We start from the raw sequence: 144,179 nt of genomic DNA, 5'->3' as shown, positions 1-144,179 counted from the left end.
CATATAATTTTCGTCATTCTCCCGCGATGCATGGCAAGTGTTAGTAATGTAACTCCTGTTCATGACGCAAACCGGGCAATGAAATGGTACAATTGGCTGTCACAGATTTCTTGCTTTGTTCATGAACAGGACTCTCATGCTCTGCAACAAAAGACACAATAGTGTTTCAGAGTAAATAGCACAAAAAATAACCCTTTAATTTTGAATAATGGCAAATGAACTTGCTAGGTGAATTTTCTTTACTGACCTGGTAAATTATCATCCTCTCTATCTGCAGAAAATATACTACTTACTATCTCTTCTAACGCGACTGATGCCTGGCTGTTCCCTGTTTCAGTGTACAACATCTCAAATCACTCTCTTCCATATTTCCATTGTCTTATTGTAACTGAATAACGGTGGATATCTCGGCTTGCTCTGTAGTCTCTCGCACAGATTCATTGTCGTGTTCTTTGGAGGTGTCCTCAAGGTCCATCAATATTGTCTCTGAACATTAAACCGAAAGATGAAATATGTTTCTATCCAGATACTTTTATAGTCTAAACTTTCAATAAAACCATACGAATGAAGTGGAATAAAGCAAAACTGTGAGTTTCTTGTACATACCTATTTCATCTGCACCTAACACGTACTTCGACATCTTCCTCACTACACATGGGAGTGTTACACACTACTAAGCAATATTATTCCTCTGACTTGATTGTTGAGCAATAAATGTTGGCAGAGTGTATTTGTTGACAACAATATCTAGGAAGGGAAGAGGGAAATATTTGATTTAATTCAATGGATTTAGTGGACTTAGGGATTTCTTTCGTTGCCTTGAGTGGACTTGGGGATTTATTTTGCTGCATTGAGTGGACTTAGTGATCTCTTTGGACTTACGGATTTCTTAAATTTAATTAATAGAAAGTACGAATTATACTTATGCAAGTTACATAGACTTAGGGTTATTTATCGTTGAAACTGATTGGAGATTTGAAAAGAGCGGGAAATTTTGGTCCGGATACATGCATTATCCCCATTTGTCAAAAAATGGACTTAGTGATTTTATTTATTGGACCTCCCAATTCAAAAAGCGTGATATTCATCTAGGCACGTACTGCAGTGGTTCGCATTGACTACATCCTTGTTAGACGAAGGAATCTCAACACTTGTTCCTTACGAAACCGTTGCGAAGCAACATCGACCAGTCATCTGTATGCTGCGGATAAAATCATCAAGAGCCCAATATTCCGCACAAAATGGATCAAAAGGGATCAAATGGTGGCGCTTGAAGGAGGAGGCCGATGCTGTTGCAGGAATTAGAGTGCCACAAATCACCGTAGTTGAAGTGAGCCGGACTAAATTGAACGACGCCTCACTCTGTATTCTGGGAACGGCTAATTCAGGGCGTCGACGTAGCTTCGAAATGACAATGTTAAGGATGCAGTAAGGTTGAAGAAACAGCTGTACCACGAGATTCTTGCTCGCTAGAATGCCAAACTAAGCAGCGAGTAGTAAAGTTGACGAGCGCAAAGACGAGCGGGATATTTAACAGCTAATCAAATCGCGGCATCGCAAAACGGAAAAAACCCAACGTTCTTACAGCATCAATGAGGAAACAGACGATTTGCTACTCGACTGACGAGAAGCGCGAGAATGCTGGCGGAACTATTTTTACAAAAATTCAATCCTGGAATTTCCGTATCTACCAATCCAAATCACATCCGCTGCTGAAGGTCCAATGAAGGAAATTGACGTAACCGAGGTCCAGACTATGCTGATTGAAATGAAACCAGGGAAAACCATCGGTCCCCATGATCTTCCGGCAGAGTTTTGTTTCTCCGAACTGTGGGATGCCACAGTGTAGCTAAAAAAGCTTTTCAACCAGATCATCAAAGAAAGTCAAAAACCAATAGATTGGCGACGAAGTATCCATCAAAAAATAAGGCAAGCCCTGCCCATTTTCCTAATCACCACCCGATCAGGCTTGTGAGCCACGCAATGACAGTTCTGGAACTAATACTCGACAAAAGGATTAGCAATTTAGCCAAACCTACAACGAGCCGAGCTGGATTTGTGTAAAAGTGTGTCACAACAGGAGCAATCCACGCTGCACAGCTGTTAGTTCGGAGTAAGAGGCTTCATCTCGACTTTCTGGACCTTAGGAAGGCCGTACCTCATGACCTTATCTGGTTAGGGCATTCCAGAGCACCTTGTTGAGAGGGTACTATTGCTCTGCGTAGAACCAAGGAGTTATTTTCAAGCCGCCATACGAGCGTCTGATGACTTCCGCATAGCTGTCGAAGTCCACCAAGGCCCTGCCTTATCACCACTGCTGTACATTCTTGTGATGGACAACATTACATCAGACCTGCACAAGCAAATACCATGGACACTTCTCTATGCTAATGATGTCATTTTGGCTGCAGAGGATAGGCTTGATCTCCAGCTTCAAACAAATATTGGAACAATCGACTGGCGCAATATGTCCCGCGCTTCAACAAATAGAAGACAGAATACATGACATTACATCGTCGAGAAGTTGAACTCATGCATGGTGACCCTGAGATATAGCGCGAGTGGAGAAATTTAAGTGTCTTGGCTCCACAATCTCTGATTATGGCCGACTTAGTGATGAAGGCAACTTAAGGATATACAAAGCCTGGGAGAATTGGAGAATGACAACGGGCGCCCTTGCGACCGTCGGATGAAGGACCATCTGAAATCTAAGATCTACTGAACTGTTATCGGTCCTGTCGTTTTCTACGGCAGCGAATGGTGGTCAGCTACAAACAAGGTAGAACGCCAACTAAGGGCCATGGATACGAAGATGTTTAGGTTGAAGGCTGGCATAACACATGTTATTAGGAAACGTTTTGGCGTTGCACCGACCCAGAACTGAGGAAAATTGCACACAAACACTAATATGACCCGTTCTTTTAAATTTCCTTCTTGCCCTCTCCTTTTCATTTAATTTACCTATTACCTCAGAGTCGTGCCAGCATGGGTACTTCCGCGTGCTAACTATCGGGGACGGTACAGTGTCTTTTATTACAGCAAAAGGAAGTCGTAGAAGAGGGTTAACGCCTCTTCGACGGAGGGGGAGTCCTCGATTAAATTCCAGGGACACAACGAAAGGAGATCTCTCATGTGAGGAAAGTCGGCCTTAGTCCATGCGAACATTAACTTCTTCTGCGGTACGGGGCGCATAACTCGCGGTAAAGATAGAGTGAATTCTACAGCTCGATGGTCGGATGTAGTTACCTTTTCCGTCTCAAAGCAGTCCAAGTGCTCACAGTAATGATCCGATATTAGAACAAGGTCCAGGAAGTTCTCGTTTCTTGTTGGGAAGTGACACATTTGCTTGAGTCCGAATTCACTGAAGATTTCAAGAAGTAAGAAGACTTCTGCACATCTTTGTTGTATAATGTGACCAGGATTCCAAGCCAAATGCCTGCTGTTAAAGTCTCCGCAAACTACAAGGATATCCTGCGGGTTTAAAACAGCTGTGACGTTGGTCAGTGTTGCTCGAAGATTACTCATCCTAGCAGTCACTTCGTCCGGTGAAGGTAGCAGCACACTACAAATACAGACCTCCCTGATGTTGGGGTGCCCTTGACCACGAGACACTCCCAGTCTCCCGCCAGCTCTGGCCGGGAAACTGGCCTTAGAGCAGATTGCACAGCAACCGTAATCCCTCCCCCTTTCACTTTGCTACTATGGACCTGATGTCTGTCTTGACGAAATACACAGTAATCAGTAGACAACAGTTCATTATCACAACAGAATCATTTAACCAACATTCTACTATACAAATACAATCTCTGCTGGCGTCACCGAAAGCGAGGTTAAAATCCGTCATATTCAAGGATATTCAAGGACAATGTTCATACCAGGAAGATAATTCAGCATCAGAGCTATCAGCTGAAGAACATACCGTATCAACTTCAGTTACAAAACTCCCGTCTAATTTTAGTGACAAGGTGCAGGTTGAAAAAGAACAATGTTTTACCTCTGGATATAGACTGATCTGAAATTGTTGTCAGATGCTATTAGTGTTTTCTGTCAGTGCATGAATTGTAAGAATTCAATATGTCTCAGCGTTGTAGAAGAGAAGAGAGTAGATTTAGCTTGTGAAATGACAATTTTTTCTCAATTGTGCAATAGCAGATCATCATTTCTGACATCCTCTGGTATCTATGACTGTAATTACAGATTTATCTTATGGTATGAGATGTAGCGGGATACAGGTGTGCGATGGGAAGACTCAGGTCCCAAAAGGTCTCTGTGTTTCAGTCAATGGTTCATGCATGAAGCGAGGGCACACTTCCCTCCATGGAGTGTCTTCCATAATCAGCATTGATTAAGGGAATGTTATAGATGTTGAGACAATGTCTAAATTTTGTCATGAGTGTACTGTTAGGAAGAAGCTAGAAAATACTGAATTAGGGAATGAATGGCAAGGAAACATTCTAATGTTTCTTCAAAAATTACAATGGATGAAGTGGTGGTATGGAGCCTGCTTCTGTAGTGAAAAATGTTTTGTCGCTCACAAAATATTTATGGTGTTAGATACACTTACTACCTAGGGGATGGTGATTCTAAATCTTTTAAATCTGTAGTTGACAGTAAACGATATGACTGTCAGGTGACCCAGTTAGAATGTGGTGGTCATGTCCAGAAATGTGTTGGAACTAGGCTGCGTCATTTACTGAAGGAAAGTAAAGGACAGTAATTAGAAGGTGGGAAATCCCTATGTGGGAGAGGGAAGCATGCCCAGAAGGAAATTTACTCTTTTGGAGGTTCATTATGGAAAGGCAAACGATGCTATGCAAACTGCTGTTTGGTCTACATTTTTTCACACTGACGTTTTCAGATACTGCTGTCATACACTTTATGATCCTGCTATATTTGAACCCTATCCCAACCTATCACGTCCTTGAATATTCTTATAAGTATTCTTTTAACACTTCAGCTGGAAAGAGCACGAAAACTCAAGGCTTGAGCTAAATTTAAAGATGACAGGACATTGAACTGCACCGTAGTGGATATTGCTGATATTAAATAACACTAGTATGTTTTCATTGTTCATCCACCTATTCAATGCAATACAATCATAAAAATTATGTCTTTGTCCTTATCAAAGTTATTGACATAAAATTAATACATTGGATGGTACATGTTTCGTCTATCAATAGAAGGCATCATCAGCCATATTTTTTACCTTAACAATAAGTCAGGTACCTGATGGGAAATGACCTATGAAAGCTGTTAAAACTATGTCTTGTAAAATAGATCAGAAATCGTTAAACACCTATAACAATATAAATTGTAGTATACTATTACTTAACAATAAGTCAGGTACCTGATTGGTAATGACCTATGAAAGCTGCTAAAACTATGTCTTGTAACATAGATCAGAAATCGTTAAACAACTATAACAATATAAAATGTAGTATACTATTACTTAACAATATTTTGTGTTAGTATTTTAGTTTAAAATGGTTCATGGTTGTGGGTTACTGTAGTCACGCCCTAGTTCGTGAACCATGGGCAACGGCTGGGTGGCCCAGTAAGTGGTCCTGATAGTTGGGGTACCAGTTGCTATTCAATGGGAGTGGGCATCTCGGACATATTCTGAGTCATGGCCCTCCTTGTGCTCAGGCGGCTAGGACTATAAAATTCACCGGTGGTCAATAACCCGTTAAAGGAGAGATCCTCACGTGGACTATGTGCAAGTAGGGTAGCGTCCTGCTTCATGAATTTACCGAGCTCAGAACATTTTAAGCAAACCTCGGACCTATGGGAGAAACGGAGTCCCACTCCCATTTGACAGGCGAGGGACTCCTTGGAAACAACTTAGCGAACGAAATGGAATTCGATGGGGAGCTATCAATATTAATGGGGCTTATGGGAGAATGAAAATAGAACTGGCTGAGTCAGCAAAGAGGATGCATCTGGATATGCTAGGAGTAAGTGGTATTCGGGAAAGGGGAGATAACGAGGAAGAGATATGCGATTATAAAGTGTACTTGACGGGTGTTAGAAAGGGAAGGGCGGAGTCTGGGGTAGGGCTCTTTATCAGGAATACCATTGCACGCAACATGGTTTTTGTTAGGCACGTAAATGAGCGAATGATGTGGGTACATTTGTCAGTTGGAGGAATTAGGACTAGAATTGTGTCCGTGTATTCACCATGTGTGGGTGCAGATGAGGATGAAGTTGACAAGTTTTATGAAGCATTCAGTGACATTGTGGTCAGGGTCAACAGCAAGGATAGAATAGTGCTAATGGGCGATTTCAATGCGAGAGCTGGGAATAGAACTGAAGGATACCAAAGGGTGATTGGTAAATGTGGGGAAGATATGGAAGCTAATGGGAATGGGAAGCGTTTGCTGGACTTCTGTGCTAATATGGGTTTAGCAGTTATGAATACATTCTTCAAGCATAAGGCTATTCACATGGGGGGCTAGAGGTACCAGATCCATAATAGACTATATCGTAACCGACTTCGAATTCAGGAATTCTGTTAGGAATGTACGAGTTGTCTGGGGATTTTTCGATGATACAGACCACTATCTGATCTGTAGTGAACTAAGTATCTCTAGGCCTAGGGTAGTGAAAGTGAAAACTGTCTGCAGAAGAATAAGGGTAGAAAATCTCCAGGACGAGGAAATAACAGAAGTACATGGATATGATTAGTGAGAAGTTTCGAACAGTAGACAGTAAGCAGGTTCAGGATATAGAAAGTGAATGGGTGGCATACAGGGATGCTGTAGTAGAAACAGCAAGGGAATGCCTAAGAACAACTGTGTGTAAAAATGGGAAAAGGCGAACATCTTGTTGGAATTATGAAGTGAGAGCAGCTTGTAAACGTAAAAAGGAGGCTTATCAGAAATGGCTCCAAACAAGGGCAGAAGCAGACAGAGATCTGCACATAGATGAAAGAAACAGAGCGAAACAAATAGTTGTTGAATCCAAAAAGAAGTCGTGGGAAGATGTTGGTAACAACCTGGAAAGGCTAGGTCAAGCAGCAGGGAAACATTTCTGGACCGTAATAAAGAATCTTAGGAAGGGAGGGGAAAAAGGAAATGAACAGTGTTTTGAGTAATTCAGTTGAACTCATAATAGATCCCAGCGAATCACTGGAGAGGTGTAGGGAATATTTTGAACATCTTCTCAGTGTAAAAGAAAATCATCATGGTGGTGTTGCGAACAGCCAAGCTCATGGGGAGGAGGAAAATGATGTTGGTGACATTATGCTTGAGGAAGTGGAAAGGATAGTAAATAAACTCCATTGTCATAAGGCAGCAGGAATAGATGAAATTAGACCTGAAATGGTGAAGTATAGTCGGAAGGCAGGGATGAACTGGCTCCATAGAGCAGTAAAATTAGCATGGAGTGTTGGTAAGGTACCTTCAGATTGGACAAAAGCAGTAATTGAGCCTATCTATAAGCAAGGGAACAGGAAGGATTGCAAAAACTATCGAGGTATCTCATTGATTAGTATACCAGGCAAAGTATTCATTGGCATCTTGGAACGGAGGGTGCGATCAGTCGTTGAGAGTAAGTTGATTGAAAACCAGTGTGGCTTCAGACCACAGAGAGGCTGTCAGGATCAGATTTTTGGTATGCGCCAGGTAACTGAAAAATGCTACGAGAGGAATAGGCAGTTGTGTTTATGTTCCGTAGATCTAGGGAAAGCATATGAGAGGGTACCGAGGGAAAAGATGTTCGCCATACTGGGGGACTATGGAATTATAGGTAGATTATTAAAAGCAATCAAAGGCATTTATGCTGACAATTGGGCTTCAGTGAGATTTGATGGTAGAATGAGTTCTTGGTTCAGGGTACTTACAGGGGTTAAACAAGGCTGTAATCTTTCACCTTTGTTGTTCGTAGTTTACATGGATCATCTGCTGAAATGTATAAAATGGCAGGGAGGGATTCAGTTAGGTGGAAATATAGTAAGCAGTCTGGCCTATGCTGACGACTTGGTCTTAATGGCAGATTGTGCCGAAAGCCTGCAGTCTAATATCTTGGAACTTGAAAATAGGTGCAATGAGTATGGTATGCAAATTAGCCTCTCGGAGACTAAATTGATGTCAGTAGGTAACAAATTCAACAGAATTGAATATCAGATTGGTGATACAAAGCTAGAACAGGTCTATAATTTCAAGTATTTAGGTTGTGTGTTCTCCCAGGATGGTAATATACAGTAGTAAGTGAGATTGAATCAAGGTGTAGTAAAGCTAATGCAGTGAGCTCGCAGTTGCGATCAGCAGTATTCTGTAAGGAGGAAGTGAGCTCCCAAACGAAACTATCTTTACATCGGTCTGTTTTCAGACCAACTTTTCTTTACTGGAACGAAGGCTGGGTGGACTCAGGATATCTTATTCATAAGTTAGAAGTAACAGACAGGAAAGTAGCAAGAATGATTGCTGGTACAAACAGATTGGAACAATGGCAGGAGGGTACTCAGAATGAGTAGATACAGGCTAATTTATGTATTAACTCGATGGATGAAGCTGTACGCATAAGCCAGCTTTACTGGTGGGGTCATGTGTGGTTAATGGAGGAGAATAGGTTACGTAGGAGATTAATGGGCTCTGATATGGAGGACAAGAGAAGTAGAGGTAGAGCAAGACGACGATTGTTAGACTCGGTTTCTAACGATTTAAAGATAAGAGGTATAGAACTAAATGAGGCCACAACACCAGTTGCAAGTCGAGGATTGTGGCGACGTTTAATAAATTCACAGAGGCTTGCACACTGAACGCTGAAATGCATATCAATCTATAAGGATATTGTATGCATGTATGGATGTTTCAGTTTAAAAACATGACAATTGTTTGAGGATTATGACATAGGTGGTTGGTTCTTGATATTAAAAGGTAATACAATAAAGATAAAAATCAGAAAGCACATTCCATTTGATTGTCAAATGCCGTGTTGTTATTATTATTATTATTATTATTATTATTATTATTATTATTATTATTATTATTATTATTATTATTATTATTATTATTATTATTATTATTTTAGGAAAGTTGAGCACTGGTAATGGTCGTTGGTTCTTGAAGTTATTGAGTATTGGTTTTCATTTATTTGCCTACGAATTTTGAAGAATTTTCTTATGTCCTGGTTCTTTTTGAGATATTATTACTTGGAATTGCTGGTGCCGTAGGTTATATTGAAGTTTGTATATACGTCATTAGGCCATCTTCTCTGATGTAGTACTTGTGGGAAGAGTTTGTGATAGGTGTGGCTCTTTGTTGTTGGACGTGTTGAGGTGAGCGTACTAGTCGAAAGGGAACGTTGCATTCCTTCCATTTCAAAATTTTCAAGGACCAAGTGATTATTTTTAGCGGAATGATTATATCGTTGGATCCATCCAAGTCTGCGCCTGTCTCTCCATCGCAGGGTGGTTATAGATATTATAAGTAAGAAGAACGAGAAATACAAATTCCTTGGTTAAGGGTGAGATCCGCTTGCAACAGTTAGGCAGGCCAAAGTGCATCGGAACATGAAGGGGTACTTCCCAAATCACCCTGCATGCCCTGAATTCACATGGCCCGTGGAATGCATGACCTCCTCACAAGTAAAGTAGTCTGAGGCACGACCACGTGTTATTACTGCGGTTATTTATTCCAGATACGACAGGCTAGACCACTTGATCATCATACAACATATCGATATTACCACCACAAGACAACAGGGGGCAGAAAATACGACACTGGTTTGTATGTCATACTTGTGTGGTATATTACGCCAGGCAAAAGGTGCAATAGTCTGTGGCTATTCGTCTTTACGTGGGTAAATGATTTTTGTGACAAGTGATTTATCAGGTTCTCAGTTAGTTTTCAGAAAAATGGTACTTCATTTTGTATTGATGAATATTCTCCACGAAACATTTCCACTGCCGTAACATGTGGCGCGTCCTAGCTGACGGAAACAGATTCCCCACCAGCCTGCAGGCAGGACTGAGTGAAATATAATAGCTCTCGCGGACTAAATACACACAAAGACTTAAAGTGAAACTTTGGCGGAGATGGAGACGTTCGGCACGGAGCAGTTGGTAGAAGAGGTACCCTACCTTTATGGAAGTTAATGCAGAAAGGAGTGTAGCGTCCTTCTCCAGGGGAGCGGCTGCACAAGGATTCTGTTCTCCATGTCCGGAGCGGCGTAACTACCTGCTGTCATGAGCTCTAAAACGCTTCGTGAACGACCCGGCCGTAGAATAACACTGTCACATCATTATGGAAATATGTCTGATGGAATCCGAACAAAGGTTAGGGCGTCCCCTAGAAAGAACGCACGTTGGCAGGGCCCAGTAGGTGAGAAAGGGTTGCAAGGGTTGCCGTCGAAGGGTCTGTGGTGGCTTAGCAACCGAGTACCACGATTCTGCATCGCATCACTGAACTATGTCCGGACGATGTAGCGAATTTGCCAGAGCACTTGAGAGAAGTCATATAGGCATCTGTGAGTTGCAGGAAAAGAATGGAGTGGAGAAAAGTCATGGGGTGCAACATAACCCGAAGAACAACTAAGGTCTCTAAGTATGACAATCGCTTCATGTAACTCGTCTACGTTGGAGATAGAAGGAAATTCCTATTTTTCAGTGCAACGATCCACAAATCGGCCTGGGCACGGAAACCAAAGATGCCTTCTGGGGACTACTTGGCAAGAAGACCGCTGACTATTTAGAGTTGCCGATGATCTGAATGGACGGAGGAAAGAAGACCACACAGCACATGGCGGACATGGGTATGGACAAAAGAACGATGATTGCCAATGAATTCCCAAATATGCTGAAAAAGATCATCGCGAACACACAATTGGAGGGTCCAATAAATAAAACCCCTAATTCCGTTTTTTAACTCTTCAGGAAATGAAATACAAAATTTCAAACTTACACAAAATCTATATTTTTCACTTCTGTAATCCAATATTCTGTTATATATAAATACACATATCAACTATTATTTTAAATAACTAAAAGCTCGTATTAGTAGTGAAATATAGTTTATAAAGTGCAAAATACACTCATGGACTTAGTGATTTTTTGGTTGGTATAATGTTTTCCTGTTAATTTTTGGGCTTCAAATGTCACTCGCACTCATCCACATCACCCATTTCATCAGAACTATCAAGACTGGAGTCAGTAGTTTGAAACACAACCTGTCACTTACTGGCACATACTGGAAAATGTGTTTTAAGTCCTTCACCTTTCCCTCCTTCAATGGCAAGTACGTTCTGTACTTCTGCTTGGGTCTCGAATTCAGCAGGCTATTCTTAGATACACCATATCTACACAGTGACACCTCCTTAAAGCCTGTTCCGTTGGTCTCTTCAGATAATTGCATCTTTCCCCCTGCTTGGAAAACGACCCGACGACATTTCGATATACCTGGCAAACTGGGCTTTAATGTCACCCTGTATATTTCCTGATAGTGTAGGACAGGAATGAGTCTTTCCTCTTTCTTAGGATCTTCAGAACTACCTGTGATGGATTTTTGCACAAACACAACATCAAACATCTTCTTACACTCCTTTGCCATTTTCACATACTTTTCAGGACCGTAAACTGTTTCAGACTCCTTCTTATATCGCTCGATTGCTCCATAATCTGAATCAATAGGCATCATACTGTGTCCTGGTACAGGGTACACTATTGTTATCTTATCAAAAATCCTCTCACATAGCTGATCTAAATAACACAGGAGATACCTATTCTTGTTTTGTGAGAATGCATTATCACAAAAATGAACAAGATTCCTTTCTGTTGACTTGTAAACATTAATGTAATCCTCAAGAATTGTTATTACTTCATCAGGGCCCATTGCAGCAAAATGTTCTGCATACATGTACATAACGTCTTTGTTTGTCTTTATATTTTGACTTCCAAATATGTGAATCCACAACTGACGGCGATAATATTCATCTTGCACATTAGTGACAGGTAAGGGCAAATTCTTCTGGAAATCGAAGCAAATGGCAAGAGTCTCTAGAGAGTCATCGTTTTTCGCAGCACTGAGTTGCTGAAAAAAAGTTTCTGCATTTCTCTGGTGCTGCTCCAAGCACTTCACCAGATTTTCTTCAGTTCCATCAGTTCCATAATTTTTGGATGATTTGGCTGCATCAATGTCTATTTTGTGTCTTGTGCAGATATTACACATATCTTTTTCTAGGCAGACCAAGCGATACATTAACCTTAGTCGTAAAAACCCGCCGGAAGATTTCGAATGAGATGACATTGTCTTCATGTTCTTGATTGTAAGCTTTATGAAGCTTTGAAGTGTTCATTTCTGGATCCCACAACTTCCTCAGCCTATTTTCTGGTCATGTGCAGCTCATATCTATTACACTGTTATCTGGTTTCGGCACTTTTGCTACCGAACGATCCCGCTTAATACCAAAAAGAGCAGTAAATGCAGGGAGGCACGATGAAATTGTTTGATTGTTGTCTACAGTTGCAGAATATCTGAAAACTCGCCTAGGACAGGAAGGAATATCAGATACCCTTGGACGATGTCTTTTCTGTTGAATTAACTGCAGACAGCCTTGTAAATGTATGTTCCACTCCGTGTGTGATTGCAGACTGTTAAATCTGCGGTACAACTTTTTCCTGTCAAGCACTGATTACTTACTGGCACACTTGCACACTTCCCTATCACCCTCTTTTCACCCTTTGTATTACCGGCTATTTTCCTATTTTGTTTCCAGTTTTTCACATCAAGCTTTCTTTTCTTGCCCACTTTCACGTTCTGAACACTTTGAAAATTAACACTGTCGTTATATTCTCCTTCTGTAACGGCGCTCCCCTTCATACCATCTGCAGTACCTGATGATCTACAATCAACATTGTGCACCCTACGGGGTACATCATTCGTATTGTGCCTTTTCCCCGAACTATTTCATATACTCCGGCCATTAGTCTAACATATTGTTCCGGCCTAGCTATGGCTAGACCACCTAGTTACTCGCTACCTCTTTAGGAGAGATAGCAGCACCCTTCAGTGTGTATTTATTTGAAGGCCCTCAGCCGGAAGTGGTGTGGACGGAAGGGGATGAGAGATTGTTATGCTTGGGTGCCTCGAGCGAGAGGACACGATAACATGTGACTGACTATTACAGAGGGCATCAGCCCATTAGTACTCAGTATTATGTATTAATAATGTGTTATACGTGTCGTAAGTGTAATAAATGTTGTTATTTAATCAAGTGAGTGATTTACGTTCAAAACATGGTCCAATTACCGGGCCGGATTATCTACACCACGAGGACCTCGTGAAAGCAGCGTGGCGTGTAGTTAGTTTCAACAGTCATATGGAAATACTTGGAAGTTCACTTTAATGACATCATCTGGCAGTACAGGGTTCGATGCTCCAGCACCAGAGGTAAACTAAACTGAGAAGGCAGGTCAGTACTATTCATTTAAGGCTCCCCTTTTCTCCTTGTTATTGTCTTACCCCCTCCATCATGGAATCCTCAACAAGGCAAAAGCTTCTTAAGCAGAGGTCGCGATTTAAAGCGCAACTTACCCGCTCGGGAACTTTCGTTGAGAATTTCATCGCTCAACAACATTCGAATTCGCATGAAATTAAACTACGATACGAAGATATGAGTGCATTAATGTCGAAGTTTGATGACGTGCAGTCAGAATTAGAATTAGCAGACGATGAAAACGAGCAAGCTCATGATCAGGCGCGTGCCGAATTCGAAACAAAATACTACAAGGTAAAGGGCGAAATGAGTAAAATAATAGCGAACCTTGAAGAGGTATCACGCGACACGGTAGATTGAGGAAGAACTCAGGTCAGCAGTGTCGCGAGTTTAAAGTTACCGGCTATTTACATTCCACATTTCGATGGAAAATACGAAAACTGGCTCTCATTCGCGGACAGTTTTCAAGTTATGATCCATAACAATAACAATCTGCCAGGTGTCCAGAAATTTCACTACTTAGCATCTGTACTCAAGGGCCCAGCCAGCCAATTAATTCAAAATTTACCCATCACAGAGGCAAATTATGAGGTAGCGTGGAAAATGTTGAAGGACAGATTTGAGAACAAGAAACTAATAGCAGCTACTCATGTTAAGGCACTCTTAACTTTAAAATCAGTCTCCAGTGAAACAGCCACAGAACTGTTAAGGTACTCTAACACTTTTAATAGTCATTTAAATGCACTCAAGGTCCTAGAACTTAACATTCCATTGCATGAAGTTATTTTGACTCAACTGTATGCTCAAGGACTCGATGCTTGTACTAGACGAGACTGGGAATTATCACAGGCAGACACTCGGGTTCCATCACTTGATGACTTGCTGTCATTTGTTGAGCACAAACGGCAAGCTCTGGAGAACTTCCCTAGCTCACAGCACACTGCACCATCGCACAGACAACAAGCTGACAGAAATAAGCCTAAACCTCAAGGGGACACTCAACCACGTTACACTTACACCACTACCAGTCTCATAAAGTGTCCCTGCTGTCATGGTAATCACCCGATATGTAAATGTGAAGGGTTTGCAGCTCTGAGTATGGAAGATAGACAAAGAAGGGTTAAGGGAATGGACTTATGTTTTAACTGTTTGCGTACAGAGCATTCTGCCAAACAGTGCAAATCACGTTGTTGTAAATTACGTAGTAGGAAACATCACACCTCCTCACATAATCCATCAAGTAGAGAGGGAGGTACAGCTCATCAAACTGCATCCAACTCCTCTCACACATACTGCAATACAAGAGACCCTGTAGGGGTTCTGCTGTCCACTTCCATGGTCAAGGTACTAGATTCTAGGGGGCAAATGCAGGTCTGTCGGGCACTTCTTGACAGTGGCAGCCAGGTTAATCTTTGCACTGAAAGTCTAGCACAGCGATTAGGCCTTAAGAAAATGAAGAATCCCATACCAATCAGCGGCATAAATGATTCCATTTCTCAATCAAGGTACAGTGTTCAGTTAGAAATGCAATCCACTGTAAGTAACTTCACTGTGAGTATGACTTGATCTGTCTTTCCACGTATCACAGGTAACATGCCCAGTAGTTACATTCAGCATGAGCATTGGAACTTGCCCACTGATTTCAAGCTCGCTGACCCCAAGTTCTTCCAGCCAGGTGACATTGAATTGTTAATAGGCGCAGAACATTTCTTTTCATTACTGAAACCTGGGCGCAGAACTCGATCACCAGATTATCCTATCCTTCAAGACACTGAACTAGGATGAATTATTGCTGGACACTACCATCGTAGGGAAGAGAAAAATCCTACTCTAACTACATGTTTCTTGAAGTCAGAGGACGGGTTAGATATCCCAACTACAACGGTTCTGGAAAATAGAAGAGCTTACGTCACGAGTCATGACAAGAGAAGAGAGAGCCACAGAAAAACATTTTACAGAGAATACTACTAGGGATGCTACAGGTAGATTCATAGTTCGCTTACCTCTCAAGCAGAAACCTGAGGTTCTGGGAAACTCCTTAAATCATGCCATGTCAAGACTAACTCAATTAAAACGGCGATTCAGCAGGCAGCCCTCACTTAAGCACGAGTACTCTAACTTTCTTCACGAGTATGAGGCGATGGGGCATATGGTTAAGGTAGATACATCTACTCAGTCAGGGAATGAAGGGGCAGTTTTTAAGCTTAGTAGCTCGACTACCAAAACTAGGGTTGTATTTGATGCATCTTCTAAAACTTCTAACAATATTTCATTGAATGATATATTAATGGTTGGAATGACAATACAACAGGATCTTTACTCTATCATTCTAAGATTCAGAATGCATACCTTTGCCTTCACCGCAGATATTGCTAAAATGTATCGGCAAGTCATGGTTCATGCAGATGATAGAAAACTTCAGCGGATTATCTGGAGGGAATCACCTAGGGACCCACCCTCTCACTATGAACTGACAACTGTAACATATGGTACAGCATCAGCACCCTTCCTAGCTACCAGATACCTGCAGCAACTTGCTGAAAATGAAGAATCGAGGTTCCCCAGAGCAGCACAAGTTGTTCGCAGAGATTTTTATGTTGACGATTTATTAAGCGGCTGTGACGAAATCCAGGATGCTCTTCAGTTGCAGTCTGAAATTATTAATTTACTAGAGAGTGGAGGATTTCACCTCAGGAAATGGTGTTCAAACCACCCAGCATTACTAGAAGCAGTTTCAGAAGAGGACAGGGAAACCCAGTTGCCTTTAAGTCTTGATGAAGGCACTAGCGTGAAATCTTTAGGCCTATTATGGCATCCAGATACTGATAATTTTCTCATTTGTGGCAATCTGTATTCAGACAGTCCCTATCATGCTGACTCTCATGTAACTAAACGAAAGGTCTTATCTGTTATTGCATCAATATTTGATCCACTTGGGTTGGTCAGTCCTTTGGTAATTTCTTACAAGGTTTTTATGCAGAAACTTTGGCTAGTCAATCTGAACTGGGATGACAGACTACCATCTCAACTAGTAAGATAATGGGAAGAACTTCACTTTAAGCCACAGGCAGTAAGAGAATTTTATATTGAGCGGTTAGTCACATGTAAGGGACCCCCTGTTGATATACAAATTCATGGTTTTTCTGATGTTTCAGAACAAGCTTATGGAGCTTGTCTTTATGTACGGTCTGTCGACAAGGGGGGACAGACCTGTGTCAGATTATTATGTTCTAAATCCAGAGTAGCACCGGTGAAGAAACTGACACTACCAAGACTTGAACTGCGTGGAGCGCTACTACTTGCCCGACTACTCCACAAGACCCTTCCAGCTTTGTCTCTGCCAGTCAGCAAGCTGTACCTGTGGACGGACTCCACCATTGTCTTAGCCTGGATCGCATCTCCTGCTACTCGCTGGAAAACATTTGTGGCCAACCGAGTCTCTTCAATCCAAGAATACTCTCACAAGGCAGAATGGAGACATGTTCCTACCAGTTGCAATCCAGCAGATTTAATATCCAGAGGTGTTGCTCCAGGACAACTACGAGGTATGAACCTGTGGTGACACGGACCTTCCTGGTTAACTGAGCCCACTGAATCATGGTCAGACACAATGTCGTCCCATGCAGAAGAGGAACTACCTGAGTCACGAAGCACACTTCGTGTAGTCATGTTGATAGGTACAAACTGGGATGAACTTATGCTGAAGTACTCGTCACTGTCCCGACTGACTCGAGTTACTGCATATTGTTGGCGATTTATTCACAGTATTGCAAATCCTCAAGACAAGAGGTTAGGGATATTAAGTGCACAAGAGCTGCAGATAGCCTTGCACTCCTGTATCAAAATTGCACAACAAGTGTGTTATTCTCAAGAGATAGCCTGTCTCAACTCTAAATGCTGCATTTCAAGGAAGAGTAAAATTGCAGATTTACATCCTTTCTTGGATGATAAGGGAATGCTAAGGGTAGGAGGAAGACTAGTAAATTCAAAACTACCTTATGATACTAAGCACCGGCTTATCCTTCCTCCCCAGCATGCTCTCACAAACCTTGTTGTGATGGCAGAACACATTAGGCTTTTACATGCAGGTGCTCAATTAGTAATTGCATCATTAAGAGAAAGATTCTGGATTCCCACGGCTAGGGCAGTTGTTTGAAGAGTCATCCACAAGTGCCTGACCTGTTTTAGATTCAAGGCGTCAACAGCTGATGGGACAGCTCCCTGTTACCAGAGTGCAACAGAGTCGCCCATTTCTTAATGTAGGAACTGATTATGCTGGTCCTTTCTTCGTCAAGAGGGGAAATGTGAGAAGCAAACAGACAACGAAGAGCTACATTGCATTGTTCATCTGTCTGGCTACCAAGGCTCTTCACCTGGAGGTGGTGAGTGATCTCTCTACTGATGCCTTTATGGCAGCCCTGAGGAGATTCATAGCTCGACGTGGGAAATGCTCCATCATCTATAGTGATAATGGGACTAACTTCATTGGTGCCAATAGAAGAATGCAGGATCTCCGAAAACTATTCCTTTCAACCAGCTTTTGTGAAGAGATAAGGAATTCATTAGCGATGGAAGGCATCAAGTGGCATTTTATACCTCCCAGCTCTCCACACTTTGGCGGACTGTGGGAAGCAGCTGTCAAGTCCATGAAGTACCACTTGAGAAGAGTTGCGGGTAATGCGCTACTGACATTTGAAGAGCTATGTACACTTACTGCACAGATAGAAGCCTGTCTTAATTCTCGCCCCCTATCTGCCTTATCTAATGACCCCAGTGACCTTAACTATTTATCACCTGCTCACTTCCTAATTGGTGCCCCCCTTACAACCATTCCTGAGCCTGATATTACTGACCTGCCCATGAACAGATTGTCTCGATAACAGCGTATCCAGTCAATGCAGCAGCAGTTGTGGAAGAGGTGGTCTGCCGATTACCTGAACTCACTGCAGCAGAGGAAGAAATGGACCTGTCCCAAGGAGAACCTAGTTACTGGAACAGTTGTTCTTCTGAAGGAGGACAATCTTCCTCCTCTCTGTTGGAAGTTGGCTGTGGTGGAGACTGTTCACCCTGGGAAGGATGGATCTGCATGAGTGGCTACCATCAGAACAACCAGTGGTTTTTTTAACGACATGTTAAGAAGTTAATTCCATTTCCTATTGAGAAATAAACAGGATCGTGTGGCTAAACATAATGTGTTTCATGTAAATATTTGTTTCTTTGTTTATTTCAGAGTGTAATTATGGTGTTGTGTGTGATTTGAACTGAGAACTTATAGTGTGCTTAATTCATACTGCATAATAATGGATGAGGACACAGTCAACCTACTTAGTACCTTTCATTAACAGTGTATAAATATTTTGTTGCTTGTGTTTCTGTTTTGCCTATGTTTATATGTATATTTTGTTGAATGATCAACTCATTTTGGTTACTGTACATGAACTCTGTATGTCAGTGCCTCTGTGATATTTGAACTGAACTCTCATGAGGGCATATCAGGCAATTTAATTCGGTTGAATCATGGTGATTCAACGGTAGGGAGCATGTTCCGGTCTAGCTATGGCTAGACCACCTAGTTACTCGCTACTACTTTAGGACAGATAGCAGCACCCTTCAGTGTGTATTTATTTGAAGGCCCTCAGCCGGAAGTGGTGTGGACGGAAGGGGATGAGAGACTGTTATGCTTGGCTGCCTCGAGCGAGAGGACACGAGAACATGTGACTGACTATTACCGAGGGCATCAGCCCATTAGTACTCAGTATTATGTATTAATAATGTGTTATAAGTGTCGTAAGTGTAATAAATGTTGTTATTTAATCAAGTGAGTGATTTACGTTCAAAACACGTATTATGTTGGATGTTCAAATAAATATATTCATTTCCTGCAATCTCCGAGATATCATGCAGATGGGAATGAAAATAATTACATCAACCTGAATCTGTAACCGAATATTAATATCAATATCCATGTTTGCCAAATCATCTGTATATTACATCCCATCCGTCATAAGTACTCCTTTGCCACCACCGATATTTGCTTATTCTGGCAAATACCAAATATGTACCATATTTTGATGTCAAGATTGTATTAATTCGCTGCACAATACCTTTCAGGGGTAAAGAAAAATTTCAATCATTTTTTACGTGGACTCAACTGAAGAAATGCACAGACTCTTTCCAAAGTTCATCCGAAAAACCATCTCCAGATAACTGTAGCCAATAAATAATTAAAATGTAGAATTTACCCATTGATTAACTTATAAGTATTCCATCTAATATCTCTTCCGATAATGAAATGAATAAATGGCAAGAATTCCAATCAAAATCCTGATCTCCTATTTTATTTTAAAGTTCATTGTACTTGGAATGAAGTATGATATCATTTACAAGTTCAGTCATATTCACTGAATTCTGATCCCAAACTCAAGTATAACTGATATTTCTTTGAAATATTGTATAAACATCATGGAAAATATTGTTAAAATATCATTTAAATATCTTTGAAATATCATTAAAGCCATTGAAGTACCTTGAAATATTATTGAAATGTCATTGAAATATTTCTTAAATATCGTTGAAATATCAAGAATATCATTTAAATATCATTGAAACATCATTTAAATCTTATTGAGATATCATTTAAATATCAGTGAATGTCCCTTTGAAATTCGCACTTATTATTTTTGCCTTTCTTGCTTTCTCAAGTTTCTGTCATAACGTAAGCAATATATGTAAGTTCCTCATAATATGGCTTAAAATTTGCCATTCAATCACATACCGACGTAAATAAAATCGGAAATAAAATATTATTTCTACTAGGTAAACTTATTAAATCATTACATCTCCTGAAAATATGTAGGAGTAACCTACCGTAACACACATGTGTCAATAAGCAAGTCAATCATCTGGGAATGCCATACTTCCACTCAAAAAACAATCACCTATCCGCGAAATTTGGAAAGAAAATGGTGTAAAAAATTTTTACGGACAGTAGTGATTTAAATCAAGAGGATGTTTCCTCCATCCAAACATGTCTTTGACAGGAAATCAACTTGGGCATAGCCTAACATGTAAAATTCTTCTAGAAACATGGTGGGTTTCAATCGTAAATTCCTTGTTTTAGAATATGTTTTCGATGACCGTACACCATTAATAGCCTGTAAGTTGAATAACCTCATAAAATCGTATGCGTGTATCATTTAACCTGACCTCGTACGCTACCTTATAATTCACATGGCGATGACAACAACAACAATAACCTAACATTAGCGTTATGTTGCATAAATATCACCAACTACTTAAATACAAACTTATTTCACCGTATACGCACCATTTCTGATATAATTCCTTATAACTCAAATACTTCCATATGTCCATTATTCTAGCCTATAACCTCATTAATTCGTTGATCATAACAACAATTCCATACAATAAAATCATTCGTTGCTTTACAAGTAGCGCAATATACGTATACTCCACTAACATAATATAATGGCACGTCATGGGTTTACTGTATGACATACACAAGCAACTACACATCCCCTGTAAGAGAAAGCATGTGTTAATATTTCGGGCTCTATTTACTTACGTTTGGTGTCGATTTAACGTTATATTAAGTTTTATTGTTCTAGAAGATGGTCTTATTTCATTCCACATTGCATTTGGATTGATTTATACAATGAATGATATATATCTCCAACATCACGTTGATAATGTTGACTTTCAAAGCTTTTCTCAAAATAAACAAACATTCTTGCAGATTGAGTATAGATTTGGGATGTCAAAGACTACCTACTATTCATGGAACACTTATCTCGAAGAGCTAAATATTGACCTTGCTACAATCATATATTAAATTAATCACGTACTACCACTCATCCAAATATAAATAATGTAACTACGTAATATCAATGCATGGAACTTGACTTATCTTGCTTTCGTTATTCGACTGGGTTGGATTTCATCCTGGATCTCCTTTGGCTCCCGACTCGAGTTCAAGCACACGTCATCGTTGTTGACTGTTGTCTGGCCTCGGGTGTGGAAAACGGCTGGTAAGGGCTCCTCCAGACTGCGATCCCATCTTCCTGGTTTACTCAGTCATAATATCTCCGTTGATTACATGCGATGGAAACATATTGAAGGATGACATTAGATGCATTTTCCAATCAGTAAATAAATAATTTTGAGTATATTTTCTGTCTCTCTAGTAAATTACTGTATTTCACAAGAGATAATATTTATAACAGTACTTTAAGTACTTCCTGCTTGTCGCTAGCTCGAAAAATAAACTGATGATCTCTAAATTTTCATACGAGGTTCTGGTTAACGGCTTTGGGTTTGTATTGGCGACTACTATCAGGCGATCTCTTCTTCTTTCAAGTCCGATATTTTCAATTCGTATTTTAAGGTTTGGCGAGAATTTCTTCACATTTTATATATTGTCGTAATTATATTATCAGCATTTCTTTTCTCCGACTTCAATTTCTTCTTTCCTTGTGTACTGAATCTTGCCTGTAATTTCGTTCCGTTGTTAATTTTTTTAAGTGATTATTTTTTTTCAACATGGGACAACAATCCGATCTTTTTACTCACGGTCGCGTGGATTCAGTAGGTCTGATCGTCGTAATTTTAATTCATGGCCTACTTGACTTGTTATACTTGCATATTTTCTTCGTAATATACTCCTTCATCATATAATTTTCGTCATTCTCCCGCGATGCATGGCAAGTGTTAGTAATGTAACTCCTGTTCATGACGCAAACCGGGCAATGAAATGGTACAATTGGCTGTCACAGATTTCTTGCTTTGTTGATGAACAGGACTCTAATGCTCTGCAACAAAAGACACAATAGTGTTTCAGCGTAAATACCACAAAAAATAACCCTTTAATTTTGAATTATGGCAAATGAACTTGGGGAGGTAAATGCTATATTGCTAGGCGAATTTTCTTTACTGACCTGGTAAATTATCATCCTCTCTATCTGCAGAAAATATACTACTTACTATCTCTTCTAACGCGACTGATGCCTGGCTGTTCCCTGTTTCAGTGTACAACATCTCAAATCACTCTCTTCCATATTTCCATTGTCTTATTGTAACTGAATAACGGTGGATATCTCGGCTTGCTCTGTAGTCTCTCGCACAGATTCATTGTCGTGTTCTTTGGAGGTGTCCTCAAGGTTCATCAATATTCTCTCTGAACATTAAACCGAAATATGAAATATGTTTCTATCCAGATACTTTTATAGTCTAAACTTTCAGTAAAACCATATGAATGAAGTGGAATAAAGCTAAACGATGAGTTTCTTGTACATACCTATTTCATCTGCACCTAACATGTACTTCGACATCTTCCTCACTACACATGGGAGTGTTACAAACACACTACTAAGCAATATTATTCCTCTGACTTGATTGTTGAGCAATAAATGAAGTTGGTAGAGTGTATTTGTTGACAACAATATCTAGGATGGGAAGAGGGAAATGTTGGATTTATTTCAATGGATTTAGTGGACTTAGGGATTTCCTTCGTTGCCTTGAGTGGACATGAGGGTTTATTTTGCTGCATTGAGTGGACTTAGTGATCTCTTTGGACTTACGGATTTCTTAAATTTAATGAATAGAAAGTACGACTTATACTTAAGCAAGTTACATAGACTTAGGGTTATTTATCGTTGAAACTGATTGGAGATTTGAAATAAGCGGAAAATTTTGGTCCGGATACATGCATTATCTCCATTTTTCAAAAAAATGGACTTAGTGATTTTATTTATTGGATCCTCCAATTCAAAAAGCGTGATATTCATCTAGGCACGTACTGCAGTGTTTCCCATTGACTACATCCTTGTTAGACGAAAGAATCTCAACACTTGTTCCTTACGAAACCGTTGCAAAGCAACATCGACCAGTCATCTGTATGCTGCGGATAAAATCATCAAGAGCCCAATATTCCGCACAAAATGGATCAAAAGGGATCAAATGGAGGCGCTTGAAGGAGGAGGCCGACGCTGTTGCAAGAATTAGAGTGCCACAAATCACCGTAGTTGAAGTGAGCCGGACTAAACTGAACGACGCCGCACGCTGTATTCTGGGAACGGCTAATTCAGGGCGTCGACGTAGCTTCGAAATGACGATGTTAAGGATGCAGTAAGGTTGAAGAAACAGCTGTACCACGAGATTCTTGCTCGTTAGAATGCCAAACTAAGCAGCGAGTAGTAAAGTTGACGAGCGCAAAGACGAGCGGGATATTTAACTGCTAATCAAATCGCGGCATCGCAAAACGGAAAAAACCCAACGTTCTTACAGCATCAATGAGGAAACAGACGATTTGCTACTCGACTGACGAGAAGCGCGAGAACGCTGGCGGAACTATTTTTACAAAAATTCAATCCTGGAATTTCCGTATCTACCAATCCAAATCACATCCGCTGCTGAAGGTCCAATGAAGGAAATTGACGTAACCGAGGTCCAGACTATGCTGATTGAAATGAAACCAGGGAAAACCATCGGTCCCCATGATCTTCCGGCAGAGTTTTGTTTCTCCGAACTGTGGGATGCCACAGTGTAGCTAAAAAGCTTTTCAACCAGATCATCAAAGAAAGTCAAAAACCAATAGATTGGCGACGAAGTATCCATCAAAAAATAAGGCAAGCCCTGCCCATTTTCCTAATCACCACCCGATCAGGCTTGTGAGCCACGCAATGACAGTTCTGGAACTAATACTCGACAAAAGGATTAGCGATTTAGCCAAACCTACAACGAGCCGAGCTGGATTTGTGTAAAAGTGTGTCACAACAGGAGCAATCCACGCTGCACAGCTGTTAGTTCGGAGTAAGAGGCTTCATCTCGACTTTCTGGACCTTAGGAAGGCCGTACTTCATGACCTTATCTGGTTAGGGCATTCCAGAGCACCTTGTTGAGAGGGTACTATTGCTCTGCGTAGAACCAAGGAGTTATTTTCAAGCCGCCATACGAGCGTCTGATGACTTCCGCATAGCTGTCGAAGTCCACCAAGGCCCTGCCTTATCACCACTGCTGTACATTCTTGTGATGGACAACATTACATCAGACCTGCACAAGCAAATACCATGGACACTTCTCTATGCTAATGATGTCATTTTGGCTGCAGAGAACAGGCTTGATCTCCAACTTCAAACAAAAGATTGGAACAATCGACTGGCGCAATATGTCCCGCGCTTCAACACATATAAGACAGAATACATGACATTACATCGTCGAGAAGTTGAACTCATGCATGGTGACCCTGAGATATAGCGCGAGTGGAGAAATTTAAGTGTCTTGGCTCCACAATCTCTGATTATGGCCGACTTAGTGATGAAGTCAACTTAAGGATATACAAAGCCTGGGAGAATTGGAGAATGACAACGGGCGCCCTTGCGACCGTCGGATGAAAGACCATCTGAAATCTAAGATCTACTGAACTGTTATCGGTCCTGTCGTTTTCTACGGCAGCGAATGGTGGTCAGCTACAAACAAGGTAGAACGCCAACTAAGGGCCATGGATACGAAGATGTTTAGGTTGAAGGCTGGCATAACACATGTTATTAGGAAACGTTTTGGCGTTGCACCGACCCAGAACTGAGGAAAGCCGTGTGTGTCGCGGGCAGAGGACGATAGTCAGCGTATACACAGGAAGTCGGTGGGAGGACGCGCAAAGGACGAACAAGACAGCGAAGGACAGATACACTGCACAACGGCCCGAAAGCTGAGACTACATACACACATGGCTCGAGACCGAACAAACTGGAGACAAAGAATCACAACACCAGACCTTTCCACCAGGCAGGTCTAACACTAAAGAAGCAGAATAGCAAGAAGCAGATTGATGAACATTCTATTCTAAAAACTGGACACAATGGATATTTTACACATCCTAGCATTCCACATAATATGTTCAAATTCTCTCCCTAAAATCTATGTCAATATCTATTAAAGACTTATTTTCACAAAATAGTGTTTGAATGATAGAACGCTTCTGGATTTCGTGTTTAAGTGACTCCATTAAATGCATTATAAGGAAAAATATATAACTCAACAAAAGAAAATTTTCTGGATTCAAGATGGCGAGTAGTGTGCTGAGTGCGTTTTATCGCTCCGTAAACATCCTACAGAAAGCGAAAGCGTTTGATCTGTGCATAGTTGTGGAACATAAATTGATAAGCTTCAGCTTTACACTGTCGTCATGGCTCTGAAAGAAACAACTAGGAAAATAAGTGAATTTTAAGGGGTGATGAAGGACTTTCATGCTGGCCTGGACTCCGCCTTAAGTGCTGCCAACCCTCCGATTCTGCTTCAAACGTTGGAGGCGATTTCCTGGCATTTACAACAAAAATTGGCGACCTGACGAAACACCTAAGCGCGATTGAGGACAAAATTTAAGACATGATGAGGCAGAGCAATTACCTACTGCTACACGGCTTCCCGTCTGAAGATGCATATAACAAGTCTCTGGACATAATCAAAAGTAAATTTTCGATTGGGCTCTGAATGAATGACGTTGACCGCTGTCACCGGCTGGGGCGCCGAAACCCGACATCTGCACAAGTGGTTGCGCAAGGAAATCGCCCGATTATAATCAAATTCCTGCGCTATAACAATCGACATTGTGTGTGGCGCGCCAAACGTGCGCTGAAGAGGAGCAGACTTCTCTCACAGAGTCCCTCACAAGTGTGAGGAAAACTATATTAAATCGCGCCAGGGTCTTTTGGGGAACAAGAAACGGTTGGACTCAGGAAGGGAGACTATGTGTTTAAAAGGATAACACAAAGACTCAAATATGCACGATTGCGCAATTGAATGCCATAGCTGTGTGCGATGAACGCACCAGTTGTACCAGTAAAAGAGCCCGACTTTAAGATTTATTTTCAAAGTAAGCATGGAATAGTTCTCAGGGCTAAACTGGATGAATATTAGCTAGGGCTTGGTACAGGAGGCAGGGTCCTATCTACAAGGAAAGTTTGAATGTGTTTTTATAATAGTTTATTCATGTAATGCATATTAAATTGCACATCACCTCATGGTAGATAGGGGTTGTCTTCCACATTGTCCTTTAAATGGCCCGGGTCTCCAGCTCACCAGGCCGCAGCGGAAGATGCCCAAGTACTCCGTCAAGATGCGGACGGACCATCCAGGTTGGTTGCATGGAATACGCCTCCAATGCCCGATGCTCGGGATGACCTCCGCTGGTTCCTGACGATGTTGAGGGTAATCACATTACCCAAGTACAATGAGGTTGATGCCCACAAAACTCCGAAAATGTGTTCTTCGTCACTCGCTGTATTGATAAGTCAAAGTTCATGAAAACCTTGAATAATTAGTTTTTCTCACCACTAGTAAAATCACTAGACAATGTTCAAAAAGACTTTCAAGAATTCACTCCTTAACACTCATGGAAATAACAAGTCTGTGTTCATGAAGACTTTCAATAATGTTATAGTTCATCAATGGAAAAAAATTACAAGTCTTTAAGTAATCACTGGCAAAAATCACAAGTCTATGTTTATGGAAACTTCGAATAAATTTAGAGTTCATCACTCGTGAATATTACAAGTCTTTGAATAATCACTGGCGATAAGTTAGAGTCCAACACTGGTAAATATTACAAGTCTTTGAATAACTACTGGCGAAAATTTAAAGTCCAAAGTCCATCACTGATAAATATTACAAGTCTTTGAATAATCACTGGTGAAAATCACAACTCTATGCTCATGAAAATTTTGAATAATGTTAGAGTTCATCACTCGTAAATATCACCAGTCTTTGAAATATCACTGGTGAAATTTTAGAGTCCATCACTGGTAAATATCACAAGTCTTGGAAAAAATCACTGGAGAAAATTTAGAGTCTATCACTGGTAAATATTACAAGTCTTTGTAAAAATCACTGGAGAAAATTTAGAGTCCATCACTCGTAAATATTACAAGTACCATTTATAAAGACTTAGATGAATTCAGAGTTCCTCAACACTCGTAAATATTACAAGTCCCATTTATAAAGTCTTAGAAGAATTCGTTCCTCAACACTCGTAAATATTACAAGTCCCATTTATAAAGACTTAGAAGAATTCAGAGTTCCTCAGTGAGACTATAACCACACGACGATAGCCTCCGACGATTATGGCAACGAGTAGAGCCACGCTGACTACTCGACTGTCACTGACTGAGATATCAGGCTATATTGAGCCCTCCTTATATTTGGTTTGGGGACATCTACGTCACATATGCCGTGAAGCTGGTTATCTCCTGAATCTCTCGACGGATTTTCTTGAAATTCAAGCATTGCGACTTTTATGTGATTCCCTTTAAAATGACATGTTGATCAAGTCACTACCACAATTATTATAGGAGTTTTAAATTTTTTCTCCATCGAATGTTCGAGAAGGTGACGCTTGAATCTAGAACATACGAGTTCAGGCCAGCGGCACGTGGCATGACTGGCGGGTGATCTAACTAGCCCCTGCAGCTACGTCACACATACAGCTGTTCTCAGCTTGCTCGCTCGTCCCGCTAAATGTAATCAAACCAGGCTTGCACGGAGTAATACGCGTTATGATTACATACAATCATCTCTCAAAAAATATGCATGTACAGGTCGTAACCGGTACAATGTGTTTTCAATAGTTTGTGTTTGTATGTGTGTGTGTGTGTGTGTGTGTGTAATAGACAGTGGATGTTTTCAGTGCTGTTCTCAGGTAAGCTCATCATATTTCATATACCTACTACTAGTTTTCCTGTTATGCTGGTAGACGAATCTATCCCTTGTGTCAACGACCCACATTCCTCGCCTCCCCTCTTAACTCAACACTCACCCCTTTCACACCCTGAGGGAACGGATCCATCCTGAGGCGACAGCTGACGAATCACCCGAGAGCTCTCTCGTGTTGTCACCTAAATTCACTATCCATTGCAGCTCACCTAGAAGAACTACAGGAAATTTTCGAAATTAATAAGGTGCATTGTATTGGCATATCAGAAAGCTGGTTACGTGGAGATTTGCCGTCTTGTGCTGTAAATCTGGACAGATACTCGCTCTTACGACATGACCGTACTCACAGACGAGGTTGTGGAGTAGCCTTTTACTACAGGAATGATTTAAAATGCAAGATTATCTTCTCCTGCGACCTGAGTATAAGTTTGTTGAACTCCACTGTAATTAGAAAATATTAATAGGAATTGTATACAAGCCACCTAATATTAGACAAATGGAGGACTTCGAAGCAGCTTTAACAGATCTTATTTCGGTCTATGAACATGTCGTAGTCATGGGTAACTTTAATACTGACATCGGATAAATTGTGCCCAAATTCAATGTTCTGAGCATGGAAATCCTACCACTTAACACTACGAACCATGTCAACTACCCTGACCACTCGACTCGCACATTAATTGACCTAAAATTGCAAATGAACCCCAGAAAGTCATTAAGCACGGACAGATCCCAGCTCCCGGGATTTCAACTCACGACATACTCTATTTAATTACTCTATCCGAGGACCGACGTATAAATCAAGCTACGTTATTTTAGGACTCATTAAACATACTGAATTACAGACCTACGCAATGACGCACATAACTTACCGTGGGATGACACACGTAATCTTCATGACATTGACTCAAATGTTAACAGATTCAACTCAATAGTGCTGAACTTGTATAACGAACATGCTCCGGAGAGGTAGGTAAGATTAATACGCCCCCCTTCCCCCTGGGTGACGACCGAGATAAGATCTGCTATGGCCAGCCGTGACCGTTGGTACAGACAGTTTAGATGGACACGTGACAAAGGTGACTTTGAGCAATACAGGAAACAGAGAAACAAAGTTAAACAGGTAATTAGAAACAGTAAATGCCAGTACTTACAACAGTTAGCGGGAAATAATAATTTACACCAATCCCGGAAGAAGCTACGACCTTTGGGCACAGGCAAAGCCATAGAATACCACATTTCCATCATATCTCTAGATACGTCAAATGATTACTTTTCTCAGCCAAATGTCGGACCAGTTCCGTTACCGCTTAATCCCACAAACTCCGAGGGCGACCAGTTCTCTTACCGCACCGTTAGTGCAAACCGTGTGCTGTACTCTATCACTTCTGATGCGACAGGTAATGACGGTATCTCTATAAAATTAATTAAAATCACCATCGGGGCTGTACTGCCAATACTTACAAATTCAACTACTGCCTGACTAATGGAGTATTCCCTAACGTTCGGAAAGACGCACTAATAATCCAATCCCGAAAAATACTACCTTGGATTCTCCATCAGATTACCGCCCTGTGTCCATCCTACTACCCCTCGCAAAAGCACTCGAACGTCTGATTCATGCGCATATCACTGTATACCTCACCCAGAATTCCCCACTTGACCCATTTCAATCCGGCTTTAAAAAGGACAGAGTACCGCGACAGCATTACTGCGAGTTACGGACGATATCAGACATGCAATAGACCAACAATCTGTGACTGTAGCAACACTGCTAGACCTAAGCAGCGCATTTGACACAGTTAGCCCTGGGTTACTTCAGCTGAAACTCCGTAGTCTCAACTTTAATGGGACATCTCTTAATTTTTTAGCTCCTACCTCACTGACCGTCGGCAACGAGTGTCAGTGGGAGCAATGGACTCAGGATGACATAACAAGTCAATAGGAGTCCCGCAGGGGTCAGTTTCGGGCCCACTTTTATTTGGTGTTAGTGTGAATGGTATGTCAGACATGGCTCCAGGTGGAAGGCTCAAATTTTATATTTAGCAGTACCTAAACCTCAGGCACGGTTAATGTTTTGCTTCACTTCTATGCAGGTCACAATAACCTAAATTATTGTTTCCTTTTTGCATTCATTTATATGAGGTGGTTTAGTCAGCCGCCCATTCCTTGCTTTCATTAATTTTACTTTTGTGTTCATTGTATCTTGATTACAGTAAAAACAACACAATATATTCGGTTTTGTGCCTGCTCCTTTTATTTGCCATGGTTTACTTGATAGGCACTGTTGGTTCAACCGTGCGTGATCCAGAGGTAAGGTATTATGAACTCTAACTGCGTTCGTATACATGTCGCACAAAGGTGTGTATTTACACGGAAGTTAAGTGATGGGATTCTACCGTCTTATGCGGAGCTATATTTCTTGTGATAAGGTTGCGCACCAAATCCGATATTTTCTGGTCTCCTACTTGTGCCTTGCTTTGTATCTAATTTTAATTCTTTGATTTTGTATGCCATTACATGACTTTCCCTCTCCATTTGGGGGAGGATAATTGTTTATTGAGACGTCAAGCGCACCAGGTAGACGTAAACCTTTTCCATTTCTGTGTTGATTGCCCTTTTCTTTTACTCCTTCTGGCGCTATGTCTGCCCCGCTCCTAAATAGGCTTTACATCAGGTACACTGTCTTGGAAACGGAGAATAATAGCAACTGATTTTGTGATGAACAGCACAGAAATAAAGGCAAGCAGAAGAAGCTTAAATGAGTTTAATATTGTTCAATGACGTCAATCACAAGAGTGATTTCGAGGAGGAGAATTCCAGGTAATAGGATATTCTTCATATAATATTAAAACTCCAATAAATGAAGGAATCAAAGCCCGTAAGTTCTAGCCAACCTCCAATCTTGTATCCTTCACCTTGTGTATGCCGATGTTATTAATGAGTTTTCAAGGGGCCTGCACCGCAAACATTTATTATGTTTTTCTATATATTATAACACTTCAATGAATGTTGGATTAGAGTCGCCGGAGACACTGGTAGTTTATGGTAAAATAAAGGTTAAGGAAATCGTACGTCCACTTATCCCACGTCTAAGTATGTCAGGAATTAAAAAAACACGCTCATCCACATAAATAACATGCAACGGATTGAAGAAACCGGCAAAAATAACCCCGTGGTATCTCATTAAATTACGACTGATAATGGTATGTCGTAGCACGAAACACATGATTAAATAAACATCACAGTTTCCTCAAGCAGAATATTAATAATGGTAAATAAATGGCGAGAAACATCAATGACAGAAATGTATCAGAGGCCATGGAATGAGTTGGATGAAATGGGCCAAGTTCAATCTACATATAAGAGCCACACATTGCCTACCTAGTTCGATATAATTTGAGAATCGAGACATGTGATGAAATAGTCGATTGGTAAACCAAAATATCATGTGACAGATTGTTAAATGAATTCTTTTGCCGGTGTTAATGATTGTGTAGGAGTGCTCTGTATCAGGAAGTCAGGTTTTTAACGTCAAAAACACATGGGAAGCTACTGAACATGGAGATATCTTTAAAGAGAAAACCGATTTTTATTATTGTACTCTAGTATTAGATTTTGTTTCAAAAAAAGAGAAGATTACAGTTTTTCGAAAGATTCAGGGTCGCACACAATTCGGAAGGGAGTTAGACGAGAAGTTGAATTGTATTACGAGATTATCATTTGTAATAAAGTAACACTTTGTAAAGAGGCAAGATACGTATCTGGTTCCCTCGAAAATGTTAAGGCAAGTGTTGTGTAGTAATATTGTGTGTAACGTTATACTAATAGCATGTTACAAGTTTCAGACATCATGATGTCAAGTACTGATGAAGATGTTCATAAATCCCAGCATGGATAATTAAGTATGAGACGGTCTTGAAAGAAATAAGGAGTACTGGGATGGATACCAACGGATAAAATATTAAAACCAGAAGATGAGACGTGTCTTCTTCCTGAAGTCAACGACCGATAAGTACTCAAAGTCAATGTCTTATTATCTCGCTATGTAGATGCTTAAAGTAGAGTAGTATATTATTTTCGATGTCGAAAGTCTGACATGCCCAGTTATACAACTTGAAGACAACCGTGTAGTCGTCAATCATTACCTTACGATGGATAGGAATGTTGTAAGTTTTGACGTGAATAATCCTGAAAATTATGATATATTGTACGCTGTGTTATGAGAATCTAAGCGGTCGCTAGTATTTGTTATGCAGGTAAAATTTAGGCATGGATAACGTATGTGTAAGATAGTGTCATTATGAAGAAACTTCAGTTTAATTTATGGTTCAGATATATGCTTGAAGGAATCGTTAAGTAATATAATATGTGCGTGGTTTAGAGTCATCCACGATCATATTTTACGTTAGGCGTAGTATTCGCGAGTGTAATAGTGATGTTGTCGCGATGATTTTGTGTTGATAATTGTATTACAGTCTTCGTGATATGTGACTGAGTATGTTTTAAATGAAATGAGAATTCGTTGAGCATGACATGTGTACAAAATGACGATAAGATTATTCTGATAGGGTCGTGATTGAGTACTGTTATATGGGTTGTCGAAGAATGTTTCATTGGGATTAAGCATTTAATGGAATAACGCGATGTAGAAGTCCTCGTGATATTTGTTGTAGTGAAGATTGATTTTTTCGTGCGTATGAATTTGATTTACAGTAATGAATGGTGATTACTTAGGCATAAGGCGATATTTGCGATGATGTTCCGAGGCGTATTGAAGACACTTGTAGGATGATCGTCAAAGATACCTTAATTCAATATAGTATAGATAATTACGCACAATATTGGAGAATAATTGATCTTCATTAGTTAATGATACTATGTACTTGAGAGCCATGTCACAAATGGAATGTGTAACCTTCACTGATATGTAGTGTGTAGATTAATTTTCTTGCTAGCTGAAATTCCAATTATTAATCATAGAATTGACGCTCAGAATGATGTAGCTTTTCCAGGTTTCTTTCACGGAGGACACCAAGGCTGCAGAGTCATCGCAGATCCTTAATCATTGTAGTTGGTAATGATTGTATTTTCAGATATTATTGTTTAAGTGCAGATGCCGATGGAGCTCAGAAGAGATCATTTTCAATGTTATTGCCCAACGGTAATGTTTTGAATGATTATAATGTTGTCCCATGTTTCTTTGGTCATTTCTGACCTGAACGATAGTAATAAGCACAGGTTATTGGTACGTTCGTTGTTTTAGCTAGATTTTCGATGAATTAAGCGATGATTCAGAAATAATAACGGGATATTAAGACAGATACTTTGAATTCAGTGAACAGTGAATAGAACTGCCAGACAGACGAGATTTTACATTTTTAACCAACAGGTAGAAGATAGATGTGACGAATGATAGACTTATTTATGATTTTAAGCCATCAGCAATACGAGGTTTGTTTTTCTTTTGACATTTATGGCGACATTTAAAGATTATTATTGATGTTATTGATGTTGCGACCAACCTGTTATAATAAGAGTATGATGATGTGAAATGGAATATTAACAAGTCACGGATTAAGATTATTTCCTTTTGAATAATTTAATGTTCAGTCACTACTAATGTCCATTTGCGTTGCTTTTCTTTATTTAATATTGTGGTTGTTATGTTAGTTATTAAACGGAACATCCTTCCACGAAAAGAAATATTTTAGGATTTCTCATTTAATAGATCAAGGTATATCATGATGGTCTAGTTTAAGGTATTAATTAAGAAACGTCCTCGCACATCAGTCAGATCAAAATAAAGCCAACGATGCGATTCTGTGACCCAACTCGATGAACTTTCACGTCCCTAGAGTGGAATCTTTTGTATCTCCGCATGACACCAGCCGAGGCATATCTTCTCAACAAGAACCCAGAATTGAGAGATGCATGAAAGGTCACAGAATAGTTAAATATATATTTTTGGCGCCCATCGGTGGAGCTCGAGTTGAAGAGAAGACCAAAGTGGTGACCAAAGTGAAGGCTTGAGTCCAAAAGATAAACACACGTGATGGTCAAAGCCTGGAAGACAGATATTACTCATGCGACGACCGTGTAAAGAACAACTTGAGATGATATTAACCGTGGGAGTAGGCACTGAAATTTATGATATCTGACGTCGAGACATTGACATATCTATTCGTGACGGAAGGTCGGAGTATTTACTTAATTTTGAGTTTAATCATAAGTTGGAAGGATAGGTCCGTTAAGTAATATTAGGATTTCACTTAGTCTGTATGGAACGTTGGAAGGATATTCCGTAAACTCGGACTCTTGTTAATTAGAATAGGTAAATTCATTAATTCGGAGGTAAAAAATGTGTTTATTGGCACTTATCGTTGGTTATCCGTCTCAGCACATTTCAGATCCGGAGAGACCCATACGTATAAGCTATCGACTTACATTATTTGGTAGATAAATTACGTTAGACAGTAGCAGGGAGTATCGTTTGCGAACACAAGTAGAGTATAGGTGAAAGACTATTCAGATACTGAAAGTGAATTGTAGCGAAAATAAATAACGATTAAGGAAAGTAATATGGCTTCACTCGCGCAGGACAAGTTGTTGCTAGAGGAAATAGCGGGAAAGATGACTGAAATGCAGGAGTCACAAGAAAAAAGAATGCAGGAAGTCCGCGAGTCACAGGAAAATACGGAAAAAAGAATGCAGGAAGTACGTGAATCACAAGAAAACACGGAAAAGAAACAGGAGAGAATGCAAGAGATTCAGGAAGCTACGAGGAACGAAATTCGTGAATCACAGGAAAATACTAAGGCAGAAATTCGTGAGTCACAAGAAAGAATGCAAGGAAACTTTAGCAAAATCACAGAGATGGTACAACAGAATATTAAGGAAATGCAAGAAGAAGTACAAGGGGATGTAAAAAATGTAAAGGAAGAAGTAAATGCAGCGATGAACGAGAACAAAAGGCGTTTTCAAGAAAAAATTGAGGAATTAAAGGCCGACTTTAAAATAAACATTCAGGAATTACAAGTTCAAGTCGATCCGCACCTTAAAGAGCTCGAACAAGAAGTTGACGTAATGCAAGGAAAGATGAGAGAATCGAACGCTAGTTGGGAGGAAAAATTCAAGAAATAAACGATGAAGTGTATAGTGCCAACGAAAACATACAGGAAGAGATAACACAAGCTAGAGAACAGATTAATGATGGATTTAATCATGTAACTGGAGAGTCGGATGGAAATAAAGTCCAGGAAATAAAAGGGCTGAAGGGTGACTTAAATGCTATTCGAAGGGATATGCAAAACCTGAGAATTGAGAATGAAACAAGCAAAAATTTGATATCTTTTTTGGTCGATCGCCAAACGTTAACTGAGGATGGAAGGAAAACCTAAATAAATAGCCAGTTTGAGATGCCACAGTTTAGTACCGATGTTAATGATAATGGAACAGCTCACACGGGAAGTGGATCACAGATCATCAATATAATACGAACACACGAGGACAGACCTAAGAAGTTTAATGGAAATATAGGATCTAGCATGATTCCTTGCGGATTTCTTAGGGAGATAGAGGAATATCTCTGAGAAGCGAAGATATCTCCAGAACGTCAATTGAAGACAGTTGAAAGACATTTAGAGGGAGCACGGCTAATTTGGTACAAAGCTTTCCGATACATTTTTGAGGACTACGCTGGATTCAAACAAGCGTTCGTAGATGAATTTTGGGGAGTTGCAGTTCAGCAGGGAATTAGGCTTGAGTTGTATTCTAACAAATATACCTTGGCAGGACCGAGCAGATTCGCTGATTATTTTACAATGCAATTCCATCGGTTAAAAAAGCTTGATTCACGACCCACAGAAATGGAAATGGTTCGGGCGATAGTCAAACAATTTCCCCCCAGACACACAACGATTGCTCACTGCAGCTAACGATCAATATGCAGTGCAGGCAGAATTAATACTTAGGCAAATCGATGGTACGACAACACATGTCAGCAGTCGAATGGTGAGAAACATCGATCCAACGGTAAACGTTGTGACACCGGCAGGAAATGAAGGAGGAGAAAAATATGACAGATATAATGAATATGTTGAAGGAGAGAGACAGACTACAAATAAAGACTATGGAGGAGGAAGAGACCAAAATGGAAAGGATGACAGAACAAAAAGAAATGGGTACGGTATAGAGGTTTACCTGTTGGTAAGCACGGAAACCGTTTCGTACTGGTTGTCCTTGACGTGATGTCAAAATTTGTGTCACTTCAGCCCATTAGGAAGGCCAATTCCAAGGCAATAATTACGAGTTAGGAGAGAGAAATTATACCAAAAATGGGTAAGCCGAAGTGTATACTAACAGACAATGGGACACAATTTACGTCAGCTGAGTTTTCAAAAGCCTTAGGGAAGATGAATATCCAGCACCGATTTAGCTCTATAAGACATCCAGAGTCAAATGCGGCCGAGAGGGTCATGAAAGGAATAGCAAAATATTGCCGGATTTTGTCATGAACGTCACTGGACGTAGACCTCATGTTTGCCAACGATTGCTGATTGTATGAATTTTACGTGGCAGGAATCCATTGGTAATATTTCTAGTGTTATTCACATGAATGAATATCCGAAGCGTCCACGGAATGACATCATCGGTAGGCCAAGTGAAGAGAAACCCGATGTTGAAGAAAACATAAAGCAAGCCAAAGCGTGGATGAAAAAGCAAGCTGAAAGACGACTTAAACAGTTAAGGCACAAGAGATTCCGGAAACCTTTGGAGGATGGAACTTAAGTTCTCTTAAGGATACCGGCTATAGCGTGTCCAACAGCGAGATTTTATTTCAACTTCGTTCACCTTTACATCGGACCATTAAAGATCATTGAAGTACTAGATAGTAACGCATACAAGATACAGAGCTTAGATTCCAGTAATGTTTCTATAATTCAACGCCTCCAACCTGAAGCAATATAATGTTCCTATTGTCAATGAGGAGGAGATCAACCTCATAATGAACGTCGAAGATTATGATGTATGGGATGAATACATGTCTTGTGGCTTGTTGTTCAAAGGGGCCTAACATCGAGGTCATCGGCCCTGAATACATGTCAACGGACGAATTAGACAGGGAGTTATTTAACAATTCAAGGAAGATGGAAAGGAGAGAATAGCATATTGTACCTCAAAAAAGTGAGCAAGTAATTGTAACACATGTGCAGATGATTGATCACGAGATATTTTCAATCCTACAAGACATGGTAGAAGTCGATTTCATTAAAAGAAAACAAAAAGTTATGACTAAGTTATGCATAAGTATGAAATTTCTCCTGTCATAAGAAATTTCATTTTTTGAGTAAGGGGCAATATAACCTTCTTATGAATGCTGGATTAAAGTAGCTGAAGACATTGGAAGTTTATGGTAAAATAAAGGTTAAGGAAATCGTACGTCCAGTTAAGCGACGTCTATGTATGTCAGGAATTCAAATAACTCGTTCAACTACATAAATAACAGGCAACGGATTGAAGATACCGGCAAAAATTACCCCGTGGTATCTCATTAAATTACGACTGATAATGGTATGTCGTAGCACGAAACACATGATTAAATAAACATCACAGTTTCCTCAAGCAGAAGATTAATAACGGTAAATAAATGGCGAGAAACATCAATGACAGAAATGTACCAGGGGCCATGGAATGAGTTGGATGAAATGGGCCAAGTTCAATCTACATATAAGAGCCACACATTGCCTACCTAGTTCGATATAATTTGAGAATCGAGACATGTGATGAAATAGTCGATTGGTAAACCAAAATATCATGTGACAGATTGTTAAATGAATTCTTTTGCCGGTGTTAATGATTGTGTAGGAGTGCTCTGTATCAGGAAGTCAGGTTTTTAACGTCAAAAACACATGGGAAGCTACTGAACATGGAGATATCTTTAAAGAGGAAACCGACTTTTATTATTGTACTCTAGTATTAGATTTTGTTTCAAAAAAGAGAAGATTACAGTTTTTCGAAAGATTCAGGGTCGCACACAATTTGGAAGGGAGTTAGACGAGAAGTTGAATTTTATTACGATATTATCATCTGTAATAAAGTAACACTTTGTAAAGAGGCAAGATACGTATCTGGTTCCCTCGAAAATATTAAGGCAAGTGTTGTGTAGTAATATTGTGTGTAACGTTATACTAATAGCATGTTACAAGTTTCAGACATCATGATGTCAAGTACTGATGAAGATGTTCATAAATCCCAGCATGGATAATTAAGTACGAGACGGTCTTGAAAGAAATAAGGAGTACTGGGATGGATACCAACGGATAAAATATTAAAACCCGAAGATGAGACGTGTCTTCTTCCTGAAGTCAACGACCGATAAGTACTCAAAGTCAATGTCTTATTATCCCGCTATGTAGATGCTTAAAGTAGAGTAGTATATTATTTTCGATGTCGAAAATGTGACATGCCCAGTTATACAACTTGAAGACAACCGTGTAGTCGTCAATCATTACCTTACGATGGATAGGAATGTTGTAAGTTGTGACGTGAATAATCTTGAAAATTATGATATATTGTACGCTGTGTTATGAGAATCTAAGCGGTCGCAAGTATTTGTTATGCAGGTAAAATTTAGGCATGGATAACGTATGTGTAAGATAGTGTCATTATGAAGAAACTTCAGTTTAATTTATGGTTCAGATATATGCTTGAAGGAATCGTTAAGTAATATAATATGTGCGTGGTTTAGAGTCATCCACGATCATATTTTACGTTAGGCGTAGTATTCGCGAGTGTAATAGTGATGTTGTCGCGATGATGTTGTGTTGATAATTGTATTACAGTCTTCGTGATATGTGACTGAGTATGTTTTAAATGAAATGAGAATTCGTTGAGCATGACATGTGTACAAAATGACGATAAGATTATTCTGATAGGGTCGTGATTGAGTACTGTTATATGGATTGTCGAAGAATGTTTCATTGGGATTAAGCATTTAACGGAATAACGCGATGTAGAAGTCCTCGTGATATTTGTTGTAGTGAAGATTTTTTCGTGCGTATGAATTTGATTTACAGTAATGAATGGTGATTACTTAGGCATAAGGCGATATTTGCGATGATGTTCCGAGGCGTATTGAAGACACTTGTAGGATGATCGTCAAAGATACCTTAATTCAATATAGTGTGGATAATTACACACAATATTGGAGAATAATATATCTTCATCAGTTAATGATACTATGTAGTTGAGAGTCATGTCACAAATGGAATGTGTAACCTTCACTGATATGTAGTGTGTAGATTAATTTTCTTGCTAGCTGAATTTCCTCTTATTAATCATAGAATTGACGCTTAGAATGATGTAGCTTTTCCAGGTTTCTTTCACGGAGGACACCAAGGCTGCAGAGTCATCGTAGATCCTGAATCATTGTAGTTGGTAATGATTGTATTTTCAGATAATATTGTTTAGGTGCAGATGCTGATGGAGATCAGAAGATACCTACCTGTCATGATAAGACAATGATGATGTGAAATGGAATATTAACAAGAGTCAGGGATTAACATTGTGTCCTTTGAAGAATTTAATGTTCAGTCACTACTAATGTCCATTTGTGATGCTTTTCTTTATTTAATATTGTGGTTGTTATGTTAGTTAACAAACGGAACATCCTTCCACGAAAAGAAATATTTTAGGATTTCTCATTTAATAGATCATGGTATATCATGATGGTCTTGATTAACGTATTAATTAAGAAACGTCCTCGCACATCAGTCAGATCAAAATAAAGCCAACGATGCGATTCTGTGACCCAACTCGATGAACCTTGACGTCCCTAGAGTGGAATCTTTCGCATCTCCGCATGACACCAGCCGAGGCATAACTTCTCAACAAGAACCCAGAATTGAGAGATGCATGAAAGGTCACAATATTTGTTATGAAAATACTTGGCTTCTTTTATCAGTTTCCTTAATATGTGCCTTAATATATATGTGTGACTTCATCCTACCAAGTCTATAGAGTAGACTAGTTTATTGATGTTTGGCGTAGGTCCTGTAAGCCTGGATCCGGATGATTTTGGTCCTTTCTGAAACATGATCACGGCCGTTTTATCTAATGAATTAGGTAGCTAGGTACAAGTGGTAGCAGATTGGCGTGTTTCAGAAGATTCTCATGAGTGTGAATTTCATGGTGGTATATCCAGGTTCAATGGAAATTCAGATTTTGTGGGTATTTCATTTTGATTAGGGCATCATTAAGTCTGTCCGGCACACTTGTTTTGTTTCCTCCCATTTTTACTTAAGTTTAATGTGGTGTATACAGACTAGGCCTATCTTGTACTGATATTGAAGCCATGGCCACACAGATTAGTGCCGACAGTGATAGTGAAAATGAAATATTTTTAACGACCACAAACTGTACTCTTGCGAGAATAAGGGCCTCCAATTCTTTAGCAAACAGCCCAGTTGATGCCAAGCGAAATATTACAAATTGTGACAATTAACCTCACTCGGGGACTACTGTAGCTCGAGTGAACCCTGTTCTTAATGTAATTAGAAACTGGAATCTGAATTTTACAGGGGAAGGTAGATCAGGTACGGTGATAGAATTTATTGAAAGGACAGCCGTGATTGCGGACGGTTGTCAGATATCCAAGGACAATTTTGTTCCATGCATTCCTGCTATGTTAGAGGGATCAGCACTGTGTTGGTTTCACCCTATTAAAGGAAATATTGGTACATGGCCTCAGGGGTTGCCTTAAAATAAAGGTACTGCCCCATGGATCTAGATGTAACGAAATAGCCAGCCATACACAAGGTGTAAATGAGAACATAGGCGATTATACCAGAACATATACAGCAAATTAAGCGTTCTTTCGCCCGATGCAGTCATCCTTGACATGTTTTAAAGAAATTTTGCCCCTGAATTCAAACTTTTCATTAGGAGAAATACCTTGAGGGGATGCTACACTGCATGTCTAGGACGGGATTACAAGTCCACTATAGCGCAAAACAAGGCGTATCACCCTCGTCCCAAACCTGGAGTCTCCCTTTTCCCTGATGCCTCGCTCACCTCCCTATATTAATGCAGAAATTCGCAGGACAGGACAGGTAATTATGTAATTTGTATCACGCCACTGCTAGTGTGTGTCCGCGATGCAACCCGGAACAAGGAAACTAAATGAGCATCGGCGAGATCGCCCAACGTCCGTGCCTATGGTTCACCACCATAAAAAGATTGGCGGCCTAGCTGAAGTGGTAGTTTAGAGGAAGTATACAGTTTAATTCTCGTATAACTGTCTTAGAAGCCATGCCTAACTAAATGTTTAAAACAGCAATTTTCTGATAATTTTTGCCCGAACATGAGTGTTCTACTCGACGTACAGGCTATCACAACATAGACATGAATTTAAACTTTTACTGAATTGTAAAAAAATAGTTGCATGAAAAGTAATAAAGCTGCAATTCACATCTCAATAATCCACGCTTATTACTCACTGCCGTGGCGAAGCTGAGAGAAGTCTGGTGGCCTTGTTGTGAAGGAGAGGAAGTGTCCGCTCTGGGGAGCCTCCTTGGTATCTTCTATATCATGATTGCTAGAATGGTCACCTGAATGTTGCGGTTTACTAACAACAAAAGAAGGAATGCGAGAGAAACACTTGTGGGAGAGACATCCAGGGATGAAACAAAATCTTCGGAAAGGATACTCATTTGATTAATTCAAGAAGTTTCTGGGATAGAAGGGATTTCCAGCTGGAAGACATTTGGCTGCTTCAAAGGCTGTGACGAAATTTTTTTAGTAAATGCAATGACCATTGAAAGAAAAGACAGTGAGGCTTTCAGGTGCCTATGGTACTACCGAATAAACATCGTCTGGTCCAACTTCTAATTCGTGAGAAAAATTTAGAATGTTACACATTGGCACTCGCATGAGAAAGGCCAGGCTGTCAATATAAACGGCACGAAGTTAAGAAGGCGGATGCTAATACCGGAACTCTGTCGGAAATCAGAATAAAATAGGCTGCAGTATTTGAGGTGACAGGTGCAGACCTTGCTGATCCCTTGGTACTGAAATGAGGAAGAGAGGGGTGAATTGTCCTCTTTACATTTGCCATGTATAGGACAGTGCACTTCGAATTGGTCAGCAGTTTCATAACTAATTGATTTTTACTGAGTCTTCGACGATTCGTCGCTCGTTCAGAAGGATTAAAAGTTGTCTACAATGACAATGGAGCAAATTTCACTGTCACAGATAATTTGTTTCAAACTGTTGACTAAAACTAAAAAGATAGAGTCCACAATGCAGCGAATACAGTAGAGGATTACCCCTCTAACCGCAGACTGGTGGAATGGGCGGCGGCAAAGTCTGATTCGGGTAGTAAAGTTAATTTTCAGCTGTATCCTCGGGGGAGATTCCCTGTGTTACGAAGAGATGATGACCCTACTGTGTTCGAGTGAAACTGTGGTTAATACCCATCATCCTACTTACTTGCCTGAGAAGCCTGAAGATCTCAACCATCTTCCTCCTTCAATTTTTTTCCAAGCCGGTGTCTCCATGGGAATACTAGATTTAGATCAATCGGATTCTGTGAACTTATGAAGGAGACTATGATTTCTACTACACTTGCGGCAAGATTTTCAGAAGAGTACCTAAGTCAGTTGCCCCAAAGGCACAATAAGATGTCTGCAAACACTGGAGAAGGACAAGTGGTGCTGGTTAATTAGTAATGTTTTATTTTACCTGGCAAGATTAAGGCCTTGATGCCTTCCCTTCCGTTTGATCAGGCACTAAAATATATATATTTTACATTGTATCACTTTACAATAATATATCTAATACTAATTAAATTAATAGTAATACAAGAACAATGAGTGATAAGTTTAAATTGAGATGAAATAAATTAGATATAATAAAAGGATAAATTCTTAAAACTAATATCCTACACGTAAGAGGTAGCACATAAAATTCAATACAATTTGACAAACAAATCAGGTAGGAATTTTAGACTAATCTTCTACCAGAACAATAGAATGTTCGTGAGTTACAGCATCGAGTTTACAGGTGATCCTTACTGGTCCATAAAATGGGAAGGAGATTCCACCCACAGCACGCAATTACCATCAAGGATTTATTGTAGATGGCAGATCTATGGGTAGATAAGCAAGTATAGAATTAATGCTTGCTTGTTGTTTTAAGGGGCCTAATACTGAAGGTAATTGGCCCTATAGGATTAATAGTAGAGCTGGTGATAAGGCTGTGATATGAAGATAGGTTAGAGCTAATGTGAAGAACTGGATTGACTGGCCATTATCATGAGTGCCGAAGGTTTATCGTTGAAAAGAGTTGGAAGAATTGCGAGGTTGAAAACATTGTCAGGTGAGGTGACTAGTCCACATCAGTGACTTGTGGAACTGTGAAGGGGGATGCTGACGACTCCCCCAGTAGCTTTCACTCTCATGAACTGTTTGACTCATCAGACTCCCAAAGGGAGTAGTCATAACCAGGGGTCGTCCACAAGTGAAACTGCCTAGTAAATTATGTTTGTGAGTTCCTTCAATGTTTAACTTCTTATTTTTGCAGATTATTTTAGGTGAGTGACTGAAATTAAATGATAGACAGATAGACCCATAGTGCCTAATGTATATTTATGCCACTCTTTCTAAATTGGGGAGGATGTGAAGAACAATATGTTTTAAATATTCGATTTCGTATCTCTTCGAAATTACTGTCAATGAGCTTACGAACAATGAGTGTGTATTCCTTGATATTATGACAACATGTCCACTGTTTCATGTGAATATAAAACTGACCAAATCTAAGTGATTTACAGTAAATAGGAAGTTCCTTTCATGTAGAATGAATGTTTCTCACAGGCTATGTGCTCTAGGGGTGAAGACTGTAAAATATTCTGTTAATGATATCTCCCTTATTAATCCTCCTATCAAAATAGTGTACATGAAAATAATGTTTTTAAAAATAGATTTCCAGTAAGTGAAATATTTCAAATGTTTGACCATGTATATCTTGTGAGAGAGTGAAATCGCTGTTTCAGTCTTCCTACAAACACCCCTTCAATTCATGGATGTCAAAATGATATTGAATCTAAAAGCTATCCATGGGTAAGAGGCTTTTAAATGTGGGTTGAAGTATATATTCTATAGTGTTTCAGCTACAAGAACTCAAAAACAGAATCCACAGTAAAAACTACAAAGCTAAGGGTATGCATGTATTATTATTATTACACTTAAAATGGATAATTATAAGAAAATGTTGCCAAAATAAGCAATGCATAGATACACAGTTGTTACAATTTCATTTAAATAGCTCTCAGACATTACTATAATGTACATGGCTTATCAGTCCATGGACAAGAATGATGCAGCTTTCCATGTTACTTCATCCTGCCCTACCAGATTCTTCTCTAACTAGTGAAGAGTGTGTTCCTCAGAAATTTGCTCAGTTGGGTATCAAGAATGAGTGGCCAGGCGTTGAATACTGCATACCAAGATGGATATGAAGGAATTTCAATTTTATCATATTAACAGACAGGTAACATTAACTGCAAAGTTGAACTATTTTAGTGATATGAAGAAGACAACAGAGTATATTGAACTGCCAGTGTTCTCCTGCTGGTTCATAATCATTCAATGCTGGGGATTACCATTCCATTGCTGTGGTGTGCCATGATGAACGTTTGTGACGTCATGTGGAACCGCTAAACATTTAAACTCCGATATAATTGATGTAATTATGCTGAAAAGCATGACTGATCTTGTAAGTAACAGATTTACAGTATGCAATTAGCACATATCTAGGTTACATTAGACGGGCAGTCTAAAGACATCAGGGCAGTACGCCCAGTCAAAGGTCTTAGGGAGAGCACTGTAGCTGAACTTACAATTACTAAATTCCTTTTACCATTCGAACCTCATGGCCTGCCCTCCCGGTCTAAAACCCTAGACTTGCTCACAAACTATATTGCTGAAATCCTGCACGACTGTTTCTTAACAGGTAACAATAATGTTGTTACAATATTCCTTCAGTTTCAGATTTCATAGAAAATTTATACAGCTGTTCCAGTACCTACAGCCACACAATCAGGTCAGGTGATACCAGTGTTGTAATATCATGGTGCAAAAAACAGTCAACAATTGTGCCATTAACTGGTTTTTAAATGCAATACAAGGTGACTTTTTCATTTCTGCGAAATACTTAACCATCTTACTATCTACATAAGCCCTGTAAATTCCATGCCCTAACAGGAAATAAGAATAGTACTACCCTATGTTTATCTATGCGTGCTATCTCAAAAGCAATGGTGTAAGGAAGCCTTAAGCCTATTGTGACAGTTATGCCATACCTTGAAACACTGTAATTTTAGTTTGCATAATTCTAGCAATTTCAATATTATAACTAGGTGCGAGTCAAACTTACTGATGAATAAATGTTGTATTGCTACCTGGATGAGTAACTCTCAGGTCACAGGATTGGACTCAGTACGGAGGTGGTGTTTACATATCCTTCTAGGTTGAATCAATTTTTTGTGGTAGGGACATATTTAAGGCATTCTTTAATTACGACTACTGAGTACTTGAAATTGCCCCAATTCTCCATCCTGCAATGCCATCAGCATTGCCAACAAGCTGTGACAGTCCTGAGCAAGCCATAAATTGTTCAGAGGAGTATGAATAATCATCATCCCCCTCCCATAGCTCTCCTAAATTAGTTTTTTAATGACCTCCACAACAGTTGGATGTTCTGCTCATTTTTCATTAATAAACTCACAAGAACTCAACAGAAAATTTGATACTAGCCCAGACCTTAGACATTATTGTACAAACTTCACTATCAGGAAGTAAACAAATTCATTAATGATTAATAAATCAATAAAAAAAGGAAACAAATAACTTAAGTGGAAGGAGAAGGAACACAGCACAAGTAATAGTAGAGAAACAACTAAAGAGTTGAAAAATCCCGTAAAAATTCCCTCCACGACAACTCACACTTCATATAATTAAATGAAAAATGCAATTATCTGGATAATGTGTCAGCAGGTATTTTCGTAGTATATACTTCCGAGAAAACTTTTTACTGCGTAGATCACAAGATTTGTGAACGCCCTTCAGTATGTGTAAGCAGGTGTTGCTGAAGAGTACATTAATGAGAAAACTTCCTACCGCACTGTATGGGTACGCTCATGCTTCCGAAGGGTCGACTTCAGAGAAAACTTTCTACCGCATTCATTACAGGAATGTGGACGCTCTCTGGTATGCGTAAGCATATGTTGCTGAAGCGTCGATCGTTGTGTAAACCTATTCTTGCACTTACAACAGGAATATGGACGTTCACCGGTATGTGTACGCATATGTTGCTGAAGGGCGGACTTCCCACGGAACTTATGATCACATTGATCACAACAAAGCGGACGCTCACCAGTATGTATAAGCAAGTGTGCCTGAAGTGTGGCCTTCTGGGTAAACTTCTTAAAACATTGACCACAAGAATGTGAACGGACCCCAGTATGTATAAGCATATGTTTCTGAAGGGTCGACTTCTGGCAGTACTTCTTCGCGCATTGACCACATGAATGTGGACGCTCGTCAGTATGTGTAAGCATGTGATTCCCAAGGGTAGACTTCAGAGAAAACTTCTTATCGCATTGACTACAGGAAAATGGACGCTCACCAGTATGGGTAAGCATATGTTGTCGAATATGCGACTTTTTCGAAGACATATAACCACATACCTCACAGCAGTGTCGACGCTTGGCATTATGAGCATGCAGGTGCTTACGAAGAGCAGATACGTTGGTAAACATACTGCTACATTCATTACAACAGAGTGCCCATTTTGTAGTGGGATGGACCGGCCCTTCATTGGAGTGAGCTCCGGTCAATAATGCGACATTCTGAAGTCTAGAAAACAAAAAAGTTATTATATTTTCCATGTAAAGTAACTAAATCTAATACAGTAAGAAGAAGCAAACACTATATATGTACCAAAGTAAAGCATAGCACCCTAAATCTCAATGATTTCACATAAAGGCTCTAAGAAATAATCCGAAATAATTTTCACTTGCTAAAATGGCTGTATCAGTTTGTAATTAACCACAGCACATCCATATAATTCAAGAGAGGTCAACATGGTAGCAATGATAGTGAGAATGCTTCTCTTAATGATTTCCTTATATGCTTCCTTCAAGTTTACTTGTAACTGAAACTCATCACATTTAGGATTCATCCTTAGAGATCTTACAAGTTGAAAAGATTTCTCTATTATCTACAGGTACACTGCCAAGGGCTTCTGGACAAATTGACATCCACTTTCTGAGACACACGTGTGTACTCTAAAGCAGGAACAAAGTTCAGATTGAAGTTCCTTAGCATCTTCAAATGTGCTACTATCTGTCAACAACAGGTCATCAACAAAAAAGGAGGAGGCAGTAATGGGGTGAATTTCTCCGCATTTGTCAGAAATTTGAACTAGAAACCTCGTAGCAAGAAAGGCGGCAGAACTTGTAACAGAAGTAAGGTGGTAGTCTTTAATCTCTGCATCATAGAGTGCATGCCACAGAATGTAATAAAGATTCCAGTGGTGGTGATGTAACACACTTCTGTACATCTTAGCAATATCAGCTTAAAGAGCAACAAGATAAGTTGTGAACCTTAACACAATAGACAGGAAGTCAGGCTGAATTTTATGGTCAGCCATTAACAGATAATTCAATGCTATAAATTTCAAAATTCACATCCTCTGTCAAACTCAACTCCATGCTTGGTTGTCATGCTAGAGTCATTGAGCTCACAATGGTGGGGTATATAAAAGCTTAATGAGTTAGAAATCTTATGGGATGCAATTTCCATGTGTCCAAATTCACTGTATTCACACATGAAAATTACAGACTGCTGTTTCAAGTCCAAAAATCTACCAAACATATTTTCAATGTGTTTGAGCATTTTAACACCTTAATGCTTAGACTCAGCTACAGGTGACACTTCAAGATGAATAGGAAATTTGCCAACAAATCTGCCAGAATCATCCATGTGATCATTATTCAAAAAATGTCCTAAACAAATCATTTCTTCAGGGGTAAAAAATAGTTGATGGGATTCCTCAAGCTTCCAAAACCTTTGCAATCTTGTTTCAAGGGAATCAAATTTTACAAGGCTGGCACCCTGAACTTTGGCATTAATCTTAACTCAAAACTCAAGGATGGTTCTTTGTATCTAATTTTAATTCTTTGATTTTGTATGCCTTTACATAATCTTCCCTCTCCTTTTGTGTGAGGACAATTGTGACGTCAAGTGCCCCTGGTAGACGTAAACCTTTTTCCATTTCTTTGTTCATTGCCCTTTTAATTTACTCCTTGTAGCGGTATGTCTGCTTCGCTCCAAACTAGGCATTACACCAGGAAGTTTGTCTTGGTAACAGAGAATAATAGCAACAGATTTTGTGATGAAAAAGAAAGGCAAGCAGGAGCTTAAAAGAGATTAATATTGTTCAACAACATCAATCACAAGAGTGATTTTGAGAAGGAGAATTCCAGGTAATAGGAATGTTCCCTTATAATCTTCAAACTCCAATAAATAAGAGAATCAAAGCACGTAAGTTCTAGCCAACCACAAATCTTTTACCCTTTATCCCATGTGTGCCTATGTTATTAATGCATGTTCAAGGGCCCTGGGTCACAATTTTTTAATTATGTGTTTGTATATATTAGTAATAGAAATACTGGGCTTCTTTTACCAGTTTCCTTAGTTACTGCCTTAATAAATATGTGTGACTTCATCTTATCATTTCTATCAAGTAGACTAGTGTATTGATGTTTAGTGTAGATCCTGAGCTGACGATTATTGATCTATTCTGAATCATGATCACGGCTGATTTATCTAACAAATTAGGTAGCTGGGTACAAAACTTACAACGTAATGTACATTTGGACCAATCTTGTAGATAAGCTTCTTGGGGATTAAAAGCCATACAAAGCCATACAAATCATGAACATGTACAAAGCCTTTGTTCAACCCTTAATCACATACACGTCATTATCCTGGATCTCTGCCTCCTTAATCCAATACTTAAGATATATTAAAGCTTGAGCACCATGCAATCTGATTAGCTTAACAACAAAGACCAGAAACTAGAATCAGAGTAATCAACAAGCTTTATACATTCCCTAAAATCCTTTCCCATCTACACTCAATTTGCCTTCTATATTTAAAAAAGTGTGCTCTCCCACAACTCACATAAAGTTTTAGAAGCACTTAGCCTTTCCCATCTTGCCACTGCCAATCTTACACACAAACCAGCAACATAGAGTACGCTCTCTGCATATCGGCCCGATAGCCCTTAATTTTTTAAGTCGTACCTTACAAATCGTCGCCAGTGCGTAGTGGTAAACAATCAAAGACCCCAGTGGGCTGTAAAATCATCCGGTGTCCCTCAAGGGTCTGTTCTAGGGCCCTTCCTGTTCGTCTTGCATATTAATGACATATCTTCCACACTTCAGTATTGCAACTACCACTTATATACTGATGATGTGCAGATATACAAACACACCACTACAAACAATTTACATGAAACTGTTCAGCATATTAATTCGGATATTCAAAGGCTTACTGCCTATGCTAAAAAAATCACCTACTCCTAAATAGTCGTAAAACACAAAGTATTATCATAGGAAACTCTAAATTATTACATGTAATAAGCAATATCAATCCTCCTCCAATCATAATCAATGACATTGCTGTATCGTACCTTAAAAATGTAAGTAATCTTGGAATCTCCATCAATGAGAATCTGACCTGGAATTAACACATAACAAATGTATGTAGAAAGGTTCATGCAGCTCTATATCCCCCGAAACGTCACAAGAATAATTTTTCTCAAAACCTTAAATTAAAAATAATCGAAGCACTACTATTCCAATTTTAGACTACTGTGATACGGTACTAGTCAATCTAAATGCTGAACAAGCTTTGAGACTTCAGCGAGCACAAAAATCATGCATACGATTTGCCTTCCAACTGCGACATGACGCTCATGTTACACCATATTTCAAAACATTGGAATGGCTACACATAAATGAACGAAGGAATTTTCACCTAATGACACTTGTTTACCAAGTGCTCTCGACGAACACTCCTACTTACCTCTCTTCTAATTTTCGTTTTCTTTCCTCATTCCATGAAATTAGTACCCGTTCTGGTTCCCTACTTGAAATTCCACTAAGTCGAACAAATTCCTTCAATCATTCCTTTTTAGTTACCGCATCGAGACTCTGGAATACACTCCGAATGGACATTCGGCACCTTACTTCCTCTCATAAATTCAAATCTGCCTGCCGAAAGTTTCTGCTGGGAACATAAAACTGCGTTGTGTGAGTCATTGTGTGTATGTTGTGTGAATGAGTTCTCTTCATTTATTATTATTATTATTATTATTATTATTATTATTATTATTATTATTATTATTATTATTATTATTATTATTGGTTCAAGTTTGTGGGTTACTGTAGTCACGTCCTAGTTCGTGAACCATGGGCAACGGCTGAGTGGCCTAGTAAGTGGTCCTGAGTGTCGGGATACCAGTTGCTATGGAATGGGAGTGGGCATCTCGGACATATTCTGAGTCATGGCCCTCCTTGTGCTCAGATGGCTAGGACTATACAATCCACCGGTGGTCCATAACCCGTTAGAGGAGAGATCCTCACTTGGGCTATGTGCAAGTAGGGTAGCATCCTGCTTCATGAATTTACCGAGATCAGAACATTTTAAGCAAGCCTCGGACCTATGGGAGTAACGGAGTCCCACTCCCATTTGACAGGCGAGGGACTCCTTGGAAACAACTTGGCGAACGAAATGGAATTCGATGGGGAGCTATCAATATTAATGGGGCTTATGGAAGAAGGAAAGTAGAACTGGCTGAGTCAGCAAAGAGGATGCAACTGGATGTGCTAGGAGTAAGTGATATTCGGGTAAGGGGAGATAACGAGGAAGAGATAGGAGATTCTAAAGTGTACTTGACGGGTCTTAGAAAGGGAAGGCCAGAGTCTGGGGTAGGGCTCTTTACCAGGAATACCATTGCACGCAACACAGTTTCTGTTAAGCACGTAAATTAGCGAATGATGTTCACCATTTCAGTTCTAAATTCATCTGTTCCTGCTGCCTTATGAGAATGGAGTTTATTTACCATCCTTCCCACTTCTTCAAGCATAATTTCACCAAAATCATTTTCCTCCTCCCCATGAGCTTGTCTGTTCACAACACCACCAGGATGATTTCCTTTTACATTGAGAAGATGTTCAAAATATTCCCTCCACCTCTCCAGTGATTCCCTGGGATCTATTATGAGTGTCAGTTGGAGGAATTAGGACTAGAATTGTCTCCGTGTATTCACCATGTGAGGGTGCAGATGAGGATGAAGTTGACAAGTTTTATGGAGCATTGGGTGACATCGTGGTCAGGGTCAACAGCAAGGATAGAATAGGCCTAATGGGCGATTTCAATGCGAGAGTTGGGAATAGAACTGAAGGATACGAAAGGGTGATTGGTAAATGTGGGGAAGATATGGAAACTAATGGAAATGGAAAGCATTTGCTGGACTTTTGTGCTAGTATGGGTTTAGCTGTTACGAACACATTGTTCAAGCATAAGGCTATTCACCGCTACACATGGGAGGCTAGGGGTACCAGATCCATAATAGACTATATCTTAACAGACTTCGAATTCAGGAAATCTGTTAGGAATGTACGAGTTTTCCGGGGATTTTTCGATGATACAGACCACTATCTGATCTGTAGTGAACTAAGCATCTCTAGGCCTAAGGCAGGAGGGTACTCGGAATGAGGAGATAAAGGCTAATTTAGGAATGAACTCGATGGATGAAGCTGTACGCATAAACCGGCTTTGGTGGTGGGGTCATGTGAGGCGAATGGAGGAGGATAGGTTACCTAGGAGAATAATGGACTCTGCTAGGGAGGGTAAGAGAAATAGAGGCAGACCAAGACGACAATGGTTAGACTCGGTTTCTAACGATTTAAAGATAAGAGGTATAGAACTAAATGAGGCCACAACACTAGTTGCAAATCGAGGATTGTGGCGACGGTTAGTAAATTCACAGAGGCTTGCAGACTGAACGCTGAAAGGTATAACAGTCTATAATGATGATGTATGTATGTTATTATTGTTATTATTATTATTATTATTATTATTAGTAGTAGTAGTAGTAGTAGTAGTAGTAGTAGTAGTAGTAGTATTGTCACATTAATTGCTGTACTGATATGTAGGCCTAACTTAGTCTTAGAATTATCTGTCCGTAGTATTATTTCTTTTTAGAATTTCTATGTCTTACTTTTGTGCTTACATTTTTAAATTTTATTGTTTATAGTGCTTAAGTGTAAGAGAGGGCCGTGAGCCCTAACTTCGCCACAAATGTAAGTCAGGAATAAATAAATAAATAAATAAATAAATAAATAAATAAATAAATAAATAAATAAATAAATAAAATGTTAACAACAAGCCTCTGTTACCATATATAGATGTATGATACTACAGAGATCCCAACCTAATCCCAGAACGCTTGTAACTGCTAGGAGTTGGATCAAGATTGTCATTACACAAAGTATGAAGCAGAAATTCTAGAAATTGGGCAAGAATTACATTGTGTGGGTAAAGCAAAGACCTTACCTGTACATATATTCATACTCCTAAACTTATGCTTTTTGTTCTGTAGCATATAGTACACTATAATGTTGCAGATTCTTCAATAACCTTCATCCCTTAGAGTGTTAACTCCACCTCAACTGTAGAGCAGGAGGCTAGATGAAATGGTAGTTTAGGGGTAAGTATACAATTTAATTTCTGTATAATAGCGATAGTAGCCATTCTATTGAAAAATGCTACATAACTAAACGTCTAAAACATAACTGTCCTGAAATTTTTTTCCGAACATGAGTTTTTGCCCAGGCTATAATAACACAAATAGTCATGGATTTTAAATTTCACTGAATTGTAAAAAAATAGCTGCATGAAATGTAAAGAAACCTGCAATGCACATCTCAATAATCCATGCTTATTAATCACTGCTCATTAGCTCGCACTCTTTAGTAACTGCTCATAAGCCCTTGCTCAATTGCACCCTGATCATATGCAATTGCTTATTACCCCCTGCGCATTAAGTCTTGATTAATGACCACTTGCTCATTAGCTACTGTTCACTGCTGATGACCACGCAGTTTTCAACAGGCTTACCCCGAATCTAGGAAGTTTTTCATACTTGGAAGAAGGATGGATTTTTGTACCATATTTAGAATCAGATCACACCATATCAGCCTAAGTTAGTCTATATAAACTTGGTATGCTACTAAGTATTTAATTTCACTTCTGACTGTCATTCTTAGATCATACTTTCAGGCTGATGGCCATGCAGTTTTGCAAAACTCAAAAAGCTAGTGCTCTCTCACCTGAGCTACTCAGCGTAAGTTAGTCTGCAAAGATGTGAAATGCTGCTATGTTTCAACATCACCTCTGTCAACCAATCCTTAGATCAGTCAATTAGGCTGATTACAGTGCAGTTTTCAAGACTTGAAAGGCTACTCAGTACTTTGAGCCACTCGTAAACATTATGGAATGCAATTAGAAATCTCTAAAGTTCAAATATATATGCCGAAAAAGTTAAAATCAACAAGTGAGTGACTCCGTGGGCGCTCAGCTCTGAGACTCTGAGATCGACCACCAATATTTCCAGTACCTTATCCCATTGACAATTTCCCTGTATTAGTTCGCTTACTACCACCTTGAGTGCTGCCAAGTCCTCCATGCTAAATTTTCCGCTGGTATTTGGGCCTGGGTTTAATTCCACCACGCCCCTCCCCCCAATAACCAGCAGCACCGCTTCACCTATTTTTACTCCTTCATTTCTTAACACCCGTCCTTTCTTGTTCTCCTTCCTCTGCTTCACCTGCCCGGTAGTGCTCAAGGCACGCACTTCACTCCTCGGTTGCTCAAGCTAGACCGAGTTATTTTATATATTTTTACTTTCGTGTGCCATGTATTATTTGTTTTAATTATTATATAATAAACACTTTCGTTTTTTTATCGGTGTTATATTATAGGAGGGGTAGCATCTTAAATTTTACCCTTTTAATATAATAGGATCGAGTTCAGTTCATGACTTCGTCTCTTGTCAGTTTATGACCATGACCACGTGGACATCATAGGTACGTGTTTCTATTTCGTCCCGTTAACTCAGGTTGATTCGAGCTTCCGCTGATTTTTTATTGTTTTCATTTTTGTTTATCTTTCCGCCTGTGTATGCTTTGTTTTCTCCGGCTATTTATTCCTCGGTGCTCATCGTGTCCAGATCTGCCGCGGGCATGCGAGAAGAATAACATGGGGCTGGTCTAACAAAGTAACATATAGTATTCGTCGTGGAAATTACAGGTTCTCATACTGTTACGGGTGCAATGCTTACCATACAGAAAGTGGGTTAGCTACTCACATATTTGATTGCATGACTCATCCTGTTTTAAAGCTTATTCTTCCTGTCGACAATGAAGCAGAAATGCACATTTGAGAATTATTGGTAAGATCCCGTTCCGTTTAATGTTTCTGCAGATTTTTAATATTTTACGATGTCAACGAGATTTGTCACAACCGTATACTGACTATATTCAGAAGCATACGACATTTCTCTGTCATACAGAGTTGTATGTGTTTTCGATGATTTGTCATTTTTAACATGTTCCACGGACCAAACTGTACTTTTAAGCGAATGAGAGGGGATAGCTCATCGTCTTAATTTACTTATATAATCTCCAGATCCTATTGTAATGCCACTAGACGATATGGTTCTGCATGATGAAGCAGGTGAATGAACCATCTGCAAACAAGCTATCTCATTTACACCTGGAAACATGGTTTATTTCATTTTTTTGATTCTCGATTGAAAGAATACACATTTCTTTACCTAAATCTGTAGTTTTATAGCAAAATTTCCAATTTTGACCAAGATCGTAGAGGTCTATCCTGGGTAATTTAGTGTTGTCTTTAAGGAAAAAAATCGTTAATGACAATCACATAGTTTTCAAGAAATATTTTTCTGTAACATTCAAGAAATATTTTTTTAATATTTCAATCTGAAAATTTTATTACACTTGTATATATTGAATTTTAAAACTTCATACATCGAATGAACGCCTAGCATTTGTACTATAAGTGTGCAAAGTTTAATTCAAATTCCCGTTATGGTTCCATAGATATAGAGTAATTTACAACATGCATGCATTCCAGGTGTATCAGTAGTAGGGCAAAGGGGTTCCCAACCCCAAGCCAATCAGAGGCCGCGGAGCGGGTCACGCGACTGCTGACTCACCAGCGCGGGAAATTTGAATTCTACGGGAGGTCATTGACCATTAGTAGTGTACCTAGGCTGATTCCAACTCCCCGGTCATTAACCCGAGGTCAATGACCCCTATTATAGTAGGGCAATGATGAGTTGCGGATTTTGCATAAGAGAGCGAGCCTAACATTACAGTCGCCATATTGAGAGGCCTAACCTTACTTTAACGACTAGTTCCTCTTCCCGACGCATAACAGAGCGGGCCTAACCTAACATCCACCATCTTGAAGGGAGTATCCTTACTTTTACGGCGAAATGCCCTTCCCGTCGCCTAAGAGAGCGAGCCTAACCTCATATCCGCCATTTGAAGAGACTATCCTTACTTTTATGGCAAGATGCCCTTCCCGACGCCAATTGCACAAGATGGCGGCTATACACAGCTCCTTATGAGACGGCCTAGGGCGATTGCTCAAGATGGCTGCTACACATAGGCTCTTATGAGACGGCCCAGGGACGCTTGCGCAAGATGGCGGCTTTTCTTATGATACGGCCTAGGGGCGCTTACGCATGATGGCGGCTATACACGGCTTTTTATAGAGAATGATGCCGGCCATGGGCGATCGTACAAGATGGCGGCTATACACAGATAGTTATGGGACAGCTATGGGCGATTGCGCAAGATGGCGGCTATACACAGGCTCTTGTAGGACGGCCATGGGCGATTGCACAAAATGGCGACTATACACAGGCTCTTATGGGACGGCCATGGGCAATTGCACAAGATGGCGGCTATACACAGGCTGATATGGAGAAAGATGAAGACTTTTTGCAACACACCAGAAAACCCGAAAAAAAGATCTCCCGAAATTTCTTCTAATGCAAAGTTCAGGAAAATGATTTATAATGGTACACAATATATATGTGTGCGGAAAAACTCTTTCCTCGTCTCACTGTATGACCTTTTATCTTTAACATCACTCGTTAGGTACTTCCCCGGGTTCATTTTAGACTGAAAATACGTAATCTTTCCCCCACATTGGACTCAAAACTCACGCTTGACTACATAATTCGAAGAGAAATCCCCGCTCCGCATATAGAATATAAAATCTGCATCCCGCTACAACTTCAAATCCGTACACAGTTTCTACACGTGACGAATATCTACATCTATAAGAAAAGTGGGGAAAAGGAGAGGAGGAATAAGAAGAAGAAGAAACATAGAATGTCCAGAGGTTATCGGTGAGTGAAATTGTATATTTTTATCATAATAACTTCACATGAATACTGCATTCTTAATTTAGTTTATAAGGTTTCAGTGCTCGAGACACCACCCAAATTTCCACTAAAACTCCCGATATTTTTAGTACAATCTACCGATATACTATTTGTAGACCTGGCAGCACTGCTGTAGTATCCATTAGAATTCCCAATTCTTTTACTAATTCATATCTTCCTAAACCAGTGTAATCCGTTTTGTATTCAAATAGCACTGTCGATTTATTCCTTGATATTTTGTTGTTCCTACTCCTATCAGTCTGTAATTTTAAGCATCCTAACGAGTGGTGACAGTTCCATACAACTTAACATCATCGGCATACATTGGACATTTGGAGTACCTGATGACATTTGTTAAGTCATTAATAAATATTGCGAAAAACAGAGGCCCTAAATTGGAACCGCGAGGTACACCGGACGTAAATCTGAATACAAATTTTTATTTGGAGATACGTCAAAGTGGTAACATGATATTAATTTCAAAACCTCACGGGACAGGACACAATTCTTGCAATAGTATATCGTGATCTGGTTTATCAAAGGATTTTGAAAAATCAGTGCAAATAACACCTGTTTGATTCATATTTTCCATTCATTTACAAATATCGTGAGTAAAATTCGCAAGATTAATAACTGTGGACCTTCCCGTGGGAATGAACTAGGTTGAGAGGGCAAATATTCGGCAATAAATTATTTTTTTCGCCGAGGTACATGAAGTTGATGCAGGTCTATAATTTTCCAGCTTTGCACTGTCATCACAGTTGAAGATAGAGCATACTCTGCTAATCTTCCATAAATCCGAAAAATATTTGAATACTTATAATTAAATTATATATTTTACGCAAAAGCTTCATGAGTACTTCAGAGCATCCTTTTAATACATACACAGGTAGACCATCTCGTCCACTTGACTCACTCGATTTAAGATTTTTAATTGCCTCCCGATACTCACACTTGCTGATGCTACACATCTGCAAGTGTGAGATACATTCAATGTATCTGTCTCAGTAATAACGTATGAATATGCTTGGTGTGAATAAACACTTTAAAAACTCAGTATTGTTGTCTGCAATCTCCTTGCTATTATTTAGTGATATTCCAATAAATGTCACTGAATTTGAAAGCATATTTTTCTTCTGCTGCATTTCATGAAATTTCAAAAACTTTAGGGCTAGATCCGAAGTTTTTTCAGATTCGGCAACATATTCTTTATATGCATATTGGATTAGAGATTTATATTCTCTTCTGATGTCCTTGTATTTCTTAAAACGATGTTCCAGATATGTAGATCGCTTTCTGTGATATTCTTTCAGCATTAATAAAGTATACCATTGATATACTAATATAAAAGGTTTGACTGTGTAATAATACTACTAGAGATCGGTCGATGATACTTACGTGTGGTACAATGTGTTCCAGTTTTCATTTTCACGCGATATGTTGGAAAAATACAGAGGGACATCATGGCTTATTTTCTGTAACGTTGTAGATTATTAGTAAGTACTGTGCAGCAATTATGATTGCTATAAGAATGAATATCAGAGTACTTAGACTAAATTACACTACGGACACTCAAGTACGTAGAATGCGATGCTAAATATGATTTAAACTAGGTGTAGTTCTGCATCATTTGCAAGAGGATTATACGTACTAATATTTCACAGCGGGGATGATAGGCCGAATAAGTGACCAAGGGATAATTTTCAGTCACAGCCGCAAATTAAGTTAAGGCTTATAAGATTTTCGTCTTCTTCGTGTCCAACTAATAATAATAACAAAAACGTTCGTTTTAGTGACGTAAATTGTGTAAATAACGAGTCGTACGATATAAACTTCATCATGATCCGTATTGACAAACGTTCACATTATCAAGGAATTGAAATGAACATCCACCTATTCAATACCATTTAGTATGAATTTAAATTACTTATACACTGGTACCGCTTTCGACGCCATTATTGGACATCTACAGCCACAGACTAAAATTGACAACATGTAGTGCGATGTCCAACCAAATGCAATCAAATTAACACTTTATTATGAACATATTAGAAATTATATTACACATGAGACAAAAATATCTGCAGGGTAATAAAATATAAAATCCACTAGTCAAATTTCGTCCAGTGTGATATTGCCATTTATAATAATTTAAAATGATCAGTCCAAATAAGTAACCCCTGCAGGCTTACATATAACATTAAAATACTGATGACATTGGAGCTGACAAGTTACACTGGTGTTTGAAGTCAAAATATTCGTCTTGTGGGCTTAGCCGCGCCTACTCTCCTCTCTAACTAACCCTCCTTTCGTCCCTACCTTGATCAGTTCTTTGTTGCCGGTTATATGTTCATAGTTTGATATCGTTAAGGGGTTAGTCTCATATTTTAATTAGTTACTAGTTCCTTTCTATCACACAATTTTCTTCTCCTTTCAGGCCTATTTGCTCGGCACAAACCTTATGGACAAACATGTGGTCAATTAAAACTTTGACCCAAGTTCGTTTGGTTTCTCAAGCTTATCTTGTCAATAATTGATTACCCGAACTATTTACCGTGGTGTTTGAATCCGAAGCAAAGGCTGTTCAAAAACGTTGTCTACTTAAAAGGTCTAACTCACCTTGAAAATTACTTAAAGCAAGATAACATCAACCACTACGAACTGATTTCCAAACAGAATAGGCTGCCAGAAATTTGGAAGGAATTCAGCATTGTTAGGGAGTATCTAGAATGTGAATTAGACTCAAAATCTAGCGAAACTCACTTTGGGGAGCATGATGAATTTGAAAACAGATATCATGCAATAGTTGCTAGGATTCAGGAATTGCTTTGCTCATTTGAGAGACCCACAAGTCCAAGCAATGCATCCATTATTTCTGATAACTCTACTCGGTCCAACTGTAGCTTGAAGCTCCCTCCCATTGAATTGCCTGTTTTTAAGGGAGATCTGACAAAATACTTGAGTTTCAGGAACACCTTTCAAAGCTTAGTTATTAACAATACCCGCATTGACAATGTGCAAAGACTACACTACCTATTGTCGTCTCTTCAAGGCGAACCAAGGGATTTGTTAGATAACCTATCCATATGTGCTGATAATTTCAATGTTGCTTGGAATTTAATTGATGAAAGATACAATAACAAACGATTGATTGTTTCACAGCACGTAAAACATTTGCTCAATCTCCATAATTGTACTAGTGGATCATCCGTTGAATATCGCAAATTGATAAACCAAGTAAATCTAATCTTAGTGCTGTTGACAATTTAGAGGGTCAGGTTCCACTACATGAAATTTTGCTACAGGAATTGATTCTAAGTAAGATCAAGTCCAACCATAGAAGTGAATGGGAAAAAAAAATTTGCCTCCACTGATATTCCCACACTAAATAATTTGATTGATTTCTTGGAAAGAAAATGTCATACATTAGAGCTAACAGAATGCAAGAAACCTGTCATAGAGCAAAAACGAGACTTAAAATCCAACCTAAGAGCCCTTCATATTACCAACAATAGCACTTCCTTGAATTGTAGGTTTTGCGAACTTGATAATCACAGCATTTCTGATTGTAGAAAGTTCAAACAAGCAAACATTGATCATCGTCGCAAGTTTGTGAGGGAAAATAAACTTTGTTATCTTTATTTTTCCGCTTATCAAGTTTCTAAACAGTGTAAACAAAACAAATGCTCCCAGTGTAATGGGCCCCACAACTTATTGGTTCACAAAAAACAAGGAAGTCCCAATAATAACAATAATAATATGAATTCTACAAGTTCTGCAATTGTTTCACCCACTGCCATGAAGGTTGTTACAGGACTAGGTTCTAATGTTTTGCTGAGCACAGCGTGTGTAGGAGTAAAAAATAGCTCAGGAGAGATTGTACTAGTTAAAGCTTTGTTAGACTCTGTGAGTCAATTATCCTTTGTGACTTCTGATCTTGTCAAGAAGCTTGGTATCTGTACAAGGTCTTGTCGTCTACCTATTATTAGTATAGGCAATGCGAATGTGTCTCCTGTAAGTTCCACATGTAACCTTGTTTTATTCTGAAATGTATCAGATTATACATTGAAGTTGAACTGTGCAGTCGTGAACACAATCACAAGTCCACTCCCTGTGCAGGAAATTGATTGTTCCAATTGGGTTATTCCTCATGATATTATTTTGAGTGACAGGACATTTAATCAGACCTCTACTATTGATATTTTGCTAGGTGCTGATGTCTACTATGAAATTGTGTCTTCTAATATTTTGCATAAGAAGGGTTATCCCGCCTTATTAGATTCCGAATTTGGTTGGGTGCTATAAGGCACTTTCCCTGAGTCGTGCATTAAAAATAATGCCAAGGCTCGTCGTGCCCATCTTGTAAAACTTGACTCTATTGACACTAAACTCCTAAGGTTCTGGGAGCTTGAAGAACTTCATCAACCAGTTCTTACTCCTGAAGAAAGGGCTTGTGAAGAACATTTTGTGAATAGAGTTCAAAGAGATGGTTCTGGTAGGTTTGTTGTCAAACTTCCTATTCGTGCGGAAGTGCCACCTGTGGCTGAGTCTAAGCATAATGCTTTTAGAAGGCTTAAACAGATGGAAAATAAATTTGCTGAGCTTCCAGACTTGAAAAGGAAGTACGTAGATTTCATGCGTGAATACAGTGAAATGGGTCACATGGAAATTGCACCTCCAGGGACCTCTAACTCTTTAAGCTCTTACATGCCCCATCATTGTGTGCTCAAGGATTCTAGCACTACAACCAGGTTGAGAGTTGTTTTTGATGGACGTTGTGAATCATCAAATGGGATAGCATTGAATTCTATGTTAATGGTTGGTCCTACTATTCAGCCTGATTTGCTGTCCATTGTTTTAAGGTTCAGAACCTATTTTGTTGCTCTTACGGCTGACATTGCTAAGATGTATAGATGTGTGCTAATTCACCCTGACAACAGAAATCTTCAGAAAATTGTCTGGCGTGAATCTACTGATGAAGAAATCAAGGACTACCGTCTTACTACTGTCACATACGGTACAAGGTCCGCCCCTTTTCTTGCTACGAGATGTCTAGTTCAGCTTGCTGATGAACACAAGGAATCTCACCCTACTGACTCAGAGATCATTCGCTCTTGCCTTTATGTTGACGACCTGCTGACAGGTACTAGTTCAGTTGAAGAAGCTAACGAGCTTCAATCAGAAATCTCTTCTGTGCTTGATAGTGCACATTTTCATCTTAGAAAGTGGACGTCAAATTGTCCAGAAGCTCTTGCCAATGTCCCTGTAGAGGATAGCGAAATGTTGTCAGCTTGTAACCTCACTAAGGATGAAGCTATTAAAACATTAGGTATCGTGTGGCATCCTAAATGTGATCAGTTTCAGTTTCAAATAAATTTGAAGAAAGCACCTAAGGAAGTCACTAAGAGAAGCATTCTCACCATCATTGCTTCCATATTTGATCCCTTGGATTGTTAGGATGTGCCGTGGTTAAGTGCAAACTTATCCTGCAGTCTCTTTGGCAGTTGAAAATTGATTGGGATAATGTGTTAGAACCTTCATCTGAAATTATTGAAATCTGGAATGCTATCTACAGTGAGCTCCCCTTGCTTAACGAACTCAGAGTGCAAAGGAATGTAATGCCTTTTGCTAAGAACAATGTTATTGAAATCCATGGCTTTTCTAACGCTTCAGAAGCTGCCTATGGTGCTTGTGTGTATGTTAGGACAGTATCTGATGATGATAAGGTATCAGTGATCCTGTTGACTTCTAAATCGAGAGTTGCTCCATTAAAACAGCAATCTATAGCCCGTTTAGAGCTTTGTGCTGCTCTATTGCTTTCTCGTCTAATGAGTAAGGTCACTGAATCGCTGAAATTGCACATTCCTTTCTCCACATACTGCTGGACTGACAGCACGATAGTTCTGTGTTGGTTACAGAAACCCGCCAATTATTGGAAAACCTTTGTCGCTAATAGAGTTGCTGAAATTCAATTCCTCACTTCAGTCTCAGATAGGAGACACGTACCTACCCACAGCAATCCAGCTGACCACTTGTCTCGAGGTGTTTAACCCTCACAAATGTTTTCTCTTGATGTATGGTGGCATGGTCCCTCCTGGTTGCACGAATTGTCCCCAGTGTACCCTGATTTTGTTGTTAGTAATACACCATCTGCTGAGAATGCAGAATCGAAACCCTCTTTGAGAGTCTTGCTAGTTAACATGCACCCACCTGAGTTAGAGAAGTTTTCGTCCTTTCTCAAACTTAAGCGAGTTTATAGCTATGTTCTGAGATTTATTACCAATGTTCGCTCCACTAAGGATGCTCGTGTCATTGGTCCACTCACCCCTGAAGAATTGAGGATTTGTGAAATGAAAATAATAAGTCTGATGCAAGCTAGTGAGTATGGAAAGGAACTTCATGACTTGAGGTCTAATAATGTAGTTGCCTCTTCGAGCTCATTGAAAACTTTGAATCCATTCCTCGATGATTACGGGTTGTTGAGAATTGGTGGTCGACTCATGAATTCTCAGTTGGAATACAATTAAAAACACCCCATCATTCTTCCTCCGAAACACATTGTTACTAAATTGATTGCTAACATGAACATGAGATGCTATTGCATTCCGGCCCTCAGGCTGTATTGTTTTCCTTGCGTAACAGATTTTGGATTCCACAAGGGAAGACAGTTGTTCGTGGTGTAATCCATTCATGTTACAAGTGCTTCAAGAGCAAACCTCCACTCACCACTCACATAATGGGTCAGTTACCCTCGTATAGAGTTGAACCATCGTTACCCTTTGTTAAGGTTGGTCTTGATTATGGTGGCCCAGGCATCATAAAAGGTGATAACCCGAGGAGTAAGATAAAGTTTAAAGCGTACATTGCTCTCTTTGTTTGTCTTGTCACTAAAGCAATACATCTTGAAACTGTGAAGAGTCTAACGACTCAGGACTTCCTCGCCGCATTTAAAAGATTCACGGCGCGTAGAGGATTTCCAAATCTCATCTTGAGTGATAATGGCACACATTTTGTTGGAGCCAACAATGAGTTATTAAGATTTATTAAGGATAGCTCTACTGAAATAGAAGAATATTCATCTAATTTGAATGTGAATTGGAAGTTTATTCCACCCTCCAGTCCTCATTTCGGCGGGCTTTGGGAAGCTGGGTAAAGTCCACAAAATCACTTTTAAAGCGGACCCTAGGAAAATGCATTCTTAATTTTGAAGAGCTGAGTACTCTTTTGTATCAAATTGAGTCTGTGTTGAACTCGAGACCTCTCTGTTCAATGACTGCCGACCCCAATGATCAATGCTATTTGACACCTGGACATTTTCTAGTAGGGAGACGATTGACCTCTATTCCCTCTCCAGACATATCCAACAGCTCCCGCTCCTGTCTAGCTAAATGGAAATTGGTGCAACAGCTGTATCACGATTTTTGGCAGAAGTGGTCAAAGAAATACATACAATCACTTCAACAAAGACGTAAATGGTCTTCTGTAGGAAAGTGGACTCCAACTGTGGGAGATTTAGTGCTTCTATGGGAGGATAACCTTCCTCCTCTGGATTGGAAAACTGGTATAATCTGGGACCTCCATCCTGGTTGTGACAATATTACTCGTGTGGTCAGTGTAAAGACTAAAACTGGTCTTTTGCGCCGTGCCGTAGTGAAATTGTGTCCATTGCCCAAGGATGTTGTATAGTTGTATATTTGTATATGTTGTATCTGAGTTTTCTTTTTTTCATTTGTCTGTGATGAACATGAACACCTGACTTTGATTTTGAGTGTTGAGATCCCTCAAAAGGGGGAGTATGTTGCGGCGTTTTGTATTGGTATTCACCTGCCGCATTTCATTTTGTCACAGTTGGCAATGTGCTGCTGAGTACAGACAGACACTGAACATGGCGACCGGCAGCAGTACACGTGTTTTGGTGTACCTCTGAATTTGTTGTACATACGTGTAAATATGCAGTGTTTAATTCATGTGTAATAAATGTTTGAATCACCTACTGAGTGATGAGTTTGTCTCTGCTCGTTTGAAGCAGTCTGGTCCTCCATCTGACTTGTTTTAAAATTGTATTTGTGTGCCTATGGAACTGAACCCTGTTGTCTGCGGCCGATATGTTGTTTCGTCGTTCCTAACACAAAATTTTGAAACAAGTCAAATGGAGGACCAGACTGCCCCAACAAACACATCACTCAGAAGGTGATTCACATTTATTATTACACATGAATAAAACACTGCATATTTACACGTATGTACAACAAATTCAGAGGTAACCTAAACACGTGTACTGCTGCCGGTCGCCATGTTCAGTACATCATAATTTTGTATATTCTTAGTGTGTACTGTAGTGACAGTGCTCTCCAGAACATTATTGTATGTCGGGTTTTACTGACTGAGTTGGTGTCATTTTGTAGCGATTTGTATTTCACTTGACTGTGATTTCTGTAGTTGCATCGTAGTGGGCCTTCTTTCCAAAGTTGGACAAAAAATAATTCCCTTGAAATTGTCAGATAGTTATTAATTCGCTGTTCGAATATAAGATAACAGAAACGTAATGATTACTTTTATATTGAAGAATAGTTTAACATTTCATTAAAGGAAGACCTAACTAGAATTTTATTAATTTATGACTTGAATGCATAACGCAGCAAGCAATTGGCAATGGTGGAACACAAAATTGAAGATAGTTTGTAAGAAGTATTATGGATTGATAAAGTGTTTACGGCCAGGCTGTAAGGCCCAACTTGGCAGTTTCAATGCGGGCTCAGTCCGGTGGTATTTGAAGGTGCTCAAATACGTCAGCCTCGTTTCAGTAGATTTACTGGCATTTAAATAACTCCTGTGGGATTAAATTGCGGCACCTCGGCGTCTCCGAAAACCGTAAAAGTAGTTAGTTGGACGTGAAGCCAATAACATGATGTTGATTATATTTAAAGCTTATCTTACTGGGAAAAAGTAATGCTAATTTCAGAATTTTACAAGACATCAGTGTGTCCGGATTATGTCCAGTTTGTTTTAAATCAACTCTACGGATTTAAATAAATTTAATTGCATTTGTCGATCTTTATTTCCATGCCAGTATCAGGATTTCGCTTAGGTACTCAAAGCTCACCTTTTTGAATAAAATGCTGTTACTGAACATGCTAATCTTAACAAACAACAAGTTTCCATGCAGAAGACAGAGCCTTTATACCAGAGCAGTCTTACCTATAAGAAACGTTGACACAAATAATTTATGCAGTTCAGTGTAATGTTCACCAAAATAAATAGCTAGTTTAGCAAATTCTGCCCCATTTAGTTATGCTGGTCTGAGCAGATAAGAGCACATTAGCTGTGGAATCTCGGAACATATGTTTCCTGCTTGTAGCCTTGAAGAATATCTCTTTCATAGTCCACATTACCAGAACCCTTGCGAATTTTATCAGCAGTACAACACAGCCTATGCCTAGATTATTCAAGTAACTTGAGACATCAGAGATCAAGAGAAATACAGGATGTTTCCATATACATTCTGGTCATAATTCCCATATACATTCTGGTAATAACGGAGATTTCCTACTTTGGATATATTCTGTGATGTTTATGCGACTCACCTGTGAAGGAACTTGGGAATTTAACAATTTAACAAAAAAAACTCACAAAGGCTAATTTGGTAAAATTATTCGTGCAACAATGTAGTAACATAACTAGCAACAGCATTTTCAGTTCCATCTGTACAAATCTAAATCTTATCTCCATCTAGACATTGCCTCATCGTTCATAGAAAATTTTCATAGAATGTTCTTGATGCAATTTGACATTGAAGATCTCTTGTCAGGTATGTTTGTATATATTGCTTGAAATGCGGATTCATTTATTGAGGCACAAACAGTAATTGTACCTAAATATTTAAAGAAATTTTCAACAGAGTTAGCAATCCCAAACTTGCTTAATTTTCTAACCTGTCACCTCCTTTATGCTTGCTAGTACTGCAGTGTTTTCATATACACTACAAAAGTAGCATTCAGATATAAATGTAATTCAAATTTCTTTTGTAAAGTGCATGGAGGGGATTTCAATTTAATAGCACTTTTTCTTCCTACTGCATAACACCTGTCTGCATTACTGTCTCATCCTAAAACCATTGTATGACCTTGAGACAGTTGTCTATGTATAACAAATTGCCTACAGCACGGTGTCACTCGAACTTGTTTATCTCACTATGGTCGTATGTGCTCAAGCTCTCATTACTGTTTCCATATGATACAAGGGCAACTAAATGAATTTCACAATTACAGATTTAACACAAACTATTGAATAAAAGAAAAATATATATGGTCTGGCAAAGACAGTGATGAAGGCTCATACGTTGTCAGAAAAATTAGCACCTAATCAAAGTGCAGATCAGCATTTCTCATGTAAGTGTTTCAAGTGCAGATAACATATGCATTTATAATTCACTTGTCTGCTGAAAAACAAAATATCTTTATAGCAACTTCCCTCATAATTCAGGATGCTGATAGATTTCACATTAAGCATTGTTCTATAATGTACAATATGAAATGCTGAAGTGTTTTTTGAGTTCTCTAAGTAATGTATCAGAAATATCACACTGAATGAGTGTTGCAAATTATTGAGAATAGACCTCAGGACCATTTATACATTTGGTTAGGCATGGTTGCGGAAATTGAGCATCCTAATTTGTCGTGGACTGCTTTAAATTCCTAGTTTGAACAGTTACAGGATTTATCAACAGGAAGAAAATGGACTGGATGAAGATGTAAATATATAATGATGTATGGTAAGTATCATGTATTTTGTCAATCATTATAAAGGCATCATACACGTTACTTTTTGAAACTGGAAGTTTATAAGGCAACGGCAGAATTCAGAACAAAATTCGGTACAAGATCAAATGACATTTCTTCAGTAGCCTTGAATTATTTCAACCAATGGAATGAGCAAAGATGTGCACAAGTAGCAAGTCAAGAGAATCTGAAAAACCTTAAGTATTGAAGTAATTACTATGAACTTACTAATCTCGCAAAAATTTTGTATCACGGAAGTACTATTTTATGCTCTAAGCCCATGTGAATTATGGTGAAATTGTTGAAGTTTTGAGTAATCTCGAAGACATATGCTTTAATAGTCATTCTTTAGGTCAAGTTTGGTTAAAAGTATAAAACACTGTAATTTTACACAACTTTGTAATTTACTATCAAAAATGTCTACCACTAGTTTACTTAGCACATATTCCATTGTCCAACATGCACGCAGGCAAGTGCAATACCGAGTGATATTCCAGCAGTTAGCAGAACATGTAGCCAAGGATTTTTTGATACCTACTTAAATGTTACGAAAATAAATATTTTCAGAGGAATGCACATACTTTCTCTAACTTTCAAAAATTGAACATATCAAGAATTACAGGAAATACATTAATCTTAACAAAATTAAGGTAGCCACCTGTTTTGCAATGCGTCGTATATCTACTTGCAGCAGTACTATCTTCACAAGTTTTGGGGCACATCTTATATTCTATCCTAAGATGCTGTGAGAACAACAGTCAAACTGCACTTCACGACTGAAGTACTCCAGCATGTATTAGACACAAAGTGTCGGTGTTTCACACGCACTAATACACATGATAAAAACTACTGTACGTTTCTTCTCAAGTATTTTTCCATACAATACACAGGAAGAACAATTGATGTGCTAGAGCAAAAAAGGGTCCGGCACTAACTGTGGACACGTTTTACAACTGTATACGATTAAACACTGCGGCCTTTATTACGAGTGGGTTAACATGTGCGTTCGAAAGACACATGGCTGAGTAAACTTAATATTGCATTCCTTACATTGATACAACCTTTCTCGAGAGTGAGCTCTCAGGATATGAGTTCGGAGATGACCTCGCTGAGTAAACGTACTACTGCATTCTGAACAACGGATAGGTCTTTTCTTAGAGTGAATTACCATGTGGGTTCGGAGGTTACTCCGCCACATAAATGAACTGTTACATATTTTGCAGGAGTAGGAATTCTGGCCAGAATGTATATTCATATGGTTCCGAAGATAACTCAGTTGGGCAAACGAATGAGAGCAGATTTTACAAGAATATGGCTTTTCCCCTGTGTGAGTTAATATGTGAGTTTGAAGTGTACTTCGCCTACTGAACTTTTTATTGCATTCATTACAAAAGAAGAATTTTTCTCCGGATTGATTTACCCCGTTGTTGCGGTGATTACTGCGCTGTGTTAACGAGCTACTGCACTTTTTACAATGGTTAGGCCTTTCTTCAGAGTCAAGTAACATGTGCTGTTGCAATTCAGACCTCATTCGAAATGGGCTATTGCATATAATACAATGGAACAACCCGTCTCCAATAGTTTGCATGGTCAATACTGCAACATTCTCCACACTGAAATACAAATAAAAGTAATTACAATTTCAGGGGAACAAAACATAATCACAATTATATAAGGATCTATATAGGCAAAGCACATTTATCATATATCTCAATGCAACTTTTCTTGTTAGTGCATTTGCTCCCAGCTTGCAGCTGAACGTCGCATGTAATACCAGCTTAGAAAAAAGGAACTCTTTTTTCTTGTTTATTACCTCTAGTGAAGAAAACACGTTACACAATGAAGGAAAAATCAGTATAAGATGACGTTTATCTCTCAGCATTCATGAGCATGATATTCCAATAGGGTAAACTGTGGTAAAAGACTATGTAGCAAATTCCAAATTCCACAACTTTGTATTAAAATGAATTGGTTTTGAATTAACTAAGTTTTTTGAAAATCAGACCATCATGTTCCCTTTGGGATGAAAATATTAAGTTTGTCAAAAATAATACATAGGTATGTACATACATAAATACATCATTATGGACCATAATTCCTTTGAGCGTTCAGTCTGCAAGCCTCTGTGAATTTACTAAATGTTACCACAATCCCCTATTTGCAACTAGTCCTGTGGCCTCGTTTAGTTTTATACCTCTTGTCTTTAAATCGTTCGAAACTGAGTCTAACCGTCGACGTCTTGGTCTCCCTCTACTTCTCTTACCCTCCATAACATAGTCCATTATTCTCCTAGGCAACCTATCCCCCTCCATTTACCACACATGACCCCACTACCGAAGTCGGCTTATGCATACAACTTCATCCACCCTGTTCATTCCTCACTTAGCCTTTATCTCCAAATTCCGAGTACCCTCCTGCCATGTTCCAACCTGTTTGTACCAACAATAATTCTCGGAAATTTCATGCCTGTTACTTCTAAGTTATGAAGTAGATATCCTGAGTTCTCCCAGCTTTCGCTACCATAAAGCCAATTTGGTCTGAAAACAGACCGATGTAAAGATAGTTTCGTCCGGGAGCTGAATTCTATCATACAGTATACTGTTGATCGCAACTGCGAGCTCCCTGAATTCGCTTTACTGCAATTTCATTCAATCTCGCTTATTATATTACCAACCTGGGAGAACACACATCCTAAATAGTTGAAATTATCTACCAGTTCCAGGTTTGTAACACCAATCTGACATTCAATTCTCTTGAATTTCTAACTTACATCAATTTACTTTTGGTACGGCTAATTTTCATACCATACTCATTGCATCTATTTTCAAGTTCCAAGATATTAGACTGCAGGCTTTTAGGACAATTCGCCATTAAGACCAAGTTGCCAACACAGGCCAGATTACTTACTACATTTCCACCTTACTGAATCCCTCCTTGCCATTTCATACCTTTCAGCAGATGATCCATGTAAACTACAAACAGCAAAAGTGAAAGATTACAGCCTTGTGTAACCCCTGCAAGTACCCTCAACCAAGAACTCATTCTACCATCACTACTCACTGCAGCCCATTTGTCAAAATAAATGCCTTAGATTGATTTTAATAATCTACTCTCTAACCCACAGTTCTTCCAGTAAGGTGAACATCTTTTCCCTCAGTAACATCAAATGCATTGTCTAAATGTACGAAATAAAAACACAAAATAATAAACTGTCCATTTAAAGGTTAAGAATCTTCCAGTAGCATTTGCAGGTCACCATGATGACAGAAAGTACACAAAGAGGTTACTTACCAGCATCATGCATTATGTTTCAACATGTTATTAGGATGATCTTTTTAACAAACTGGCTGAATAGTTTACAAGTGTTTTATATAGGCTAATAAAATAATTGGAATAATTTGTGGAAAGTAAATGTAATTTGAGTGTAATGAATTCAAGACGTAATTAACGCAGGCCATAATTACTTGATCCGCCAGCTGTCGCCCCTCAATAACTGGTGCCCAGTCTTCCCATTTGTGGTGCCTCGATGCAAATACATTAAATGGTAATTTTATCAACTGCAGAACAGGCAGTACGTAGTTGGCAGATTTCCTATCTGTTATTTTCCTAGCGTTTTCTTAAATGATAGCAAAGGAATTGAAAAATTATTGAACATTTCATTCGGTAAGATATTCCGATCCCTAACTCCCCTTCCTATAAATGAATATTTGCCCCAATCTGTCGTCTTGAATTCCAACTTTACCTTCATATTGTGATCTTTCCTAATTTTAAAGACACCACTCAAACTTCTTCGTCTACTGATGTCCTCCCATGCCATCCCTCCACTGACAGCTCGGAACATACCACTTAATCGAGCAGCTCGTCTCCTTTCTCCCAAGTCTTCCCAGCCCAAAATTTGCAATACTTCTGTAACGCTACTCTTTTGTCGGAAATCACCCAGAACAAATCCAGCTGCCTTTCTTTGGATTTTTTCCAGTTCTTGAATCATGTAATCCTGGTGAGGGTCCCATACACTGGAACCATACTCTAGTTGGGGTCTCATTAGAGACTTATACGCCCTCTCTTTTACATCCTTACTACAACCCCTAAATACCCTCATAACCATGTGCAAAGATGTGTACCCTTTATTAACAATCATATTTATGTGATTACCCCAATGAAGGTCTTTTCTTATATTAACACGTAGGTATTTACAATGATCCCCAAAAGGAACTTTCACCCGATCAAGGCAGTAATTAAAACTGAGAGGACTTTTCCTATTTGTGAAACTTACAACCTGACTTTTAGCCCCGTTTATCATCATACCATTGCCCACCGACCATCTCACAACACTATCGAGGTCAACCTGCAGCCGCTCACAATGAATTAAATATGTCCAGGCCCATAAACATGTTCCTAAATATGCAAATTGAACATTTCAGCACAGTTATAGTAGAAGTCTTGTTCAAAATTGTTATACGACAAATTGATTTATTTAGTAGTTAAGAATTCAGGGATGATCCATCCAGTGACTATCATTCACCCAATTGCGGCCATGGATTGAAGACTACTTTAGTGGAAAAATTGACAGTAGCTCATTGATGATACCTTTGGCCTAATCAACTCCCTCAGGATGTCTTTCAAAATGTCTAGAACTTCATAGTGGGATCCACGATATATCCACAAGGAGAGGTAGGCTTATCTTCGACATCAGCCCTACCATTGCTGTCAGAATACGAGAGTCTGTCCATGACTCTGTTAATAATGAATCGCTTCTCCTTACAGATATTGGCAATAACTGAGTTTACTATAGATTGTTTTCAGACCTAACTTGATGTAAGGAGTGGGAGTTGGGTGGACTCAGAATACGTTATTCATGCTAGAAGTAACACGTATGTTAAAAAGGCAGAATAAAAGGTGTGAAAAAGACAGGCACAATGGTACGAAGGTATTTAAATGCTAAGTTAGGTACACTCCATGGATGAAAAGTTATGTATTAAATTTATGTGGGAAAATAACAGATGTGGTCATGGAGTATAACAGAAATAAAAGGCATCTGGGTACGATTGTTATTTGAGTTAAATGATGATTTCAATTGCAATATATGAAACAAAAGTAATTATCTGTTTAACAATATATTATGTTTGTCCTTTCAAGTGCCATTGATTTTAGGAGCCTGACCATCTGAATTCAGTCCCACAGAGTTTTTGCACATGTTTGCAAGGAAAATTCGACAGCAGTTCTATGTCAAATAGACGATGATTCTCAATTCTCCAAATAACGCACAACTAAAACTTTAATCCAATACAGATTTGCAATTTCAGATTTTTCACGTACCGTCGAATAAATATTGGAGCATGGTAGCATACAGTTGCAAGAGGCAAGCTTATCCTGTTTTCTTGATTCCTTGAAAAGTACGAGGGATAATGAACGAGAATGTCACTGTAATGGCAGTGACAACTATGATATATATTTGTTGGAGGTTTTACAAAGAGGGTGAGAAACAGAATTGAAGAAAATTGATGATATGGAAGGAAAAGGAGCGAGGCATGCTGTTGCACCGCGACATAATGGAAGGGATTTGCAATAGGAAGAAGGTACGGCTACTCATAAACACACCTCGACATCTTAAGAGAGTGTTGTCGTCATGATTGTGTCAAGTGAACAATCCACGAAGAGAGAGAATCCCATGTTCTGCAATCTCTCGTAACCTAAGGGTCACATTGATGCCTAACATAGTAGAGATTGTGCAAATATATGCAAGTACCCCATGACCCATTCACAAAATATATTACTGAAATAACATTTTACTTAATTATTTATATATTAATTTATTCGCGTTAATGAGAAGGAATTGAAAAGATCTTCCATTCTTCTGTTGAAATTTGTTGAGGTGAGCTAGAGAAGAAGAGATGGAATGCACCTTAATGTAACTTAATTTATAATTTTTTTATGTGAAACACAGATATTAATTTCCTTCTTGTAGTAAAATAACTAGCTGCTTATTATGGGAGTATGAAACAACTTTAATCAAAACGGCGACCCCTCTGTCTGCAAGGTTTGAAAACGCCTTGAGTGATGTTCACAGAAATGGAAGTGTAAGTATGGCATCAATCAGTGCAGAAGATAGGACAGATTTTAATGTCGCAAACGACTGGGAACTGGGAGTAAAAAGCGGGTAACAATAATTCAAAATACTGTATGTATTGTTATATACCAGCTAATGTACCTACGCTATATTGTATACGGACGTCTAAGTAAATTACTGTACATGTTGCGACTAAGATTTCATTAACTTTTAGAATGCCAAATACGATCTGATCGTATTTCAGAAAAATGGCCCAAATTGCCAGATAAGATCTAATCGCATCTTCGGATTTCTTAGCATTCTTTTGCACTTAGAAGGCAGATGATATTGTATCTGTGTCATGACCAACTAGATAGTTAAACTAACTTTTCTTTAACCATACTTGTTGTTCCAAAGGCCACAGATATAGACAAATTAATACTCTCTGACTTCCTGCGCACACTGAATATAAACAAGCAATGGCATCCACAAGCACTGAACGTGACAAAGAAATTCTTAGTTATTTGCTGGAATCTGATGAAGAAAATGATAGTGAGTCCGATGTGTATCCAAGTGAAAATAGTGATACTGACGGCAATAGTGATAGTGAAAATCATTCAGCGAATTCTGGCAGTGCTGCACAAAGTAATGACTCTAACGAAATACCCAGCTGTAAATTTGATCAAATAAAACACGGTGATGCAGGTAACAGGATTGTTTTAAAGGTGTTCCGTTTCTCAAATGTCCAAAGGCACATACTTTTTGTAGAACAAACCTTCTACTTGAAAACAAAAAAAAAAATGAACGGGCAGATAACACATCCCAAGTTAATTATAAAAAGACCATGCATTTTCAGGCAAACAGTTTGGCAATTTATGTATGGGAACCAACAAGAGCCTGGCACTCTAAGGGATAAACTGCATTACACTTACCGTTACCTGAGAAACACCATAGGGGTATCCTCATATGATGTTTCTCATGTAAAGTCCAGCTTCTAATGAGTTTTATCATAATGGCTGGCCAAGTTTCCGACTGGCAGTAAGAGTGGGAGCTATTATTAAAATGCCAGGCCCTTCTGCTTATTGTTGTTCAGAATGGATTTGGGGAGTTTTTCTTTATAATGGCACGCCCACTTGCCTACTGCCATTCACAATTGAGTTAGGGAGTTTTCTTTATATTGGCAGGCACCCTTTCCTACTGCCAATCACGATCGATTCGGAGAGATTTAATCACAATGACAGGCCTCCTTTCCTACTTCCAGTCACATTCCAGGTGGATGCTTTCATTATAATGGCAGGCCCCTTCCCTACTGGCAGTTAGAATCAAGCTGTTGTGGTTGCTTTATGATAGCAGGTCTCCTTTCCTAATGTCACTCAAAATCAAGTACAGGAGTTTTGATTATTATGGCAGGCCTCCTTGCCTACTGTTCCTATTGAGATGGGAAGTTCTGATTATTATAGCATACCCACTTGTCTACTGTGAGTCACAATGGAGTTGAGGAGTTTTCTTTATAATGGCAGGCCCCCTTGCCTACTGCCAATCATGATAAATTTGGGGAGATCTAATCACAATGACAGGCCCCCTTTCATAACTCCAGTCACATTCGAGTTGGGTTTTTCGTTAGAGTGGCAGGCCCCTTCCCTACTGCCATTCAAAATCGTGCTGTTGTGGTTGCCTTATGATAGCTGGCCTCTTATCCTAATTTAAGTTAAAATCAAGCTAGGGTGTTTTGATTATAATGGCAGGCCTGCTTGCCTACTGCAAGTCACAATTGAGATGAGGAGTTTTCTTTATGATAGCAAGCAACCTTGCCTACTGCCAATCATGATGAATTTGGGGAGATTTAATCATGGCAGCCCCTTCCCTACTTCTGGTTGGGTGTTTTCTTTATAATGGAAGGCCCCTTCCCAACTTTCAGTCAAAATCGAGCTGTTGTGGCTGCTTTATAACAGCAGGCCCCCTTTCCTAATGACAGTCAAAATCAAGTTAAGGAGTTTTGATTATAACAGCACGCCTCCTTGCCTACTGCCCTACTGAGATGGGAAGTTTTGATTACAATGACAGGTCTGCTTTCCTACTGCAAGTCACAATCCAGGTGGGTGCTTTAATTATGACAGCAGACCCACTTACCTACTGCCAGTCACAACTGAGTTACTTTTATGGTGACAGGCCTGTTTCCTACTGAAAGTCAAAAGTGAGATGAGGATTTTTCATTACAATTGAAGGGCCTCTTTCCCACTGCCAGTTAGAGTTGAGTTGGGGAGTTTTCACTATAATGGCAGCCTCCTTTCCTACTGCCAGTTACAGTCATGTTGGGTACTTTTCATTACTAGGCAGGCCACTTTTCCTACCACCAATCAAATTTCATTTGACAAGTTGTTATAATGCCAGAGGCAGTTAAGTGGGAGATTTTTCTTTATAATGGCAGTAACCCGTTTCCAATTGCCACTTACGGTTGAGCTGCAGAGTATTCATTATAATTGTAAGCCCCATTGCCTACTGCCAATCAAAGTTTAAAGATATTAATAAACAGAACTTAATGTGAAACGCTACCATACTGAACACTAGATGCCAGGGAGCAAGGAAGTATGGCATGTTATGAGAAGAAATTATGCTGCAGAGTTCTGAGTCAGGAGCCCATCAGGGAGATGGATGGGAGAGCCAGTACACAATGAACAAAGGCTCACTTGAAGGACACGGCGTGAAAGAGAGTGTGGAAGCTTCCAAGACAGAGACAGGATATCTTGTGTAAATTTTCAAATGATGCTCTTGTTTGCTGGACAAGCCAGGAGCGGTGGCGAAGGTACCAAGGTGAATGTGGTCATGCAGGTCTACCATCTAGGAGAGCTGAAACTTGAGAGATCTTGGAATCTGGATATAGAAATTAGAAGTCACAAATTACTGGAAGCTACTGAATATATAACATACGTTATGTCCCCAGTGTAAGTAGGTCACTCCAACGGTTTGCAAAGAGAAAGTTCACAGCCAGTTATAAATATCAACAGACCTGAGTGCACGGGAGTAGCTGACAATGGAAGGGATGATGCCAGTGTTACCATTCTAATTAATTACATATCTGGACATTGTACGATCGATTGTACGACAACCCTGTCCTGTAAAACTAAATGAGGGCTGCCATTTGAGACACTCACCAAGTTTCTGCATTGGTAAACACCAGAGGGATTTACCCTGAGTATAGGTTGCAGTTGTTTTCTCTCCTTAGCAAACACATAAGAGGGAGGCCAAGGTCCAATTTCATTCACAAAAGTGAATCAATGAGGAGAGAATGCTATTCTGTCATGGTCGTATCTCAGATTGTGATGGAGCAGACAGTAATTTACATCTCAGTATCTAGTTGAGTTGGTGACGGGATATAATATCTGGCGGACATACACAGAGAGCGATTTGCATGCGAGATTCAGATAGAATTAGTGTCAAGTAAGAGACAGAAAGTAGACATACCAATATACGGATCCTGTGCGGGAGTTCACATGTCCACGATTGTTATTAGCGAGTGACAATTATACAAGTTCCAGCTCATCGTCATCAACCGAGATGCCAAGGAAAAGATTTGGAAAAATGAAAGAAGCCATCAACCAGCACCTAAAAGCTAGTCAGCCTTTCTGAGTGCTGTTATGCGTGGCTAGAGGGCACTATGTAGGTTAAGAGCCGGCCCGAGCTATCATCATGATAAGTAGGCACATTTATTCTCAGCATGCCAAAGTAATCAGATTAAATCGCAGGTAGAGATACTGTGTACAGTATATAATGTATACAGTTCAGTGCCATATGGCAGCTAGAGCAAGTGGGACTGAAATTTTATTTTACTATTGTGTTAGTCGGTTTAATTTCTTTGTATTTTGATAAATTAGTTTGAATGATTTAATGAGGTAAATGTTGTGTTTTATATTCATGTAAAGAGTATCCTGAGAGGTTACTACGGGAGCGACATTTAAGTTTAATTTGTATGACGTTAGATAGATAGACAGATATTTGTCTTTATTGGCGTAGTTAAGGTCGTTAGGCCTTCTCTTACACTAAACCAATTATTGTACATAGAATCAGTGTGAACACTACAGTAATTATTACTAAGTATAGCACAGTTAAACACAATCAAGATACTTTATAAGAAAAATAAAATTTCACCCCAGTGAGATATACATACTTACAATAATAATAATAATAATAATAATAATAATAATAATAATAATAATGATAATAGTGGTAAAAATATACTAGCACGATCAGTAAAAGGCTAGAAATGCACAGTTCATTCGTATCCTGCTGTACCTCTTTACGCTCCTTTACATGACCCTGTGGTTCGTATTCTTATGACGTCATCCTCTAAAACGATTCCATTCTCGGCAAACACAGAAAATGAGTTTATTATATGTGGCAGTCTGATGGTGAGGAATGATGAGCAGCTTTGATGTTTGAGCCCTTATATCTCTGTTATGCACATTTGAGAAAAACCAAAAACGCGAAGAAAGATAACATGGGAAAGATGTAGTAAGTACTCGGTGGAGAAGAGACAGAGTATTATGATCACGACAAACATGGAGTCGCGACCACTCTAGTGCTAGGAAAGATGATAACATGTAGTCATATTTTCTTAGATTGCATATATACCTCGCACGTGCACTTTAAGCGCGTTGTAGCGTTAGGGACAAACAGTAGCCTCATATAATTGAAAACAACATCACAATAGTCAAAATGTGGCATTACAATAGCTTCAATTAATTTCTGTTAAAGGTTTATTGGAAACATACATTTATATTTACATAAAGAACGAAGAGCAAAGAAATCATTTTGGCAGATGTGTAAGATATGTCCAGACCAAGTCATGCGTTCGTCCATGATACGCCGAGGTTATTCACTTGTGGTACAAAAGGAACTGGAACATTCTGAAGGATTCCTCTGGGCAATGGACGCTTACTAATACTTGTCCTTTGATTTTGATGGCCAAGAGGATTACTTGTAACTTTGTAGGGTTCAATTGCGGGCCGTGGGCATTAGACCATTCACTAACAGCCTGTAAGTCAATGTTTAGTAAGTCTATATTTTACTGAAAGTCTCGTGTTGTAGAGTCTGTGTAGAGTTGAAGGTCGTCAGCGTACATGTGGTATTCGCAATGTCTTAAATTCGATGATATGTCATTCACAAGGAGTGCGAAAAGAAGAGGTCCAAGTACAGAGCCTTAAGGGACTCCTCAATTCACTTGGCGTCACGACAAAACGACTCCATTATTACCTTTCACACATTGTTGGCGTCCGTGACGATAGGAATGTATCCAAGCAATCGTGCTCTGACAGCCTTCAGTTTTCCAAGTAACATGTCAGCATACACATTGTGTCTCAGGACAATGTAGATGCAGGCATTCGAATCCAGCAAAATGCGTGCATGGGAAGATGTCTGATAATCTGTAGAATTAATACTTCTTATGCAGGTTAATTATCTGATTATGAAATCTGTTATGTGGAGACCTCGTTGTGTATCTCAAGGATCAAATGGGAGTACGTAGGACATCACCATCTTCCCAACGTTATTATCCTATGCGTAGATGTTATGGTTGAATGAATATGCAAATTTGGTTGCCAGATGATAGAGGTTAGTTGGACGGTATAATATCTGAGATGCTTGTGAGTGTTTATTTACGAGAAGGGTTTGGGCTAAAATGCAGAATTCCTGAGGGGGTAGTGAACAGAATGTGGTCGTTGCCCAAATAATATTATGTGTTGCAGGACCGGTGATAAAAAGGGATGATTAAAGACTGAAAAGGATTGATCCATTTTTAATGTACTATTTTCTTTCGCTAGTTGCTTTACGTCGCACCGAAACAGACAGGTCTTATTGCGACGATGGGACAGAGAAGGGCTGGGAGTGGGAAGGAAGCGGCCGTGGCCTTAATTAATGTACAGTCCCAGCATTTTCCTGGTGTGAAAATGGGAAACCACGGAAAGCCATCTTCAGGGCTGCCGACATTGGGGTTTGAGCCTACTATCTCTCAAATACTGGATACTGGCCGCACTTAAGCGACTACAACTATCGAGTTCGGTAATGTACTATTTAAGGGCTTTTTATGAGTTTATAGGAAGCCATATGTGCTTGGTATTTGTTTCTTGCAGACAGCTGATGGAGCTGCCAGACAAGTCTAGTGAGGGGGCAATGTTCTGTAGTATTTACGACAGAACCTCTTAAGAAAGGGGAAACCCGGGAAGGGACGTTTTAAGGCATTCTTTGAAGCAAAATGAATGAAATGCCATTGCCCATCTTGTAGTAGTAACCAACCCCACCGACTATTAGAAGTCTTCGCAATGTTCTGAGTGGCTCTGTCCGGTGGTATTTGAAGGTGCTCAAATTCGTCAGCCTCGTGTCGGTAGATTTACTGACACGTTAAAGAACTCCTGCGGGACTAAATTCCGGCACCCCGGCATTTCCGAAGACCGTAAAAGTAGTTAGTGCGACTTAAAGCAAATAAAATTAATTATGAATGTTCTGCCCCATTTGAAGGTCAAGGACCAGAATTATAAACATATTGATAATTCTAGCGGCATTATTGAATAAGGACGTTGAGAGATACATAGATTACGGTATGTATTTGCTGGCGGACATACGTTCAAAGTCCGCCGACTGTCTTCAAGGAAATATACTGAGTGTGCTTTTTACATTCCTTTTTTTTCATGGCTTGTGTCACGTCCTCATGTATTATGCTGAGTTCTATGTTGATTGTCAGGGGTCCAGACCTAATTTCTTGTTTGTAGATGATCTCCATATTCATCTTACAAATCAGTGCTTTGGGAGATTTGTGTGTTAAAGTTGCTCAAGTCTCGCTCGTGTGAAACCACAATAAGTGGAAGTGTAGATTCAAATGTTGGAAATGTATTTGATTACCAATGTATCAGTTATCATGGATTACTCATGTAAATCCCATAATTAGTTGTAATTTACAAGTAAATGCAAGTCAAATATAGAACGAATCCTCAAAGAGTATTAATAAAGGAATGTAAAGAATTTCAAAGTAAATGTCCATCACTCAGGACTATTAATATTTATATGTGATTTTACTGAAGTGTACAATCAGTCAACTACTGATAGCAGTGTGACCCAAATATCCAACAACACATCTGCGATTCACACATGCACTAACCAAAGTCACTGCTAATCAATCTGCCTCTGAACGACTTAAATTGTAAATAGGCAGCACGCAAAATGACACTGCATTGCCTACCACGAGCATAATGTTTACCTGGGCGCTGGCTTCGTGAGGAATTAGGGAGAGATTTTTTCCAATTTGCTTTACGTTGCACCAAGAGATAGGTCTTATGACGACGATGGATAATAAAGGGCTATGAGTGGGAAGTGACATGGCCTAAATTAAGGTACAGCCCCAGCATTTGCCTGGTATGAAAACGGAAAGTCATCTTCACGGCTGCCAAAGGGGGGTTTGAACACACTATCTCCCGAATGCAAGCTGAGAGCAACGTGACCCAAACAACGCAGCCACTCCCTTGCTAGTGGGGCCAGAGCAATGAAACCCATGAAGCTCAACATTCATTTCTGCAGTACTGCCAACTAATGAGAGTGAAACAAATGGGGGAGTAGTAAATCAGACTCGGTATGAACAATATTTACTTCAGACAAACAGGTCTGCTTGAAGAGACAATCCCTGAGCAGAATACGAATTAAACAGGTCTTATGGACATGTTGGGAAAACACAGGCTCTTCACTTATTCACCATTCCTGTACAGTAGTTTGAAGTACACTAGATACAATTGGACCTCCTCATCCAATGCATCATATGCCTCTGCATAGTAACAAGGAAGTACCTATCATGTAGCAGGTTAATTGCAGTTCAAGTCCCTGGAGTAGTAGTAGTAGTTTTGATAGAAATATTTGAGAAATTACTGTAGACAACCTCGTCTTTTTCAGTAGGCCTAATTAAAAACACTTTTATTCTCCGTCCCGTGGAGTAGGGAAAATAATAGTAATCCACCAGCTGTAAAAATCACATAACCACATTTCAGTAGAATTGTAGTGAAGATAAGGTATAATATATTAGATAGTATCTTGCCAGTTATATTCGTGTACGGCAATCCTTTCGATACTTAAGCATTTAACCGAACGCAGTGTAGTGTAGATACATTGTAGTATATATACAGTACATTTAGATAGTTCCGTACCTTGCCTGCTATATTCTTGTGTTATTTTTCGTGTGTATCTATTAGACCGTAATACTAATAATAATTTGTCTGAGCATTTAGCTTCGTTGGTCATCTTTGGGTACAGTAGTTCTTGCAAATTTCATTTCTGTTGTGCTTAGTAGTGACATACGGTACGGTACCGGTATCGTAATTAGGATACGTCTGAAAGTAGTTTAAAATTACTATAGTGTACTGTACAGTAGTATACGAGTAATGTCCTATTAGAATTTAGGGTGATTATTTTATTATTGTAAAATATTTGTGTAGTACTGGTGTAGTAGAGGTATCCGTAGAAACTCTTACTAAAGTACTGTTGTTGTAATTAGAATAGGCTTAATTGCAGTTTGGAATTGCGTAGTTCTTGTGTAGGCTATTACTTTCGATATTCAGTAATTAACAGCAGTTTTTATCCCGTCAGGGGTTGTAGGATAAAAAAAATAGAGCACGACTAAGTAGTATTGTAGTGTAGTCGTATATTAAATACCTTATTGTTGTGTACTATCCCAGACAATATATCCCTCCGTTCATTTATTCTTTGCAAATAAGTTATTTTATTATTAATTTCATTTTTTTCCCATAAAGAATGGCTAAGGAGCGTGAGTGTACTTACTGTGGGTGTGGCGAGGCATTGAGGGGTATGAGGGAGGAGTTGGAAAGTTTGAGGGAGATAATTAGGATTCTCACAGAAGACAGGAAGGAATATAGGACTCCCTCAAACAATGTACAGGTTACAGTAGGTGTACAAGAGGAAGGGGAAGGAAAGGGAGGAGTTGTAGAAGACATGTGGTCTAATGTTCTAAGGGGAAGGAGATTGCAGGCTACGGGCTCTATTCAGGATCAGAATTCAGGAGAGGTGCCTGTGCGAAATCGGTACGAGTCACTCCAAGTAGAACAACAGAGGGAAGATGAGGGACAGGGAATTGTTACTGAGATGTGTGGAAGTAGGAGGATGGGAAAAGGTAGGAAAGGAGAATGTAGAGTAGAGGATAGGAAAAGACAGGTGGAACAGGGTCGTGGGAAGGAGAAAAGGGAGGAGGAAGTAGCTTCTGCAGCTATCAGGAAAGATAGGACTGACCAGGAGGGGAGGGGATCAAATGATGTGGGTAGGTTTGAGGCTCTGGTCATCGGGGATTCCATCGTTAGACACGTGGGGAAAGTGTGTGGAGGAAAGGGTACCAGGGTAGAGTGTTATCCAGGAATTAGGTTGACGCAGATGTTGAGGAAAGTAGAAGAGAGGGAGGAGGGGAAGAAAAGGTGGTAGTGTTTTACGTTGGTACTAACAACGTAAGGCAAGCCGATATAAGTACCAACATAGTTGGAGATGTGTGGGATCTGGTAAATGCAGCACGGGTGAAGTTTAAGAAAGCGGAGATTGTTATTAGTGGAATACTGTGTAGAAGGGATACTGACTGGAGGGTGATTGGGGATTTAAATGAGACTATGGAGAGGGTATGTGGGAAACTGGGAGTGAAATTTCTAGATCCTAATGGGTGGGTAGGAGATAGGGATCTGCGCTCAGATGGCCTTCATTTAAACCGCAGTGGTACGTATAAGTTAGGAAATTTGTTTGGAAGGGTAATAGGGAGGTACATTCAGGGAAACGGGATGGACTAGGGAGCGGTGATAAGGGAGCAGAGAACTGGAAATCAAGTAGGGATGACATAAAATTGTTAGTGTTGAACTGTAGAAGTATTGTAAGGAGAGGAATAGAATTAAGTAATTTAATAGATATAGATATTTACCATGTTTGTGGGTTACTGTAGTCACGTCCTACTTCGTGAACCATGGGCAACGGCTGAGTGGCCTAGTAAGTGGTCCTGAGAGTCGGGATACCAGTTGCTATGGAAAAGGAGTGAGCATCTCTGACATATTCTGAGTCCTGGCCCTCCTTGTGCTCAGGCGGCTAGGACTATACAATTCACCAGTGGTCCATAACGAGTTAGAGGAGAGTTCCTCACTTGGACTATGTGCAAGTAGGGCAACATCCTGCTTCATGAATTTACCGAGCTCAGAACACTTTAAGCAAGCCTCGGATCTATGGGAGTAATGGAGTCCCACTCCCTTTTGACAGGCGAGGGACTCCTTGGAAACAACTTGGCGAACGAAATGGAATTCGATGGGGAGCTATCAATATTAATAGGGCTTATGGAAGAAAGAAAATAGAACTGGCTGAGTCAGCAAAGAGGATGCATGTGGATGTGCTAGGAGTAAGTGATATTCGGGTAAGGGGGGATAAGGAGGAAGAGATAGGAGATTATAAAGTATACTTGACGGATGTTAGAAAGGGAAGGGCAGAGTCAGGGGTAGGGCTCTTTATCAGGAATACCATTGCAACATAATTTCGGTTAGGCACGTAAATGAGCGAATGATGTGGGTAGATTTGTCAGTGGGAGGAATTAGGACATGTATTGTGTCCGTGTATTCACCATGTGAGGGTGCAGATGAGGATGAAGTTGACAAGTTTTATGAAGCATTGAGAGACATTCTGGTCAGGGTCAACAGCAGGGATAGAATAGTGCTAATGGGCGATTTCAATGCGAGAGTTGGTAATAGAACTGAAGGATACGAAAGGGTGATTGGTAAACGTGGGGAAGATATGGAAGCTAATGGGAATGGGAAGCGTTTGCTGGACTTCTGTGCTAGTATGGGTTTAGCTGTTACGAATACATTCTTCAAGCATAAGGCTATTCACCGCTACACATGGAAGGCTAGGGGTACCAGATCCATAATAGACTATATCTTAACAGACTTTGAATTCAGGAAATCTTTTAGAAATGTACGAGTTTTTCGGGGATTTTTCGATGATACAGACCACTATCTGATCTGTAGTGAACTAAGTATCTCTAGGCCTAGGGTAGAGAAAGTGAAGTCTGTCTGCAAACAAATAAGGGTAGAAAATCTCCAGGACGAGGAAATTAGACAGAAGTACATGGATATGATTAGTGAGAAGTTTCGAACAGTAGACAGTATGCAGGTTCAGGATGAAGAAAGTGAATGGGTGGCATACAGGGATGCTGTAGTGTGTAAAGATGGGAAAAGGCGAACATCTTGGTGGAATGATGAAGTGAGAGCAGCCTGTAAACGTAAAAAAGAAGGCTTATCAGAAATGGCTCCAAACATGGCAGAGGCAGACAGGGATTGGTACGTAGATGAATGAAACAGAGCGAAACAAATAGTTGTTGAATCCAAAAAGAAGTCATGGGGAGATTTTGGTAATAACCGGGAAAGGCTAGGTCAAGCAGCAGGGAAACCTTTCTGGACATTAATAAAGAATCTTAGGAAGGGAGGGAAAAAGGAAATGAACAGTGTTTTGAGTAATTCAGGTGAACTCTTAATAGATCCCAGGGAATCACTGGAGAGGTGGAGGGAGTATTTTGAACATCTTCTCAATGTAAAAGGAAATCATCATGGTGGTGTTGCAAACAGCCAAGCCCATGGGGAGGAGAAAATTATGTTGGTGAAATAATGCTTGAGGAAGTGGAAAGGATAGTAAATAAACTCCATTGTCATAAGGCAGCAGGAATAGAGGAAATTAGACCTGAAATGGTGAAGTATAGTGCGAAGGCAGGGATGAAATGGCTGCATAGAGTAGTAAAATTAGCATGGAGGGTTGGTAAGGTACCTTCAGATTGGACAAAAGCAGTAATTGCACCTATCTATAAGCAAGGGAACAGGAAGGATTGCAACAACTATCGAGGTATCTCATTGATAGTATACCAGGCAAAGTATTCACTGGCATCCTGGAAGGGAGGGTGCGATCAGTCGTTGAGAGGAAGTTGGATGAAAACCAGTGTGGTTTCAGACCACAGAGAGGCTGTCAGGATCAGATTTTCAGTAAGCGCCAGGTAATTGAAAAATGCTACGAGAGGAATAGGCAGTTGTGTTTATGTTTCATAGATCTAGTGAAAGCATATGACAGGGTACCGAGGGAAAAGATGTTCGCCAAACTGGGGGACTATGGAATTAAAGGTAGATTATTAAAATCAATCAAAGGCATTTATGTTGACAATTGGGCTTCAGTGAGAATTGATGGTAGAATGAGTTCTTGGTTCAGGGTACTTACAGGAGTTAGACAAGGCTGTAATCTTTCACCTTTGCTATTTGTAGTTTACATGGATCATCTGCTGAAAGGTATAAAATGGCAGGGAGGGATTCAGTTAGGTGGAAATGTAGTAAGCAGTTTGGCCTATGCTGACGACTTGGTCTTAATGGGAGACTGTGCCGAAAGCCTGCAGTCTAATATCTTGAAACTTGAAAATAGGTGCAATGAGTATGGTATGAAAATTAGCCTCTCGAAGACTAAATTGATGTCAGTAGGTAAGAAATTCAACAGGATCAAATGTCGGATTGGTGATACAAAGCTAGAACAGGTCGATAATTTCAAGTATTTAGGTTGTGTGTTCTCCCAGGATGGTAATATAGTAAGTGAGATTGAATCAAGGTGTAGTAAAGCTAATGCAGTGAGCTCGCAGTTGCGATCAGCAGTATTCTGTAAGATGGAAGTCAGCTCCCAGACGAAACTATCTTTACATCGGTCTGTTTTCAGACCAACTTTGCTTTGCAGGATCGAAAGCTGGGTGGACTCAGGATATCTTATTCATAAGTTAGAAGTAACAGACATGAAAGTAGCGAGAATGATTGCTGGTACAAACATGTGGGAACAATGGCAGGAGGGTACTCGGAATGAGGAGGTAAAGGCTATTTTAGGAATGAACTCGATAGATGAAGCTGTACACATAAACCGGCTTCGGTGGTGGGGTCATGTGAGGCGAATGGAGGAGGATAGGTTACCTAAGAGAATAATGGACTCTGTTATGGAGGGTAAGAGAAGTAGAGGGAGACCAAGACGAGGATGGTTAGACTCGGTTTCTAACGATTTAAAGATAGGAGGTATAGAACTAAATGAGGCCACAACACTAGTTGCAAATCGAGGATTGTGGCGACGTTTAGTAAATTCACAGAGGCTTGCAGACTGAACGCTGAAAGGCATAACAGTCTATAATGATAATGTATGTATTTATGCAAAATCAAACCTTGGTAGAGTATGATAGAATACATTATACATACCTCTATCACTAACATCAGGGTCTAGCTCTGAATTATCTACTCATGTACCTGTTCTTTTGAATCACTGTCATCAAAAATCTCTTCTAACATCTCCACAATTCCACATTTATTCAATGATCCACTCATCACAGTGTAAACACTTAGCATGATGTGAACAAAACTCTGAAAGCGTGTGCCTTGAGCAGCTGGAAGCAAGGCTGGAAGCATGGAGTGTAGAAGCAAACATGTGCAAAATTAAGCTGCTTTAAGTTTGAGTAAACTACGACAGAGGACATGAGTGCATAAAAGTTCTACAAACTGGTATGGGCTGATGACCTCGATGTTAGGCCCCTTTAAACAACAAGCATCATCATCATCGTCATCATCATCAAGCTGGTATACATAGTTTGCGACCGATTCTCGTTCTGGCCGTGTTGACAATGTAATAAATATGCGGGCCCGAGTTAGCTTTGGGTGCAGTCAGTCTGTGCTGTTTCCCCACGCCGAAACACACTCCCACTAAGTCTCCAATGTGTTAAGTAACTAAGAGTTAAAATATGGTCTTGTAAAAACAGGAATAAAATGACAAAAGTGACTAGTTTACAGAGATGGCCATGGAAGTGAATAATGTATGACCTCAGCTACCACTTGCAGGCATCATAATTTCATGCCATCTGCCTGCCTGCTTGTCAATTCTGACATAATATTTTACTCCAGGCCTGCTACATACCAGAATAATCTCAATCTCTCTTGGGTGTCTAGAGCTGATTTTTAACTAATTTTATTGATTTAAAGACTGAATTATTAGAAGAAGAAAAAATACAACAAATTTCCAATCACATAGTTTGTAGAGGTAAACAGGAAATTAAAATTAGATGACTGTATAATAGTTCATAAGATTGTATGACACAAACCAAATTAAAAATTAATGCAATACAAATGAAGAAACGCTAAGAAATTCTCTTTGGGATGTCTGCACACCAGTTAGGAGTAATAAATTACAAAAATCAACACAAATATTCTGTCAAATCATTAAATATATTGACAAAAAATTCTGTACTTAGTCACTTACATTAGAAATATTTCTGTTAAATCCTTCTTGAAGTATTTCACAGGTATACTAGAGTCCAAATTAGTTACAGGACATAATAATGTTACAGATTTATGTCCCACTAACTACTTTTATGGTTTTCAGGAATGCCGATGTGCCAGAATTTAGTCCCATAGGAGTTTTATTACTTGCCAGTACACCTACTGACATGAGGCTGACATATTTGAGCACCTTCAGATACCGTAGGACTGAGCCAGATCGAACAAATTACGAAAGAAACCATGAAGTTATATACAGATCATTATGTGAAGATGAATAAAATTCACTCTAACATTAAAATTAATAAATTTAATCCTCATCCATTATATTCTTTTTAATATTTTGTATAAAAAAGTCTGTTGGCAATGGTTCTCCTTGAACAGAGGCTTGTCAATTGAAATTTGTGTAATAAATTATTGTAAAAATATCTTATTTTGAAATAAAGACACCCCACTTTTTTTAGTAAAGAGAATGTAAGAGAATGTAAGAGCTTTTTCTGAACATTATGGTAAACTGCATATTGCTTCCTTTTGCATAAGTAAGATGTAATTTATTCCAAAATTATATCTGAGAAAACTAGAGCCAAAAGCTTTTATGACAGTATAGTACTTTTAACATGGTCATTTGCCTTGGAAAAATTTGTACAAATAGCATGAACCTGATGACAGCTTGCTAAGGCATTTGAAGGAAACTGTATTCCACAGTTTTATGTGACTTATTATTTCATAAAGGACTTGTTTGAATATTTTTGCTGCCACAGAAATGATTGCTACGGGTCTATATTTTTCTATGTGAAGAATATCTCCTGTTTCAGAAATGAGACAACCCTTGGAAAGTGTCCATATGTCAGAAAATTTGCAGTTGTTACAAATGAGATTGAACTAGATAGTTAGCAGGGTGTTTTAAAACTTCACAACATGACCTAATTACAGCTTGAGGAATGCCAGCAGGGCCAGTACATTTCTGGTGTTTTACTGTGTGAAGAGCATTGTCACCTTCTTTTTCCATAACAATAGTGATACTCAACAAATATGGAACTGCATATAATATTTCAGCCAGCGAATTGGGGTTTGTCCTCTTTGAAAGAGTTCCCAATTTGAGTTCAGATTTAACATTATCAGCAAATCTATCTGAAATACCCTTATTAGAGTTTAAAGAAGTACTTCCGGACTTCAAGTACTGATACAGGGATATATCCTTTGCCTTCTTGTTTCTAACAAAATTTCATAACGGTTTAGAATTTTTATTCAGAGTTCCTCTGTATGTTTGATGTAGAGTTATATACTGTCTCAATCGATGATTTACTTAATGTTCCAATTTTTTATGTAATTTTCTTTGTGGAACATGAGTGTAATCTTTTCCTATGATACCCTCTTAACGTTAAAATACTAATAATGCCTTCATTCAACCAACAAAGATATGAAGGGTTTTGTTTAAATTCAATATGCTGCAATACTAAGTTTATTTGTTCAAAGAAGTAACTTACTGCTGTGCAAATATTCGCTAAATTGTTCAGTTCCTCCCATTTGATGCCCCTTAACATCCCATACATAGTAGCACAGTCTGTTTTTAAATTGTAGGTATAAAGTGAAGAAGATATTTTCCTTCCAGGATGAAAATCAGAGGTTCATAGTTCAATACTGTAGCAAGAATGCTGGTTCGAAATAAAGTCTCCGCACTTCGAACTTGAATTACATGCTGTGCGCCAACTCAACAGCTAGCTGCAGCATGCAGTCCATATGCGAGGTACAGCTTAAGATGTCACATCCTACCTCACCTTGTGACAGAAAGATTGCATCAGCCAGAGAACATTCAAAATGTTCTATGCCGAAAAGCTTAGAAAGATATTCAACGAAATACAATTACTGCTATTTTCACTATTTGCATATATAAGGAAGGCTACTTCCCAAGGCAGATCAGTGTGTCAAGTACCACGGTTGAGCCCAGTTGGTCACCTCATGGCAATTGCGATGTACTGTTGAGTGACAGTTTAACTTCTGCACGTTTAGGAACTTTTAACTCTACAGTGTTGAAAGTGGACTTATGGTATTAATTTTCTTCGGTATTCCAGTTTGTGAGTGATAGACTTTTACTCAAACTGAGAGTGATATAATACAACTTGTGCTTCACCAAGAATTACATTTACAAGTGATTATTTAGGATGAGTGTTTTAAGACGTGTTAATTTTCCAAGTGCTTATATTTCAAAATGAATGAGACGTTTTGATCAGTGAACGGTGATGCCCCTTGTATTTTGAAGGAGACTGAAATATTTTGACAGTTTTTACTGATATACTAGTGCGATAAGACTTAGAATTTCTCAAGTGCCAAACATTGCATATGATGTTAACTTAAACTCTGTAACTTCATCACCGGACTTGCAATTTTCTCGTGTGTAAATAATTCTCACACACTTGGAAATATTTTCGTAGGTGATAGACTGCCAACTGTATATTTGAACTTGTATTTATCAACCTTATGAGTGATGGAACCAAGGACTGTTATTGAACAGAGTTACAATTTATTTCTCAATTAACACATATGAACAGAACTAATTTTACAAGTAAAATATTTTCGTTTCCATCTGATCAAAGTGATTGCCTTCAAAACTGTGTAAAAACTTAGGAATATCTGTCAAGTGAGAAAACTTCAACTCATGCCAAGTGTCACTTTCTTTGAACTATGGCTCATACCACATTAAGAAAATAGCATCGATCTTACAGACCTATAACGTGTGAACATAACCGTCTGAGACACCCATAATTCCTCGCAATTAAAGGATATTATACTGTATTTCATAAAGTATTCTGAAAGATAGATCAAAAGGATGAGGCATATTTGCTCATGAGATATTAAAATAAATACATAACATTTTATTTTTCATAAATACATTCATAGGGAAGAAGTACAATGGCAGGAACATCCATTGCTTCATTGCCTTCTTCTGTGTTGATCTGTAGTCCCTCACTCTGTGAACCACCAGCGCTTGCTTCTGTAGTGAAGTCACGTACAGTGTTTCTTTTTTGCATGTGTTTTTAAAATCAGTACGTACTTGTCCTGTGTTCAATGAGAGTTATAGAACATTAACATTAATACTGTGATCTTTTGTAGAGTCATCTACAGTATTTATTTGTTGTGTCTGTTTTCTGGCCTTTATATCAGTGTCTGCTTGTCTTGTGTTGAGTGAGTGCGAGTGTGATTAATTAGCCTTACAGCTTCTAAGTCACAGGTGAAGGGTTCATTTATTTCCAGAAACTTAGAATTCATTTTCACATTGGTTTCTGAAAGTCTTTTTTTCAATTTCAGAACCAGTTTTAGCAAGTCTACGTTCAGGAAGTAGGAAAGGCAGCTTTCAAGTCTTCAACAGTCTTCCCTTACACCTACGTTCTAAGTTAGTATTTTCTTCAGCAAATGTGGTGTTGATTATTTCTGTTATTTGCGTGATACTGCCCTCTAGATTGGCAGTAGTCGCCGCATTAGACACTTTAATATGAGCTTCTAAATTAACGCCGAGTTGATTAGTAGCGGCATTAGACTCATTAATACGAGCTTCTAAATTAGCGCTTAGCATAGCGTTAGGCTCATTAATGCGAGAATCTAAATGACCATTAGACTCGCTTATTGGTCATCCTAAGTTAGTTCTAGACTCAATAATTTGTTCATTAAAGCTAATTTTTAAAGCTTATATGGCAGCTAAGGTATTCTCCATTTTATAAGTTTTGTATTTGACCAATCACATTCCATGGTGCAGAGACGGGACCCATGGTGTTACAAGAGTAGCAGCCAGATTTAAAGGAACATCGCCAGCTGTAGGACAATGAAAGGACATTGCCCTTTCTTCTGTACAGAGGTGATATGAAATTTGAACTTTTGTTAATAAACTCAGTTTTCCTAGAATCAGACATTATTTCAACAAACCTCTCTCCCTTTGTAACACTCCAGTTCACTACCATACATGCCCTGCATTGAATCTTATGCTCATTTAGACCAAGTACAACATTTACGGTTACAGAGGAGAGAGAAGTAATATAAATGGCACCGCAGCCGTGTTAGGCATCAACTGGAGTGCACTGACATAAAAATAGTACCCAAATTGTGTGTAACTCAATACAGTAACTTATAAAATAACGCCACTATCATCATTTGAACTTAGTCAAGATCCCTTCCAATAGTGATTTACTTGGCATAATGAAAAATAATGTTTGTTTAACATTCTAGTGAACTTTTATGCAAGAAATAAACTTAATATTCTAGGAAGTGACATAATATTAATAGTACGAGACATTTTTCAAGCTTTGATATCTTGTGTGGTAAACAGTTTGAAGATATTTAAGTATTTGAGTGAAATTCATTATAAACTGTCAACCATTGAACATTAATGGTGACATTTGAATTTTACCCAAGTGATTGATAATTTCATTGTTGTTTTATTGGTCAAATACAATACCCATAAAATGGAGAATATCTTAGCTGCCATAGAAGCTGTAAAAATTAACCTTAATGAACAAATTATTGAGTCTAATACTAACCTAGGATGACCAATAAGCGAGTCAAATGCCCATTTAGATGCTCGCATTAATGAGTCTAACGCTACACTAAGTGCTAATTTAGAAGAGTCTAATGCTAATTTAGAAGCTCGTATCAATGAAACTAATGCCTCTACCAATCAACTCGGTGTTAATTTAGAAGCTCGTATTAAAATGTCTAATGCGGTGACTACGGTCAATCTAGATTGTCATATCACACAAATAACAGAAATAATCGACACCATGTTTGCTGAAGTAAATACTAACTTAGAACGAAAATGAATTCTAAGACCACAGAAATAAATAAATGCCTCATCTGTGACTTAGAAGCTATAAGGGAAGACATTAATCTTCAGATTGTTGAAGACTTGAAAGCCGCCTTTCCTTCTTCACAGAAGCTAACTACGGAAGTCAAAAGTTTGAAGGCAGACTTCAAAGTATCTCATGGTCAGTCATTGCAGGCAAAAGCTAAATTAGCCTCTATCCAGGATAATATCAATGAACCCTTTAAAAATAGTTCCCATAACATAAGTAATAGTCAATTTAATTAAAACATGGCAGGAGGAAACACACAAACATTTAACATCTTACCTAGACAGCGTGCAAACTCAAATCACTCGCACAGGCCTCGATGTCGACGAAGTAAAACAGGATCTCAAAAGGGAAATCCAAGATGTGGAAAACTCTATCCGTTGACAAGTCAAGACTATTAAGATCGAGTTGCAAGGAGAGATAGAGACAATTGACAGCAAAGTGTCTCAAATGGAAAAGGTGATATCAGCATCTAATTTTCAGGGGGTTGGCGGAGAAACTTCTAATATTTCTCCCGTCTTAACCCATTGAGCCCGGCATATTTGTTGGATTGAAACTGCATTGGCGCTGGGATTATTTTGGAGGAAATATAGTGGCGCTTCATATCATGAGAAATTTCTTAGTTACAAGACCATTAAAGATTTAAATACACATAAACACAAAAGGCTTCCATACCACAAACTGCAGAACAAGGAATACAGTAAAACACTTTATTTTATTAGCATCATGGGACCGTAGGCCTACTCAGTCCGCCTGCTGAGCTGTAACCCAGTTTTCTCTTTGCACTTTCTCTTCGATTTCCACATCTATTTGTTATTCAGGAGCAATGCTCACACTAGTACTAATATTACTACTAATTTCACTGAAAAAATCACATTCCTAATCATCATTACTTCCTAAAAGGGGTTATATATCTGTAAATATCAGTTCTATGCTGGCAGCCATCTTGTTTACAAGCGAAGTTCAAAGGTAGAGATAGCCCACTTCAAACTAATATTACCAAGCGCACTATCGATATATATTACCAAAGAGCATATAACATTGCAAAGAAAGAGCCCCTACACAAATCACAAATGCAACTCACTCTGCCATCTCTTGAGGAAAAGTAGAATTATGTAGTAAAGTGAGACAACGGAACAGTTCCATGGTCCGGCGTTTGGTCCACCGAGACGAAGCACGGAACGGTTCCGTGGCTCGGGCCCAATGAGTTAAGATTATCAGATGATAAACCAGCGAAGTTTTCCGGGAAGGAAGAGTACACAGCGAAAGAATTCCTTCTCAATGTTGAAGAATTCTTCCAGGAAAACAGAGTATAACCTGATTGCCAATTACGAGTAGCATCCAGATTATTAGAAAGGAGAGGACTAACTAAGTATTCTGCTTTCAAAATTCCATATTAAAACTTATGAAGAATTCATGGAAACCCTGATAGAAAGATTTTGGATTTCTTAAATGCAGCATCTGATCAAGTTTTGTCCAAAACAGAAACCGAGATGAAGGGTTGCAAGGCTCTACTCCCTTAGAGTATCAGGAGAATGCTCGAAGACAGAATGAGATGCCTGAAGAAAATCCTGAGTCGAAGGGCACAATAAAAAAACTTTGATAGCGCAATAATAAGACTGCCTGAAAACCAGAGTAGTGGAATCATACTTTGTGTTACCAATGTCAACTATTGATATTTACATGACACAAAGTTATTATATGAAGATCCTACACCTAGAATGCCAAGAATTCAACGTAGTCTCCCAGTCATTAACCTTACGATGGGCAAATTTAACGTAACTGCTTTAATTGATTCTGGGGCACAAGCTTCATTGATTTCTGAGAGGTTAATTGATACTTTAAAGCGGAAAGATGACGTATTATTCATACTGGTTATGCAGATCAAAGTTAAAGGGATCGTGCCAGACAGATACATCGAATGCAAATTCCATGCTTTCATCACATTTGAAATCGAAGGTGTCAAGTTCAAACACATATTTTTAAAGATAACACAAATGAAATTCAATGTCATCCTGGGATCAGTATTCCTAGCAAAATATGGAGGATTATTCACTACCCTACCAACGTGATGTGATTTCTTAATGTCAACTCTGTAGAGTTACAACAGATAAATGGTGATATTATGAAGTGCCAGGGTTTTGATGTCCCAATGAGTGAAGCCGCAGGCAAGATGAACGATGCTCCGCCTGTCGATGCAGTTAATTATGAAGAGGGTAGACCCAATAAAGAGGTACCAGTCGAGGGCCAGGAAGCGCTCATGATCGAGGATGAGTTTAACGAAGGTCATAATGACTTCATGTTTCTCGCCAGTGCGGCTCAAAACCCAGAGTTCGACTCCCATGTGGCAGAGGCAACTCGGCAATTATTTGAGATCGAAATTGACTTCCAACTTATAAGGATGTGTTACATACATTTAGTACGTGTTGAATAAATGTTATGTACCAGATAGAGTGGGATTCAAACCCACAACCTCCCAATTTCAGAAAACTAATAGGTTGAAAGTCGATTTCGATTACAATGCGGTCGTGAAAATTCAATATTCATTAACTCTTTGCAAAATTCCATGACATTTTTTATGACAAACCTGGCGTCATTGAGAACTTTTAAGTATCAGTTAAATGTTAAAAGACACTTCTTCTTACAAGAAGCGACCATATCCAGTCCCTGAGAAATATCGAGATGAAGCCAGGACTGTGATAAAACAAATGGAACAGGACGGTATCATTTCTAAGTGTGTCATTCCATACATGAACCCCCTAGCAATTAACAGAAAACCCAAGGATAGTTTACGTATCTGTCTTGATGCCTGAGTACTAAATGCAAGATTGGTGTTGGAGTATGATGACTCACCTCTACTTCGGGATGTTATTCGTAAATTTAGGGGAATGAAGCCCTTTCCCACTATGAAGATGCCTTCATCCTACTTCCACATTCTACTGGCAGAAGATAGTAGAAAGTTTACAGGATTTATCTTTGAAAATATTATGTATGCCTTCAATCCGCTCCACTTCGGGATCAAAAATACAGGAGCAGTACACACCAGAGCTCCGGAAAATCAACTATCAGAAGAGGTTGAAGAAATCACTATGATTTATGTGGACAATATTCTTATAGTTTCCAAGTTCCTAGAGGAGTACATCAAGGACATCAACAAAGTACTCTCTGAACTTAAAATGAAGAACTTAAAAATAAATACCCAAAAGGCCGAATTCTTTAAGATGGAGGTGTTATTTTTAGGCCACCTCATTAGTGGGGATGGAATCAGGCCCAATCTGGCTAAGATTCAAAGTATTTTGGACTTCCCAAAGCCCACTAAAATCAAGCATATATAGCAACTTCTGGGATAATGTCAATTCTTTCCACAGCACTGCCCTATCTATACCAAGACGGTGGCACCCCTGCAGCTGCTGCTCAAGAAGAATAACCAATGGTAGTGGGTCAAGGTCTTACCCGTGATGCAACGGATTGTTAATTCAACGGTCTAAGAGTCTATTAAGGATAACCCATGAAAGTCTACAGGGATCTTACACTTGACAGACCGTAGGACCAGTTGTTACTATCACTTCAAGATATGGCAGTCATATACCAGACTCACGTGGAGGCAATAAGGGAGAAAATTCAAAACGCTGCCCGGACTAGGAAGAATCAGCAAAGGAACTGCACTTTTCGATAACCGCTTCGAGTAGACAACTTCGTCTTAATAAGGAAACTGGCAGTCTTGCACCCTGAACTCCGCATTTACACTAAGTTCAGTTCTCTTTACATAGGGCCATGTAAGATTTCAGAGGTTCTCGACAACGGGGCAAACCAGGTCATTAAGCTTGATGGGAACGTTGAAGGTATTTACAACACAGCTAATCTGAAAAAGTACTTCAGGAGAGAACACTAACAGAAAGAAAATCTTGTAGAATTTCCTTTAACCCAAGGCAAGGGGGAAATGTACCAGGACGCTGGTCTGAGGGAAAAGTCCCCGCACTTCAAACTTGAATTGTGCGCTGCGCACCAACCCTATAGCTAGCTGCAATATGCCGTACCTATGCGACGTGCAGTTTTTGATGTCACATCCTATCTTACCTTGTGACAGAAAGATTGCCTCAGCCAGAGAACATTCGAGATGTTCTATGTCTAATCAATTTCCTTAGGATCATAAATAAATCATGAGAACATCATCATTGTGTTGCCAAATTTCTTGTCTCCATTTCCACCAAGTTTGGTGTAAATCTGATGAAAGTTTATGAAGATATTCAACAAAATACAATTACTGATATCTTCATATAAGGAGGACTAATTCCCAAGGCAGATCAGTGTGTCAAGTACCACCGTCAAACCTGGTCGGTCAGCTTGTGGCAGTCACTATGTAGTGTTGAGTGACAGTTTAACTTCTGCAAGTTTAGGAACTTTTAACTCTACAGTGTTGAAAGTGGACTTATAAATTTTCTTCGGTATTCCAGTTCGTGAGTGATAGACTTTTACTCAAACTGAGAGCTATATAATACATCTTGTGCTTCTCCAGCAGTTACATTTACAAGTGATTATTTAGGATGAGTGTTTTAAGACTTGTGTTTATTTTCCAAGTGCTCATATTTCAAAGTGAATGAGACGTTCTGATCAGTGATAGACTTTTGAATGATACTTGTATTTCGTCAAGTGACTGAAATATTTCGACAGTTCTCATTGATATAATAGTGTGATAAGACTTAGAATTTCTCAAGTGTCAAACATTGACAGGTGATTGCATATAAAGTTAACTTAAACTATGTAACTTCATCACCGGACTTGCAATTTTCTCATGTGTAAATAATTCTCAAACACTTGGAAATATTTTCGTATGTGATAGACTGCAAAATGTATATTTGAACTAGTATTTATCAACCTTACGAGAGATCAAACCAAGGACAGTTAATGAACAGAGTTAGCTTCAATTTATTTTTCAATTAACACATATGAATAGGACTAAACTCACAAGTAAAACATTTTTGTTTCCATCCGATCAAAGTGATTGCCTTCAAAACTGTACAGAAACTTAGGAACAACATTCGTCAAGAGAGAAAACTTATACTTAGTGTCACATTCTTCGGACTTACTAGGTCGATTTTACTGACATTTGACGATACAAAGTTACATTATCATAATTGGCTATTTATTTTATGAGTTTGATTTTACTGATATTCAACTCCCTTTACTTACCTTTCAAGTAATGACTGAATTACGTGTTTGATTTTATTGACATTCGGCTGCACAGAATTTACTTCAAATGATTAATCTCAGAACATGGGTTAGGTTCTACCGACATTTTACTGTGTGATGTTTATTGATTTATTCTTTGAGTACACGATTTCTGCATGTTTTAAACGTTGTTTAAGATCATTATTATATCTCTTTCTCATCTGTGCAGAAGATGCTTTCCAAAAATAATATGTCCAGGGCATAAGCGTGGGTATTCACGTTCATCCTATATGTGACCAATCTTGACGCCCATACTACTAGAACTTCTAAACCATCTAGACCTTCTAGAAATTCCAGATCATCCAGAAGTCTAGTATTTCCATCGAGGGAGGAATTGTGGTTCTATGGTGCAGAAAGGGAACTAATGGTAGTACGAGAGTATCAGCCGGATATTAAGGAACATTGCCACACGTAGGACAAGGAAAGGACACTTCCCAGTAACTTATTTCTTCTGTACAGAGGTGATATGAAATTTGATCTTTTGTTAATAAACTGTTTTCCTTGAATCAGGCATTACTTCAACAAACCTCTCTCCCTCTGTAGCACTCCATTTCTGTACCGCACACACCCTGTGTTGAATCATAAGCTCTTCTAGCACAATTACAGCATTTACGGTTACAATATGTAATTAAGGATATAAGTGAGAGGTATAACTGAAATGTATTCACTACTACCAGATGTTAAATTATTGACATTAGTCACTAACGTATCCTAAGTAATTGAACTGTATTAACAATAATGTTCAAGGGCTGAAAATTATGTAGAACTTGACTATGATGTACTCCGTGAGAATCCTAGATGACAGTCAGAAGCGGTGTACTAATATGTCTTCAAACAAAATACTCCCTTTTATACAGGCTGTAACAAAACTGTATGGCACAAATTGCAGGATGCATTCCTCATACATACACATGTTATATGAACATGTGTGCAGAATCGCATGTTACACCTAATTTCCTCCAACTCATTAAACATGGAAAACACACAAGAACAGAATATTAGAATCATGGGGACCATGCATTCTGGGCTATGTTGGTTACGGTGTCATTATCATAGGTGCAACATCAGTGTTTTGTTTTTTTTGTTTTACAAGCCCCTGTTGCCGTGAGACATACGGCACTGCTTGTTTACATGTAGCATCAACTGTTCCAGTGATAGGTACAACCTTGGCAAACACATGGGTTATGTTCATAGAGTTCATCACAAACCTGGCTCGTGCAACAGCAGTGTACACAAATGTAGAGATGGCAGATGCCCATTGGATATATGGATAACCAGACGACAATGGTGCTTGCACTCAATGTTTTTACCAGGAGAGGTTTCCCGGACAGGAAAACATTTAAGCTACTGATTGTCATCTTAGAGAACATGGAGCATTTCAGCCTGATACTCACGACTGGGGTAGCCCTAGAATGATGAGGACACCGCAACGGGAAATGGCAATTCTTCATGCAGTTGATGACGATCCTTGTGTCAGAACAAGACAAGTAGCTGCAACAATGAATGTTAACCACATGTCTGTCTGGCAAGTGTTACACGAGGTCCAGCTGTATCCATATCATTTCCAGCAAATGCAGGCTCCATCAGCAGGTGATTTTCCTGCACAGGTACTCTTCTGCAAATGGTTTATTCAAGAAAGTGTCAACTCTAATTGTAGTGCAATGGTGCTGTTCACAGACGAGATGTTGTTTTAATGAGATCAGTTTATAAATTTTCACAATCGGCATGTATCAGCTGATGTCAACCCTCATGCAACTTTCAAAGAGAGTCATCACCATAGAATTCTGCCAATGTTTGGACCGACATTGCTGGTAACTGTTTCGTAGGACCTCATGCTCTTCCACCCATAACTCACCCCCAACAAACAAAGTTACCATAATTTCGTAGAGAACATTCTACCTGATCTGCCTGCAGTTGTACCTTTACCCGTGCAACAAAATATGTACTTCATGCATTAAGGAGCAATTTAGTGTTAATGTCCATCGAATTCTAAATAACAGATCTGTTGACAGATGGATAGGTTGAGGTGGACCAACTGCCTGGTCTCCACACTCTCCACACCTAAACCCACTGGACTTTTAAGTGTGGGGAATTTGAAAGCTCTTGTGTATCAAAGCCCTGTACAAGACGTTCAAAGACTAGATGCCCGTATTATGGAAGGCTACAAAATCATACGCAATACTCCAGAGATACATCAGCGCATCTGACATTCACTACGATGGCGGGTTGAAGCAAGTATCAATGCTCACAGAGGGCATATTGAACATCTTCTATGAGAAAGAGTTGCATGTTGTATGGTAGTATGTTCTGTAGTTGTGTGTTTCCCATGATGAGTTGGAGACAATGAGGTGTAACATGGAAACAAAGCGTTTCCAGACCGATGCTCATATAACATAATTTCTTGATCTACATGTGAGGAATGTGTGCTGCAATTTCTGACTACATTTTTGTTACACCCTCTATAACTGAACTCATGTTATTCTGTCCAAAATATGTATTTATCACCAATTTTACAGACATTTTTTGAAGAACACCTTCAGCTCTTCAGCCAGGGAACACCAAAAATATCACCAGATAAATTTTACATACCAACATTCACTGTCGATTGGATCTCTTTATTACCACCCACCAAAAATGTTTGCTGGGTTTTAAACCGAGCGCTTGGGATCCAGCGGCTGACGTTCTACCAGTGCTCCACAGAGAGCAGGTGTTGTGAATTGTAAGGGGTTATACAAGAAACTACTTACTGGTTTTCTTCTACGATATGTGGGACAAACTGCTCAGTAGTATGCTCTTCTATGATTATTTCATCCTTAATGTCTGCAGCAGGCTATAATTAAGGAATAAGGGAAGTAATTTTATACAAATAGAGTAAAGACACAGCAAGAACAAACATATAAAAACAGACAAGAAACAGCCAATAAAATGTCATATTTGCATGATAAAAAATATCATTAATTTAACCTGAATCCATAAAAGTCAAATTAAAACTGAAGAACACAACGATTCCTATAATGAGTGTACATCAACACCCTCAACTGATGAGAAGGGACAATGCTAAATAACAAAGGGAACTTACCATGCTGAAACTTTATGAGATAAATTAAATTGCAGTAAAAGTAAGCTTGTTAAGTTGCCATTCTTGAAACCTGATCAAAATAGAAATATAACAAAATATGTGGCCCAATTTGATATGTTTGATATATTATGTGGGCAAGTGCAGTCTAAGTATTCTTTTGCAACATTCAGGAAATTCTGCAGAAGATATTCGCAACAGTATAAGGCATCTGAACGTAGGAAATGATTATGAGCTCAATATAAAGAAAATGAGAAAGAAATGGCATGATCATAAATGTGAAACATGGAAAAGCTTAGCTCACTGTGGCCAGATGTGCATCTCTTTTCACAGAAATAAAGGTATCTAACAGTTGCATATCCATAAAGAATGGACTATCTTGTCATCAATAGATGAACGCCATAAATAACTGCAACATTCGTGGCGTTCCCAGCAGAAGCCAAGACACCCACTGCTGTGAGTACTTGGTTTCTGTTGCAAATGGGGACTCAGAACAATGATATCTGACTGCTTTAGAAATACAAAGCAATTCAAAGTAAATCAAGATGCATAATCTGTACGTCAACTTAAGTTTCAATTAAATAAACGTTCATTGTAGACATTGTTAGGAAATCCAAAAAAGGTGCCTTGATTAATAACAGTCAGATGTGAGCGTGATGAAAAGCAATACCACGAGGTTGATACAGAAAAGACTATGCTCTACGAGCCCCGCTTTTGTGACTTGGGGTGCAAGAACATAACTACGCATAACTGTGATTACCTTTCTGTTCTGCAAAGTATGACAAATGAAATTTTGAGAGATTCCCTCCAAATTGTACAAGATAATCTGTATAACTTCAAGTAAATTCCAATGAATCAGAATCTATCAGGGGCGCCTGCCATAAAACAACATATATTGCGATTAATATTCTTCAAATTCAAATGAAAATTGAAGAAACTTAATTTAGTTCCTATTGTCTTCCTAGATTCATCAGTAGGCCAAAACTTCATGGTTTCCCTTGTATCCCTGTCCACAGTGGACTTTCTCTCTCTTGTCATAATATGAGTACTGCAAACAATGAAACATAAAATCAAGTCATAATTATATAAAGAGATAGGATACACATGACAGGAGAGCTCTGGAAGGGAGAACAACTGAAATGATGGAACACTGAAAGGACCTGGACAAACTCCACATCTTCACAAAATGCCATCCACTGACTTCTCTATACGTTCTTTCTCTTTCCTACACTGTCCTGTTATTGTCTTTGTGTGTTCCTATCTTTATATGACGTGACCTATCACTTGCTTGTTCCTTCCCATTACTTGACTTCCGAATGAGGTTTCTGATCACTGAGCGGACATATACTAGTCTTCATCAAAACGAAGCTCTCCAGATTGATAACTTGCCTACCCTACCTATGTTCACCCTAGAAATGGTCAGCTGTTCCAATTGTCCTTTAACTTCACAGGATCTTAACTTGTGAACAATGTGGAATTCACAATATTTTTACTCCTATTCAAAAGGACTCTCTTCATGTAAACTGTAAGACTTCAGCAAAACAGGGTACATATATTATCATTTTCATTCAACAGACAATGGTTATATCTTTTGGATTTATGAAAGAGACAAACTGCAGAGAAACTTCATGATTCTCTTTTTCAGAAGTAAATCATGACTGTTCAGATAATGAAGAAAGGTTTGAATGTAGGTAACTGTCATTAAGCATTTCATCAATAGAACAACAGTCAGCAGAATTCATCAATCTGAACTAAGGAAAGTTAATCAAACATAACCTATCTTGAAGCTAAAGTAAAAAAATAAAAATGCTTCAGTAGCAAATGCCAGAAAAGGAAATCATGTATCTAAGGTACCTGGGCCAAATTGACAGTTTTGATATATCTATAGTAGCAAAGAAACTAGGTGCCACAAAATATCTAGCACAACAACTTCACAAAGGTGTGAAATCTGGCTAGCAATATTAGCAAAGTACTATTTGACCAAAGACCTTGAAATTATGTCTCAAAGTAAGCGGTCACTCCTTGATAACTGATCAGTAGTTTTCTTACAATTTCCACTATTGGGCCATGGCTTCTCAGATATATAGATTAATTCAAATGTGTTTACCTGTGTTGGTCCAGGCTCTGTCAACACTGGTTTGGTTTCTTCTTTTAAATATGTCATTGTTGGATGAAGTTCAAAGTTACCCTGCAAGAAAAGTTCATATATTAAGCATATCTCTCAGACACACCTGGCAGCTTATCATAAAAGGGTATGTATTTCGTCTAGACATGAGACTCAGGAATCTCAAGTAGATGATGATTTACAGGCCTCCCTTTACGAGCAGCCATCATCACGCAACAACAGACATTTTGGATACCCCTCTAGGAGCAACCATCATTACACAATAACAATAAATATCATAGGCTTCCCTCTTCAATCCGCCATTATTACACAACAAAAAACATATTCCAGCCCTTGCTCTGCGAGTAGCCATTGTTATACAACAATATATATAATCACATTTTCCCACTAGCAGCAGCTGACTGTCGTAGCGAGAGGTCGTACGTGCCTGTCTCTCTCCTTGCCAGGCGCTCAGTACTTTCAAGTGCTAACCAGGCAGCTGTACTTATTAGTACGACTTCGAAAGGGCTTTTGTCTGAGCTGAGCACTTCTCAGTGCTCGCTTATTCTCTTTCAGGAGTACCAGGATGAAGAAGACGGACGTGTGGCGATCGCCGGACTACTGCTGGGCAGCGGAGGACAACGAGCCGCTGCACCCGAGCCGGAGCCGGAGATCGAGGTGGAGACGGAGCCGTACAGGGACGGGTGCGACCCCCCTGATGGCTTTTTCTTCTCCGAAGGCCACACCGATCCGGAGTACGAGGCGCTGCTCTTATACTACAGGCCAGGGCGCCCTGTAACTTCTGAACGGGGCCTCGTCCTGGACAGAATGCGGCGCCCTCGCCGAGGAGGCAGGATCATCTCGACAACCATGGCCGTCGAGAGCTTCCTACCAGGAGGCCTCATTATCCGGCATCACGACCAGCAGCGGATGCGCGACGCAGAGAAGGAGCTTTCTACTCTGTTCCAGGTCATCCGTCTACCAGGGAGGGACGGCGTGCAGGGATGAACACCGGCGCAGTCAGGGCCGCGACGGAGACCAGGGAGACGCCGAGGAGGCTAAGGAATAGGGCGGTTAACACCGACCTAGTCCTGGCCACCCAGCCGGCGACCAGCGACGCCACCACGGAGGTGGGGCATGACGCCCTCTGGCGCCGCGACTGTGCGACTTCAGTGGAGGAGGACGCCCCCTGGCGTTCTGAGGCTGCTGTCCAGGCCCAGCCTGCCAGCACGTCTGTCGAGCTGCAGACCTCGATGTGCGCCCCACAGGACGGGGAACGCAGTCAGGCGTTAGCACCGACCGACGCCGCCGCCGCCAGCCAGGAGAAGGAAGAAGACGGCGACGCAGCGGAGCCATCAGCTACCCTGGGGTCACCAGGCCGGGAGGAGGGCCACCAGGACGAGGCCTCTTCCCCCGCCGAGAAGCAACCCCCGGGACCGACCGACGCCGCCGCTGCCGCCAGCCAGGAGAAGGAAGAAGACGGCGACGCAGCGGAGCCATCAGCCACCCTGGGGTCATCAGGCCGGGAAGAGGGCCACCAGGACGAGGCCCCTTCCCCTGCCGAGAAGACACGCTCGGGAAGAAGAAGACGACGACGCCGGACCATGAAGTAGAAGGCGACGCCGGCCCACCAGGAGAGGGCCGCCCAGCCGCAACCCAAGACTGCTCCCAGGACAGCAGTCAACCGATGAGCCAATCAGGAGAGAACCTCAGCGGGTAGCGGCAGTCAGGTGAGAGTAAAACGTCCCCTCAGCAGCTCTTGCAGTGTTTCCGCTGCCTGAGGTGGGGCCACCGTCAAGTCAGCTGTGGGCTCGAGGTGAGGTGCAACCGCTGTGGTGGTGATCACCACTACACGGACTGCGCAGCACTTAGAGACGCGCCAACTGCTCGGGGGGCCACCCGGCCTCCCATCGCAGTTGCCCAGTCTACCGGGCCATGGCGCGGGCAGAGAGGAAGGAGGCCCGGCGCCATGACCCACCCCCTTCCAGGAGGCCCCCGCCTCGGCGGGCTTGGCCTCATTCTCCGGGATCGGAGACTGGGTACGAGGTACCCCAAGGAGGTGGAGCCGTGCGACAGGCCCTAGTGGTACTCGACGCATGGCTCCGCAGCCGGCAAGGACCGTGCTAGTCACAGCAGTGCCCAGACGGACTGATCCCCAGGCGATGGAATGGCAAGGAATTGGTTTATGTTTTGTGCATGTTACCTGTTCCTAACTAACACAACCTCTGGTCTTTCTCCAGCCCACATCCTTGCATGTGCTATCAAAAGATGTCAGGTTTTACATGTAGGCTCTTTCTTCTTTCTGCCTATGTGGTTTCTCCCTGACCCTTCAATACCATACCTAACACAATCTCGCCTGGTAGCGTGTTTGACATGGAAACAGGCAGATACTCCTTGTATCACTTCCCACTCTCCCCTGCTATCTCTTTCTTCTTCCTAGAAATAATAGCATGTCGGAGGCCATGTAGATCGAGTCGTTGGTCACGCGGGGGGAGCGGGCTTCGGGGGCCCCCCCGAAAAAAAAAGCCTGGAGTTAGTAAGGAGCAGCTGACTGTCGTAGCGAGAGGTCGTACGTGCCTGTCGCTCCGCTGTCTCTCTCCTTTCACCGAGACCTTCAAGACTTCGAGAGACTACACTACCTGTTCCAATCGGTTACCGCTTCTCGGTACCTAGGGTTAGATAGGGAATCTGTAGGCCAGGGACCCGCTTAACAACGGATCATCCCGCGTCTACTAGCTCGCTCTAGAATGTCCCCACACATAAACACACGGCAACAGACTCGTAACCTCCAAAAGAGCAATTGTCATCCACTTAGGAAAGAGTAATTTGTCAGCGAGTCTGGAGCCACTACAGACATATGCGACGAACTTCAAGAGCTGACGGAGAGTGAGGAGATGCCGTTATCACGGCTCCCTACCCACTCTACGGCCGTCAGTCCATCAGCGGAGGGTACAGCGCTGTTCTCACAGCGCAACGCCCCGCCAACCACTCACAGTACGGTGGGGCTGACCAGCCCCATATCACTACACAAGGGCACTTTTAAGGACTACCTCCATTTCCTGCCTTCAGGTAGCCCTACCCAGGCCGCCAACGGCCATACCATGTTGTGCTCCACGGGAAAGGCAAAGTAGCCCAGCCCCTGAGCCGCAAGGCTCAGAAAGGCGGGGTACGTAAACCAAGTTCCCAAGCCGATAGCAACACAGAAACATCTATCGGCTCAACCCAGCCCCAACACGCCACACACACGAGGCAGGCTCGGCTGAGCCCACCTCAACCACCACCACCACGAACACAACCAAGCACCCGTAAGGTGGCAACCCCACCCCTTACGGTGTACACCAAGAACACAAAGTCACTTGAAGAGGAGCTCCTCGAAAAGCTAACGCATGACCAGAGAAACTACTACTTCTCTAGGCCGAGAGTTGACGCGCACGAAGCGATCCGGCTACACATGACTAGCTTTGAGAGCTATGAAATCGCTATCGAGGTGCTGAAACGGCTAAATATTAACTTTGTAAGAATATTGCCCAACAGCACTATGAAGCGATTCGTAGTGAGGACTCCCATTAACGGAAGTAATGCGGACGAAATCCAACTTGCCCTGAAAGCACAGGATATCCCCGCATTATCCGTGGTGCGAATGAGACCAGGAAATAGGCCTGCCAAGGGCAACCTATTCCTAGTTGCCGTGGCGGATACCCCAGGAGCGGACAACCTGCGGAAAATGAGGATGCTCGCGAACATGCTGGTGTCAGTCGAGCCGTACCGCCCCCCAGCCACTGGCCCCCAATGTGGAGTGTGTCAGAGGCATGGCCATCCAGGGGCGGGGTGCCAACTGGAGCCCAGGTGCTGCAGATGCGCCGCCTCCCACTTGTCCCGCGACTGCCCCCATGGCAACGACCCTGCGTACTCCAAGTGCGCAAACTGCGGGAAGAAACACGCGGCTAATTTCAGAAACTGTCCCAGCCGCAGGACATTTGAAGCCGTCAATCAAGGCAAAGGGCCAAAGGGTAATAAGCGTGGCAACCCTAAAGCCCAAAGCAGGCCCTTCAGGCAAAGGCGCATCACGCAAAAATAAACCAGGCCAGTCAGGCAAAAAGGACCCTTCAGGTCCTGCAGGTCCCTCAGACACAAAGGGCCAAGAACAAGGCCCTTCAGGCATAAGAATATTAAATTTTTAACCCCTAAGGACGGTGGGTGAACACAACCCCGGGCCCTCAGCCCAACCAGCCCCCACCACCGTTCAAACCAAGACCTCCAATCTGAACAAAAAGAAGGCCCAGACCCAGGCAAGAAATCAAAGGCAGGCTAAGCCCACGCAAGCACATCCCGAGCAGCCACAGGCCCCCCCCAGGCCAGCTCCACCCCCGCAGTGAACCTGCCACTAGTAAACCGGCATTCGCACCACTGCCCCCAACGCCCGCCCCCAGCACCACACCAACCACAACACCTACACAAGAACAGGCACAGAAGCCAGAAGGGAAAATGTTAGTAAAGGCGTTCAGGGAAAGGATCGAAGAAATCCTGAAAACCTTCCCGAACCTGAACCTCACGGCAGCCATAACCACTGTGGTTATGATGGCCAGCAGGCTACCATTCCCCTGGCTGAAGGACCTGATTAATGCCATTGCAGACCTCCTGACCCTAGATGGCTGAACAACCAAACGAAGACGATAATAATAACAATAATAACACGCAGGAGCTTCGAGTTCTAATATGGAACTGCCAGGGCGTCAGGTCAAGGAAATACCAACTCGAAGCCTTCCTAGCCGCGAACACCATACACGTAGCCCTCCTAACTGAAACCTTCCTCCCGCCGGGGAAGAAGTTCACTATAAGAGGCTACAAAATACACAGAAGCGATAAGGCTAACAAAGTCGGAGGAGTGGCAGTCCTGGAAAGGAAGGACATTAAACATATGGAAATAGACTTACCAGAAATGGTCGAGCTGGAAGCGTGCGGAATTGCCATGCCAGTGCGAGGAACACTCGTCAATGTAATATCGGCATACTCCAGACCTAAACACCTTAACACACAAGATATAGAATCGGTACTAAGGATAAATCGAAACACGATCCTAGGAGGCGACCTAAATTCGAAACACGCCATCTGGGGATGCCTGAAACCTAACGCAGACGGCGAAAGGCTGTACAACCACATGCTATCCCAGGACTATGTGGTAACAGCCCCCAGCGAACCCACCTTCCTAGCGCCAAACGAACAGGTCGATGATATTCTAGACATAGCCCTACTGCGAAATATTCCCCAAAGACACACCATAAAGGTCATTAACGACCTAGGGTCGAGGCACTAACCAGTAATATTTACACTGGAAGCGAACCCGGAGGAATATGAGAATAACCCCAAGCGCCGACTCAACTATAAAGTAGCCAAATGGGGTAAATTTGAAAGAAAACTCGATTCACTCCTACAGGGGACTGAGGACATACAAATAGTAAACCCAGCCCAAACGGATGAATCCCTAAAAACACTCATAAATGCGATCCAGGCAGCCACAACTGCGAGCATCCCGGTTCACAAACCTAGATAAAACACTAACATTGAAATACCGGCCCACATTAAAGATCTAATACGCCAGCGCAACAGACACAAGCGCAACTGGGCCCGACACCACCGCGATGAAGACCGGATACGTAAAAATGAACTCAGGGTCGAAATCGAAACCGGAATAGTGGAGTATAGGTCTCGGATCTGGAATAACAAACTGAGTACGTTTGACACTAATACCAGACCGGTGTGGAACTTAGCGAGATATTTCACGCGAGAACCACACGTGATCCCAACAATTAAGGGACCTAACGGACCAGTATATGCAAATCAAGATAAAGCAGAGGTGATAGCCGACTCACTGGAAGAGGCCTTTTCGCCCAATGACGAACCATCGGACCCCGCCTTCATTAGGCAAACAGAGGCCAAGGTAGCGGAATTCCTAACAAAAGCACCTAAGCCCGAGGTTAAGAAGACTAATATCCACGAAATTAAGTGGATAATAGGTCACCTTAACCCGAAGAAGGCACCCGGCCCAGATGAGATTCAGAACATAATACTCAAAAAGCTAACCCCGAAAGCCCTCGCACTACTCACTAAAATATACAATGCAATGTTCCAATTGCAGTATTATCCGGAACAGTGGAAAAAGGCGAGAATCCTTGTATTCGGCAAACCAGGCAAGGACAAATCCTACCCTAATAACTACAGGCCCATCAGTCTCCTGGACGCTATCAGCAAAGTATTCGAGAAAATACTGCTGAAAAGGCTCATAGCACATATCAAGGAAAGAGGAATCATTCGAAACGAACAATTCGGTTTTAGAAACGGCCACTCCGCCCCGCAACTGCTTACCCGCGTCCTAGAACAAGCGACCATCGGACTAAACAAGCGGAGGGACACAGGCACGGTATTCCTTGATATCCAGAAGGCATTCGATAAAGTCTGGCACGAAGGCCTATTAGCGAAATTAATAGACCTCGAATTCCACCCAGGGTACATAAGATTAATTAAATCATACCTGGAAGGCCGAGAGTTCCAAGTAGATGTTCATAACACACTGTCAAGTACGCGACCGATCAGGGCGGGCGTAGCCCAGGGGTCACTAATAGGGCCAATCCTGTTAATTCTATTTACGAATGACATGCCGACAGCGGAACTCACTACCACGCACCTCTACGCGGATGACACTGCTATCACAGTACAACACCTTCAGCTAGCATGCACCCGAAAGAGACTACAAGTAGCACTGCGAACCCTCGAGCCCTGGCTAACCAAATGGCGTATCAAGGTCAACGTAGACAAATGCCAAGCTGTAATGTTCACTAGGAAGAACAGACGCACACACAGGCCAGCCAATATAAAACCGCTCAAACTTTTGAATCGAGATATAGCATGGCACGACAAGGTCAAATATCTAGGAGTAGTCCTAGATAGAAAACTAACCATGCTATATCACATTAAAGACATCCAGCGGAAAACACACGCACGACTGGCACAGCTCTATCCCATACTGAATAAAAGATCCAGTATTAACAAGCGAGTAGCAATAAACATGTACAAGGCCCTAATTAGGCCGATAATAACGTACGCAGCTCCCGCCTGGGGCTACACTGCTATGACGAACCTGGATAAGCTGGAACTAATACAAAACAAATGCATTCGAGCAGCGGCTAGACTCCCGTATGACACACCAATACGCCACGTACGCGCAATTGCGAAAGTCACCTCGATAAGGCAACACATACGAAAGCAATCACTCCGAATGTACAAGAATTCATGGGGTAGTAAGGTCAACCCACTAGTCAGTGGAATAGGACGCTATGACGTCGACCTATACACCAAATACCCCACACCGAAACACATTCTGTTCAGGCACAGGGCCAGGAGGCCGGGGGCCCAAAACCGCCCTCGCTCTTGAACTGACACCAACTCACTACACCGCACCACTTAACACTATGCACACACACCACAACACCTGCATATATGTGCATGCTTGTTTACTACCTACATCCTTGTCCTAGATTATGTTATTACTATGTTACAGATTTAGCCAAGCGAGGGAGGATTGAGAGAAGAAATACAACACGATGAAGGCAACACAGCCATGAAAGAGACGATCCAATCCAACCCCGCCCCCACCAGCGACAAAGGAGTGGACGAAAAACCCACCCCTGCTAATACCACTAACTATTAATCTACTAATTGTACTTGTACTTTGCTCTACAGGACACGAGAGCGGAAAAGCGGCCCGCACTCTACAGAAGTAATTATGTATATATGATGGGATGTGTGTATATTTGTGTATATATTTACAGAGACAAGTGTGTGACACCAACACCGCAAAGAAGGGACGTCATCAGGCGGGAAAGAAGATGCCCCTTACAATAAGTAAGGCTTGGCACTACTCCCCTTCTCCTTAAAAGGAGACTTGGCACCAGGGACCGCAGGCTGCTGGAGCAATGGACTAACCTGTGGCCCAAAGCCCAGACGCCAGCGGACCCGAGCCGCACCAGGCAGTGACAAGTAGGACTGATCCTCCATAATAATTGACAAAAGCTAGGTAAATGGTTATGATTGCATGACACATATTCCTAACTAACACAACCTCTGGTCTTTATCCAGCCCACATCCTTGCATGTGCTATCAAAAGATGTCAGGTTTTACATGTAGGCTCTTTCTTCTTTCTGCCTATGTGGTTTTTCCCTGACCCTTCAATACCATACTTCAACACCATATACCTAACACAATCTCTCCTGGTAACGTGTCTGACATGGAAACAGGCAGATACTCCTTGTATCACTTCCCACTCTACCCAGCTATCTCTTTTCTACTTAGAAATTAATAGCATGTCGGAGGCCATGTAGATTGAGTCGATGGTCACGGCGGGGGAGCGGGCTTCGGGGGCCCCCCCGTATAAAAAAAAAAAAAGCCTGGAGTTAGTGAGAGTTAGACCGAGTTAGAAGTCGGTGTGGTTCAGTGTGAGCGACTGCCAGTGTAGTGAAGTGTGTGAACTGCCGTGATTACCGGACTAGTGTGCTACAGTGCGGACTGTGGGCGAAGGAGGGAACGTGTAGCCGTGCGACGCGGGACCTTGTGTGTGGGTGTAGAACTGTGCAGTGTGAGAACAAGTGTGAAACGAAGGGAGAGAGAGCGCGAACTATGTAAGTGTGTGTTATGAGTAATAGTTGTGTGTAGTCTTGTTTAGTTTAGTGCGTAGCTAATAAATCTTAGTATTGAAGCTACCAGTCTAGTGTTAATTGATCATACTACCCCGCCAACTCGTTACAACTGGTAGCTGTAATTTCGTAACTAGGATTTTCTAGTGAATCGTAAAATGGACAGCGAACAGTCTCAGGCTCTCCTCAGTAAGTTAACCGAATTCTCATCCAAGCAGGACGAAATCAAGAGCGAACTGAAACTGGAATTAAATGAACTTAAGGGTGGACAAGGTAAATTAGAACACGAAATGGGCTCTCTCGAAAGAAAATTAAAGAGTGACATTATGCAGGACGTACAGGAACTGGTTGAAAAACAGATCAAAGAAATACCGCAGATTGTGGAGTCAGGGGTTCGAGACTTGAAAGAAGAAGTAAGTGCCCTGCGTACGAGGACGACAGCCATGGAGACTTGTGCTAGGGCCAGCTGCAGCTACAGCGGCTCCAGCGCCGGGAAAGTAAAACCCCCGCGCTTCGACGGACAACATCTTGGCGGACCTTCCGGGCCCAATTCGAGACCGTGTGCGGGCACAACGGTTGGACATCGGAGGAAAGGGCCGTGTACTTAATCGCCGCACTGCAAGGACCAGCAGGGGAAGTACTACACAGCCTTCAGCCGGGTGCCACTTACGACGAGATTGTTAGAGCGCTCGACAGCCGATACGGTAACCACCAGCTGGCAGCCGCCTACCGAGTCCAGCTAAAGAAGAGGACCCAGCATGCTAATGGGACGCTGCAAGAATTCGCGCAAGATGTGGAGCAGCTAGCCCACAAGTCTCTGGATGGGCTGCCTCTGGACCACATTCAGCGGGAGGCAGCCTATACATTCATTGATGGGTTCCGTGACGCTGAGATCCGTCAAAAGCTGATGCTCAGCGGGGAGCATGACCTCAGAGAGGCCCTGACGTTAGTCCTGAGTGTGGAGGCAGTGAAGATAACAGCGGCACCGTCACCAAGAATACAAGCCGTGAGAAGCGAGGACGCGCCGTTACGGGAGAACGACGCACGCCGCCGCTGAGATGTCGACGCACCAACGAGATCACCTGTTGGAATTGCGGCGAGCGTGGCCACCTGCGGAGGAACTGCCGTATGGAGGCGGCCCCTGATCAGGGAAACGAGTAAGGGCCGACAAGGAGAGGGGCTCGTCGGCACCGTCACTACCGCCCCCTCGTTTCACGCTAAGTGTGGTCACCGAGCGGAGCGACGACAGCTTGATCGCCGACGGGTGGCTCGGAGACAGGCCGTGCCGGGTCACGATAGACACGGGGGCGGCATTGACCATCGCCAGGCCGGACATTGCTGAGGGACAGCCAGAGAGGGAACCCCACCGCCCTTATCTGTTGCGAACGGCCTCAGGAGACACCATCCCTGTCTTGAAGGAGGCGGTACTTCAACTGACGCTGGGACAACGACGCCTACGAGTCTGGGCCTTTGTCGCCGCCATCACGGATGAGGTCATCCTGGGCCTAGATGCCCTACAGAAATACGAGGCGACTCTCGACGTGGGACGACGTGTATTGTGGCTCGGCAAACAGGAGGTAACGCTGCGACGCCCAGGGACGCAACCTCGAGTATCGCGATTAACGTTGGCCAGAGACGAAGTGATACCAGCCAACAGCGAGGTGATGGTTACGGCACGGTTAGAGGAGCCCATACAAGGGGGCAGCGTGCCCGTTGAAGCCGGTTTGCCGACCACCGATCAAGGACTCTACCTAGCCAGGACGCTCTTTCCGGCACGAAGCTGCGTGCCGGTACGAATATTAAATTCGACGTCACGGGAGCAGAAGGTACCCAGCGGGACCGAGCTTGGGACTTGTGAACCAGTCACGTGCGTCGTGCCAGTGGAGACGAAGACGCACAGACCCTGGAAGCAGGCGAAGGAATGGATAAGCTCCAGAAGATTATATCCGACGCCCGAAAATGTTTAGAAGCGAGACAGCTCAGGGAGGTTAAGGAACTAATCCATGAGTTTCAGGACATTTTCACTGCTACCGGAAGTGACTACGGGAAGACGGACACAGTGTACCATCGCATTAACACCGGCGACGCCGCTCCAATCCGACAGCCACCTCGTAGAGTACCCCTGGCGAAGAAGGTGGAAATCGACCAGATGCTAGATGACATGAAGCAGCGGGGAGTCATCGGGGAGTCGAACAGCCCGTGGTCATCGCCAGTCGTCCTGGTGAAGAAAAAGAACGGTGAACTCCGTTTCCGCGTCGATTACCGGAAGTTGAACGACGTCACGAAGAAGGACTGTTTCCCGTTACCTCGGATAGATGACACTCTGGACACGTTATCTGGAGCCCAGTGGTTTTCGACTTTGGACTTGAAGTCTGGATACTGGCAAGTAGCGCTCCATCCGGAAGACAAGGAGAAGACGGCGTTCTCAACCGGCCAAGGGCTCTACCAGTTCACCGTGATGCCCTTCGGCCTCTGCAAAGCGCCGGCGACTTTCGAGCGACTGATGGAGGCCGTGCTGAGAGGGTTAACTCACAACGCTTGCCTCGTGTACCTGGACGACATAATTACTGTGAGACGCACCTTCAAAGAGCGCGTGGAGAACCCGCGGAAAGTGTTCGAGAGGCTACGTGGGGCTGACCTAAAATTAAATTCCGGGAAATGCCAGCTGTTCCAGAAGGAGGTCCGCTACCTGGACCACATCGTGTCATCGGAGGGAGTAGCGACGGATCCGGAGAAGTTAGAAGCCGTCAGGGACTGGCCGGTGCCGAAGGACAATCGAGAACTAAGGAGTTTTCTGGGCCTTTGCACGTATTACCGCTGATTTATAGCTGGCTACGCAGACATCTCAAAGCCTCTTACACGGATCACCGAGGAGAGGAGATCTTGCCAATGGTCAAGCGAGGCGGAGGCTGCCTTCCGGAAGCTGAAGGAGTCGCTGTGTACTGCACCCATCCTCGGATATCCCAAGCTTGGGGAGAAGTTCATCGTCGATACCGACGCCAGCGACGCGGGAATTGGTGGGGTACTGTCACAAGCGCAAGACGGCCAGGAGAAGGTGATCGCCTATTTCAGCAAGACATTGTCAAAAGCTGAGAGAAATTACTGCGTGACGCGTCGGGAATTGCTGGCCATCCTGAAGACCTTCGAACACATCCACAAGTATCTGTATGGGCAGCCTTTCCGCCTGCGCACCGACCACTCCGCATTGACCTGGCTCCTAAGCTTCAGGAACCTGGAAGGTCAGACAGCTCGCTGGGTGCAACGCCTTCAGGAGTACGACTTCACCACCGAGCACCGCCAAGGAAAGAAGCACTGCAACGCCGACGCCCTATCGGGAAGACCGTGCCCTGCGAACTGTACACACTGCCAGAAAGTGGAGAAACAGGCAGGCATCGTGGACGTCCGGGCCGTGAGGGCCACCGATGCTGAAGGATGGGATCGAGACGCCCTCAGGAGGGAGCAGCTGAAGGACGACGACATCGGGCTGATCTTACGAGAAGTAGAGTCGGGGCAGAGGCCGGAATGGAAAGACATCGCCGAACGCAGTCCAACCTATAAGGCGTACTGGGCCCAGTGGTCGGCTCTCATGGTTAGTGACGGGGTACTTACCCGCACGTGGGAATCAACCGACGGAAAGAAGCACATTGCACAGCTGATAATCCCCAGGAGCATGAGAAAAGAGGTGCTGACCGAGTTGCATGCGGGCGCTACTGCCGGCCACTTGGGAGTGAATAAGACACTAGATCGTGCCCGACAGCGTTACTACTGGATGCACTTGAGGAACGATGTTGAGAGGATGTGCCAGCTGTGTGACACACGCACGGCGAGCCGGGGCCCACGTACCAGGAGTAGGGGCCAAATGATGCAGTACAACGTTGGAGCACCATTCGAGAGGATCGCCATTGATGTCGCTGGATCATTTCCCGAATCTGACGCCAGGAACCGTTACCTACTCCTGGCTATGGACCACTTCACGAAGTGGCCGGAGGTCTACGCCATCCCGAAACAAGAGGCATCGACCGTGGCTGACGTCTTGGTCAAGAACTTCTTCTGTCCATTCGGTGTCCCGAGGGACTTCATAGCGACCAAAGCAGAAACTTTGAGTCCAGGTTGATGCAGGAGGTTCTGCAACGCTTAGGAGTGCGGAAGACACGTACGACGCCTCTCCACCCTCAGTCAGATGGTATGGTGGAGCGCTTTGTGAAAACCGTCGAAGAGAGGCTCAGGAAGGTGGTTTCGGCGCACCAGAAGGACTGGGACGAGAGGGTCCCCTTCTTCTTGATGGCCTATTGAGCGTCCACCCATGAGACGACGGGCATGACAGCTACCAACATGGTCTTCGGAAGGGAACTCCGCCTGCCATGCGATCTAATGTTCGGGTCTGCACCAGGCCAGCAGCAACCAGCGACAGACTACGCATGGGAGTTGGTGGATCGGCTCAACGACATCCACGATTATGCCCGACATCATCTAAGGGTAGCCAGCGACCGGATGAAAGCCCGCTGCGACATGCTCGCGAACTCTGCGGGTTTCCAAGAAGGTGACAGTGTGTGGCTGTACCGTCCGGTGTGGACGAAAGGGAAGTCACCGAAACTGCAGCCACAATGGGAAGGCCCGTATAAAATCGTCACCAGGATCAACGACGTCGTCTACAGGATCCGGCGGCCTCCCCGAGGGAAGATGATGGTTGTTCAGCTGGATCGCTTGGTACCTCGGGACGAGCAGCCTTGAGGAGGGGGCAGTGTAATGGTCATATCGTCCGCCATGTCAACTGGCAGTGGGCCCGGCCCGGCACCGTATAGACCCACCCCTTATGCTTCAGCTGCGCCAATCACTAGCAGCTAGGCCAGCCTCACTCGCTTCTGCTCGTGGTCCCGTAGCAGAGGAGTATGGAGATGACTCCACGATTAATGTGGAGTGTTCCATCTCGCGATGTTCCTGGATCCGTCCAGCATCCGGACGATTCTAGAAGACCCAGCGCAGGTATATAGGAGAGGAACGACCTGCCTGCAGTTAGTGAGAGTTAGACCGAGTTAGAAGTTGGTGTGGTTCAGTCGTGAGCGACTGCCAGTGTAGTGAAGTATGTGAACTGCCGTGATTATCGGACTATTGTACTACAGTGCGGACTGTGGGTGAAGGAGAGAACGTGTAGCCGTGCGACGCGGGACCTTGCGTGTGAGTGTAAAACTGTGTAGTGTGAGAACAAGTGAGAAACGAAGGGACAGAGAGCGCATGACCTGTGTAAGTTTGTGTTATGACTAACAGTTGTGTGCAGTCTTGTTTAGTTTAGTGCGTAGCTAATAAATCTTAGTATTGAAGCTACCAGTCTAGTGTTAATTGATCATACTACCCCGCCAACTCGTTACAGTATGTTGGTATTACACAAAATTACCCATGGATCCTCACATCAATTGATTATTGCGAGTATCTTGGGATATCCAAGGATGATGACTTGCATTTTTGCTGGGTTTCACATCAGACCACATTGCAATGACTAGGAATAAAACAATGTCAGATATGGAGAATACAAGTATAGCCAGGATCTGAAAGTGGAAACAAATAACCGAGTATGATAATGAAAAATGAGGTGGAAGTAAAAGATAATATGAAGAGTCGCAAAATATTGCTCCACCCTCTTTCCTCCAGCTCTATACTTGTAAAGAGCAGGTTGGCTTGGTGTTGATGACTACACTGACTGATGACAATTCCGATGTTGCGTTGGGTGGGAGAAATGATGGGTGAGGGGATGGAAAGTGAGTGGAAGTATGGGAGGACCGACCAGTAATGCGTAGTGTGACAGATTTAATTGAGGTTTGCTTAAGACCTTTCTCGATTATTGTGTCAACCAGGATGTTCATTTTTTAATGGATTTCATTAAGATTATAGGGGGGACTTGATTTTTATCAAGGTTTATATAAACTTACATACATATATAAAATAAATTTAATTTGTTGAGTGTATTTTTAATATTGAAGCTATGTTCATTTTAAACATAAACTCCCATTGCATTTGCTGATTGTATTTTATCTTGGATTTTTTATGTATCACTGGTTTTTTATATGTCTTCCTTATGTTATTTTAGCTGATGATGTCCTCTAAACTAGGTCGAAACATGTCCTAGATATTTTTTAAACAACTATGTAGCTTTTTAAACAGGCCATTTATTAAATGGCAGAAGTGTATTGAACAGCTGGACTTTATAGATTAAATTATTTTAGAATTTCACCTTAGATATTTGAAGACAATATGGAACCGGAATGAAGTTCAATACTTGTAATAACTGATCGGTCAGGAACAACTATGGCAACTCTTACCCCATTTGCACACAATTACTTAGGCAGAATGTGTGGGTGGGAATATGACTGTATTTCACATTCATTGTAAGGAATGCTACAGTACATGCATTTAACAAGTATATTGCATTCAGTCCACATCATTTTGGAATACAGTTTAGCTTTGTGCACTTTAATGAATTCACATTTATAAAAATTAATATACCACATTAAGTATTATAAGTTGACAGCCTGAAAACATACCAACACTAGTTATGAACATGATGATAAATTACTGAACTGGCTGTTTGAGTGACATAACTGTTAGTCCGTACCTGGGAGATGACAGGTTAGAATCCAGCTGTCATTTTCTGTGGTTTCCATTTTCCAAATCAGGCAAATGCAGGAGCTGTACATTAGATACGGCCATGGTCCCTTCCACCCTAATCCTAACACTCTAAGAACTCTCTGTGTCAGTGCAACATAAAACAAAGAATATCACTATTGAAGTAAATTGAGAGTAACAGAATCATACTTGTAACTCTAATAGACGAAAGTGGTCGTACCTGTCAATGCATGTGCAAATGAGGAAGGGAATCGATTCACAGAGGCTGTGTGCCTTATTATACAATATATGTAATTGATAATGTCTCCATAATTACATTTTAAGGTATTACTTTTGATATTTTGGAGAAATGGATAACACAAATGATCCTGATATCAAACTAACATATGCATTGAACAGAATAACCAAACAACTGATATCTGAGCTCCATCTAGACATTCTCAAGGGTAACCAACCATTCTCAAGGTGCCGTTCATATAGATTTATTTTAATCGAGTGATATGATGAAATATTTTTACCAATTTGCACTGTTTATGTACGACATATGATTAAGCTGAATGTGTTTGGTTGATGAAAGGAGGCTCAGTGTGAATTATACCTCGGGAATAGGACTGAAATAATTATGGCAGAATTTATGAGAGAGGAGGATACAATAAGTAATAAAAAATAATAGCGCAGATCCATTAAAAAAGGTAATTCCATTACCTCAGCAGACATCACCGCCTTGTAGAAGTACTATCAGATCTAATATTAGCCCATTGGCAGCGTTATTGGAAGTGATAACAGATTTACAGTTTAAAAGTTACTTAAGGTGAAGAGTTTGCTTGCCTCTTTCTGCATATATGTATGACTGGTAATTTGTTAGTTCTGTACCACTCCACTGATCACAAACAGTTCACTTACAGGACCTTTCTTTGTTATTTTACTGATTTTAGCAGCATGAGCCTAACTTGAGAAGCTCCCTTTATCGTGACACATCAGTAAGTATGAGATATAAATAAATTTAAAGGCAATGGTCATTAAAAATGGAAACTGATGTGTATTAGCTTATCTCCATATGTATAACACAAAAAACATCACATCATAAACTGTAGGATAACAGTTTAAATCTTCACTTGCAACAACAAATATATTCAGTAACCTGTCCACGTGTGACTTCTTCTTGAACACTACGTGATAGAGTACAGAGCTGTGAGATTCTGCTTGTTTTATATTTCAGAACACTTAATGTTGCTTTTGTTGACACAACTGCAACAAAAGAGTAAGTAGCATCTGTGAGCTCAGAAATTCCAAGTACTAATACATTTTCTGATCAAAAGCAACCAGATCGCCTGTACACTAGAAAACAGCAAGAAATGACGCATCATACAACTGTTTGCATCGCCCAGTGTAACTACAGAAATAGCAACATGGGTATGTAAGGTTAGCTTAGTAACTTTCCACATGGGATAACCATTGGTTGCCACATAAGCAGAAGTCTGCAAAAGACATTGCTAAAAGTTGAAAAGAACTGAATCTGAGAGCAGGTTTGAGATTCACTCTAGGAATAATTGAGGAGCTATCTGATGAGAAGATAGTGGCCCCGGTCTGGAAAGCAGACAAAGTTGACCTGCAGGATCCTTCGTGCTTGGGCTCATCAGTTGGTGAATAGCAGCTTAGCACACTGGGGTGAAATGCTGGCAACCAGGAATGAGTTAGTTGGAAAATTTATAATGTCCAATAACAGACCAACTAAACTGGCATTATGTTAACTATGTCTCGGTAGAGAGATGGCGTGAAATGATATTAATAGAAAAATAAACTCCATAGGAATTGATAAAGCTCGGAAAGTTTGAATTCAACTGGAGAAATTGACACAAATATTAGGAATTAGGGATTGAAACATTTTGCCAAACAGCCCTAAATGCAGATCAGTAGTTAACACCAAGGTGCCAGAATTTAGTGATGCAGGCTTTTGTGTACATTCCAGTAAAATTACCAATACATGCTGCATCATATTTCAGCATTTTCAAATACCACTGGTTTGTACCTGAATCAGAGTCACCAACATGAGATCAAGAAGCCAGTGCTGTACCATCTGAAACACTCAGACTGACATTACTTCTATCAAGACAAGATACCACTCAGCTATAAGCCACAAGCTCTGAAGATAACAACAAACTATCTTCTACATAATTACACACACAGCAAAGGAACTTTAAGAAAAACTTACTCCTCCAAAACATTTCACAGTAAGTCAATCTTCAAAGGGGTGTTTACTTTCATACATGCTATACTGTCTGTAACTAGCCAGAGTTACTCAGCAGCTAAGGGTTAAATTTAGTTCACTACAAGTTAGTTGAAATGATACTTACAAGTGAAGTACTTGCTGTTCCTTCAGTCCAGTCTGGCTCCTCTTTGATCTTTACTTTCAGGTCCATTCTACGATGTAACTGAAGTATTTAGAATATCCTATGGTTGTAAATTATTTCCAATGATTGTGCACTGAAACATGGACCAGAAAAATATACAATTATTATTGTTTAGGTCATCACCCCATAGACTAAGCAAAAAGAAGACTGTAGTTTTACAAGAATGTAGATAGCCATATGACCACCAGCTTCATAAGATAGCTAATATAATGATCATAGCCATCAGACTTACAAATTTACATGATTTCTGATGTCATGATCATATTCATAGGACCTACAGTTTTACACAGAACAAAAACCCACAGGGACATGACATTTCTTATCTAACATTCTATGGGGATCGATGAGGATCAATAAAAGTCAACTTCTTAAAAACCCATTGATTATGGGGCATGTCTGTTATCCATGTCTACACACTCCATGGTACAATATCCAGTATTAATATCTTTATTTCTACATACTCTATTGTCTGCCATCTTCTCATCATTCTTATCCTCTATGCTTTCCTTCAAAATCAAATGAATACATTCCGAGTGTCTCAAGATCTGTTTCATCAATCTTCTTCATGGGATCATATTCTCCTCAAATCAAGTTCATTAACTCTTACTTTATTTATGACCTGATATTTCCATGTGACCTTCAAAAACTCTGGAAAAGAACAATATTTCAAAGGCACCCATTTTTAACCACGTTTCACTTCCATAGTGCTGTGTTCCACATATATTTTAAATATACAATTTTAGTTTTATATCTGTTAACATCTAGATAATAATTTATAAAACACTGCTACTAGCTCATTTCATCTTTGTACATGCAGATGGCTTGTTTGAAATGCCCACATATGTCTGAGTGTTGAATGGGTTAGGAGGCCAACAGCAAACTCTGATGTCCTGTGGACCATTTAGATTCCATCACTACATAACACTGTATGAGTCAAAAGCACAACTGTTTACTAGTGTCCATTACAGACTGAAACATTTGGTTATTTTAACTAAGGCAATGCTGAAAACAGGGCTTCCATCTAAGCAGACCGCATTTAAAGTTTCATTAAAATCTTTGCAGTCCGAAAATCTGTCTCAAGTACAACTTCTTTCATGAAGAAAGGTACACTCCCATCAGGTAGCAACATGAGAGCAATCTTTACTGCATGTGAAGGGCAATACTTTCTTTCAATTAGCTCCTTGCTAGCTTGCTCGAACTGTGCTACCAACCATTACTGAAGAGCTTCTTCTTTTCTGACCTGTCCACTTCATTGCCAGTGACAAAACTCACTGATCTAACATGTCAACGGTGCTTAGCAGGGAGCCTCATAAAGGGAGTTCCATGTCGGACCACTGGTCTAATTGCTTCCAAGTTAATATTAGTTTTTATTGCTTCCTAGTTGGTAATGAATTATATGTTTAATTGTGGCAGTGTCATATGAATAAATAAATTTCAGCCAACAGCAGCATTCGGTTTGCCCCCATATTTAGAAAATGTTGCCTCTTCATGATATTTTACTATAAAAGTAAACACACTTGTAACGACCGTGTTTAGCCCTCAGTGGTTATTCTATTAAAACATTGTTAGTTGTATGTTGAAATAACTACCTTTTATGGCTCTCAGAGCTAGAATTTCATCCTGTTTAAGTTAATATATGTACCAATATTTCTCAGGAAATGCCTTATAAAGAACATCTAAGGCAGCCAGCTTTCTTGATGTAACACATAAATAAAATGGCAAGAGTAAATAATGCCAGTCACAGGCTGAAGCTGTTAAGTGTAATGACTAGGCCAAGGATTTTTATTTAGTAAAAATGTCCAAAATATGCAACTATAAAATAAATTTTTAAAATATGCATTAAAATACTTAACATTTTGCACTTAGGTATGAAATAAAAATTTAAAATAAGCAATTTTTGAAGCTGTTTTGCTCTTTCTAATACAAAATTCATCCTCTGGAGAGAAGATGGTGGAAGATAAAGATTCAGTTCATGCATGACAGAAGATCATATTTATAGATGCTTATATACACATGCCAACAACAAAATATTTTCCATGTTAAATTTGTATGAAAGATGTGAAAATATACAAATTATTCAAAATAAAATGGGTATATGCATTTTTTTCCAAAACTCTCAAAATCTGCAAAATGTTAAAGAAAAATTGTTGTAAACTTTTTCTTACTGCGTTTACTTCAAAACATTAAATTCTAACCCAAATGGAACAACTCTCCAGATTTCACAACAGGAAACATTAATACTAACATTTTTCATAGACTACAATGTAATAAAATATTATCAATATTACCATTAGGAGCACGACTTTAAATGATGCACACTGATGGATAAGGCATCAAGACAATTATCTAAATTATACATTCAATGTTCAATTTTGTAATTTCTTGTTAAAATTGTTGTTCTCTATTTTTCCCTCCTCGAAAGATATTGCTAGCAGATTGTTCTAGAGAGGCAGAATTTAATATAAAAATAAAGAACAAATTTCTGAATCTAAAGGCAAGTGAACAGGGATTTCTACAAGTTGAACAAAGTTTGCAGAATTAGAAAAAGAAAAACAGACATGCGAACTGAATTTAAATCCCTTAATATTGTTCTTACCATAATCTGTACATTTATTAAACTCAACGTATGTCTCATCAGTATGGTTCTATTAGTGTCCCATTATAATATTAGAACCACTAGAAGGATATTTGTAATATTTTAGCCATTGCCTAGAGGATCTCCCATGAAAGGTATCTGTGTAAAACTCTTGATCTGTATCGCAAGGAAGTTGAGCAGTAACAATTTCTGAGAAACAACTCAAGGAAAATGACACAAGGCGACAATTTTATTGGCTTACACTGCTAAACAGTTGAATATATCCATACGGAAAATGAATAAGTAGAACATAAAGGCATGGGACCACACAACTATCTTCACAGTTATAGTTTTAACCTTTGTTAATGGTAAAACTCCGGCACTAAATACAGAAAAAATGCTGTATAACTGAAAAACCGCTGGAGAGATACTCATGTGGCTTTCACTGCTGCCTAGAAGATCTCGCGGGAAATATTTCAATGTATTCAATATTGATCTCTGATGAATGAAAAATGATCATAAATGGTGTCTGTGAATCAGATGAAAGAAAAGAACACTACACAAACAATTGTTCAGTTTATGCTGCATGAATCATCAAAGAGATTCCTAAAGAAGACAGGTAGGAACTGTACTGAAGAGCATGAAATGTTCTACAAAATAGTCCTGGGAATCAAATATTATCCGCACACTTTATCTTGGCGCATTTGTGTACGGGGGTAAGGAGTAAGGAGGGAGCTGTCCCGGTATCGATAGTGCTGCCTGGTGCTGCCAACTGAATGAAAATGAAATCTGAATTGAATCGAGAATATGATCGATCGATATGAAATTTCTAAACTGCTATCATCTAAAGCCAACAACTACGTCACATACACATTATATAACATTATAAAACATTTCTCGATGCGAATCTTGTACCTAGCATGAATTCTATACTTTGGCTTTGTTGTGTAAACAACAACAGTACTAGTACGTAAAGTGTACGCCAGATGTCGCACAACGATGCTTAAGCGATTCATTGTTTGTGTTTCAAAGGTTGCCAGTACAAATCTCGAAGATCGCCGAGGTCGACTGATTCAGCACTAGGGTGTAAATGCACCAAGATAAGGTGTGCGGATAATATGTATGTTTGCCCATTATAACATTTTGTTAACAGTAGTAACTCTCATAAGGCTCCCTTTTTACCTAAGCTATTATAACTCCATACCCTCTGAACAGAATATTGTGTGGTTTCTGCTGCAGGATAGAAGATTTCATATATTAAATATTTAACTACCATGAAAGAAAGATAGGCAATAACCATTTCTGAGAAACAACTAGAAGAAAGTGGCACAAAGCAAACACTTTTCCTCAGCATAGCCTACATCAATGAACTACACGTGTAGGAATAACTGTAGAGCATAAGGAATTCTGCAAAAAGTCTGGATGGCCAAATACCTATCTTTAAAAGGCTGCTCATTTTAACATCTCTTTTATTTGTGTACAGTACAATCCCTGCACTGGATATGGAAAGATCATTCCTGAGATATGGCTTAATACTGCTTAAGCTGTTGAAGTTAGCCTCAAACTATGTATTAAAATATTTGTATTAACAATTCCATGAGACCAAACATGTATGAGAAAACTCTCAACTATTTACCTACGTCATCTGATGGCAAGGCAGGCATCAATATTTGGAAATGAGACAAAATCTCTCATAGTGCATTGGCACTGCTGGTGGCTCCAAGTAGCCTATGCAATGGCTTCCACGGTATGCACTAGCCATGTGTCTGTCCGTGTGTGAACCAAATTAGTTTGCTAATCTGTTTTAAAGCAATGGTAAGGGGCAGAATGATCATTTCAATGCAAGCAGAGATGGAGACAGAGGCTAACATTAATAAGATGCAAACAATACCACTCCAGCTGTAAAATAATAATAAATCCGGCCCAGTTAATAACGCATTCATGGCTTCTAATGAATTATATGTTTATTTCTGTGTTCTGATTAGAGAAAATAAGATTTTATTACCTACGAAATCAATGTGACCTACCTGCAGTGTGGAGGCTTGTGCGTGTCAATGAAGCATGTAGCCAAGCAGTAGGTGTAACTTTATCGCATGGATATCTGTCCAGAGATCAGACTACTGAATGTTTGATTGAAAGGCCATAACACCGTTTGGAAATTTCAAGGGTGGCAGTCAGGATAACTGACTGAAATGGCCTTATAATAGTATTTAATAATTGTAAAAATTGAAGGAAGGGCCACCCATTCAATACAAATGAATATTAGATGTAAGTTATATTCACATTAAGTACAACACAGGACCAGTTCATCCTCAGCTATTACAACTAGACAATTTGTGCAGTAGGAATATAACATAACAAAATTTAAAAAAAAAAAAAATGAACTCTTCAGAAACTATGGATGGAATTTTAAGCTTATTAGAGCATAAAAATGTGATTTACTCAGCCTTAACTATTAGAATTTGTTGATTCTAAACTTCACTTGGTAAGCTTACATTTAGTGTAACATGACTATGCAACAAACAAATAATCTGAAATTAATCAGTCCTTGATGACAAATACAAACACACTTAAAATTGCTAAAAATTGGGTTTATGAAGTATTGTGTTGGCAACTGGAGATAAATTTATAATTGGTCCGGTGGCAACAAGGAATGAGTTAGCTCGAAAATTTACAATGTCCAATAACAGACCAACAATATTGGAATTACATATTTACTCATTCGGGACAAATACTTCAAGTTCCCTATGGGAATCAACATCTACGTCATCTGATGGCCAGGCAGGCATCAATATTTGGAAATGAGACAAAATCTCTCATAGTGCATTGGCACTGCTGGTGGCTCCAAGTAGCCTATGCAATGGCTTCCACGGTATGCACTAGCCATGTGTCTTGGTGGGTGTGCTATTTACCAACTGATGAGCCCAATTTAGCACACTGGGGCAAAATGCGGGCAACCAGGAATGAGTTAGCTGGAAAATTGATAATGTCCAATAACAGACCAAGTACATTGGTATTAAGGAAATCTATGTCATACAAGGAGAATTTATATTCACAGCGAAACATCTTCTCCTCACACACATTTCAATCACTTTTTTTAACACCTTGAACATGGCAATGACACATGTTGTTGTTTGAGTCATCAGTCCACAGACTAGTTTGATGCAGCTTTCCATGCCACACATAAAAACAATGATTCCTTTCCACACTTCATTGTATGTTATGCCTGCAGTTCTTGCACATTTTTCTAGGTGGAATTAACTGCTGATGTTCATAAAACATTAATAAATTTAGATAATTGTTCTTAAAATCAAGAGGAAACTTAGATAACTTAACAGCACACCCTCAGCACACACCCATAATTAAAAAACAAACACACGCTTGCAGGATGTTGCAGTTGGCAACAGTTCGTTATTGATGTCTGTCCTGAAGGTGGATAAACTAAGAAATAAAAACAAAGTACAGTCACGCTCAATAGTGCATGCCCCTAGCTTAGTGTAGACATTCAAAATAAACTCCCCTTCAGGAGACTGTTCAACCATTCCTATGACCTGAAGTGGCCTTAGGCTCTTTATCAGTGGCGGCTCGTGAAAAAATCGTCCTACGTGCTACAAAAAACAAGCTAAATACGCTGTTTTAACTCTGCATATTGCCATGATGAACAACGCATACTTCAAACTTGATAATAATACTACTACTAATAATAATAATAATAATAATAATAATAATAATAATACAACTTTTCTCGCAATTTATTACTCAGAACAAACAAAAACAACATTAATTTGGAAGCAGATAAATTCTTCGACAACTGTCTACGAGATAAATAATTCATTGAAGAAATATTGTTTTTACTAACCTAATGGCGCAACTTACATCAGTGCAAATAGAATCGTGGGAATATGGATCCCCACTAAGAACACTAATTTAATTTCACTTTATATACACTGCAGTGGATAAATAATTTGATAAATCTTCGTATAAACTTTAGCACTAACACAATAACAGGAAAAACACGCACCAGTAATATAACCGCGAGATTAAAAACTGCACAAAGCAACTGAAAGAGCTGCCAACTGATTCACTGAGACCTCCCCTATTAGGTTACCAGAGTAAATGTCCGGCTCCATGGCTAAATGGTTAGCGCGCTGGCCTTTTTGGTCACAGGGATCCCGGGTTCGATTCCCGGCAGGGTCTGGAATTTTAACCATCATTGGCTGTACGTGTTGTCGTCATCATCATTTCATCCTCATCACGACTCGCAGGTCGCCTACGGGTGTCAAATCAAAAGATCTGCATCTGGCGAGTCGAACATGTCCTCGGATACTTCCGGCACTAAAAGCCATACGCTATTTCATTTCACCAGAGTAAATTACATTGTAATGCGGGATAACACGTAGGGTCAGTCAAAGATTCTTTGACTCACCTACGAATTCCTTATTTTTGACACAAAAGGAAGATAGATATTTTAATAAGCATGTGTGAGATAGATTGCCTCCACTTACGCTTTACTTTCGAACCCAGACGATGCTACTCTCTAGTGGCAGATTCGCTTACCACGTTCAACATAAGCACGGCCGACTGGATCCCTCGCTGCGCTCCGGGTAGCAGGAGATATCGAGTAATTCTACCCCCTTGCGGGAGAGGAAGTAACTATAGACGGGATCAGTGAAAGTTGATCCCGGTTTACGGTATACTCCGCCGGCTAGGGGGAGTGTTGCAAGCTTGGCTGCGCCTGCGTATTGCTTCCTTCAGGCTACAGGCAAGGGCTCACTTCACATGAGCACGAGTCTTGTTCCCCGGGAGAACGGCGCTAGGTGTTCGACAGATCTCGTCCTGATTTGCACAAAACACAAATTCATATCGTACTCAAAACAACGAAAAGGCACCGGGATAATTGTACTGTACATAAATAATATTCCTTACAGTTCCAAGCTACGTGCTGGAGCCCGGTAGCACGTACTGACCGGCCGCCACTGCTCTTTATACATGTTACGTTTGGTACCGGCCGACTAATTAACTGTAAATCTGAAGTTCTGGCACTAGAATTTGGAATAGAATTATATCAAGCCAAATTATGTAAATTCATGAAATTAGTAAGTTTCTACATTTGTCTGCTTAAATTTCAGTCTGTTTCATGTTACATAATGATGCTATGTTAAAATCTTCAGCCAGGTTATCATTTGCAATGTTATCCAAAATGGGTACAAGCAAAATGAATATATTTATACATTACCATCAAGAATGGTCCCTGTGTATTACGTACATATTTGCCACAGTTCTTTTGAAAACGTGTCGAAGAATAAAGCTTACCTGATATCTTATCACGTGCCGAACGATATCAAGTTCTGTGTTGAGATCTAGAAGACTGGCAACAGTAAATGACTGGGACTCCAACTTTATCAGCAGTATGGCAAAGGCTGAGGACTCAATGAAATATGAAATAAATCATAATAACTTTAAGAAAATATTACAGAGATAGCACAATCCACGCAATAAAACTGAGCAAGCTGTCGTGATATGTCCAATACACACTGCACACAGCAGTGGGATCTGAACATCTCATAACAACAACACAACCACTCAGAATGCGAACCAAAAATCTATAACCAGAGATGTGTTCCTCGCACCGCCGTCTCGATCCTCCTATACTGCCTGCTCTATGCGAGCCTTTTTGCGACTACGCTGCGACAAAATTTCTCCGCTAGATGGCAGACATAGACTCACAATGGTCTAAACTTATTCTAATGATGACAGCCTACAAAACACTATGCAGTATGGTCATATGTTCACTGAAGCTCGTAAAATACATCAGTAATATTAAATATCGGCAATATTACCTGCACGAAGTTGCAGTTGGCCTCTTCATGCACAATTTAAAGATTTTCCTGGACGAAGGCTTGGAGTGGTACCGTACTTTTTGTGTTCTTGCCAACGCAAATTCAAATAATAGAGGTCTTACGAACTTGGTTAGGATAATATCACTAACATTTTGCTGATGTTCCTTGACCTCACACTGTAACAAAACACATTCTGGAAGATTTTTAATATTTGTTTTACGTCGCACCGATACAGATGGGTCTTATGGCGATGATGGGATAGTAAAGGCCTAGGAATCGGAAGGAAGCTGCCGTGGCCTTAATTAAGGTACAGCCCAGAATTTGCCTGGTGTGAAAATGGGAAACCACGGAAAACCAACTTCAGGGCTGCCGACCGTGGGGTTCGAACCCACTATCTCCCGGATGCAAGCTCATAGCTGCGCGCTCCTAACCGCACGGCCAACTCGCCCGGTATTCTGAAAGGGAAGACGTCGCAAGTCCTCGTATTACGCTCATACGCTTGAAGGACTTCGACAATAGGGCGCATCAGTTTAAACGAACTCCTGGAGATGCTTCACCAGAGCAACAAAACTAGGTTCCATTTAGAGGTGTCGAAGCTCTGGGCAGCGAGATGTTGCTGACACAAATGTCACACTCCATCCTCTCTTCAACAACACGAACCTAGTACCCGCAAGCTAGAATTTGATTTCCTGTTTCTAGTTTGATTGGAATATTATCGTCTGGATATCTGAGGTTGTCCAAAATGTCTAAACATGAAGGCGTTTAGTGATTGTCCATCATATTTTTATCGCAAGGAATTCACTATCCTCCACGGCTTTAATCACCTTCTGGAAAAAAATCCGCAGCCTCTTTCCAGTCTTTCGACCGGGCTAGGAATGGAATGAATGAAGCCCCCATCTAGCAGGGAGGATAGGAATTGTGCCGGCTGGCGAAGCCTGTCGCACCCCTCCGGGACAATGATTAATGAATGACAGATGAAATGAAATGATATTCGAGAGTGTTGCTGGAATGAAATATGACAGGGTAAACCGGAGTATCCGGAGAAAAACCTCTCCCGCCCCCGCTTTGCCGAGCACAAATCTCACATGGAATGACCGGGATTTGAAGCACGGAACGCAGCGGTGAGAGGCCGGCGTCTACCGCCTGAGCCGCGGAGGCTCCATCACCTTCTGAAATAAGGTTAAAGGCACAGATGCGGGAGTAATCTGAGGATATCCAATTACTTCCTTCATTAGGTCCTTGCCTAGATAAAGCCGACAGCCGCTTTTCTCTCAGTTCTTTTCTAGACTGTATTTCATGGAGTCGTATATTTTCTGGCTGCGAACAACCTTGCTGAGATTGGCAACATGGTATACAACAGTTGAATATTTCGGGGAAAGAATCTGAAGTTTCAGTTCTACGAAAAATATACCTTGCACGAACGGAAGAAACAAGTACCAGCACCTTAAAATCACTTTTGAAATATCTATAAACATAACATGATTAATTCATTTCACAGTTCTATTCAAAATATATCTTGTACGAACGAAAGTGGCCAGACACGCGTACTCATTGTACAAAATAACTCAGGTTTTCACACACATTCATGCACCAATAATACAGTGCTACACCCACACTGACAGCGAAGATTGTGCGTCTACTGCTGCACACTTACGGCGATTTGGAGAACTATTGGTAGTCGCGCTTACTGTGTTAAACTAGTGGCATAGAGCAGGCAGTATAAGAGGATCGAGAGGGCGGTGGTTCCTCGTCCCTATGAATTACGCACCCGGTATATTTCACTCACCTCCAACTAACCTCTGTGCTAGAGAGGGGTCCAAATAAAGCCATCTTCAGACAAGGGAGGCCAGTCAAGGCTAACAATGTTACTCAAACCACGCCGAAAAGTATTACTGTAATAAAATAAACGTTTGACGACTGGTGCGTAGTAATAATGTTCCCTCACTACGCGGCGTAACTACTTAGGACCATGGATGTGCGTTTATAAATGGGATATAACAATGTGGAAAATGATTGCTGCGATAATTAACTACGGCACGGTATAAACTAAGACCACCTTTGCTGGCAGGACCTAGTGTTTACAGTGCACAATGTCTTCTGGTATAGGCTAGAGCAATTTTGTTACTTTCATAGATCTGTCTCCGTCTTATCCTTGCCTTTGCCAATTTGAAAGTGACTGGGGTAAGAGTGATGCTAGTGATGCCAAACCTTATGCAGAGTGTCCCTGCTATGAATTGTGTGAAAATGTTGCTCATAGGGTCGGTTGGTGTATGCATTTCAGTGGGCTTGCAGACCGATATGTAACAGCAACTCTGGCTCGGAGAGGAAAGCACTGGGAAACTACCTCACACCTCACTTCCCTAGTACGCATCTTCAGAGATGCCTAGACCATCTATGACAGCTGACGCCAGAGCTGTTGAGGATCCCACCCGCAGCATCGCTGACGGACTGAACATACATACATAAACTATGAGCAAGAGGAAAGATGATTAACTCGTACACTTGTTGACGTTCTCTGGTGTCAAGTCACACAAACTGTCCCTGTGACTTGCCAAGGGAGATGTACAATAAATTTCCTATTTCTTTCAAATCAGGCTAGGAAAACAACAGATAGGGAATCTGCCCCTTGGACGACTACCGTAAATGCAGATCAGGATGGATGGATGGATGGATGGATGGATGGCAACCTATCACTACTGGTACATTTGCTGCAATACGATATGCGATGTCGTTTATGCCATGAAACATTTATACGAAAAAGAAGCAAAAGAAAAAGAAAATGTAGAATAGTGAACAGAAAAATCAGAGAAGGTAGGGAGAGTAAAGAAACTAGAAAACAGCTAATGAGGGAACTGAATAGAGTGAAAAACGAAGCAAAAGAGAATTATATGAATGGCATTCGTCAAGAGGGTAATGACAACAAAGGGAAATGGTAAAAGCTGTATTCATATATCAGGAATCAAAAAGAAAAAGAATCCAAATTCTTATAATGGTGGGAGAAGGGGGTGAACACTATTTAACAGATACCGAGAAAGCAAACCTCTTTAGTAGGGAATTCAGAGATTCAGTAGATGATTGTCAGGAGTTGGAAACCGAAACAGAAGATCAATCAATCAATCAATACTCAATCAATACTGATCTGCATTTAGAGCAGTCGCCCAGGTGGCAGATTCCCTATCTGTTGCTTTCCTAGCCTTTTCCTAAATGATTTCAGAGAAATTGGAAATTTATTGAACGTCTCCCTTGGTAAGTTATTCCCCTTCCTATAAGTGAATATTTGCCCCAGTTTGTCCTCATGAATTCCAACTTTATCTTCTTATTGTGATCTTTCCTACTTTTATAAACGCCACTCAAACTTATTCGCCTACTAATGTCATTCCAAGCCATCTCTCCGCTGACAGCTCGGAACATACCACAGAGAGAGAGACACAGAGGGAAACAAGAAGCTTCTCATTCACAAATGAAGGTATTTTCAGAGAAATCCAACTGCTTCAGCAAGGAAAAGCAGCAGGAAGTGATCAAATTACTGGGGAGGTGTTAAAGACAATGGGGTGGTACATAGTGCCTTATTTAAAATTTCTCTTTGACTTTGTCATAAATAATAGTGTAATACCAAAGGAATGGAAGGAATCTATAATAATATCAATTTATAAAGGAAAGGGTGATAAAAGGAAACCAGAGAACTACAGACCAATCAGCCTGACCAGTACAGATTGTAAAATACTGGAGAGTTTAATATCGAAGTACATCAGAGGGATATGTGGTGATAAAAATTGGTTCATGAGGAGCCAGTATGGATTTAGAAAGAAATTTTCTTGCGAAGCACAACTGGTGGGATTTCAGCAGGACATATCAGATCAATTGGATTCAGGAGGCCAGTTAGATTGCATAGCCATAGATCTTTCCAAAGCCTTTGATAGAGTGGAACATGGAATATTATTAAATAAATTGGAGGGAATAGGACTGGACGTAAGGGTTACACATTGGGTGAAAACATTTCTAAATTCAAGGGTTCTAAAAGTCAAAGTAGGAAATAATGTATCGCAGGAAGAGAAAGTTTGGAAGGGAATTGCACAGGGTAGTATAATCGGTCCGTTACCTTTCTTAATATACGTAAATGATTTAGGGAACAATATAACATCAAAAATAAGGTGTATGCAGATGACATAATTGTTTATAAGGAAATAAATACCATTGAGGATTGTTCAGAATTACAAAGGGACCTTGAGAGTATCCAACAATGGGTTGAAGAGAATAATGTGAAGGTTAATGGAGGCAAATCAACTGTTACAACATTTACAAACAGGAGTTTTTAAAAACTGAATTTGAATATATTTTGGATGGGGCAGTTATCCCTAAAGATTGCAAGTGCAAATACTTAGGTGTAAGATTTGAAAGTAATTTGCACTGGAAGGGTCATGTGGATGACGTTGTTGGGAAAGCATACAGATCATTACATGTCATAATGAGACTACTTAAAGGATGCAACAAAGAATTAAAAGAGAAAAGTTACTTAAGTATGGTTCGTCCATTATTGGAATATGCAAACAGTGTTTGGGATCTTCACCAAGAATACCTAATAAAAGAAATATATAGTGTGCAGAGGAAAGCAGCAAGGTTTGTAACAGGGGATTTCAGGAGAAAGAGTAGTGTATCAGAAATGTTAAAGGAACTAGGGTGGGAAACTTTAAGTAAGAGAAGGGAGAAAACGAGACTTATAAGGTTATATAGAGCCTATACAGGAGAAGAAGCATGGGGAGATATCCGTGAGGGGCTTCAGTTGGAAAATAATTATATCGGCAGGACTGACCACAAATGTAAAATTAGAAGGAATTTTAGCAGAAGCGATTGGGGTAAATTTTCATTCATAGGGAAGGGTGTAAAGGAGTGGAACAGTTTACCAGGTGTAGTGTTCGATCCTTTTCCAAAATCTGTACAGATATTCAAGAAGAGAATAAACAGCAACAGAGAAAATAAATGAAATGTTAGAGGGCATTCGACCAGTGCAGGTTAATGTAAATAAAAAATGTGTGTGAATAAATTATTTCCATCCCCTGGTCTAAGGAGTTTGGACAGCCAAAGTAGGGGACTGCCTGTAGGGGTGAAGTACAGTGGGGACTTTGAGGGCCCTGGGACCGCTACGGTAGCTGTGAAGGCCCTTCAGGAACTCTGAAAAGTGGTGCCAAAAGGGGCTCTTGTTAAGACGCAGCAGGTCGTTATCGAGAAGTAAGTAACTGTCTTTATTTTCCTCAGATCTACAGAATTCAAGCCTTACTGATCTATTAAGGAGAAAAATAATAATGCCCAACCTAGGCAGCTTAATCTAACATACGCATATAATAATTCTTGTAAAAAATCATTACTAACACCAAAGCAAGGAAAAAAGCAATATTGATATAAATAATAATAATCATATGGCAACGAGGCAGAATGGTCTGTTCTCCCTAGAATGAGACAGTATGGCAGTATGGCAATGAGAAGCTAAACTGGTAACATATTGCTATGTAGAGTGCGATGTTGTGTCAGATTTGCATCTGCACTTTAAACAAAGGGTATATCACTTCCGGCCGGGTTCGCACTCAGCATATTCTTTCTTGAACACTGACCTCTCTGGTTTTCTACTTAAGTTGCAAACCTGGCTTCGTATTTCCCCGCATGTGTATGTCCCCGCATTCACTGACGTTTCAGAATATACTTCCCGATTTGGCAGATAATCTGATGCCATTTCGGCGACACCGCATCGCTATCATAGGTGTAAAAGAGCAAACCTTACCATAATCTGCCAGCACCTCTTATGATTTGAATATTATTGTCACTCCATTATACGATGCAACATTCCACCGACATAGTGAGCCCAACTGAAAGCTCCTGATGTTTCTTGATTGGCTATGCTACGCCATCGGTTCATACGTCAGCTGCACCAAGTCTTCCATTGTGCAGTTTGATAGACACAGGGGGCAGCATGGCAGGTGTTCGGTTGTCTGAAGTTCACCACAGGTCGATGGGGATGTTCCATTCTTTTTAGAGTCGCTCTGGTTCTACCCACTCCAGATCTGAGTCTGTTTGAGGACCTCCATGTCAACCAGTACTCGGTGTGACCGGGAGGCAACACTTCCCTTGGTTCCATCCATTTCGAGATGCCAGGGGTCTTTTGTTTCCATTTGGTAATCCTAACTTTGTCCGATGATCCTTCCAGGTGTTCTGAAAACGTTAAAAAGGTATTCCTGGACTTCAGTCTTCATTGGGCAGGTTGGTATCCGAAGAGAGGATGTGAAGTCATTAGATTTGTTTTAAGCCTTTCGTTATTAGCAGCAACCTCTCTCCTGACATCACAAGGAGCAATACCGGCAAGGTAATTGATTTTCTCAAGAGGAATTGGCTTCAGGACACCAGTAATTATTCTACAGCTTTCATTGGGTGCCACGTCAATCTGGACAGGCATATTCACCGGTGGAGTATCATAAGGCTAGTGCAGTAGTTCTAACTGTTTGTGGTGTGTGCCCCAAGTCGATCCAACAAGTTTTTTAAGTAATGTGTTCCTGGAAGAGACATTTTATTTCCACGAACCTGCTATGCTGGCGTAGTAGGGGGAGGGGTGATACTCCCACGTGGCACGTCCCAGGTGGCTCATAGGGTGTCCTAACCTGCTTGCAGTGGACTTGAGGGAAATAAAATACCTCTCGCTACCAGTCGTGTTAGCTCAAGATCTTTAGTAAGACTGTGAATTTTTTTAACAGGAATATATGGTTTACCGTGTCGTATGCCGCTGTGAGATCAACAAATGCGACGCCTGTGACTTTTTTTAATATGCTGAGTTAGATGCAAAATCTGGGAGGTGCAATTTCTTCCAGGTCTAAATCCTCACTGCTATGGAATAAGGAGTGGGTCAATAACTTCAGAAAGGCGATTCAAAATCATTCGTTCTATAACTTTTTGGATATTCAGGGTTTTTCCTGGTTTTAGGATTGCAATCACACGTGCCTTCCGCCAAATCTTTGGGATGTTGGATGATGCTAGGCATTTGTTGAATAATTCAACGAGCCACAACTTCGTTCCAGAACCGAAGTGCTTTATTTAATCAGTGCAGATATCGTCCAAACCTGCAGCTTTACCACTTTTGCACATTGTAATATGAGTTTCTAATTCAGTGAGATTAAATGGTCTGGCTAAAGTACTGATAGTGTCGGATTCCCCGGTCACATTTTTTGATTCTGATTTCCTAATAGTTGGTCGTGACTTCCCATTATTAAGTAAATGTGAAGCTATATGATTGGCTGTGTCCGACTCGTTGCCCGAACGGTCAGCGTACTGGCTTTCGGTTCAGAGGGTCGCGGGTTCGATTCCCGGCGGGGTCAGGAATATTAACCTTAATTCGTTAATTCCAGTGGCACGGGGACTGGGTGTGTGTGTGTTGTCTTCTTCATCATTTCATCCTCACATTACGCCCAGGTGGCCTTCGGGTGTCAAATAGAAAGACCTGCACCTGGCGAGCCGAATCCGTTCTGGGATATCCCGGCACTAAAAAGCCATACGACATTTCATTTGCTGTCACATTACCATGGACTGAGCATTAAGTTGGGTCACTGTTCAGTTCTTCCAGAAGCCTCCAAGCCTTTTGACAGTTAACTGAGAAATACGTTTCCTCTATCAGTTTCAACCAAGTTTTCCTTTTGTTTTCTGAGAATGACGAGAGTCGTGTCCGGCTGAAATGTTCTCTTTGCTGAAAGGGTTCACTTCAAAGAGGGAAAGGTAGACTTTTGCATCAGCAGTTAAACCTTGAACAAGTGAACGTGGCTAACCTCACTGCTGCCATCTTGACAGGTCCTAACCACGTGCATTTGTTTTGGCTCGGAATTTTTGAACGTGGCTAACCTTACTGCTTTTATCCTGATACGTCCTAAGCACGTGCACTTGTATTTTGAAAAAGTGATCGATCCGTAACCTCAATGGTATTATCTTGACGGGACTTAGCTTCATGCTTTTGTGTGCCGCGGAATATTTTGAAAAAGGGAGCGATCCCAACCTTACTGCTATTATCTTGACGGGACATAGCCAGGGAGCTAACCACGGAGGATTAAAATTTTAAGGCTAGCTGCCCTTCTCGACATCCACCTTCACCGACACCATCTTAGAGGGGGCCTAACTCAGAGGATTATAAATTTAATGCTAGCTGCCCTTCTCGACATGCCCCCATCCCAACACCATCTTGGGGGAGGCATAAGAGGTCAGCTCATGCCATTATGTCTCCATCCGACAGTAACGAACAAGTCTAAACATGCATAACCATGACGACGTGATCTTACCTCTTCCGACAGACTGTCTCCGACGCCACATACGATACTAAGGTTATTCTGTATGTAACATGCAGCGATGACGTCGACATAGTTATGCCTGTTTAGACTTATTCGTTATCAAGGTCACTCTCTATTAAACTGAAGCCTTTATAGGTAGAATGGGTGAATTTTTCTCTAAAATACTGTGATAGAGAGTAGAGCACTTTATTCCATCATGACAAGAATAATAATACTTGCTGTACAAGGTTTCAAAGTAAACAGCAACAAATGTGTGTTTAAAGAGGTGGCTGTGTTGTATTGCATTATGTTGTGGGCTCCAAAACTCATCATTTTAGTATTTAACCCAACTTTCCCATTGTGTTTGTGAACAGATGAAGACAAAAAGCTGACTCGATGGATCGAAAGAGTGTAGGTCTGCAGTGGGGAGAAAAGGAATACCTTATCGCTTTCCATCCTTGATCATGAATGCTCATTTGTCAAGAGCAGATGTTTTTAAAGGTTTGTGAAAAGAAGTAATGACTGCGTGAGTAGCTACCATCAACGTGTGTTGACAGGAAAGAATTAGGATGTCCATCATTTAAAACTCTTTACAAGGAGCATAGTGGAGAAACAATTGAACGGTCTGTACGACATGTGTGCATGCTCTTTGATTGGTTCTGTTGCATTGAACGTCCGGAAGTGAACAACTTATGTAAGTAGAGAAGCACTGGTGATTGAACAACCCGCCAATAGGAGGCCGCGGAGCGGGTAACGTGACTGCTGACGTCAGCAGCGCGGGAAATGTGAATTTTGGCGCGAAATTTGAATTTGTAAACAAAGTCAAGTGCTATTGTTTGTAAACATAGCCACGTGATTTTTTGACTGTCAAGCTGACAGCCACGTGCTTCTTGATAGCTGTCAGCGGCCATCTTTAAACAACAGCATTGCTAAACTCAGTGCTGCCATCTTTGCGGCCCAAAACCTCATGGGTGTCACCTTAATCAATCAATCACTAGTGATCTGCATTCAGGGCAGTCGCCCACGTGGCAGATTCCCTATCTGTTGCTTTCCTAGCCTTTTCTTAAATGATCGCAAAGAAATTGGAAATATTCCCTTGGTAAGTTATTCCAATCCCAATTCTCCTTCCTATAAACGAATATTTTGCCCCAATTTGTCCTCTTGAATTCCAACTTTATCTTCATATTGTGATCTTTTCTACTTTTAAAGACACCATCCAAATTTATTCGTCTACTGATGTCCTCCCACGCCATCTCTCCACTGACAGCTCGGAACATCACTTAGTCGAGCAGCTCGTCTCCTTTCTCTCAAATCTTCCCAGCCCAAACTTTGCAACATTTTTGTAACACTACTCTTTTGTCGGAAATCACCCAGAACAAATCGAGCTGCTTTTCTTTGAATGTTAGATAGATAGATAGATAGATAGATAGATAGATAGATAGATATGGTTTATTTTACTTAGCAAAGTTAGGGACACGTGTCCCTGTCTTACACTTAACCAGTGAAATACATAAATAACATAAAAACATATAAAATACTGAATAAATGAAAAAAGAGACTGAAACAAGTTACTATGGTACTATGCTATTCTGCTGTACATAAAAGTAACTATTATAATACACGATATAAATTAACATTTTGCTTCCTACGAAGAAATTAACACACAACCTACAACGAATTACAATCTCAATAACAATAATAATATAGATAAACCTACTAATATTTACAATTAATTTGCCCATTTCCAGAAATATACCACATTGACGAATGTTACAGTTTTCGTGTGTTTACTGTGGGTGATAAACATTGCAAAATGGGGTTAGGGATAAGGATAACTATGAAATAAACCACAGCTGAGTACTTTCTATATTGATGATAATAATAATAAGAGGAAGAACCATGAGAAAACGACGAAGAAGAAGAAGAAGAACCATGAGGAGAAGAAGAAGAAAACGAAGAAGACTGTCGCAGTACGAGCTCGTTTCATAGAGATATTTTGAACACATACTTTTAAATCTTCCGTGGTTTGATATCCCTCTGACCTCCTGCGGAAGGAAGTTCCATTCACGGCTGGCCACAACAGTGAAGGAATTGTTGTAGGTTGAGGATTTATGCTTAGGAATAACGAGCAATGTCGAGCTCAGCGCTCTGGTGTTTTTATCTTGGTGTTCAGAAAGGCTATGACATCGTTCATACAGATAACTTGGGGTTTGTAAGGTAAGGATTCGGTGCAATGAAGCCAGGGTATGCAGCTTGCGTCTGTCTTCAAGGCGTAGCCATCCGAGGTTGACGTAAGACTGGGTAACATGATCTTAAAATTTCAGATTACATATAAATCATACACAGGCATTCTGTGCACGTTGTAGTTTATCTCGAAGCTCGGCTTTCACATCTTTGTAAACTACGTCACAATAATCGAATATTGGAAGAACGAGGGTTTCAACTAGTTTCTTCTTTAAACTGAACGGAAAAGTAAATTTGAAATTCTTTAATGTGTGCAACGTAGCAAAAACTCGTCTACTCACAGATATTATCTGATCCGTCCACGAGAGGTGCTGGTCAAAGCTTACTGCGAAATCTTTTACGCTCTTGCAAAAGGGCAAAGCTTGATTTTGAAGTTGTATGTCGGGGATGGACATGCGGAAATTACTGTAAATAAGTCTTGGGTGGACAATTACTATAGTTCTGGACTTTTTTGGGTTCAAAATAAGTCCATGCTGGTAAGACCATTTACTTATGCCCTCTAGATCCATGTTAATTTGCTCGATTGCTGTCGAAACGTCTGTTGGTTTTGCGTGGATGTACATTTGTACGTCGTCAGCATAGATGTGACGTTTACAATGTGTCAGCTGTTTAGCTAGGTCGTTGATATAGACAGAAAATAGCAAAGGAGCAAGGGTTGACCCTTGTGGGACACCTCTTTTTACATATTGCCACGAAGAAAATGCACCTTGATTGGTGACACGTTGTTGACGTTCGTGTAAATAAGCTCCCAACCATCTCAGAGTACTGTAGGAGAACCCTAGGTGATAAAGTTTGGATAGGAGCAACTCATGGTCTACAGAGTCAAATGCTTTGCTGAAGTCCAATAATACTAGGCTAGTCAGTTTTTGCTCGTCAATAGCCTGTCTTATATCGTCAGTCACGCTTAGTAAGGCAGTACATGTACTGTGATTGCGTAGGAAACCTGACTGGTGTGGGTCTAATATGTCGTGGTCGTTGAGATAGTTGGTGATTCGATTATGCACAATGTGTTCGAGTCCCTTGGCTACTATTGACAGTATATTTATAGGTCTCTAGTCACTGTTTAGTCTAGGAGATTTTGTCTTCGGTAAAGGATGCACCAGGGCCATTTTCCAGACAGTTGGAAATACACTATTTTGAAGGGAGAAATTGTATATGAAGGTCAATACTGGAATAATAGCGTCGATAATTTTCTTTAGCATTATAATACATATATTGTCCACCCCTTTGGATTTAGTTTTAATTCGCATGATAGCCGCTTTCCCTTGAAGGGGTGAGACATAACTAAAATAAAATTTGTCTCTGCCTACGGGTTGTGTGTTGTAATTTGCACACAAAAGATTTTCTTTTGCTTCTTCGTTTAATTGTACATTGGAGGATACGAAGTGATTGTTCAATTCATCAAGAGAAACTTCCAAATCGTCTACCTTGTCCGGTTTATTTAGTCCAAAATGGCGGATTGACTTCCATAAAGTAGCGGGTCTTACGTCAGGTTTTATAAGGTCATGGGCGTACCGTAGTCGAGCGTCTCTTACTATCTGAGTCGTTTTATTACGTAGTCGTTTGTAATAGATAAAGTTTTCCTCTGTCGGGTAATGTTTATATTTCCTATGAGCTGCATCCCGCTTAGCCATCATTGCTCTAATATCATCATTTAGCCACGGGGAGAGTCTTTTACAGACGTGTGCTGTTCGTATAGGGGCATGTTTGTCAAAAATATGTAGTATCATGTTATTGAATGTGGTGACCATGTCGTCAATATTGGTTTTATGAGTTATCTCCGGCCACGGCATCGAAAAAGCGTCTTCCAATAATTTTTCGTTGTTAATACGGCTATAGTCTTGGTAAGTCACGTACTTAGGTTTATGTTTGGGGCATTGCAGTGCGTAAGACATAAAGATGATGTCATGGGCTGACAGTCCGGCAGCAGATGTCTGGCCGTGATGTAATACTCTGTCAGGGTTGTTCAGGTCAATACTGGAATAATAGCGTCGATAATTTTCTTTAGCATTATAATACATATATTGTCCACCCCTTTGGATTTAGTTTTAATTCGCATGATAGCCGCTTTCCCTTGAAGGGGTGAGACATAACTAAAATAAAATTTGTCTCTGCCTACGGGTGGTGTGTTGTAATTTGCACACAAAAGATTTTCTTAGGTCCAGTAGTGTGTGTGAAGTTTTAGTGTGGTGAGTGGGAGAAAGTGGAACGACCGCCATGCTGCATGCCTGAAACGTATTCAAGAGATGGGTGGCTTCGGAAGAATCTGGATCTAGAAGGTTTGTATTAAAAACTCCCATGATTATAGAATGTTCGTACGTACGTAACAGTATGTTAATATCCGTTTCTAAGTCATTCAGACGGAGAGGTTTAAGCGGTTTGTATACAACGCCTACCAAGCATTTCACAGTAGCGACCTGTATCTCTATAAACATGTACTCAGGTTTACGCTCGTACTGTTGAGGCGACAGACAGATAATTTGAGGTTTCAAGCGCGAAGAGACAAAAGCACACACCCCATCTCCCCCTTTGCCAAGTCTGTCATTTCTCAGAAGGCAGTAGCCTGGTAATTCCAGATTCTTAGCCTGATATTTGACTTTCAACCAACTTTCACTGCATAAGATGATATCAAAGGACAGTGGAATGAAAATCGCTTTTAGTTCATCTAAACGCGTTTGAGATACTAAACTCTGGGCATTAAGGTGACATGTGAAGTGCGCTTTTATGTCTATTTAGGGATCACTGGAGAATGTGTGTTGTAGCTTCAAGGGGTGGGGTTCGGATCAATGGACTAGCAGGTAGACAGGTTAAAGGGATGGGTGGGGAAGTGTGACAAGGAAAAGTATTCCTATGGTCAGAGGGATTACTGCTGTTAGTGGTATGCATTGCCAATTGCTAAAATGAAAACTAATTAGAAGTAGAACACAGCTCAGCGAATACATCCAATGAATGATCAGCAATTTACGTATTTTAGATGGCTAATTTGTCTCTAATAATAATAATAATAAGAAGAAGAAGAATGATAACGTGCAACAGCAGATTAGGCGTACAGAATAATTCGAGTAGGAGCTTATTCTACGTAGTGTTGATGTTAGATCTATGTAGACGTAAATACGGGGGCCTGACTTAAATTCGAACCAGTTAGGAAAATGATTGGAGAGTAAGTCAATCGACAGATGGTAGGATAAGAAGACAGATAATCAAATAGATATTTAGATCAATTAATACAGTAGATGGATGGATAGGTAGATAGACAGATGATAGATAGATAGATAGATAGATAGATAGATAGATAGATAGATAGATAGATAGATAGATAGATAGATAGATAGATAGATAGATAGATAGATAGATAGATAGAGTTTCTTAAACTAAATAGAAAGATAGCTTCTCGGCTGTGACTTACGGTAAAGGATGGGAGTAGTCTCACATTGTCAAGTGATAAAGCAGCACTGCAACAGAAACTTATGCCATAGGAAGTTCCTTTAACTGGCAAACTCTTAATTTCATCCCGTCCGCCTTCTTGATTATATCTCCTGAATCAGTCCAAGTGTTTGTAAGTACAAAACGCTGGATTGCTCTCTTCAAGATGGACATTCTGATAGCCGTAAGATCTTCACGGATTGTTGTAGATGATCCTTTCAGTTTCCTTTTCTTCGCGAAGACGTCCTGCCGTGAGCGATAAGACACAAATTTCACTAGAATAGGTCGCGTTTTTCCTGGAGATCGAGGTCCTACTCTGTGCGGATTTCCGCCTCCTTCTTATCAAGTTTTTCAGTTAACTCTGACAACGCTTCGATATTAAATTTTAAACTTTTTCAATTTCTTTTATGACCACTTCTGTTATGCGGGTCGAAATGGCCTGCACAATTTTTTCAAGGAAACTGTCCGAGTTAATGAAGTCGTCCAGCGCGCACTTCACGAGGCGGTCTACGTTGGCAGCACTGGTAATGGCTGGGCTTCCAACTTCGTTGTTTCGGCGACCCATTTTCTTTACAATGCAAATTTGAAGAAAAATAAGATCAATACCAACAAAACGTGTGTGTATATTGATTGGCAAATATAAATGTAACACTTCGGCAAATTTTTGTCACTTTCACTGCTGTATAACACCTTCAAATCACTTGATTACAGTGGAGCCTCGCTCACTCACGTCCGTCACCAAGAATCACCAGTTCTTGAATCAAGTAATCCTGGTAAGGGTCCCATACATGTGGTGGCGGGAAATTTGAAATTTCACGTGCCTTTTTTGACAGCTGTCAAGCCGACAGCTACCATCTTAATAAAACGCTTTGCTAACCACAGTGCTGCCATCTTTACGGCAGTAAACCTCATAG

At 40.5% G+C, this 144,179-nt stretch overlaps 1 protein-coding gene across 1 annotated transcript; it reads right to left on the bottom strand.

The window, feature by feature from the left end:
• Window positions 1-49,174: 49,174 nt before the first annotated feature.
• Window positions 49,175-129,019, bottom strand: LOC136875084 (uncharacterized). The gene is made up of 6 exons (XM_067148817.2): window positions 128,781-129,019; window positions 120,836-120,965; window positions 103,180-103,260; window positions 100,744-100,826; window positions 68,968-69,160; window positions 49,175-49,294 (listed from the first exon to the last, which is right to left on the bottom strand). The coding sequence occupies exons 2-6, from the start codon at window positions 120,899-120,901 to the stop codon at window positions 49,175-49,177; spliced, it is 543 nt and encodes a 180-aa protein (XP_067004918.2). The 5' UTR covers window positions 120,902-120,965; window positions 128,781-129,019.
• Window positions 129,020-144,179: the final 15,160 nt, after the last annotated feature.

This window comes from Anabrus simplex, chromosome 5 (assembly GCF_040414725.1).
Source record: "Anabrus simplex isolate iqAnaSimp1 chromosome 5, ASM4041472v1, whole genome shotgun sequence".
NCBI lineage: Eukaryota > Metazoa > Arthropoda > Insecta > Orthoptera > Tettigoniidae > Anabrus > Anabrus simplex.
This window is presented reverse-complemented; position numbering and strand designations above follow the sequence as displayed.

What these genes read in the sequence shown, in the direction of transcription:
- LOC136875084 (XM_067148817.2), bottom strand. Translation starts at nt 120,901, where the DNA reads ATGGACCTGAAAGTAAAGATCAAAGAGGAGCCAGACTGGACTGAAGGA. An exon ending in GAACAGCAAGTACTTCACTT is followed by an intron (nt 103,261 to 120,835) that starts GTAAGTATCATT and finishes CTTTTCTTGCAG; the next exon opens with GGTAACTTTGAACTTCATCC. An exon ending in CAGAGCCTGGACCAACACAG is followed by an intron (nt 100,827 to 103,179) that starts GTAAACACATTT and finishes CCTTAATTATAG; the next exon opens with CCTGCTGCAGACATTAAGGA.